The sequence below is a fragment of the Falco cherrug genome, chromosome 18 (genome assembly GCF_023634085.1).
Source record: "Falco cherrug isolate bFalChe1 chromosome 18, bFalChe1.pri, whole genome shotgun sequence".
Classification (NCBI taxonomy): Eukaryota; Metazoa; Chordata; class Aves; order Falconiformes; family Falconidae; genus Falco; species Falco cherrug.
Window position 1 is genome coordinate 1,412,539 of NC_073714.1, and position 141,428 is coordinate 1,553,966.

At 50.0% G+C, this 141,428-nt stretch overlaps 1 protein-coding gene across 3 annotated transcripts; it reads left to right on the top strand.

Annotated features, from left to right (window-relative positions):
* Positions 1-31,685: 31,685 nt before the first annotated feature.
* ZMAT4 (zinc finger matrin-type 4) lies at positions 31,686-98,781 on the top strand. 3 transcript variants are annotated; one of them, XM_055696348.1, is made up of 7 exons: positions 31,686-31,933; positions 50,458-50,559; positions 64,939-65,028; positions 72,791-72,947; positions 81,239-81,466; positions 89,986-90,082; positions 98,342-98,781. In XM_055696348.1, exons 2-7 carry the CDS (start codon positions 50,458-50,460, stop codon positions 98,355-98,357), a joined length of 690 nt encoding a protein of 229 aa, XP_055552323.1. In that variant the 5' UTR covers positions 31,686-31,933; the 3' UTR covers positions 98,358-98,781. The 3 variants fall into 3 exon arrangements, with proteins under 3 accessions (XP_055552323.1, XP_027659524.1, XP_005438087.1); XM_005438030.3 differs by having other exon boundaries at positions 31,688-31,881; XM_027803723.2 differs by lacking the exon at positions 64,939-65,028 and having other exon boundaries at positions 31,686-31,881.
* The last annotated feature ends 42,647 nt before the right edge of the window (positions 98,782-141,428 follow it).

Sequence of the window (141,428 nt, forward strand, 5' to 3'; positions counted from 1 at the left end):
AAAAGTCCCTGAAAAGCAGAGCAAATTTAATGTTCAAAGGGACCCTGAGCTCTCTCCTGCACCACTTACTGCCCAAGTGCGCAGCCAGCAGGGCTTCCTATCGGGGCACAGGGCAGCCAGGTTTGAGTGCTCTTTCACTTTTTATCACTTAAAAGGCAGGAAGACTGGAAGCAGAAGCAGGCTGTTCCTTGCAAACTGCAGCCCTTGTGGCTCAGTCCCTCGCCTGCTCCCATGGTGGCTGGCCGGGGCTGTGCCCCATGCAGTGGTCGGTCAGCAGCTCCCATGGCACGGGGGCTGCCAGCTTGGTCTGCTCACCCTGGGAAGGTGTGACAGAATGGGGCTGTGGGATCTGGGGTGCATGGCCCTCCGAACCCCCCCTGTCAGAGCGGGACCATCTGTCTGGCAGCAGCTAGCACGGGGTCTGGGGGCAATGCTGCCAGGGAAGGCACAGGCCAGTGGCCTTCCTAGTGGTCTCCTGCTGATTTGGAGCATTAGATTATACAGGATTTAGTTTGATTTCTTCCCCCCTCCTTGGATTTTTAGTAGCTGACAGTTGTTACCAGTGTGAGGTACTAACTTTTTATTTTGAATGCATGAGTTCAGACTCGTTAATCACTTCCAAATGCCCTCGTCTAAAGGCTATATTGTTTCAGTGCTCAGCCACTAATTTTTTGAAATCTCTGAAATAAGACTCTGCTCTTGAACATGTGCTGGAGAGTCGTTCCTTTCCGCTGTATTTTAAAAAATATACATGTGGTTTAATTTAACAAGAGGGCTGGAGGGGACATTTTTCCACCATTCCTCCCTCCCCCCCTCTTTTTCTTTAGAGCTGTATCTGCCAAACCACCCGGCTCTGTGCCAGCAGCAGTCCCCTGGATGATCCTGAATACATCTGGGGGTTAAAAAAATGTTTTTTTCCGGGAATCCCAGCATCATTACCTTGCAATACAGACGTCGAGGTGTCCTGGGGGCTGCTCACGCTCCCCTGCAGGCTCTGGGGTGCAGGTACCAACGAGAAACAAGAAGGCTTTCCAGAGGGGTTAGGGTATCCAGCAGCAGGAGCCACCTTGCAGGCTGCCTGGCTGAGACAGGAGCAGCTGGAGCAGACCTGGAGCCCCGCTCCCCTGGCACCCCTCGGTGAGGAGGGCTGTCTGCTCGCTGTGCAGAGACGAAGGCAATGCAAGAAACGAGCATACTGAAGGGCTTCATGGTGTGGGTGCAAGCTACTGGTTTTAGCAGCTGCTGGAAAACTAGAGAAGTGGCAGTGCCTTTCTGTGAACACCTGGGGCTCCAGCAGATGCTGGAAATCCACTGGTATTTCAAAGCAATGGGATATTATGATTCAGAAATGTGAAATGCAAGGAGGAGTCCTGCCAGGCCTAAAACCCTCAAGGAACTTGGTTGTGTCTGGGCTCAGGGATCCCAAGGAAACATTTATTTCTGCAACTATACTTGCTTTTATGTGCCCTAGCTTTGGTAGGACTCTTGGAAAAAGGACCCCTTGCTCCATAGGGTCTGGCAGATACAGAAGTTGCTTTAAACCCAGCCGCTGGTCAAAGACCTCTGGCTCCAAGCAGAAAGAAACATTTTTTCATTGTTACCATTTGATTTGTAAAGATGAAAAGCAGGGGGGAGGGAGACAGGGAAAAGCTGTTGGTGCAGGACCTAGTGGAAAACTCACTGGGGAGGGAGGTGTGAAGGTGATGCTTGGGCGAGGACTGGGCTGGGGCTGCGTTCTGTCCGGGCAGGCGGAGGCGGCAGCGGCTTTGGCCAGGCAATGCCCTGGCGATGCAGCCCGGCTCCCTCCAGCAAGTGTGGCCACTGCCCACAGACACCTGAGCTGTGTCCCTGTGATGGGGCTGTGTCTCGTGAGACCCACAGCGCAGCTGGGGCCACCGTGGCAGCTGACTGAGCCAGGTCTGGCGCCTCCATCCACGAACTACAAAAACCTATCACCTCTGCCAGGGAATTGCTGCTGCTGGAAACCTTCTTCTGCCTCAAGCTCTTGGAAGCTCTTGAGCGTGTCTGAGGCTGTTATGTCCTGTGGTTTTGTTGATGTTATAAATAGATGTTGCAAGTGAACATGAAAGAATTTGTGCTGACCCAAGAGTTGTTCTTATTAGCGGCAATGAATAAGGAGGGGCTAATTCCTGCCAGACCCCATCCCTTATGTCATGTTGTCCTCTAATGGTACTTAGGCGCTGTGGCATCTCAAGCTCCCTGCAGATGCTGGGATGCTCCCTGCAGATGCTGGGATGCTCCCTGCAGATGCTGGGATGCTCCCTGCAGATGCTGGGATGCTCCCTGCAGACTGCCCACAGCCATCACGGTGGGACTCTCTCCCTGCCCTCCTCGAGGCCCCTGAGCTTCCCTGTGCACCGCTGGCACCCCCTGCAGATTTGGGTCCTGTGGAGGAACCTGCTCCCTGCAGAGCAAGGCGCTGTAGAAGAGGAGGGTGGGGAGAGGGATGTCACCCCACCAGGCAACATGGACAGGTCGACCCTGGAGAGTGAGGTTTTGGGGCATGTGCAGGCTCTGAGGTTCTCCTGGCTTCCTGAGCCCCAACAAGTGCTGCCCCACTGCCTTTGCTGGATCTTACCGGGTGGGCATGGTGATGGGATCTGTCAGCAGAGAGCATTTAGCTCAGATGAGCAGGAGCAGCTGTGTGGCAGGTCTTCCTCTCAGGAGGAGGGGACAGCTCAGCAGTACATACATGGCACTTCTGTGTTAAGACAAAGATGGTTTTCTAAGGAGGAGACTTGTGGTGGAGCTTTTCTAGAAAAGCTCCTGAAGTGAAACGTTGCTGTGTGGTCTTCCTGTCCTTTTCCCTACCCACAGAAACACAGTATGTGGCCAAAAAAATGCCTTCCAGCCAGCGGGGCAGTGTGAGCCGACCTGCTCCTGGGTTCCTGTCTGGCCAAGCACCAGCATGGCTGTGTGGAGCAGCTCCACTGTCCATAACTGCGAGCAGGGATCGGTGCTGCCAGGCCACACAGGCAAGGTCTCATGAGCCTGGGGAGGGCTCTGCAGGCAGCGTCCCGCTGGCACGAGGCTGGTCTGTGTACGGGAAGAGAGCTGATGCTGGCTCTGCCCTCCACCGCCTGTCTTTGACCTTTTCAAATTGCACAAGTCACAGACGATGGGGTAATAAGCCAGCAAGGAGGCTTTCCAGCAGCAGCACAGACAACCCTTGACTGAGCTCCCAGAGGAGAATGTTACTTGTGTTGCCAGAGCCATAAATCCCCCAGGACTCGGGTGAGATCAGAAGCATTAGGATTCTGGACTGCCTTGTGTATAACAACTGCACTACATTGATTTGTGATTCACTGGCCGTAATTATTTCTGTTCAGCGTCACTGACCTGTTCACCAAAAAAAAATATTCTAATGTGTTTTTTTAAAACAAGATACAAAGGGAGAAGATGGAGAGCATGCATGAGCTTCAGCCAGCCTGCTTCCCACAGTGCCCCAAAGCAATAAATCTAGCTGGTTCATATTGATCTTTTTGTTGGTAATTTCACTCAAAATTCTTTGCAATAATTAGCTGGTGATTGGTAGTTCTCCTCCTGTTGCTTGCTCTAAGCAATGCTTTCTTTCTCCATAGGGTGATCTTGCCCAAGTTTGGGCCCTAACATAAAGGATCACATGCATAAATTGCTTTTACTCCTAGCGGGTTACAGTTAGAAACTACTCTAGTGATGACATTTCCTACTACACACAGAGCAAGCAATCCTTTAGTAATTTCTAAAATGCAATAACCCCATGCTTCACACTTGATTTTATTTTTCCTTATAAAATATCATCTGCACTGCTTTCTGCTCATGTGTTGAGTGTTTCTGATGACAGTCAGTTTTTGGGGAGGGAGGATGGTGCTGCCGGTGGTTTGCCCCAGGTCCTTGCAGTAATGTTGTGGTGTTTTGGACACACCTGGGGAGCAGTAGAAGAGTAAAGGAGCCGTACAGCCCCTGGCAGCATCTGGGCATTGATGGAGCAGGAGCTGCAGTCTGGAGAAGGAAATGGTGCAGGACTAGGGAGTTGGAAATGCAGCTGACAAGGGACAGATGGGCAAGATCAGGCTGAGGAGTGTTGATGAGATAGTGACAAGTCAAATGCAGAGGTGACAGGGGCTGGAAGTTCTGACAAACCCAATTGAGCTGGTGCAGAGCCCAGCTGGGAGGACGGACAGGATTGGGGATGTGCTGAGTGCAGCTGGATCAGAGGCAGTGTGCGCCTGCCTTCTCTCAATAAGGCTATTCATGCCTATTAGAAATATTTCTCAGTTTTTAATTCCCTCGTTCCTCATCTGCTTGGAAACTGCCTGGCCTGGGGCATCCTGCTGAATGATGGCTCCCAGGGGGGCTCAGTGCTGGTGATGGGGCTGCTGCAGAGATGTGGGGCTGTGAGGGATGTGGTGGGGAGCTTGACAAGGCATCTAGGGCAAAGAAAGCTGTCCTACCAGCTGCAGAAATAAGTATATCTGAGCTGAAAGCTGTCCTGACTTGTTAAACGGGGACAGTGCTGTGTTGGGATAGAAAGTGCAGTAAACTTGCAGGGCAGCATACAGCACCAGGTCTCAGGCTTGCAGGGCTGGTCCTGTGCAACAGGAGATCTGTGCCCTGCATCACGTGTGACTGTGGACCAGGGCTCAGAGGATGGCACTGACTGATGGATGAGATACCAGCTTGCTCAGCCAGCACTTCTTTCTGCATGGCCTCTGGCTGCCTGTCACCTCTTGAAGTCAGGTATTTAAGTGTTGGGTGCCCAGGTACACACACAAGGAAACATCTTATCCCTCCTGAACTACAAGGGTTTTCAGCTGTCTAGGGCAAAATCTGCTGAAGAGGATGGAGTGCTTCCTCTGCCTTCCTGCAGAAGGATGGAGGACATCAGGAGGAATGGGGAGGCATTAAATGGGCAGTTGGGTTCCTACATGCCGATGTGAGTCCCAAGATTAGCTGAAGCCCTGGCTCTGAGCTGGGTATACAGTTCAGCATGGCCTTGTATAGTGCAGTGATCTGAAGACCCGTTACGTGCTGCTGCTGAGAGAGCCTGACATGCTGTTTGCATAGATCATTAAAGAGCATGTTTATGCTAAACATATCTAGGCTGGCACCTAGATAGCACGTTACCATCCTGTTGGAAATGCATGGTGTCTTACCAAAATGCCCAGTTTACAATTCCCCATAAATTGCCTTCCAGGCTTAAGCACCTCAGTCGCTGTGTACAGGCAAGTTTCATGCAGATTCCCACAAGCTCTCTGCCATTAGCACAGTCAGAAAAGCTTCCTGTCAGGTACCATGCATCAAGGGTGTCCTCACAAGCAGCCCTTTCCCAGTCCCTGAGGAACACGCACAGGTTTGTACAGGCTGAAAGGAAAATCAGGAGGGATTCAGCCCCAACTACAGCCCAAAATACAGCTCAGCCCTCCAATTTTCTTTTTTTTTTTTTTTTTTTTTTTTGCTTTCCCAGCAGACTCTCTGGCTTTGCTTGGCTTGTAGCAGATACAAATGTCATTGTTTTTCTCGACAGGAGGTTAAGCACAAAAGAACTGGTTTAATGCATTTCACTGTTGCTGCCTGGGCTGGTGTGTTGCACAGACAAGGTGTCATTCCCAAGTCAGCACCGTGGCCTGCAAAGCACACCTGGCTCTCCCAGCTGCTGTCCTGGCTTACTTCAGTTGGCCAAAGGAAGAGACTTTTCAAGACCTAGGTTCTCCTTGGTAAATGTCTGAGCTGTGCTTGCTTTTCTAGTCTATGGGAAATGTTAAGCTGATGTGGTTGCTGCTGGTGCCAGGGCTGAGATGTCTGCATGCTCTCTGTTGACATGCCCTCCTGAAGTCAGTCCTTTTGGGAGGATGCTCCATTGCCGGTGGCTGTGCTCGGGGCAGAGATGTGCTGCAGGGGAAGGTGCAGAGGGAGATGCCATATGGCCAGACATACCCTTGACTGGGCAGCTGGTGGCACTCAGTAGCTTTTTCCTGTACACATATGTGGCTGTTCTGTTGTCACCCTGTCCAGTTTGGTCAGGAAACTCCCAGTGCCTCAGCTGCCGCAGGCATCTGGTGCAGAAAGTTCTCATTTTCTCTGTTTCCTGGAGGAGGAAACTGCTCCAGCAGGAAGGCTAGGAAAGCTGAACAAAGTCACGCAAAGGCTAAAAGGGAAAAGATTCATTTAAAATATAGAGGATTCAGGATTTTGAATCAGTTTTTTGAGTCTAGAGGTCCTGGTTTGTGTCCTCCAAGCACCTGGATTCATCATATATGACTAAGCAGGAGCAGAGATGCTCTCACTTTCCAAACGGTGTTTCTCGGCTGCCAGAAACATAAGTGGAATGGCTTGGGTGCCTGCTGCCAGCGGACTCTGCGGGGGTTGAAAGCACGTGCCGTGGTTTGGATTTTTTTTTTCTTTTTCCCCTTCTTCGAGTTACCAGAGACTCACACGAGCCCACTACAAGGTGACTCGCGCAGAGCAGAGGGGAGCTCTTGAGCAGACTTTTGTGCCGTTGCTCTCGTTACGACCAGGCTCACACAAAACCCCGCCAGCTTTCCCCCGGGGCACCGGAGCCGGGAGGGTCGAGCGGTGCCGTGCGGGGGCGGCCGCCGCGCTCTGCCCTCCCTGGGCGCTGCGCCACCGCCGGCGGCTGCGGCGGTTCCAGCACCAACGGCGAACTGCGGAAAAGCAGCTTGTGCCTTGCCGGGCGAGCGAGGGGGTGACCGGCTGCTTCCCCCGCCGCAGCAGTCGCGGGGAGCGGCTGCCATCTCACGGTGGCGGAGGGAACGGGTCGGGGAGGGATCGCCCCGGGTGGAGCATCGCCGCGGCCCGGGGCAGCGGCTCCTGCCTTGGTGCAGGCGGGACGGGGCCGCCCCGTCCGTGCCCGCCGGGGCTGCGGCGGCGCGTCCTCCAGCAGCGCCCGAAGGCTGCTCCAGGCACAAGCACCAAGCGCTGCCCTGAGTCGCAGGCCCTGCGCCAGCGGTCGTGCTGTCTCTCGAGGATGGAGATGTATCCTACAGTGCATCGGGGGGTGGTGGCAGGTGTGCTCCCCAGTGGCTCTTCCAGCGAGGAGAGGGCTTGGCTGGGCAGCATTTACCAGCTGAACTTCCAAATGGCTCGGCAACAACAAACAGGATTTTAACCGTGTAATTTCAAGTCAATCCAAGGGTTAATACAAAAATCTCCTCCATATCCATTCCTTCAAAATGACCTCTGCAGGGCCCTCCCAGAGATGCAGCTATCTTGTCTCCGTGCTTTAGGAGACTACTTATCCTGAGCCTGACAGTTTGTTGCTGTCTCCAGACACTTCCTCGGCAGCTGGTTTTCATTATCGTCACTATGTGGTACCTCACCTGCTCTTGCAGACTTGGCACTGTAAGCTACCCAGGGACTCAAGGAGTATCACATGGTGTCTCCACCAGGCTGGACAGGAGTTATTGCACTGGGTGTCAGCATGGGAGGCTCTTTCTAATACAGCTCCTCTGTGCATTGCTCCAGCTTATGCCAGGTCTAGATTTGGCCCAGAGAATGGGAAACACGTGCAGGAACCGGTCTTTTTTTTCCCCTCCTGCAGCACTATAAGTGAACATGGGTTCTGCAGTTCATTTCTGTGGATTTTAGAGCTGGCTTGTGCAGTTCAGCTGGCAAGACTCCACTTGGTCCAAAGCAAAGAGACAGGCTGATGGATGTGCACAGCTCTGTCCCTCTGCCTTGCTTTGCAGCACTTTCGGGAGCTGGGGCTCAAAATAAGCTCCAGCCTGGAGGAGAGGGCCCTTAATAAAGCAGTGCCAGGTCCCCTGCTCATGGGCATTCTCCAGGACCTGTGGATCAGCCTTTTCCAGGGTGCCAAAAGCCCCTTTCCAGTGATGGCATGGTGCTGCAGGTTGGGCCTGGGCAGGGAGGTGGTCCCCACAGGGAAGTGGTCAGAAGGCAACGTTGCCCATGGCCTCTGTTTTGCAGGCCTGGAGGCCGCTTGTTTCCCAGGTGAGCCCATGTGAGAGGTGCAGTCCAGAGCCCTGACCCTTCCTCCCTGCCTGGATGCTGGAGCCATGACCTGCTGACTGGGGCGCACAATGAATTGTTGCTGTGGTCTCTGCTGTGGAGATGCACAAGTGCTGTATGTGCAGTGCAGAGAGGCACTGCTGTCTGCTAGTGCCTTTCAAAAGGTGTGTTTACACCAGCCTGTTGGTTAATAATAGCCTTGAAATAAAGAAAAAGCATCCCAAGGGGAGGAAGGGAAGGTCCCAGTCAGTGAAATTCACATTGGTTCCACTCCCTGGAGAAGAAACAAAGCCCCAGGCCACAACCAGTGTGCTTGTAGCCTCTTGGTGACAGAACCCACAGGGTGTTTGTTTGGGAGCAGAAAACACTGACAGATTAAAAAAAGTATTACAAGAAGGAAAGTACTCATTGCAGGCTCTTAGACTGCTGAAGGTTTCTTCCAACTAATGAGAGCATCTTTCTTTTCTAGAGCTCTGTGCTGGACCAAGAACCTTTTTCCTAGAGACCTTTTCTGGGCACTGTAGGGCCTGTGTGAGTGGAGTCTTTCCAAGCTGCATGGGATCTGCTCTGCTGCAAGGATCCAGCCCAAGCAGCCCCAGCTGCATTCTCTGAGCTCTGTCCCTGGGCTATTTCTCTGGTCTTCCTCGCTAGCGAGTCCTGCCAGTCTCACCTCTACCTGCAAAAGAAGGGTCATTGGTGTGTGTTTCCAGCCAAACTTGGTTTTTTAGCTGCAGAGAGCAGCAAGTGAAGTGGCTTTCCTGCCCCCATGCCCAGGGGCTGTAGCTGGAAAAGGCTCTGCTGTCCAAGTGAAAGCTGGATGCAAGATGAGGGAAAACAGATGGTTTCAGGATCAAGCCCATCATATGAATGAGAAGCCAAACTGCTGATGGATAGGGCAGTGTTTAGCTCAGGCATGGAGCCAAATGTAATGCTGTCCTTCACAAACAGTAGTGTCGCTGATGGCTGAGAACACAAACCCATGTTCAGGTCCAGAAGAGCCTGGCTATGAACAGAACATGACCTAGCTGGAGTGTGTACTGCGTCTCTGCATTTCACCTCTGCTGCAGCAGCATTTCACAGCATAGGCTTAATGTGTATGTACATTGCAGTCAAGTGGTAGCGCTGATGCTGGCTCATTTGAGGGTGGGTATAGCTGCCCAGTTATGGCAGCATGACTCGTCACAGGCTGCTACACTCTAGCCCCCCTGCCTCAAAGGCTGGCTTACTGGCTCATGGTGGGCTCTCGGTAGCAGCACTGGGCAGCCTGGTAGCAGCAGGGACAGGACCTTGCTTTGTCTTCCTTTAGCTTGAGTACCACTGCAGCCCCAGCCACCAGCAAAGCATCCTCCTTGGCAGCAGAGCCGGGAGGTGGATGAGGGCAGTACTGCAGTCTCCCTGACACTCAGGATGTGCCTCCAGCACTAGAGTTACTGACTTGGCTCCTGTGGTCAGAAGGACAATGTGTCTCTAGAAGGATCTCCTGGGATCGGCAACATTTCTGCTGTTTAGTTTTGGAGGGCTAGCAAAACTAAAGCTAGGAGCTGAGCTATGGCTTTCTGGAGGCTGCCACGATCTTGCTGTCCAGATGCAGCCTGCTGTATTTACAGGTGCCAGAGCTTAAAGCCTCTTGTGGACTTTGCAAGCTGAAGGGAGCAGAAGGGGTGGTGCGGTTTCAGCAGCCTGCTAATGGGCATTGCAGGCTTTTGAGGGCCAAGAAAGAAGCTGACTGCACTGTGTCTATTTAAAAAGGCTGAGAAAGGTGCTCAAGGATGTGAATGCGAATAGACACTGTGATCGGTGGGACCCTTTCAGCCCCAGGCTGCTGATCAGCAGATGTGTTGCTGCACCAAGGCCCTGGCTTATGCTCTGGTCTTTGGGAAAAGGGAAGCTGGCTCTGTTTCGATAAGCATCAGACATTTTTTTTGGGATATACCATGCAGCAATTAATCCCTCCTGCATTGCTGCAGAAAGGCTACTATGAAGGCACGGAGACAGGAGAGTGATTCCAAGGAGAGAGGAGTAATGGTTTAATTCAATGCAGAGCCTGGCTGTTTTCCCCCTGCCCACATGCCAAAGCAATTAGTGGGCACAAGGCTGTTTTCAGCACGCAGAGCGTGAGACACATGCTACGTTGATTGGGAGGGAGGTGCCTGAAGAGCCAATATTATCTCCTTTGCAAGAGCAAAGAGAGTTGCAGCAGGTTGTAATGGGTCTGGCAGTTATGGTGGTGGGAGCCCTGAGCTGGAACGAAGCTGCAGGGCAGCAGAGGTGGACCAAACCAAGACAAGCAGAGGACAGTCGCTGGTGCATCGCCCCGTCTCTGCCATGCTGCTGAGTGTTTGCTTGCAAGGAGCAGAGTGGCTGTGGCTCTGCATCAGCTAGCAGCAGGGACTGCACCCTGCCCTGTGCCAACAGCCTGTGGATGGGGGTGGCCGTCCCTGCTCTTTGCTAAAGAGCCTGACACCAGAAAGAGCCCTAAGCCTGTATGCCTGGGAAAATGCAACCTTCACAAGGCCCTGGGTTGGTGGTGGGGTTGGGATTTGAAATGGGGGCAGAAATGCGACTCCAGTGCCATGTGTGGCTGTCCTTTGTGGTGACAGATGCTTGGATTAGGTCGCGAGGCTGCAGCACAGAGCCAGGACTCATGCTTGCTCAGCAGTGCGCTTCACCCCCAGTCTCAGAAAATCTGTAAGAGGAAATTTGATTTAAAATTGTTCTGCCTGACTCCTGGGAGAAGGCCCAGGAGCGAAGGAGGGCTGAGGGAGGGGTCACTCATCACCAGCTCGTTAAATGCAGAAACCCAAAACCCCGGGGAGGGCCATGCTCTGAGACAGCCCTCTGCAACGGGTCATCTGTGCAAACGCCTCCGCAGCTGGGATTTGGCAGTTGTGACTGCACATTGTGCTGTGCCCCGAAGCCATGTCCAAATTGGGATGTTTTTATTATTTTTAGAGTTACTTACAAAGTATCCCCTATTTTCATCCTGTAGGACCAAACCAGAGGTGGTGTTTGCTTTTGGAGATGTAAATGCTTTGTTTCTGTAAGGTCTCTTGATAGAGTTGTGTTGTATTTTCATTTGCATTTTTCATGTATGACTTGGTATGTGAGTCATATAGAGAAAATGAGCTTTGTGTTTTGCAAGTGTGCATGGCCTGGGCGGGGTGGGGAGTGTCCCTTACCCTGTTACTGTGGCCTGGATGGGATCAGAGCAGGACTGGCAGTTCGGCGAAGAACTGGCCTGGCAGAGGGGACTGATGAGATGGCTGGGCACACCTGTGATGCACCAGGGATGAGGCAGAGCATGCACCTGGGCAGTTTTCCTTAAGCATCCTTTCCTAGTGGTGTCAGCATCCTGCACCTGCAGGCACACTGCCCCGGGGAGCTGTTCAGCTGAGGAGGTCCCTCTGGTAAAGGATCTCCCCTTTTCACCATCCTCCCCTTGCTCTGCCCCTGTGGTGCAGCTGCTTATTTTCGAAAGGGAAGAGGGAGGGGGAGCCATGTACACCCTCGGAGCCACCCTGCATCCCTTCTCCCCACTGTCCCGATTTGCACATCAATGTGCTTTCCCTTGTGGGGTGAATTCAGAGAAGCCACATTTGCACTTGAATATCCAAATAACATATGGGCAAGCAGTTGATGTCTCAATCCATTTCCAAGGCTTACTGCTATAAGCACTTAACTTTACCCTTGCCCAGATGTGCCTGCATTTTACGTACTGCACGTAAAAAGGCAGAAATTGCACGAGGTGGAATGTGTTGGAATTGGCACTTTGGAAAATGCACACTTTGCTGGAATGTGCTAACATCCAGCTCGCACAGAAGGGCAATTAACTCTATTTATGTTCATGAGACTGAATCTAAAACTGGCTTCAGAAAGCAGCTCACTCACATTAAAGGGCTTTATAATCATTACGCTGAAGTATTTCTTTTGAAAACATTTTCAGTTTCTTAAACAGTGAGGATATTTATAAAATATGGCATCAATTACTACATATTTCTTTATTCACACTGATTATGCAACCTATAATTATACTTAAGCCTCTTATTTGTATATCATGGCAGCATAAAGAAAAGCTCTGTGATTTGTCTGCATGTTATTCTTCCCAAATAGCAGAGGGCTGCAGTCTCTTCCCTCCTTTAGAGAATTAACACGGTTGTGTTGCCCAAACAACAGCATGCCAGGTGCCTGCTCCCCCAGCCAGCTCCTCCCAGAACAGGCAGGCTGAGGCTGACAGTTTATTGTGACAGGTAACATTCGGCTTCATGTTGTTTGGGCTCCAAGAACTGTGTTTACAGCCAGCTTCTTGCAATCATTTACTCACAGGAAAACATTTTCCTGGATCCCTTTTGCTTGCTGTAAAACAGCGCTGGAATAATTAAACTCTCTTTCACGGTCCATCGCTATGGAAGGTGGGGTGGCTCCCGCTGCTGTCGGCTGGTGCAGCGCTGGGGTCCCTGTGTGCTCCCCTGGGCTCTGCTCCGTGCGCACCCACTGCAGGGGTGTGGGTGCACCTGTGGGGCAGGGGTGGCAAAAGCATCCTGGCTGCTGAAGTATTGCCGGCGACTGCTTTGAACCTCCTTGTTAAAGGTGGCTGAAAGTAAAGGTCCTGCTTGAAGTGGGAAAACTGACCGTGCCCTTTGGAAAAGCAGCGCTGGCCTGGCTTGAAATAGCTTGGCTCCGGTCACGGCTTCGCTGACTTCTGTTAGGGTTCTGCTCCATGTTGAAGTCTTGCTGCTTGTATGTAACTCCCTCCCTGAAAACTGCTTATTATACACGAGACTTGGCTTCTCCTGAGCTGGAACAGCTGATTGCACAACTTTGTCTCTGGCATTGCGTGACTTGCAGGGCCCTGGGGACGCGGTGGTTAAAACCCACGCTGAGTCTGGAGCTGGCTTGAGGGAACTCTCTGCAGTGGGAAACTTGTGAAAAACCTGCTTTCCTGCACTATGCTCTCTGAACAGCTGTTGCTGTTTCCTGGCAAGAAGTTTACTGGGTCTCCTTGCAGACTGGGGTCCTGGCAGACTTTTCTTTCTGAGCAACCAAAGGTCTGCACCTTTTTGGGCAGTGCAAGTAGAGCATGGAGCTAGATTCTGGAAGATTAAAATCTCTGAATGAAAAACATAAGCAAGAGAGCCATAGTGACTGAACTCATGGTTTCTTTTTGACAAAGTATATGGGAGAAGAAAATGAACACTGTGAAAAGCAGAAGCAGTTGGGTTTGGAGCATCATTTGTGACAAGGCAGATGCTCTGGACAAATTTCAGATTGATTCTGTGCAAAGGTGGAAACAAATTGCTCTCTGAAGGATGGTCACCTTCCACGCACTAACATCAGCCGGTATGTTACAGCGGTATGTTTCTGCAGGAGAAAGTACTTGCTAAGCCAATTTTCAGTTACTGAAATACACCTTCTTCAGAATGGCCTGGAAATACATTTTTGGGTTGTGGATCTGCGATGTTTGTCATACCCTTCCACACAGGCAAATAAATGCTTTGGGCTGGGCTCCAAGTGTAGCAGAACCTCTCTGCAGACAAGTAGCCAAAGCTGCATCTTTTGGGCAAGGGGTCCTTGTGATGAGATCCGGGTTTGGTGGGAGTCTTACTGGCTGCAAGCAAGGTCTGGGAACCCAGCGTGCATTGGAGGGGAGGCAGCTCCCAGTTCTCATGGTGCAAGCAGGGGAAAAGTCAGCAGCAGTGAAATTATGCTTGGTAGCTGTCAGAAAACTGCACAAGAATCTCCTGCTGTTGGGAAACGGTGCAGTTACCAGCTTCCATATAAAACCTTGTACAAATGAAGTGATAGAGATACAAAGCAGCTAAGGAGGAAGGGTGGCCTTGGGTTATTCTACCTTAATCTCTGATTTGCTACAGGACCAGGGGAAAGAACTGCATGCTAAAGGAGAGGAATGCCCAGCCTCTTTCTGTACTGCAGTTTCCCCATACCACAGTGGAAAGAACCCCATTTGCCTGCACAGACCGAGACTACAAGCCCCACCAGGGACCTGTTTCTGAAGCAAACCAGGGGCAGACGGTCCCAGGGAGGCTGGTCTGTGAGAGCCTTGCTGCTGCCAGTGGCCACTGAAGCCTAAGGCTTTACAGCTTGCACCATGAGGTCCTTCACAGGTAGGAAAAAGTGTGGGGCAGTGGGGAAAATGCCCAGTCGAGGACTGACAGCACGTATATTAAAGGGAACTGCCTAGAAATAGTGACAAGTTTTTTCTGAGTGGTACAAAGAAGTCATCGTGTGAGAGTGAAGTCTGCTAAAATAATTGTATGAACTATGCCCATAAATTATACTAATAATTCTGCTGAAGTCCGTAGCTTGTTTATAAAACCATGGGAGCAAGCTGGTGTTTAAACCAAATGTTGAACAAAGCTCTGGCTGGGATCACTAAAAGGTGTGGCAAGATGCAGCAGACGCTGTGTTCAGTGAGTTTGGAGGATGGGATCAGACTGGAGGTCTGCACTCCCATGGACAGTGGCGGGGAGCTCTGTCCCCATAGATGCACTGCACACTGTCATGTTGTTCTGGTTAAGCTTGTACTGTGACATACGAGCACATTTAATGCTTTTTAAGGGATTTTACTTTTAAGTAAGGACTATGGAAAGGAGGCAAAGGAATGTCTACTTGCTCTACTTCGTTCTCACCAGTTTTTCCTATGCACATATACGATGGCACTGTAGGGGTTAAGAGAGCAGAGCACTGACATTTCAGCGCATAAAGAAACTCCCTTGTAGTGGATGAGGCATGTACACAGCTTTCCTTGTTACGCCTGACAGATGTGCAACAATAGACAATGAGTCAAAGTGGGGAGCCAGAAAAGAGCTCAGGAAAAAGCTGCTGAGAATTACTGTCGTGTCTGGGAGACCAAAGCCCTCCTATAACAGAGCATTGTTCTCCTGGATATAAATCTCAACTGAAATCTGAACACCAGGCTTCCAAGGACTTCCCAAAGCTGGAATGTGCATCATCAATAACCAAACCCAACGTGCCCTGCCCAGAATCCTATTTATCACCTTTATGCTGAAGCGTGAAATCCCCACCCTGCAAGGCCGGGATGACAGTCTGACTGTGGTAAAATCAGTGTCAAGCAACAGGAGGGGCTGGAGGAAGGGGGTAGTGTGCTTTTCTTGGTAGAAGCAGTGGCTGGGGTGTGTGCCTGCAGCTTTCCCGCAGCTCACCAAGGCCCTGGCAAGCACATCCGACACAAAGCCAGTGCAGCAATGCTGTGAGTCAGGGCTCGGTCAGGTTCACCAGATACTGAGCATTTTGGGATGGGATTGTCTTGTGTCCAAAAGCACGATGCAGCATCACCTCTAAACCTGCAAGTGGTGGCTCTGCCCTTTATTTTGGATGTACTAAGCGCTTCCTTCCTGTCCAGCGTGGAGCCAGCGCCTGATCTTGCTGTGAATGCATCTTTCTCACGCCCTTTGATGTGTCAGTGTAGCACACAGGGTCCCCAGGACAGGGGTGTTTCTGTGCTTAGCCATAACAATGAAACCATGCCTTGTTTCCTTGGATAGCAGCATCTGCTGAGATAAGAACGATAGAGATAAGTGAGGTGCTACCTCAATGCACAGCACACCCTCCTTGCATTAGCCGAGGAGGATTTTTCATTTTGTCGCAGCACAGTTCCTGGAACGTATGACTGGAGATGACTGAATAGCAAACCGAATGAAAACGGACATTATCTTTGCTCCTTCCCTCACGTGGTAAGAAGCTACACATTGTGCTTGCTCTCCCAGATGGCTGGTGAAAGTTTTCAGCGGAGGAGCCTCGCTCTGTAGCTATTTACAGTTGGCAGCACAGTGACCTTTCCCAGGTGGCAGTCTGGAATTTGTACTGTGCTGGCAAGTTATGAGCTATTGTTTCTCTCCTTGACAGAATGGCTGTGCAAGTCCCAGCACAGCATGGGCTATGGATTTTCTTGTTCTGTTCATGACTGTAAGGTTTTGCATTGTTTCTGCTGCCTGTGTGACAAAATACTTTTCCACTCTTGTGAAACTGGTGCTTGCCTTAGAAAATCTGCAAGATCAAGAAGGCTGTACAATGGGAGAACTGAAACCCAGTTTCATTTTTCCACCTTGTTTTTCTTCAGTGGTCCTTCTGTTCCACTCAGTGATGAGATAGTCTGATAACTGATACATGGCAGGAGCAGACAGACTGGTCCAACTGAGAACTTGAGTTGCTTCCAAAATCCCTATAGTGTACTTCCCAAACCATATCTGATCCTTGAAGCTCCTTGTTCTCTGTAATTACACGTCCTCCATCATCTGTAGTCACCCTGTCTTACCTGGGGCTTCTTTCCAGTGCCCTTGTACGGCTCTTTCGGCTGCTGCTGCCTATGTTTAGTGCAGGCAGAAATACTTCTGGAAAGGAGAATGGCATCCCCTGCTTACCCAGGCAGGCACACAAGTGCCCTTCCCCACCTGAACAAGGTCCTTGCTCCTACAGACGAATAGCTTAGCTCTGGCTGGGAACCCAGAGGTCCTGCTCTTTGATAAGCATCTCATAATACCTGAACTGTTTCCTCAACGTAAAAGGGACTTAATGGCAGGATACTTGTATCGCTTTTGTGCAAATATCAGATTACAGTCTAGAAACCAAAATGTCTGCAATTATGTGACTGAATTAAAGGGAAGACAGACAGCAGCACCTAAAATATGAACGAGGGTCTTTGTTTGCCTGCAGATAGTAAAATTTCTTCAGTTTGGTCTCAGAAAAGCACTGTTGTGTCTTGCAGAGTGGTACAAAATTTGATCTGCTCCTGCTTTCAGCTTTGGGATGGAGCCCAAAATTAATTCCCTGTAGATCACCTTACTTTATAAGAGGACGTCCTCCTGAAGTATGTGTGCTTAGAAAAAACAGGCGTGAATGCTGCTGGAGGCTGCACTCCAGGACTGAGAGTGATCCTGGCACTCCGAGATGCTTCTCCCAGCTTGGCAAGGTGCTGGCTGGCTGGAAGCAGATGCTGGGTTGTGGGTGAGCTGCTAGGGGAATGGGTGGCATGCAGCTGGTAAACTGCACTAAAGCAGAGTAAACTTTCTCGTTTATGTTGACCATCCAAAATACAATTTTCTGTGTTTAAGGCATGTAGGAGGAGGAATTCTTTAACAGCAGGAAAGCATATGAGAGTCAAATGTGGTTTGCCCTTAATTACACTGCAGCGTTTGACTCTGGTCCCTTGTGTAGCTGGGGCTTTGATGCTTACAACTCTGGCCAGCACCCCCGATTCTCACAAATCCTGCTGGAGAGATCTGCTTAAAGACTTAAGCAAAGAGACTAGAAATTTGGTTTGTAACTTCTGTTAGTTTACCGTATTGTCTTGCAAGGCTGCACTTCGGGCGTCACGATGCCACCTGAAGCCGATGCCAGGCTTGCTGCAGAAGCCATTTCCTAGTTTTTAAGCTGCTTATGTGGGAGTGGGTGAAGGTCTGGAGGGTGAAGGCACTCAGCCCCCCTGCCCCCCCGGGGAAGCTGCACCTCCTGGTGCAGTGGAGATTTTCATAAAATAGTTTGTGTTGCAAGGGACCTTACAGACCACCCAGTTCTACCCCCTGCCATGGACTGGGACCCCTCCCACCAGCCCAGGGTGCCCCCAGCCCCGTCCAGCCTGGCCCTGGGCACTGCCAGGGATGGGGCACCCACAGCTGCTCTGGGCAGCCCGGGCCAGCGCCTCGCCGCCCTCACGGGAAGAATTTCTTCCTGGTATCTCATTTAGATCTGCCCTCTGTCAGGGTAAAGCCATCCCCATCTGTCCTAACCACTACTTGCCCTTGTGGAAAACCCCTCTCCAGCTTCCCTGTCCGGTTACAACGTCTGTAAGGCTGCGGGGGGGCCTCAGCCGCGCTCGGGGAGCCCTGGCAGGGTGCAGGCAGACCGATGTCCGCCTCCCCGGGGGCTCTGCGCAGTCCCCTCGGGGGCTCTGCCCCGTCCACCCCGGGGGCTCTGTCCCGTTCTCCTCCCGGGGGCTCTGGTCTCCCCTCCTCTCCCCCATCCCCGGGGGCTCTGCCCCGGCTTCCCCCCCGCCCCCCCCCCCCCCCCCCCCCCTCCGGGCTCTGCGCCGCCGGCTGCTGCGGAACGCGCTCCCCTGCCCAGCGCGGCCGGCCGCCGCGGGGTGGCGCGGTCGGCTCGGGAGTGGGCCCCCCCCCCCCCCCCCCCCGGCCGTGTGCCGCCCCCCCCCCCCCCCCCCGGCCGTGTGCCGCCCCCCCCCCCCGCCGTGTGCCGCCCCCCCCTCCCGCCGTGTGCCGCCGCGCTCCTGGAGCAGCCCCGGCCCGGCGCCAGCTGCGGCCCCGCCGGGGGCGAGCGATGGTCCCGCGGGAGCTGGGAGGCACCGCAGTCCCGCTCCGGCGGAGCCCTCCTCCTCCGTATGGGGCCTTTGTAATTTTTAAAATTTTTATTATTTTCAGTTGCAGCTCTTGAGAGAACCTTTGCAAGAGTCATTTGCCCTAAATGCTGCATTTTTTACAAGAATAATTCAAAATGCTAGAAGTAGCTCTTTGCATGTCCTCTGCTCGTTTAATAACGTGTGAAATGATTTATGCTGAGCGCATTGTGATGCTGGGGAGAAATTGCTTCTGAATTTTTGCACATCTCCTGTTTTGTAGTATCAGGTGCAGCAGTCAAAAGCTTCCATTCTGGTCCAATTAGGATGGTGCCTCTTTATGGCATAACCGATCTGGACATACAAGCTGCTGCTTGATTCATTTAGCTAATTGCTCGCAGCCGTTAAGGCTTTTCATACTTTAAAAAAAAAAGCTGAAAAAGGTAAAAGTCAATCCCCAGAAAATTCAGAAATTGATGATAGTCTCTATGCTGGAAGGAATGGAGATGAGAAGACTTTTGATTTATAATCTGTAGTGCAATAAACTAATTAGGAAGAAACAAAAAATAACAGAAGCTTTGCTGGTTTTATTTAACATTAACAGAAAACATAAGTTAGTTAATTTTTCCTACGTGGCTTTAAATGCTAATTGCACACTGACTGCAGACCTCCCCATCCCATCGTAACCCAGAGGGGAGACTGGGGGGCTGGGTGCCTGGTGTGTTGGCAGGTGAGAGGGGCAGGAGTCTAGGGGCCCACCCCGAAGAGCAGGATGCTCAGCAGGGAAACCGGGTCCCTTGGGAAAAGGGGGATACTGCAGCCAGGGCATGTCTTGCCCACAGCCTGGCCAGGCCAGGGGCGGCTCAGGGTAGTGACTTGGGTGTTTGCTGGAACTGCGTGAAGGAGTTGCAATCTATATACTCCAACTAACATAACATAACTAACATAACTAACATAAACTAACATAAAAGTTTTGGTCTCCCCTAAAAGTTTGAGCAATGCCTGGCTGCCTGTTCGAGTCTGTGGGTTTCTGCTCTGTGCCATTACGAAGATGAGCTGCGATGGGAGCCCTGAGCTGGGAACGGGGCTGGTGTCCACGTGGGTTCTGTCTGCAAACAGCCAGCCCATTGGGGCTCTGGCAGCAGCCTCTGGAGCACTTTGCCTGCACCCGGGGTCGAGCCGGGGAGTGGGCAGGCAGTGAACAACCCCTGCTGAGCTTCTCTGCTGTGGGCTCCCCCAGAGCCCTCGCCTTTTCCTGCAACACAAGGAGAAGACACAGTCTGCAGCTAAAGCCACTGCACTGCTGTGGCTGCTGTCCCCCTGCAACCAGCTTCTTTAGAGTGGTCCCCCAGTACCTTCTCAAAGCCAGTCAGGATCAGGCCACTTATCCCTGTGAAGCCTGACTTGTAGGTGGGGTACTGTGCCAGAGCATCAGTGCTCCTCTGACACCCCTTGGGGCAGCCATGTGTGCATATGGGAAGAAAAGCTTGTCCTGTGGGTATAGTGCCCCTGTGATGCGCTGTGATTTTGATCCTTATTAGCTCCGTGTGCTGTTTCTCCTCACCCCATCCTCTGATGGACATGTGCTCTTCATCTCCTTGGTGGAAGGCAGGCTATCATACCCAAAGCCATTAAGTTATGGGGCCTGCAGCAGGGCTTAATAACAATTTAAATTAGGACCCTGAGCTGTGGCATGGTAACACTAGAGTGAATGCTATACTTTGGAAGGTAGGGATTTCCCTGTGACCTTTCATTTTGAAAGTGTTTTACATGGCCCAGTCTGGGCTGCAAAGCTCCCTCTCCCCATGAGAAGTTTCCCTCTGATGTGGGTCATGCCTCTGCTGTTTGCAGGTGGCACAGCACAGAATCTGCATTTTGTTTTTTCAAAGTTAAAGTGTCTTTGAAATATGATTTTGCATCTAATGCCGGATGTAATAAAAAGACTTTAAAGAGCTGCTGACGCCTTGTGGAAAACTGAAAAACATTCTGTTGGGAAACAATTCTGCTGGGCTGTCTTATCTGCTGTTCCCTTTGCTCATTCTTGATAGCAAGGGGCACTATAAATACACAGTTACACGCAAAAATGAGAAACCTTGGCAACCAAATAGAAGGTTAGTTGATTTCTCACTACAGGCAGGTGGGTGAGGGGTGGTGAAGATCATCCGTTCTCACTTCATCTTTTACAGCTACTGGACTGATGCTGTGGCTGTGTGTTGAGTGTTGGACTGAAGGGGAGTCATGTACAAGTGGATTGTTTTTTCCTAGAGGTATTTGTTTATCCTCTAAAAATAGCAGCAGTGGTTTCTGGGGCACTCTGATGAGGTTGGCGGTGGAACAGAAATGAAGCAACACTTCGGAGCCGGAGGACAGGAGCTGCCGTATGGTGGTGGGGGCTGAGCTTCTCGGCAGCAGTGAGGCCAGTGGCCATGCATCGCAGCTTGCTGGGAAAGGCACGTGAAATGTGGTGGTGCAAGTCTGTGGGATGGCTGGCCCTTGTGCTTGCTTTCCTCGAAGCCCGAGCAGCGCAGCTCTCTCTGGCTGTGTTGGCCCTTCCTGGCATCGTGCCGGGTGGCTCTGAGTTGGAGGTGTCACCTGGAGGGTGCTGGCAGGGCGATGCCCCTCGGGAGCCAGGTGCATGGACTGCAGGGACTGTTTCCCTGTGCCGACATCCGAAACCCACAGCAATTGCTTTAACCTGAGCTGCAGGACCGAGGTATTGCCTTGTGGAACTGATAGAATTGTTAATGCCTTAAATTAGACCTGACAAAGGGCAGGATTTCTGCTGCAAGGAGTGACTTGTATTGTTTCCAAATGACTGGGCAAAATAACTTGCCTGATCCTTTCCCTTCTGATAGCTCTTGCAAAGAAATGCTGTTTCAGAATCCCAGCAGAACTCACTGAGAAGTGCTTAGCCTCCAGCACGGTGGATAGAAAAATCTTGCTTCTGGAGCCCAGGCAGCAGAGGGGAGCCAGGCTCACCTGCCCCTGCCACATTGTCCAGGTTGAAACTTGCAGTGCTGCAGCTGCTGAACTAAGCGCTCCTTGGCTGTGAACTTTCCCAATAAATTTCCCAGGCAAATTATGCACCTGCCACAGCCTCAGGGGAAAACATTTTTTCCATAGCCATCGACTGCTCAGAAAATGGAGAGTTATTTTGGCACCAAAATGTCATACTCCCTGCTGAAACTGCATCATATTCATGCTGTTGTAAAATAGGAAAACTTAAAGCGCAAAATGAGGACTGAAAGTACCGTCAAGTGTTGCAGGGCATGCTTTTTCCTTTTATTAGCATTTTTTGAAGTAAGAGCCCTTCTACAGAAATTGTGTGTGCTATTAGCAAGTCATGTGGAAAAGGAACGTTTGGAAAAAGGACAACCACTTTTATAGCTTGGGCCTGCAAGGGCTGCCACAAGCTGGTGAAACGTGAGCAGCTGTGTAGCGCTGCAGGGATCAGTCTTGCTGCAGCTGAGTAGTGCAGGCATGGGAAAAATGCTCCTTTTCAGTAGGACAAAGCAAGCAGTTGCCTAGTAAATAAGGCAAGACAAATTAAAATCAAGGGTTAATTAGCAAGTTGATATGAAACAGATCTTCTGCATACTCAGAAGGAGTGGTACTTTGAGGTGGTACAAATCGCAGATAATGTTTATGTGGAAATGCAGCTTTGTGAGATGCCACCCAAAACCAATATGATTCCTCTTAGTAGCTTGGAGTAGATATGGTTTCCAGATGTGTCTTATTTAATGTTAAGAAATACCTTTTTCCTTGCTTTGCTGCAGTCGTGACTTGATATTCCTTGGAATTATGAAGTAGCATATGGGCATGTCCTGCAGAGAGCAATCCAGCCATGCCTTGGGTGAGTGGGCTCAGACATCTGCACAGTATCATTCCCCTGTCACCAGCTGAAGGAGGCATAATTAGAAAAGTCATTAATCCTTGCTCAGCAGTGCTGTAAACTATTTATAGCAAGGCAGACAAACAGTACCCTGCATATTGGGCTAGGGTGGGCATGGTAATTACTCCTGGTGCTGGTATGTATAGTGGGGTGCAAATCAGAGAAAGTGATTTGCTTCTGGGAGGGAAATTCCCTTTCTGGCCATATGCAGCCATATGCAAACCGTCTGCTCTGACCAAGGTATCACCCTCTGAACTTACCACAGGGGATCACTTTGGACATTCCCTGTAGGCTGTCACCATCCTAGGCTTTGAGATCCTGGTGAGGGTCCTGTCCTGCCTGTGCCCACGGGGCCCCTCCACCACTGGGACCCACCAGCAGCCAATGCAGAGCCCAAGGCTGAGCAGATCTCAATCAACAAACAGTAAGGAACCAGCTCAACTCTCCTTTTCCTCAGTGTCCCTGGGGAAAGGCATTGAAACCAATCAAAGTGGCCCTTCTGATAAATTAGCAGTGACACACAGCATATGACAGCCTGTTGTTAATACTTACACCTTGAGACTGGGCTGGCTCTTTGCTGATGTGTGTTCAGCTCTTGTCCATGGAGCTGGAGAGCCCTGGTCACTGGTTTAAATAGTGTCAAACAGTGCAGAGCACCCTTAGCAACTGATACATGGAAGACAAAGTTGGCGAACACTTGAGCCTGCCTGGGGAGGATAATGGAGCGAGTGTTCATGTAGCTGCATCTAGAGCAAGCCAAATGCGCTGCGCCACTGCACAGAGGTGCAGGTGAGCCTCATTCAGTGTTGGGAAAACACCGATACTGACAGCCCGGTGCCCAAAGGGACCTCTGCAGCAGCGCAGCATGTGTGGACCTGATGTCAGGTTTTGCACAGAGGGATCTGCGGGCAGAGCTGTGTTGTAATGTGCTCCCTTCCTAAGCAGGTTGCTCCATTTCCCTGCTGAGCCAGCTCTGCCGGTCCATTGCAGGGTGATCCTCTACAGCACTGCACCTATCTACGGTAACCAGTTACGGGGTAACTGGAATCCATTAAAGCAGTTAGCACTGCTTCCTTCTCCTGTGCAGTCTTGAGCACCCAGGTGCAACCAGGATGACCAGCCACAGGTGTGCTCTCTGTCAGGCTTTCTTGGGAGGAAGGCTCCGCTGGGTGCCTGCCCAGCTGCTCTGCATCTCCCATCACTGTGAGCAATCCTGGCAGACCACTGGTAGCCACTGCTACCAATTTTCCCCAGCCGCAGCTGCTCCTTGTGCTGGCAGCGCTGCAGCAGTGGAGGGCAGGGGGGAGCAGAGCAGCAGGCAGTGCGAGCTGGGAGCGCACCTCTATATCTGTGCTTGGAGCTGGTAGTTTGTCCAGTTTCCACCCACCATCTCCTCACGCCTGGCTCAGCCATCAGGGAGTTTTCAGGATGCTTTGGCAGGTAAGGGTTAGTTACTCGCCTCTCTTTCCACTCAGGGGCTCCTGCGAGAGCTGTATCTGCTCCAGTCTGTGTGTTATCGCTCTCTAACTCTAGATTAACGCTAGTGGTGTGGGCAGAGAGATTGGTCCTCTAAGCCAGAGGAAAAACTAGGGTGCTAGCAATGCTTAGAGAGCTACAGGCCGAGCAAGGCTGTTATTTACAAGCCTCTGAGATGCAGCTCAGCCTGGGCTAAGGTCCATGTTTTCCCTATGCAAGAGCCAATCTTTCTGGCAGCCTTTCCACTTGAGGGGGCTTCATCTCCACGCTGTCCCCCAGCGCCTGGGCTTTGACCTCTGTGCTGGAGCTCCGCTGCCCACTCGGTGGCACAGGGGCAGCTTGTGTGCTCGTCTGCAGTAAGAGGGGCTGGGAGAAACTACTGATTTTCTGAAGCAGCAAAAAGCAGGTGCAATGAGGGACTGCTGGATGTTAAATAGTGCGTGAGGAGCCTGCAGAACTGGCATAGAGGTAATGGTCAGTGGGAAGCAGAGTGTTGCAGGCAGCAGCAGGAGTAAGTGTTGGCAAGGTGCTGGGGAGCCTGTGATGTTGAGGGGTCAGTTGAGGTGGCAGTGTTCAGAGAAATGCTCCTGTTGTCAAGTTTAAACACTTCACTGGGTTTTGCCTAGTGAGGCATAAATTGCATGTTGGTGTGCTGGCGGTCAGGCATCAGGGTAACCACAGGAGAAATACGTTTCTGTCTGGGCTCACTGCATCTTCCAGGCTTTGCTGTGAGGATTTCACAGAAGAAAGTGTAGAATTATTTTAGCCTCTGAATTAGTGGACCAAGCCTTTCCGTCCTCAGGGACAGGACTGAAATCCCTGGCATAGAGTCCTGCTGGGTAGCTGGCTCCCCTCTGCCTCGCCTGGGGTTCAGCTGCTGGGCCGTGCAGCAGGGAGGTGGGAGAGGACCTCTTGAAAACGTGGTGACCACTGTTCTGTAATTGCAGGAAGTCCCCAGTGCTGGCCTTGGCTGACAAAAGCAGCGTTCAGGCTCTGCATGGTGCCTATGGTTTGCCTGGATGATAAAAGGTGACCTCGGAAATTGCATTTCCAAACACCTTTCCCTGTCTGTGAGTGATGGCATTATTCCCAGTGTTTCAGGCTGGGGCTGCCTGGGGCTCTTTGTTTAAGCTCCCTGGGTGCTGCAATTCTTATGCACTGAACTTAAGATGCTCTGCCAGAGCCTGAGATCCTGGAAGGCAGCTACAGTTCAGCCTTTTGTTATCCCAAGGATTAAAAACTGCAGTTGAGGATGAGCTAACAAAATCAAAGTAACCTATCTAGGGACATCCCACAGGCATGTTTAACAGTGTGATGGAGCCAGGGTCAGCCACTCGTTCAGGTTGTTTCAAACGGCATGAGCTGGCAGAAGGGCCCACAAACCTCAGTGAAGAAGCACGTAGCACTTTAACCATGCTTGGCAAACTTTGTTTTGCAAAAACCCTGCTGCTGCCTGCTCTGATTTCACTGCTGAATGTCAGGAAAGGAGAATTCTAAAGGGTGTCATGCCTCAGAAGGGAATCTGGGCTGTTACCATCCCAAGGGAATAGGGACTGCCGTGTCCAGAAGAGAGAGCTGTGGAGTGGCAGGGCAGAGCGGGAACAGCCTGGGAGGGGCTGGGGGCAGAAGTGTAAAACGTGGTCAAGGCACAGCCCTGTCTGTTGGGAACTGCAGGGGCTTGTCTGGGAGCCCGACCCTCTTAGGATGCCAAACAGCATTTTCTCCCAGGGCAGGTCCTCAGCTGCTGGAGGAGGTGGGCAACAGGGGCAGCACAATCAGGGTAACGTTTTGCCTTGATTTAGCTTTGCACACTGGCCTCGCTGCAAGAATGGCCTCATCCTGCATGTGTGTGGCTGCAGGGTTTGTGAACTGTGATCTGAAGCTTTGCTCAAGACAGTGTCTCTTTTCCCCAGGTATGCTGTGTAGCTGCTGCTCTCTGAGCCAGCGCTGCTTTGTGCTCTGCATCAGACTGCGATCTCTGCTCTAATCTGAGACGGGAATTGGATTTGGGAGAGGAGCTGCAGCAAAACCGGAGGCTGCTCTGGTGAGTGCAGCAGCTTTCACCCGCCTGCAGCCTCCTGTGCGGGTGGCACACCTGGAAGCAGGGGGAGCACCGTGCCAGCAGCTTTGTTTGTCCTGTGTCTCATTGGAAATGAGGTCCCAGTTCAGGCAGAGTTTGCTGCAAGGGTGTCTTATAATGTGGAGGTGACCATGCCTTTGCCCACAGTTTCCTTTCCTATTCATTCCCTAATGCCAGCCAGCTCAAAAAATGGAACATGGATAGCACCATATAGCCCAAGGGAGGGAAGGGAAACAGCAGATGCTGAGAGGGACGCCAGCTGCATTGCACAGTAGAGCATCATTTGTCTTCTCTCCTGAATTCAATCTGAATCCACAGGCTGATGATGTCCAGTTAGTGGCGTTTCAAGGGAAGGCCTGAAATGATGCCCTCCGCTGTCCCCTGGATAGCATGGCATTGGCCACATGTCAAATGTTTTACCAGAACGAGGCAGAAAGTAGATTTTAAAGTGCAAAATGCAGCTACTTCCGGCAATCTCCCCTCTGTCTAACAAGGTGACCTAGACCTAGCTAGTCCTGGTTATGATATGCTTGGGCAGATTGCAGTGTCCTTCAACATGTTCTGATGTGCAGGTGCTGAGCTGTGAACGCACAAAGGAGCTGGGGCTGCCTGTGCCTTGTCAAAAACCTAAATCCTATTCTTACTTATTTCCCTTCCATGCGGTGCCTTTGCCATGACCTGTGCAGTCACTGCTCATTAGGAAAATGGCTTTGAAGACAGCAGGTTTCTGGTTTTCTTCTTTTGGGGAAAGGGGAGTAAGACCTGAGCTTTTACACCAAGTGTAGATCAATAGTCCTGCAGGGCCTGGTTCTCATTTATCCTCTGGCCACATCATGCCACAAGTTACGCTTCCACACTTGCTGTAGTGCTAACGTGTAGTCTCAGCATAAGAGAGAACCAAAGCAATGGTGTATTCTCCCGGGCAGCAGAGCAACATGGAGCTGTGCTTACAGCTGTGCCAAGAATCTTGTTTATTTCTGGAGATTTTTATAATTATTCACTGAGCTATGTAGTGCCTCAGGAGCTGGATGTCACAGCAAAGCAGATTACTAGCAGTCAGACCCAGGGTTTCACTGGGGAAAGTCTGGTTTCCAGTTTGGGTAGGTCACAAGTCTAGCAGCAGCACTGGGAGCAGAGCATCCCAGGTGCCCGGCAGCCAGCTACGTGTGCTCACGCCGGTGCAGAAGGTGTCCTGCCTGACAGCACTGGGCTTCGTGGTCACCCTCATGCCCTCCTGCACCGGCGCTGCCCCTTGTCCCTGTGTAAGTGAGGTCTGCTTGGAGGTGTTGGAAAGCAAGGGGTTTGCCTTCTCTGGTGAGAAGGAAGGTGATGGGTGTGGGGTTATTCAGGCACCTTGAGGCTGTGACTCTCAGTTCCCTGGGGCGTTTGTGTTGTCTGTCTCTTTAGCCTGTGTCAGTGCTGCAAAGGTTGCTGCAGGTAATTACACCAGTCTGGAAGCATGAAATGCCATGTAAATGCCCAGTGTTCATCAAGTGTGCTTTGGGCTGGACCAGCACGACCACGTTTGGTGCACCTAAGCAAGTGAGAACATTTGAGAGTTGAGTGACTGGTTCTTGTATCTTGAGTGTGCCGGTGTGGAGGGGAAGCCACCCGGGAAGAGGCGTTCCTGTTGCCAGCACAGAGGCAAGAGCAAGGATGTGAGCTCAGAGCCTCTGGGTACCAGGGCAGGTGTATTTAATTGTCCCTGCTGCCGCTCCTGGTTTGGTGGGTGCATGAAGCCGGCGGCTGCCTGGGGGCTGTGGGCTCCTGTGCAGCTGGACCCGCGCAGTGCTGCATGCTGTGCAAGGGCTGTTCCTTAGCATCACTGTGGGGGACTTGGCTCTCTGCACACCCTGACATTTATGCCAATTAATTGCTGACCAGATAATGGTTCTGTATTTAATTCATGGTTGAAAAATATTTTGCTGAACAGCCCCATGGGGTGATGGTTACTGTACCACGTGGTTGCTTTGGACAGCACTGAGCTTGGCCTTTGGGAGGAAGCAGAGCTCGTGGAACAGGCAAATTAATCAATGTGACTGCCCACCAGAGTCAAATTAGAGATATTTTTTTTTCTTTTTGGAAGGGAGAAATGTAGTCTTCCCATAAAATACAAGGAATCTGAAATATTTCATAGCCGTCATGTGTGAGAGGAAGGGGAAGCTTATTCTGGGTGAGGAGGTTTTCCTCATTTCCATTCAGTTACTCTGCTGCAGGGCTGTCGGTGTCTCTGCAAGCCAAGGAAGGTTTTGTGCCTCCCTCTTGAGGCAGAGAGGAACTGATGCCCTTTGTGGGTTGGGATTTTTAGCAGAGGCTGTGCATGCTCTCGTCCCGGGCAGCCCTCTGGCAGTGAGGATGTGGGATGATGAGGTATGAGAGTGAAGAGGACTCCCAGACAGTGCCCAGTGACCGAAACAGGCTGGACCTGCCCTGGCTGGGCTGTTCTGAGGGGGGAAAACCACCCCTGCTGGCTCTTGCAATGCTGTGTCCATCAGGCTCAGGGCGCGTAAAATGCTGAGGGGCGCAGCCTGTGCAGGATCAGGCTGTGTGTGCTGGCGAGCGGTCTGCCCGTGCAGGTGGCGCGTGAACACCTCGGTCAGGCTGTTTCCTTCCCAGCCAGCAGCAGCGTGGCAGGTTCGCTCATCTGTCTGGATCGCCTGCTTCCCAGAGGCACCATGCGAGGCAGCAAAGCCTGTCTAGAGCCTTTCCTGGAACAAAACAGCTCCAGCTTGTGCTCTGCTTTATTCTTGGCTGTGGTAACCTCTCCCTCCTTTACAGAATAAGATGTTAAAGAGCTTTTGAAAATGATCAAACCCTTCAGCTTCACTACTGTGATTAATCAATCACAGCTGCTGCTTTACAGATCCTTGTTTTGATGTGTTTCAGGTTGTTCCAAAGTTAGCCCAGCTCAAGGCCAGTAAATGCATTCCTGAGCCCTGGCAGGATGCTGGGAATGGAGCAAAAGCTGAATTTTCCAGTCCTGCACTTTGTTCAAATCCAAGGCTGCCGAAGCCTATATGGGAGAGCCATGGGGCAGCTCTTTTCTTTGGCACAAAGGAGGGCAGTAATGAGTTACTCATTCTTGCCATCCTTTTCTGCAAAAGGGAGTTCTGATCGGAGGCTTTTTGTCCAGGGAGCCTTGTGTGGGCCCCCTGGGGCTGTGCCATGCTGAGCCGTGCTGCAGGGATGCTGCCAGGCTCTCCAGGAGCGTTAGGGGCATTGCAGCCCCAGGGAGAGAGAGGAAAGGTTCCTGGCGCCTGCGTGGCAACAGCAGGCTGTGTGCAGCTGGCATGCTTTCTCCCAGCTGTTGGGGACCCAGCGGTGGGGAGCCGTGCAGCCTGCTCCTCCAGCGTTTGGTTACCTCTGCCCATCTCTCTGCTGAGAGTACAGAGCTTGGTCTCTGGACTGGTTTGGAGCTTCCCCACCTGCCGTGTTTGGGGCGACAGGGTGGCCTGGCCCCGCAGCTGTATCTCCAAGGCAGCTGAGTGTCCCCAAAGCTGCTGCTTCATGCTGGCACAGGGCTTTTCCCAGCAATGGTGTGGTGCATGAACCCTCGTGTCCCTTTCCGGCGGCTGGGGAACAGGCAGCATCCTGAAATGCTTGCTGGGTCAAGGAGCCACAGGCAATCACAAAGAAAGGCAGCTAGTGCTCCGCGACAGACAGCGGCAAGTGCATTAGAAGGTGAGAGGGTGCACCTTGAAAAAATGTAAAAGATTTATTAATTTGTAAGTTATTTCCAACATTTCTTGTGCTGATGCTGCCATTACAAGGGAGCATGGGATGCTCCTGGGAATTATGTAATCCTAAAAAAAAACCCAAAAAAACCTGAGGAAGAAATCTAAGAAATATCTCTTCCCTGGATGGCAGCTGCATCATTGCAAATACTGGCTCATCTGCCCTTCTTAGGACCGAAGTATCTGAGGCTCCAGGTGGCAGCTCTAAGGGGTTTGTGTCAATTTTGGAGGCTTAGATGCATGGCTTAAATGCTCTTTAGCAGTTACTTTTTTTACAGCTAAAGAGCCAAGCAGGATCCTGAAGCATCACAGCTCAGGTAGTTTGCAAAACTGCTGTCAAGCAGGTTAAGCTGGAAATGGAAAAATTGCTGGTGAAGTCTTTTCTCTTCTTTCTAATGTTTGTTTGATAGAAGGTGATTTAAAGTCTATTTCACCACCTAGTTGAGGCTCCAGATACCTGGTAGCAAAAGTGCAGCCGTGTGGCTCAGCCAGCCACTCTGCACATACAAAATCCATGAGACTCTCCGTAACAGAAACAAATCAAACTAAACAGACTCACTTCTTACAGGTGCTCCAGTGACCACCCGCCAGCTGACCTGTAAGTGCCTGGAGACCTCTCACCCAGGGCACCGGTCAGATTTTGCTGTTACTCTTGTTACCTATACAACATACACTTTCTAATGAGGCATTTTGCTTAAGATGCAGCATTTTTATCAGGCTCTGGGAAAGGTGATACCTGGACAGCAGAGCTCTTTCAAGAGAAAAGAGGGAGGCCCGTAATCACTTTGATTAGCCAGTTATTCAGAAGGGGAATGAAGCATGCTTCATTTTACCTGGCTTTGGAAGTGAAGGCCTAAAGGAGCATTTCCATATCTCTGCATGCAAGATGAGCATCCCCCAGCTCCTCCAGGGTGCAACCCCCTATTGCCTTGCACTGCACAGACCTTTGAGACATCTCTCCTTCCCTGCAGAGACCCAGCACCCTCTTCTCTGCTGAGAAATGTTATGGGAAGAGGGAGGTGGAGCGGAGCCAGATTAACTGCAATTTCACCTCCCAAGGCTTGGAGCACAACCTCTCTCTGCTCCATCATGTCCCCATAAGGCCCACGTGCTGGCAAGCGAAGTGCCTGCCGATTCAGCAAAGCTGGGACACAAACCCTGCGTGGTACCAAGCCAGTCCTCGCCCTCCTTATTTTGTTATGAGCAGAAAGAAGGGTGGTGAGAAGACATTGCCTCTGAAGTTCTGTGTTGGCAGAAGGAAGATGTATGGGATTCTGCTCGTCTACACCCTGGTGTTCAGGACTTTCAGTCCAAACTCTGAAGTGGCTTTGCCTGGAGGATATTGTGCACAAAAAATAAGGAGAGTCCACCCTCTTTCTGAATTCAGCTGTTACTGGATTTCAGAGTGGGGAGATCGATTTGGTTTAAGCCTGGCTGTGCAATGCAGACTCCTGGGCATGTGTGCGTGGTGCTGTATTAGGGGTTGTCTCCTTGCGTATGGTTTGCAGGGGTCTGCATCCCCCACTATTTCTCCTTCCCCTGTTCCCTGCCATGCCCTCTTCTGTTCTGCCCCTGGCCTTGGGCACTTGGTTGCTGGCTCCTGCGGCCCATCTGGTCCTGCCTGAGGGAGGCCACCACTACCTATAGCTGATCATGAACCTGTCCCATTCCCTCTGGTATCCGCTCTCCTCTGGCCACTTCTTTAAGAGCTGATCCTGCCCTCCATCCCATTCCCTCTGGCATCTGCTCTCCTCTGGCCGCTGCTTTGAGAGCTGATCCTGCCCTCCATCCTTGCGTGGGGGGCTTACCCCCGCCGTGCCGCACGCGGCGGGCGCCTGCAGCGCGAGGCGTGCTCACTCCATAAATCCAGGGTATTAAAATAAGTGCGTCATCCGCAAAAGTACGAATCTGAGAGTAAATACGTTCCCCCCCCCCCCCCCCCCCGAGCCTGCGATATCCTTCGCAGCCCGTGCCCTGCACACCGGATTTGCGCATCCTTCCGTTTCCACCGCAAGGAGCAGCACCACCACCACCACCATCCCCTCCCCCGCCCCCCCCCCGGCGGCTCTGCCCTCCCCCCACCTGCGAGCCCGCCCGGGGCCGCGGGGGTCGCTCCCGGTGGCGCCGGTGGCGGGGGCTGCTGCGGCGGGGGGGCTGCGGGCGGCGCGGCCTTGCGGAGCGCGGCGGAGCCAATCGCCGCCGCCGGGGGCGGAGCTGGAGCCGCAGCGAGCGGCGCCCGGCGCCTTCCCGGCACAGCCGGCCTGGGCGGCGGGAGCAGCCGGGCGGGGGGCGCCGCGCTCGCAGCCCCGGCCCTGCGCCTTCCCCGGCGGCATCGCTGGAGCGGCCCCGCCGGCCGCCGCGCCGCAGCCCGGCCGGTGGCACCAAGGTACCGGCGCGTCCCCGCCCGCCCGCGCGTTGCTTGTTGCTGGGATCTGTTGGTGAGAGTTGGAGGAAAGTTTGCCGGGAAATCGGAGCTGTTTAATTGCAGCGTTTGCGGGAGAGCGGTGGGAGGTGATCCGTTGCGCTTGCTGGCATCAGTTGCCAGGTGCAGCCAGGCTGCCGGAGCGGTTTGGGTAACGCAGGCGCTGCCGCGGAGGGGGAGCTGGGGTCGGGGGTCCCACCCGGCGGCTGTGCCCGCCTGGACCCGCGGCGGTGCTCCGGGCTCACCCGCGGCGGCTGTGCGAGGGCTCCGGCCCCGCGCCGGGCGGGCGGTGCGCTGCTGGCGGAGTTTCGCTGAGCGCTGCATCCACCTGTGAGCCGGGCAGGCCTGGCGGTGCGGGTAGCCCCCCGTGCCGGGCAGCCCCTCGCAGCTCAGGGTGCTTTTAATGAAAGGACTGGGCACAGGCGGCTCCACAGCAGCGTGGGAACGGGAGCTGCTGTGGGATGGGGCACGGCTGTCTGCAGATGCAGGAAGACGAGCCCATTCTCTCTGTTTAGGAAGTTTGGAGAACTTCCCAAGTCAGCGCCGCTTGGAGACCAAAAGCCGGTTTCCAGGGAGGCAGCGAGCACTTGGGGCTGCCATCCCTGGGGACACCCCTGGCCCGACTGGCCGCAGCGGCTGGCCTGCACGGCTGCTTCCTGGCTGGCCAAGGGGGTTCAGTTTGTGGTCTCCGTGGGGCTGGCAGACCCCCTGTGTTGTGACGGAGTTGCCCATGGGTCTGAGAGCCTAAGCAAAAGGGGTCTTCATGCAGCATGACCGAGGTGACTGCTGTTTTGGGCTGCATGAAAGATCTCTGGTAACTGATCCCTGAGCAGGCGATCTGTATGCATTGATTAGTGATACCACACCTGGGCAGTGCTCCTTCAGTTCCTGATGCCAGACTTGCTCCCACTGCAGCCCTTTGGGCAGCCACAAGCTCCTTTTGCCCTCCTCTGACGTTGAAGTGACCTTAGCGTTCAGCTGGGTGAAGAACAAGGTTTGCAATACGTTGAGGAGGCAGTTCAAAATCACCAGTTTGCATTTTCCGAGTGAGATTGTGCTGTTGGTTCTCGCATGAGCACGTGCAATCTCTCTGCAAAACACAAACAACTGGCCCTGGAATGGAAGGGGTGAGCCTGGGGGAGCAGGGGGCTGCTGCTGGAGAGGGGCAGGGGGACACTGGGCAGAGGGGTTTCAGCTCTGGGGCCCTCATCATTCCACAGGAAAGGGACAGTGACTTGGAGCATCTCCTGCTACTTCTCCTTGCGCTGTGCTGTGAGGCGGGGAATGGCAGGGACTCGACAAACAATTTTGTAAGAGGTATTTTTGATAAAGGTTCTAGACAGTGACTCATCTGCTGTAGGAAGGGACAGGAGGGAGGGGCAGCACAGGAGCTTTCTAGAGTAAAAATGGGTCTTTCCCCCTGATTTTATCAAGGGCAGGAGTGCAGGAATCCTTTACTACTCCCAGAGCAGTGTGGACCTGTCGATTATAAGCCTCCTAAATCCCAGTGCCCCTGCACCTGCTCTGGCACCTCCTGCATCCCTTTCCCTAGGGAGGATCCTGCCTTCTGGCCACATCCTGGGATGGGACTGTCCCAAAATTCAGATTGATTTCCACCGCTCCCAACTGATTTTATCTGATTATTCTTAGTCCCTTCCAAGTCACTACAAATAACGAATCCTTGCCCACACATTGCAGTCCACATCGCATTTCTGTGTGTACCTGGCTGGTTTGTGTGTGCAGGTTTCAGAAGTCACTTCTCTTGGCTCTGAATTGTGCTGTCTTAACTTTCCTCCCGCATCCAGCCTTCCTCCCTCAGGCTTTTCTGCCCTCTCCTGTGCTGAAAAGCCCAGAGGAGGTGGACTGCTGCTGCGTTTCCACTTTACCAGGTGTGCTATAGAGCACGTACTGCACCCCTGACAGGCCTCCCTAGCTATTCACAGCATTGCTGATGAGCCCTTCTTGAAAAGGCGTTCTCTGTGTATGGACATGTTTTGCTGATATTTGCCTGGATCTGGTTTATTTGCTGCTTCCAGTCTGCAAAAGAATTAGGGCAGCCAGTTGATCCTTGCTGACTTAGCACCTTGCTCCCAGTGAGCAGCCCAGCTTTCTCTCTCCTGGGGGATTTATGGCTCGCTGTGTGGCACTGCACCACCAAGCTCCCCCCTGTCATGCCCAGAGACCTGCCTGGGAATGCTGATGGCCAGTCTGGTCCAGCTATGGATTTATCATCCCTCCGTGCAGGGGTTTTGCTGTTGGGGGGAGGAAAAATCTCCAGTCCCACCAACAAACAGCCCTTATCCCCCACGTCAGTGATCAGATGCAGACACTAACAGTGGGGATATTTTGAGGATTATTCCTTTGCAAGAAGTGACTTTTCACCAAAAGTCAACATCTTTTTCAGACCCGTGAGTCTCTAATCAGACCCTTTTTCATTGCAAGGTGCTCTTCAGGGTTGGGAGGGCTCCCAGAAGTCCCTCCAAAATCACTGTAGGGTCTGAGACGATCCAGGCAAGGCTGGGGCTCCTGGGGCTGCTCCTGGCACTGGGCACTGTCAGATCTGGGTGTCTCGCTTTATCTGGGCTAAGCTCCCAAGGAAGGAGGTGCGACTGGAGATCCAGAACTGGTTTGAGAGATCAGAACTGGGCCAATTTCTAGGCCAAAACGGGGCTGCTGATGTTCCTCAGAGTGGATTTGAGTATGGAAACCGATGAAGGTCAAGGCTTCCACCTCCCTCTGTTGCACAGGTGCCTTCTCTGGCTGAAGGTGGAGGGGGTCGCCTCCCTGACAGCTGCCAGGCGGGTAGCAGGACATACGGGAGTTCTGTTATTCCTTACCAAGTGTGAAAAACACCCCTTGCTGAAAAGTACTGGAGCTGCGCAGTGCAGATGGGGCTGCCCTCAGGAACAGCAGCAGCTTCAGGGAATGAGGAGGAAGGCTTTCCTCCATGCCATGCCACCCTCTCTTCTGCAGAGAGCGTGTACTGTGTTTGCATCCCCTGAAGGAAGGTTTTACAGAGCCAGGCTTTGCTGTGTCAGTTCTGCAGCTGTGACCTTCGGGCAGCTTGTAGATGAGGCTGGGTGGGCGCTGGCTTAATGGGATGGTGCGTCTTTGTCCCTTTGTTTCAGTTCTGCAGTTTCTTGGTCACCACACTCAGTGTGCCCTGCCCTGCAGGGAAGGATGTGCCAAACGCTCCTTTCCAGACTTACTGGCGTGGTGGAGAGGCCAGCCCAGGCAATGCACAGGTCATGGGGCACCCGTGCCACCGTGGACTGCCGAAGGCTCCTTGTACTCCAGACACAGCAGAGACCGATGCCCAAGTGGCATCCTGCTCCTTTCTGCAGCATACTCGAGCAATTCGGTTAAGCAGGTGTTTGTCTGTATGCATGTACGTGGGTAAGTTTAAAAAGTCAAGAGGAATTAAATACTTATTTTCTGGGCAGTAGCTTTTGTGGGAGCTGTGTATAGGAAACCAGAGGGTTTTCCAGGGTCTCTCATGCTCTGCTGTCTGCTCAGCCTGGCTCTTGGACAAGAGCATTTGGGTCTTTGCGTTTTTGGTCACCTTGCAAGAGACACAGGCAGTGATTTCTGTTCTCCCTGCCTTTGCACCTTGTTCTGCTGACAGCTGCATTTCTCCTCAGCTCAGAGGTGTGAATGCTTCTACCTGCCACCACCTTCTGCTCCTGCAGAGCAAGACATGGCATTTTGCAGGGGACAGGGAGGGGGTAGCCATGCCACCCGCTTCTTCATTTATTGATTAGAAAGGAATAAAGTTGCAGAGAGATCAGATTTTGAGAAAGACCCAGAGTTCCAAAATGCTCCCTGAGGATAGATCCCTAATTGCTCTCTGATTGCATTAGAGTTTAATTTGTTGTTGTTTTTACTGTAATGTTCCCATTTTTCTTGACAGTTTGCTTTGTTCCATTAACTAGAAATGGCTGGAGATGAATATTCTCTATATTAAAACTTGCCTGTTGTGTGATGCTTGACAGCTTTTAGGCCTTTAATGTGCTGGTGGGGGATGCTGGTGGGGGATGCTGGTGGCCCACCCTGCCCGGCTCCCTGTGCAGGGGGAATTCATGTGTGTGCTTGGCATTCACCCCATGATGATGGTTTGCCCCTATGTAAAAGGTTTGGTTCTGGGAGTTTTTGCTGGAATGTGCAGATCTGGTGGCACCAAGTCGAGGGTCTTTTGGCCTGTGGGTGCAGTACGGTTGGTCCCCTCCACTGGGCAGCATTGCTGCAGGTGCTCATGCAGGGGGTCGCCAGCCGTGCACCACTGCAGGGCACCTGGGCAGATGGGGCAGCTCGCAGGGCACTGCCCTTGTGCCGAGTGGAGGGTGGGATGCGGCAAGAGGGGAGGGGGCTTGCACCAGTTGCGAGGGGCTTGCTCTGGAGCTGGATGTCGCTTTTGGAGGGAGGTGGTGGGTGGTGAGGACTGCTGTGGGGGGAGCACTGTGTCCCCGCTGGGGACCTGTGCCAGCTCCAGCCCCGGTGCCCCTTGGCATCTGTGGGATGAGAGGGAAATGGGAAGGTGAGTGGTGGTTGCTGCCTTCCTTCCAGGGCACGACGAAAGCTGAGCTGAGCTCACACCAGTGGCTCATGTGCAGCAGCACTTCAAAGGGCTCATTTAATGCATTTCTCCAGAGCACGGAGGGGGAGCAGGTCTGGAAATACAACCACAAAGCTTCAAAAAGGGCTTTCAGGAGCTTCATTTGGAAAGTGATAGGGGGGTAGAATGTTGCTCCTCTTAATTCCAAAGCAGAAATACATTTATTTTGTCTGGTTAAAGGGAAAATGGTGTAGAAGATGTAGTTAAGCTTGGACCTGCTTCTTGCCAATAGATATTTGTTGGTGAAACAAATTCTGAAGGCAGGAGAGTATAAATCAATCTTTCCAGTATGTCAGCCTCTGCAATAGAGGCCTTAGAGGTGTCACCTGTGTCCCCCATTGATCGACTTGCTTATATATTACATACGTGTTAGCTGTGTGTCACATAGAGTACCTGAAAAAGGCCCTGACTGCCCATGAGCTGGATGTGATAGAGCTGCATGTGCGCTCTCAGAGCACAGTATCAACACTAGGAGATGCAAGGAACTGCGCTGTGAACTTAAAACCACTCCTAAATTTGATCCAGCTGCTTAAAAACGGTGGGTGGACTTGGTGGCAAAGTGAGACATTGGTATTTAAAGCTTTCTTAGAGGATACAGCCACAGACATGACACCCAGCAGCTAGCTCTGGATATGAGGCACGCACTGCTTTCAAAATTACGTAAAGAAAATGGGAAAAACTCTGAGCACTGGATCTACAGCACCCAGAGCAGCTTGTCAGAAGCCCCAGGAGCAGGATGCAATTGAACACCCACTGCTTTTTAAACCACAAATTAATCGGTTAAAGCCCCTGTTGCATGGGATGCTGTGCAAGCTCCTTTGTTATTGGATGTGTAATAAGCACGTGTGAGCTGATGGTATTAGTAAGAAGCAGAAACTTGCACGGCCAAGGTGTTCAGGCTGGCATAGCCCCTGGGCTTCGATCCGGATTGCAGCATGGAGGTGCTGCCCGCCGTGCCCATACCTCGAAGTGCTCTGGGGTCTGTGGCTGCACCCACGCGCTCTTGGTGAAGAAGCGGGAGAACGGATCGGTTAGCGGGATTTTTCCTTCCCACCATGCAAAAAACCAAGCTGAAATGTTCGTGGGTGGGGCACGTTAGCCGGCCGCGTGGGCTCTGTGGTTGGGTCCTGCGGTGGCTGTGGGTCTGGCATGGCTCGCAGCCTGGGCTCCTCCGGTGGCCACACCAAGTGGTGGCAGGGGGCTGGGGCCACGCTGGGGTCACAGACTGCGCCTGGTGCTGGCTGGTGGTGCCTGTGTTCCTGTGGTCAGAGCTGGGCTGAACCTGGGAGAATTTCAGCTGCTGGCAGCCGTAACCATGTGTCACGGGAGGCTGGTGCTCTCCACATCCATGCTTACTGCCTCTGTGAGCTCTGCGGAGCCTGGGCTTCGGTGGCAGCACGTGGCAGAGAGCTGGAGTTTAGCTTGACTTAAAATGAAAACTAATTAATCATTTCTGTGTTTTCTGTCCTACAGTGTCACTGGTGAAAGCATCAGGATGATAACTGTGGATCCAACTGTTCATTTGAAAATATTAAGTGTTACACAAGTTTATGACAATGTTATTTCCTGTTGCCAGAGATGCTTCATGATACTACTAATTGTAGCAATATTAATCTGTCTAATGTTCAAGCACGTGGCTGTAGTTTGCAGGAGTCTGGCAGGGACAGGAGCCACACGGAGTGTGGGAACCTGTTATTTTTCTCTCTTTAATTGTCAGATGTTTTTACTGCAATTTCAATGTGCTGGGCTGCAGCTCCTGTGCATTGCAGCGCTGCCCATGCCCGGGCCCTGGCTGCTTCCGGCGCAGGCAGGGGGCTCACGGGGGATGCCTGGCACGTGGGGATGGGATGTGCTTGGATGGGGTGTGAGGACAGAGGCGTGCGAGGAGCTGATTCATAGTGCACTGCTCTGATGCTGGGCAAGAAATGACATTGCAAAGCAGGATGGAACTGAGTTCTGGGTGCCATCTACAGTTATCTTCACTAATTCATATTTATGAAACTCTTCAGGAGTTTCACAGTCTCTTTCTGCAATGCAGGCTGGTTTGTATTCCGGGCTTTTTCCAATTACCAAGCTCTGTTACTGTTTCAGAGTGAGCTCTGTTGCTGTTTGTGCTGGGAGGTCATGGGACTGTTTTGTGTCATCGTTGCCAGTGATGCAGATCATGGTGAACCCCATTACGTTCAGTTTTCTCAGGAATAAGGCGTGTTTTAACGAGCGTTCAGTTCTCATCTGGCTCTGATTGTACCAGGTGATGCTTTGCTTTGGGAATTTGGTGTTACCTGATGGATGCTTTCCTGTTTCGCAGAAATCCTTTACTGCCAGGTCTTGACCTCTTTGCTTCTGGTAGGTGGTATAGCTGAGATGTCTCTTCAGTTTGCTTTTCTGGAAAAGTCTGCACCATTTTAGAAGTTTTGGGTCTGTGTGTGCGTACTTATAAAGGTATTTTCATGGCTCTACCAAAGCACAGGGATTTTTTCTTGTTTTGCAGAACATACAAAAAGCATTTTTCAGCCTTATTTCCTCTTTAGCCAGAAAAGGAAGGCTGATGGCCATGACTGAAGGCTAACTTAGAAACCCCAATTTGAAAACCGATGTTGTATGAAACACATTACCTTGTTTTAATGCCTTTCTGTTGCTTCTTGCTACCACAGGGGATGCCTGATAAATACTGTAGGAACAGGAGTCCCCAGACTATGCAGAGAGAGGGAGACCTTTCCAAACCCTGGCAACAGAGCCAGTCTCCAAAAGGAGCAGCTGGGGCCCAGCCTGGAGTGTGCCGACTCCGGCCCTTCTGCAACAGCAGTTTAATTTCTCACTGATGAAACAGAATAATTTGCATTTCTGGAGACCCTTTCACATGTGGAGCAGGAGCACTACAGTGGGCATTGATAAACCATTTCTCATTGCTTGTCTGTTGGTAAGGGACAGAATAGTGCTGTGGATTTTTTTCTAGAGGGGAAAATGAAGCACGAATTATCCAAGTGGCTTGCTGCTGAAATGCTCCCAAATATAAGGCAGGTCTGAGATAAAAGTCCAGCATGCTGCTGCTCTGTGTGGATGAGCCTGGGAGATGCCTCTTAGAAGAGAACAAATGCAAACCAAAAAAGGGTTGTGTTTTTTCTTTTTTAAATCAAAGATAGGCAAAGAAAAAGAAAAGACTGTAGGAGACATGTAAATGTTTTATGTTTTACTTAAGATAAAGCTCCTTGTTGGTTGCTGCTGCACACAAAGCTAATTGACAGATGACACGATAGTATGAAGAAGTTTAATGAGATCTGCTGATACCCTTTAAAGGATGTGGAATTTGGATGTGCAATTAAATTAGGCCAGGGGTTTAGCTGCTCCCTGCTAACTTAGGGGACTTAGATAGAAAGCATTTGCATTCCTGGTGTCTTGTTTCTAAATCATTTCATTGATTACAAAAAGCCCTGCTATGGCAGGGGAGCTGTAGCTGAAGGGAACAGAGTCCATCAATCATGACAAGTAGGGAGGGTTCCTGGCCAGCGCTGCTTGGCTGCCTCAGGAAGACCTGGGCTCCTATAAATCCTCACTGGGTGGCTCTTGGCGAGGCAGCTCTGGCTGGCAAATACTATATGTGTGGAGGGAAAGGAGCTCAGCCTCGGATGACAGTGAGGATAACCAGCAACATCTCTGCTTCTGCTGTCGCTAACTTTGTTAACCTTTGCTGGGCAGGGAGCTTTTAATGCTGTCGGCTAGCAAGCAGTGACATTAAACTGATTTGGGGTTAGTGTTGTTAGGGCTGAAGCTGGTTTTGGTAAGAGATGCTTTAGCTTAGCTAGTTAGGCCAGCATGCAGGCTTTTATCAAGGAATGCAGTATTAAAATAATCCTCCATTAGCGATGGGTAAATTTGTTCTCTGAAGGCTTCTTCTAAGCTTGTTGCCACCTTACTTGGCTTTGCCTCTTGGGTTTCTGAGCTGAAGCTGATGGGGAATGACAAGCCCTGATTATGCAAAGTACCAGAGGCTACGAGCTGCAGGCACGGGATTCAGCTTGACTCGCTTCCTACTGTTTTGTACATTATTAGGGAGCCACAGGAAAAAGTAGGTCCTGCTTATCCAAAAATAAACGTGGCATCCTGATTGTAATTGCAGAGAAAGGCTGCGCAGGAGCTGCTCATCGGCTTCTCCCCCTGCAGCGGCTTGTGCTGCAGCGCAGCCCTGGCACCGGCCCGCGGACAGGGACTGGGGCATGGCAGCAGCACCCCCCTGACTTTCAGGGTGCCCGCGGCGTGAACTGCACTCCGTGGAGGCTCCGAGACTATTTATGCATCTTTTTGTGAGAAGCCACTGTTCCCATGGCAACCACAAGCATCACATGGTAGCCCTGGCGCTGCAGCATGTTAGCCGCAAGGTGCCTTGCTGCACCCCATGCTCCCGGCCCTGCGATGCCCTGACGCCTCGCGGGGTCCCTGGGGGGTGTGGGTCCTCAGAGGGGCTGGGGGAGCATGGTGCTTGTGGCTGGGCACCATGAGAGCTGCCAGAATTGCATCCCTGGGTGGCAGGGGTGGGAAGAAGTGCGGAGCAGGGAGCGGTGGGAGGATTTAAAAGGGGAGGCGAGCAGGAGGGAAAGGAGCGGGTGCCAGGGCTTCATGCCAGGCTGTGTTGGAGGGGTGGGGGGTTGGCCAGGGCTTAGTTGAGGGGAATCTGTTGCTGCAGGGAGGCACCAGTGGCAGAGATGTCCCAGGCCAGGGTTCCTCATTTCTTAGCCATCCCAGTTCTCCGCATCCCCATACAAGTGAGTCCCTCCGCTCTGCCATCTGACTACATCAACTTCTGTGTCTCAGTATAGCCTCTGTGGAAGCCTTCATGGGTTTTAACTCCTTCTTTCAGGAGGTTTCTGGGCTGTCCCTGCTGCTAAGCAGCCAAGCTGTGCCACCCAGCCTTGCTGGAGCGAGTGCCAGAGCCCTATCCTTGAAGTGTACAGGATGCAGAATCGATGCCCTGAGGCACAAAATGTGATTGCTTTTTGTTCAGCTCCTACAAACTTTATTAAAGCTGTCACAATATATCAACTTCCTCTTAAAAATATATTTTTATTCAAGTCAGCACATGTTTGCAATTAAATCCTGCCACACGATGTAGTGTGAATAGTTAGAACAATTCATGTGTGTAACCCGGTACACTCATTTGTAGGGAAGGAATGGTGCCACCCTCAGAACTGTGGTGTAGCTCCCTTTAAACCTGGCAGCATCCTTTTTTCATCATCCCCCAAGGCAATTTGCAGCATGAGGGTTTGCTCTCTGCTGCTTGCACAGGTCTTTCCTTTGCTCTCTAAATCTACCCACCTGTAACTTCCTCGGCTTGCCCTTTGTTCCCACCTCAGACAGTCAGTCAGTCAAAAAGGCACCAGCTGCGTTTTACTGCCATGCGTGAGCTTGCACGTCTGTCACTCCCGTGCCAAGTGGGTGCCATGCTGTGTGGCGTGGTGCTGGCTGGGGGATGCAGAACACCGGGTGCCCCCGCAGCCTTGGCCTTGCTGCTTTTCTGCCTGGGAGGCATCATCTGCATTTTGTGGCTTTGCTCTGGCCGGAGGGCACTTTTTCCTGAATGCTCATCAGTTTTTTTATGCTATTTGGTTCTGCTATTTCTAAATGGTAACCTGGGTAGCACCTGTGATAAGGTGAGGAGGTGGGAACATCTGGTAGCTTTCCCCACCCTGCTCATGAGTCTCAGGGGAATTTGGTGAGACATTGCTGGTGGGATCCTGCGCTTGCAGCTGAATCCTGTGCGGAGGAGCGTGCAGCCGGTCTCTCTCTGTGTGCCTGCACTCTTCGTCCTGTGTGGTGTTCCTCGCTCTCTGCGGCGGGGACAGGCACCAGCACGGGTATTCTCCTCTCCACAACGTGGGTGCTGCCAGGCTCCCTTCAAAAACATCGTCTCCTCCACTGAGAGGACACTGTTGCTGTCCGAGTGTCCCTTAGTCCTGGCAAACATCAAGAAGGATCCCAACGAAGGAGCAGTTTGGCTGCTTATGCTGGGGGAGGCAGTGCGCAGTTGTGTGTTCGGGATGCTTAGCTTAAGACTGGTCGGCACTGATGCTCCGTCTCCTCCGTGTTGCTCTCTGCAGCCTCTCCTCTGTGTTTTGACACATGCAGTGGCCACGTGCAGGGTTCTCTCCTGCTCCCCAGCTCGTGCCACACACAATCTTGTTCTGATTTTCAAGGCTCCAATAAAGTGTGTCAAAATGCATCAGAGGCTGAATGCAGAAGGGAAGCAAACTGACTCGAGAGAGGATTTCAGGAGCGGAGGGAGCAGGGAGATGACAGATAACCCCCAAACCAACCAAAAAACACAGGGAAGACAATGTGTGGCAGAGGTGGCAGATGTGCAGCACAGCTGGATGGGCACGGAGAATTTTTGGTTTGGCAGGAGAACAGGAGAAACTGAAAATAGCACGCACGGCTTGTAGTGAGGCCTTTGTGGGTAGGGACGCTGCCACCATCACCATCGGGATGCAGGATTGCCAGGCTCCGTCACGTCACTTGCTGGTGCGGGCCCCATCCTGCTTCCGCCGGGGCTGTGAAAGGAGAGCAGGCAAATCCAGGTGCTGGTACAGGCAGGGGCTGCAGACCCCGCAGCTGCATATTTGCCCTCTTGCACTAGGCTCGGGGTGGGCTGCACAGGGTCCCACCATTGCTGCGGGACATCCCGCCGTGTCTGCTGCCTGATGCTCTTCCCTGGGGAAAGCTGGCAGGGCAGCGCTGCTCTGATGTACTGCCCCGGCCCCTGCCTTTTTCTCTCGGTAGCCAGTGGTGCTCTCTGTGGTGGGATGCTGCTGTGGTCTCCGGCGCCCAGAGTGCTCCTTTCTCAAGGCAATAAATGCAGGAGGAGAATTGCACTTGTGGAACAGGCTCAACCATCCATCATGCTGATAGTGGTGGGAAATGAGGCACTTCAAAAGGCAGTATTTTGCATGTCTTCAGATGCCTTGTTGTAAGTGCAGTGACAGAGTTGCTGAAAGCACATTAATTATTAGTAAAGACTTTTTTTCCTTTTTATTGCAAGACAAATTAAACAACAGAAGAAACCAGGAAGTGTTACACAAGGTGTTGATCCATGAGAGAGTGACAGCAGCAAAAGGCACAAATAATAGATAACATGAAAATCGGGACATTTGGGTTTTGGATCGTTTGCATTTGGCATTTATGCACATGCTCAGTTGCCATTTCTCTAGTGCTCCAATACGGAGGTTTCAGAAGCTGTTAATTCTGGGAAAGGTGATTAAGGCTCTTGAGAGTAAATTGGATAAGGGGCCACAATTATTTTTTTTTCCACTTGGCTGGGAGAAACAGAGTTGCTGAATTCCGTGCTTTATCATATAGTGCTCTTTGTCCTTGGTTGTACAGTAAGGGAAATGAACGGTGCAGAAATTCCTGGTGCAGTGCAACAAGCACGTGGTTGAATGAGCACCCACACGGGGCAGCTCTGGCACAGGGTGAAGCACGCTGGCATGTGCCCAGCACCACGGGTGGGCCAGACCGAGGGGCTGATGTGTCCCAAGCTCTCAGATACCTGCTGGTTAAATGACGGTGCAAAGCCAGTCTTCTTTCATCAGCTGATGGTCTCGGTGTGGCTGCTCCGGGTGGATTTTCCCCGGTGTGGTTGCAGGCAGGGGTGTGGGTCCGAGCTGCGTCGGGGAGAGCAGCCCTGAGCAGAGGGTAGCTGGGGGGATGCTCCCCTAAACCTGGTGGCAGTGTTTGGGCGTGGGCTAGGGGGAAAATCTGGCACTGAGAAACAGTGATTTTAAAAAAAAATAAATTAAAAAGTTCAATTGGAAAGGCAGAAATACAGCTGGAAGCAACCAGAGGGAGGCAGAGCCAGCAGAGAGGGTGGGAAGCGGTTGCCTTCCCGCTGGCACTGGGTGCTCTCGGCAGAGCGTGGTGAGGCAGTGCCCGCAGCAGGGCGGGGGTCGCCTCTCCTGCTCGGTCTGGATGGTGTCCACAGGTCACTGCTGCCTCCTGCTCAGAGTCCTCTGGGTCTGCAGGGTCTCAGCCGGGTGAGGGCAGGGTTGGGGTGTGGGTCTGTGGTTGCAGCAGCTGAGTCGGTAGCTTCTGGGATGTCTGCCTGTAACTTTTATCCCTGTACCTGAGACGTGTTGTAAAGTTCAGACAACGGTTACCCAGGGACTTGGCTGTAATCTCAGATTTAGATCCTTCATTTGCTGCCTCCACTTAACATGTCCCCTCCTGAGCAGTTGCTGTAGGTGCCATGGGATCCGCCAGCAGCAGCGCAGGAAGAGAATTTGGAGAAGCTGCAAGGTACCTGCTTCCGACAGCGGGCTGGCCAGGCGAGCGGTGGTGCTGCGTTTGCTGGCCAGGCGAGCGGTGGTGCTGCGTTTGCTGGCCAGGCGAGCGGTGGTGCTGCGTTTGCTGGCCAGGCGAGCGGTGGTGCTGCGTTTGCTGGCCAGGCGAGTGGTGGTGCTGCGTTTGCTGGCCAGGCGAGTGGTGGTGCTGCGTTTGCTGGCCAGGCAAGCGGTGGTGCTGCGTTTGCTGGCCAGGCGAGCGGTGGTGCTGCGTTTTCAAACTCCCTACCCCAAAGTGGTATGAAGTCATCTGCAGCTTCTTGGGGTTTTCATGGGTTTCTGCTTATTGTTGAAATACGGAAATAATTGGCAGTGAACAACAGCAAGGGTGGTCTGTGAAGTGATATAAAAGGCAAAACTCAGAATTAGAAAACCTCTGTCTTGTTCCTCTTTGTTGTGTACTCTGGAACTTTTGCTACCAGTCGTGAATTTCCCATTACTGAAAGAACTTATTTTCCTATTCACTGAGCTCATCGCTCAAAAAAAGGGGGCGATGAACGTGATAACAGGGAGTATACAACAATAAAAATAGAAGCAGTTTGCTGGGGGAAGATTGCCAGAAAGGAGGCTGCAACAGTATTTGTCAGAAGCATGGTGGGGAAGCATTTGCTAGCAGTGACTGCAGATTGTGCTTCTGCTCCTGCCTTGCGAATGAGGACCCCCAGGGCTGTTACAGCAGCAAAAGGCTGCTGCGACTGGGACCCACCCAGCTGGCACTTTAGACCGAACTGAGGTCCTGTAGCACTTCTGGTGTCCTGGCTGGGTCTGGATTGCAAAAGCACTTACTACAGGTGTGCTTCCACTGCTCTCCTTTGTAACAGGTATGCATTCAGCGCGTGTCCATGTCTGGTGGGGTTCAGCTGGTGCAAAGCATATCCTTAAAAAGGAATTTGGCTTTGAATATGTCTCTGATGTCAATATGTGAATTGCTGTCCTCTGAAATTTAATGCAACTTAGTTAGCATCTTTCTAACAGTTGCCAAAAACTGGAGTCAGCCTCATCAAATTGATTTTCATTAAGCTGTTATAGTCACTGAAACTGCTGAGAAGAATCATAGCCATATGGCACAAGGTATTTAAAATGAAGTCTCTTATGACACAGTTTGCCATTCCTGGAGATGCTGAGCTGACATGTGCAGAGGTTACAGGTCTGAGGCAGGGAGGGGGAGCCTCGACACTTGAGTGCCAGCATGACAGGCAATAATAAACCCGTCTGAAAGGAGATAGCGATCCATGTGCGTGGTGGAGGCCCCCTGCTCATGACCCCACCTGAGGAGCGGGAGACAAAGAGTTTTAGATGTTTAGACCTTGGTGTGCAGACCAAGTGCTTCTGCTCAGCTGAGCAGTTTGAGCTTGGCTGGAAGGCTGCAATCGCGTGTTCGTTCTCAGCTGTCAGCAAGAAAAGCCTCTGAGACCGTGCAGGGCACATGTCCCTCGGTGCTCAGCACCTGCAGGTCTCCCCCAGGTGTCCCGGAGGCACGCGGTGCTTCGCAGCCCTGTACGCGGCAATGGCTGGCGGTGGAGAAAACCCTTCGTTCCATTCTGCTTTTTGACAAAGATGGGCGGCGTGGTGAGGATCAGCCAAAGGCTAGTCAGTTCTAGGAGCTGTTAGGCACTTATAGGCAGGGAGAGTCAGAGTAGAATTAAGTGATTAAAAAAATATAAATATTAATTGCTTATGAACTCCTTTTATGACATTTGCAGGTGGAAGAAATGAGTAAATCACTGCTAAGGCTGACCCACAAAACAATAATGCAGAGTGTAGCTGAGACAAGGCTAACAGGGAGGGCGGGGGAAAGGGAGCTTTTCTGGTGCAGGAGAAAGTGCTGCTTTTAGGTCAGGTACCCACACAAGGCTGTTCTGTTTTTCCCAGGGCTTCGTGCCTGGAGCCTGCCTCTCCCTGCAGTGGGGAGCCCTTGCAGTTCTGCACAGATGCCATCAGCTGGCCACCTGCGGCTGCCTCGCTGCTAACCGCTGTACCAACCCCTTCGTAGGCAGCAGGCAGGCCCCTCGTTTGGTTCTGGCATCATAAACGGGTCTCTGCGCAGATCCCAGGGGAGATACCAGCCCTGGACCTTTCCTATGGTCTACATGCAAGACCAGCCAGTTGCACCCTGGGGACAGTTGCAGAGAGAGAGAGAGAGAGACTGCTGTAAAACACATGGCAGGGAGAGATGCGTGTTCGTGTATTCATTTCACTGAGTATTACCTTGAGGTCCGTTTGATGTACTGCTCTAGCATGTTACCTTAGAAAGGAAAACAGAAAAGTCCAGAAAAAAATGTATTTTAAGAAAAGCAAAGGAACCAGCCACCAAACGTAAAAGGTTGCAGCAGCCAAATTCAGTCCTCTGGAAGGGACTCAGGGGAGGAAAGCTATCTGGGGGCTCTCCAGCAGCAGAGAGATAATTAGGAGGCTACTGAGAAGGGGAAGAGGCTTTTGCTCTTCTATTGCATTTATGTGGGACAAGCGAAAGTATGTTTTCTCAAGGCAATAGCTGGTACCTGGGTTTTAACTTGTTCTTAGGCTGTGTAGGTTTTAGTTGCAGCTTTGCAAGGGTGTTTTGTATAAATGGGTGCTGGTAGTGGATTGCTTATGTGGAAATCTTCCTTGCTAAGGTGAATCTATTATTTTTGTCAAACCTTTCATAATAAATTTTGCCTGAAGCAGTTATTGTTACCAGAGCTTTCTAATCATTTTAAGTAGCCAAGCTTACATATGCTTGAATCCTCTCTACAGTTTAGCCTAATATATTCATGCAGAAGCATGAAGGAGGCTTTGCTTTCATTTGTTCTCCTGTTCTCCCTAATCCGCATCCCTCACTCCTCTGCCTTGCTGTGCTTTTCATCACTATTAAAAAGCAATGCATTCAAAAACAAGCAGTGAAACCCTCTGCCAGGATCCCAGGTATGAGGAGGACACATTTCTGCTCCCTGACAAGAGGCTCTGCTGCCCTGCAAGCTCTAGTGATCCTGGGCTCGCTGTGCTTCCCAGGGGCACGGAGGGCTTTCGGGGAACCACCATCTCCTGTGGCATCGCTGCTTGCTTGTGCATCCAGTGCTTGAAGTCAAGCAAAAAGACCTGGTCCCCGAGCAGCAGTTTTCACCGGCAGTTCAATTGGACTATGGCAACGAGACAACAGTGGGACCCAGCCAACTGCTCAAGGAGGTCAAAGCAACGTGGTGCCCGGCTGTCCCGCTGCAGAGAGCAGGGTGAAAGCAGCCAAGAAAGAGCTGCTCCTTGCTGAGGTGCTCAAGTGACGGCTGGGCAGAGCAACGTGGTCCTGCCAGTGGGGATGATGCACCCAGTTCTGGGAGTGGGGCAGGAGAATGGGAGCAAAGCAGCTGTTGCCCCGAGCCACAGCTGTGAGTTTGCTGCATGGGTAAACAAAGGGCACGTGGTGAGAGACAGCCCTTCCTTCGGGAGATACATGTGTTCGAGGAAGAACAGAGTTGGGATCTATTATCAGAACAAGAAGGGCTAAGCTAATACTGAGCAGCTTTTGATTTACTCTGATTTTTGCAATGAGAGTTTATATGGTGAGCGTTGCAAACCGCATGCAAATGAAGGCGATGCTACCTGCCTCTGCCTTGGTTGCTGGATTGAGGTTTAATGAGATTCTTTGGTTTGCCTTGTGTCAATCTGTTGTGTTTAAGCAAGATTTCTTCCCCCCACTTTATTTTGCCTTTGATGCAATTTTGCAACACATCTTGTACTCTTAAAAGGGTCTTTGGGTGTCTTTGAAAGCTTCTCAATGCAGCGTTTCTGTAGGCAGGATAAATGAAGATTAAACCTAGGCAGACAGCAAAAGAAAACAAGCAGATGTCTTTGCAGAATCAGAGAGCAAGGGCACCGTCAGAGGAGCTCTGAGATCTGTGTCTTTTGTCCATAGACCATGAACACCCAAATAAACCTTTTCCTGGAGCCAGGGTCAGGTCAGTCTCACCAGGACCTCTGTTGTCCACTCAGCTGCTTGTTTTCATAAAACGTGCAGGGTTCTTAATAATTGTGAGGCAGCAATGCATCTAGGGCAGGGGTCCTCAAACTTTTTAACCAGGGGGCCAGCGCGCGGATGAAGTGGCAGGCAGTCATCTGCGGCTGCTTGGTTTCCCCCCACAACCCCTGGCGGGGGTGGGGTGGGGGGGCGGGGTGTGTGTCTGTAAATACCGGGGGCCGGATGGAGGACCCTGGGGGTCCGTATCTGGCCTGCGGGCCGTCGTTTGAGGACCTCTGATCTAGGGGTTCTGTGCAACCACCTCCAGTCAGCAGCTCTTGCTGTGTGGGCTGGCAGGCAGGTGTGCACAGAAAGCTTCATTTGCTGAGCCCAGGGAATGTGCTGTCAGGCCGGAGCGGCATCCAAGAGAGGTCTGGGCTGTACCCAGCCTGAGCTCCGCTGCACAGCCCACCAATGCCAGGTCTTTCTCCACCTGATTGTTTTTCTGCTAATCATATCTCATAACTTGTTCATTTCCATGTTGTTTTTATTCCCAGTCAGTGGGATAAACTCTATAAAAACTGTGTCATCAGTCTTCAATATGCCCAGGTTTGTTATGATTGTGAATTAATAGACTTTATTTTGGCATTAGTTAGAAGGCATTGGCTTCTGTTTTCCCTCTTGAATTTCCCTCTTGAAACAAAAAAATTGTTTCTTTGTTGGTTTTTGGTGTTTTTTAAAAAATACCCTATGAAGCTACTTCTGCTGTTTTCTGGCTCTGCCTGGGTTCGGTCTATTATAAGCAACAACTTTCCTGATAGTGTCTTTGTTACCGGTTCAGAGCTGGGTACCTACAGTTGCTTGCTTAACACGAACGGGTGAACAGAGAACTAAAGTATTCCTGTGAGCCAGGTCACTCAGCAAGCTGGTTTTGTAAGTAGTGTCCTTGCTGGAAGTTGGGGGGAATGCACAAATATTTAAACAGCTGCTTGAGAACAGCACAGCCCAGTAAATCACACAAGCAATTTCCTTCCGTGTCTAAATTGAGAAATATAGCAGAGCACCCTTCCAGCTTAAAAACACCTTCCTCCAGGTTGTGGCAATGTTTGTGTTTTCTATAAAACTCTTTAGCAACTCTTTGGTGTTGTATAACAAATGGTTAAGTGTGCTTTGAGCTGTGAGTGATACATGCTATAGCTGGTTAGGTATGTGGGATTTCTAGATATGAAAGGTAATGGAGAAGAACAGCCACTTACAACTGTAGCTCACATAGTAAATATGATTGCAGAGCTGCAGAGGAATCTCGCCGTATCTGCGGGCGTACAGTGGGTTGGGGTCCTCGGGCACAGGTGTGTGTTCGGCCGCCCTGGCACATCACTGGTCTCCAGCTGTGCCCAGAGCTCTTGCAGGGTGAGGAATGAACGCTCGGCACAGGCTGGTTGTGCATGAACCCGGGGACTCTGAACTGTAGATGTTGGGGATGGTGGCAACCGTCCGTGTTTAACACTTGCACCTGTATAATGCTGGTTTTGTTCCCTTGTGGTGGCAAGAACCGCTCACCTGGGACGTTGTTTTGCTCATCTCTTCAGGGACCCTCACCAAATGTGTCCTGTTCTGCCTGCCTTTTGTAACTGATTCTGCTTGTTGTCTCTTCTCTCTGTTGTGAACAGATGAAATCCTCTGACATCGACCAGGAATTATTCACTGAAAGCTACTGCAAAGTGTGCAGCGCTCAGCTAATATCAGAGTCCCAGCGCGTGGCCCATTACGAGGTAGGATGCTCTTTGGTAACTCTGCCAGTTTGTAACTCCTCCATCACTGCTGCTTCCAGCTGCCTGTTTTATGGGGTGGCATCAGCTACTGCCTCCCCAGCAAGTAGCTGCGCCAGCAGTTAAAGTTCCTTTCTGAAAACTCAAGATTCAAAATACTATTTTTACTGGTGGCCTCTTACTCTGCAGATGATGTCACTGCAATGTTGTCTGCTGCACGACTGTATTTTTCTTCTGCCTTGATTTACAAAGTCAGGCTGCAATTTGAATGTGACTGAAAGCTAGTTTTCAAAGGAGCACGGTTAGAAAGGGCATCAATTAAGAGTTCAGCAAAATGAACTCAAGGTTTTGTGTTAAATGTGCCGCAGTATGCTTTGAGTAGGAATCACTGATTGTGCAGAGAATACATTAGTATTTGTGAATGTATTTAAGGTAGGTAAGCAATAAACAATTAGAAAGGATATATTATTAGAGACGTGTTAGAACTGCAATTAACAGCACTGCGTATCTTCAAAACAAAATTAAGTAACTTCTTGTTAAACAAGGGAGGAAATTACTGAGGGATATGCTGCTGCAAAGTCCTTCGAGAAGGGAGACCTGCTGCCGGTCTGTGCCGCGGCACGGGCTCCCTTGGCCGTGGGAAACGGTCCTTGTCACGGTGAGTGGCTGCTGGATGTTAGCCCCACAGGAGAACAGACGTTTTCTCATTCACGTTGGGGTGGAGAGGAGGGTGCAGGCTCGCGCTGTGTGCTGGTTGTGCAGGGAGCAGAGGACTCTCCCCCCAGTGCTGCCTGGCTGTGTCAGCCGTGCCAGGTGGCAGAAGCACTCATGCTATGGTCCAGTCTCTCCTGGAGGACTCCTGGAGCAGTGATGCATGTGGAGAATCTGGGGAGCTTAGCTACATTTTGCCCCTGCTTTTGGATACACGGATACTATCAGTGTCTGTAGTATTTCAGCAAAACCAGAATCTGTGGTAAGAGGCCTGGAAGATTTAAGTTTCCTTAAACTTTTGCTCCAATTCGAGCGTTTAGCAATGGATATGCGAGGGAGACATTTGTCTCAGGATGGCCAGTGGAGACATATGGGAAGCGTAATCAATGTACGGTATCCAAGGGTGCTGTGCCACATTAATAAACAGTGCAAACAATAATGCACGTTTACTTGTAAGGCACTTATATATATATATATATATAAATAAAAATATCGGTAAATTTCTTAAGACCTCTCCTGTAAATGCTCCTCTGGCTGCCCTCAGTGTGCAGCAGAGGTCCCTGGCAGCCGCTGTGAAGTCTAAGGCTGCAGTTTTAGGGACATCTTCCAGATCTTGATAACGGGGGATGTGGATGCCAAATTTTGTCTACAGGAGGCAGAAGCATTGCCGCAGAAATGGGAGTAGGGACTGGTGAGCAATGGGATGCTCAGCCAATCTCTTCTCTTCTGCGCCTGTCCTGTAATTGTAGGTATGAGCTGAATCATTAATTCATAGATGTTTTTGAAATGTGGAAAACAACACGGGTTTCTGTTGTGTATTTCTAGTGTGAGGTGTTGTGCTCATTTGTCATCCCTTGTGAAATCCCAGCAGCTGCTGTAGACTTTTGGCACAAGAATGTTGTTTCCTGACCTTGCCTGCTGGCTTGCCTAATGCAAAGCAGGGGGGTGGACAGGGTGAGCAGGGCAGGGGGATGGGCCCCGCCCTGGCTGGGGGTCTCCTCTGGTGGCCCCAGAGGCTGGGGATGCCTCTGCCCCACAGCTGTGCGGTGCTTTGCCGTGGCCCCACAGCTGCCTCTGCTCTCGGCTTAGCGCCTTGGAGTGTCTGTTCTGGTCACTGCTCTGGGGCGTGACACACATCCTCCTCATACCTGGTCCCAAGAGACCCACAGATGCAGCGAGGGCTGGAAACCTGCCCCAAGGTTTTACAGGGAAGGTGGTGCGGGGTGCCAGGCGTGCCCACGAGGAGCCCCGTCCGGGCGCAGCCGTGCCCCAGTGTTTTCCTCCACGCAGGCGACCGACAGAACCTTTGGGCTGCTGGCAGCTCAGTGCAGCACGGAGCCTTGTGGGGGAGGCTTCTGAGTCCGTGTGCCTTGACTGCAAATGTGAATGGGAAACCGCTCTGCAGTGCTCCCAGCTCCTTCCCAATGCGAGCTGGACGGGGTTTCCAGAGACCTGAGCAAGTCATTTGCAGTGAGTCACTTGTTAGGTGAACTTGGCCTCTTTTTGTAGTCAGACATCGAACGAGCAGTGTGCGTGTGATTTCCCTGTGTACATTAATCATGGAAAATTATTGGAAGATAATTTCTGCAAATAATTCTTGCTCTGACGCTGTTTCGTAAGGAGTTTGGTCCGAGCATCTGCCCCACAAAGGAGACAAAACTGTGGCGCTGAATGTCCCCAAGCTCCGTCCTGTCTGAGAACGCCGGCCCCTGCTGCAAGCCTGTTAGTTAATAGAGGAATGTAAAATTCACTGTTTCTTCCTAATCAAAAAGCAGCTGGTCACAATTTTCACACCTTTCTTTTTTCTTTTTCTTCTTTTAAAAAGCAGTCTATGGTCAAAAGTGATTATTTTCATAGGGTAGATATCAACTTCAGAAGGCTAAATTTTCTGCAAATTAATTTTCATTTCATCTTCTAAAGCTACTTTGTTTCAGCTTTTTGATTGGGAAGAACGCTAACAACTGTCAGTAACAAAGCACACAATAAAACCACAATGTAAATGATCTTTTTGCACAGAGCAAAACTTTTCATTTTGAATTGACTTGAACTGTATGGAGAAAAGCGAAATACTGCAAAACAGAAATTACATACTGGTGTGGTATATGCGGTTTAATCAGAACAGTTCAGCGTCTGCAGCCAGCTCAGTGTGCTCACTGACATCGGGAGAGCTGCCTGGGGCAACTTCTTGCCCAGCCCGGACCCCTGTGCTCCTGAGCATTTGTTTCCTTTGGTCGGCTGAAGGAGGGACCAGCGGACGGGGAGCACCCGGAGCTGGTGCCAGCCTGGCCACCCGCGGGCACCGGTGGACCTCCGTGCTGGTGCAGCTCTGGGGTCTGCTGGGGCACCAGGGGTCTGTCTGCCTTTGCCAAGAGGCGTGTGGAGCAAGCCAAGCAGCGTGCCAAACGCACCGAGCCCGGCGCTCAGAGCTGGTGAAGGTAACTGCAGAAGACTGTACTGGAAACCAGCGATCACAAGCTGCTGGACTGTGCTGGTAATGCATCTTCTCCCTCTGTGGCATGGTTTGTTTTGATCAGCAGCGCCCTTACCCTTGCTGAGCCAGAGCTTGGAGAGAAAGGGAAATTATCTGCTGCCTCTCTAGCACAGCAAATAAGATCTGCAGCCTTTGTGCCAGGCACTGAAATCTTGGCTCCTTTGTGCATGCAAAATAAGACATTTCTCTGTAAGAAAATAGAGGGAAACAGTGTATGAAAGGGGGATGTTTTTATCTTGCCAAACAGGAATAGTCAGTTCCAATCGCTGTCTCGTTTCCCTCTCCAAATCATCAACCAATAACTCTTTCCTACTTCTGCACTACTTTGCCAGGAATAAAAAATAATTTGATGTCAGTCGCCCAATATTAAGTGGTATTATTTCCAAGGGCAAGTGTAGTGGAAAAATGACAAAAGAATCAGGGTGTTCACAGCATATTTTTAGTTCCAGCTTGACATACAGCAAAATACTGCCCTTGTGTGCTTTGTGCAACTGTGTCTCTGGCTTTGATATGTCTGCACCTTTGCTCTCCTTTCCATCCCTGTGAAACTGCCAGGTACCGCTCTCCTGTCCAGGATTCACCTTAGGGCAGAGCTGATCTGAGGTGCTGGCCTTGGGATACTGACTCGTAATGAAGTTGCAGGCAACCAAATGAGAAAAAGCCTTCACAAGCTCTCTGTGTGCTGTGGTGCTGAATATCCTGGGAGGTTGCTTTAAAGGTATCGGTTAGCTTCCATACAGTGGTAAGAAAGAGATGAGAACGAGTCTTACTGGTTGTTGTTGATGCCTGAAAGATCATGCGTTTGGATATTTTAACTCTTAAAGTAAGTGAATATCTTAATTTGTCCCCTGAAGTATCAGAAAACTCCCTTCCCATTTCTGCTGCTGGAATAAAGCATGCAAGTATGGATGCCTGATAAAATCCCTGTGTGGTGATAGCTCACTTTGCTGCAGTGATGTGCCAGGCTTTCCTCACGTGCGCTGGCTCTCCTTTCCCCCTTGGAGGAGCACAGAGGAAACGGGATGACTGATTAGATAAAGAATCACAAAGAAGGGCAGAGTGATGCAGAACGTTCTAAACTATAGCTGGCTGCATCAGGCAAGTGGTGGCCAAACGTGGGGTGCCATCTGGTGCAGGGAGGGCATTCCAAGGCTCCTGGCTTGCTCGCTGCCAGGCGTGGGGGCACAGCAGGCAGACCCCTTCCAGACAGGATGCTTGGTCTGCACGAGGTTGGGACCAGCATCCTCCTGACACTCTTTAATGGCCATCAGCATCAGCTGGCTCCTGTGGCATATGTGGAGCGGGGGGATGCCTGGGCTGTGCCATGGCAGCTCCCTCCTTGGCCACCTCCTCGTAGTGCCCTGGGTGGCAGGGAAGGGGGGGAGGGCATGTCTGCCAGCACCATCCTCTGGGGCACCTTCTGTGCTGGCCGTGGAGATGGGGAGTGTCTCGCAGCTATCAACCTTTCTGCTCTGCTTCAATGGCACAGACGGTGTGTGTCTTTCAAGCACAACTTTGAAATGAAGGGATTGATTTTTTAAAATTTTTTTTGTGTGTGTTTTTAAATGACATCTGTGGGTGGGAGAACCAGAAGGCAGCTACCCAGCGTCTGCACCTTCGCGCAGAGCCCTGTTTGAGGAGACAGAGAGCCTGTCAAAGGCTGGGATTCTGAGCACATGGTTTCTGCTACATCTACATCAGGCTCCGGAGACTTTTATCAACAAAGCATCGCTATTCAAATGCTATTCATGCCTCAAAGGTATTGCAAAGAAATAACTGGGGCTCCTGCCCTGTGATCAGAAGCTCTAGGTTTTGTGTGGCCGCTTTACCAGCTGCTTAATATGCTCAACAGTGGCTGCTGCCCTGCATGGGGAAGAGTGTGGGAGGCATCGGGGAGGGTCAGAGGGCACCAGTGATTTGGGAAGTGGCCGGTGCCAGGGAGTTTGCTGAACAGGAGAAAAAAATTAAAATGTACTGTACTTGCTGCAATGCGATTGAAAGTCTGTGCCCCAGAGATGAGTTTTTCCTTTTCTGAATGTCTGCATCTCACCTTCCTCTGGAGTGGGAAGCCTCTTTGCTGCTGGATACTCTCTAGATCACCTGTAATTTAAAACTTCCTTCCAGCTCTGTCTTTGAGAGAGGCCGTATCAATCACTTTGGTGAGCTGCTCCATAAATTTAAAAAGCTAAGCTTTCTTAGTTGGCTCCGCATCCTCATCTCTATGTAGAAGTGTTCACAGCCATTAGGAAGATGTTACCATTTATTTTCAAGTTTCTCCTTGAAAATCCTGCAGGAAAATTACCAAATATGCAAAGTTGCTCTCAGATTCCACCCTGAGCTGCATATTCATCACCACATTTGCTCCTTAAGCTGCTATAATGTTTTTCTCCATTGTAATCTTTATTGCTTCAGGTGTTCAGATGGTACTTTGCTTTTTCATTTAAAATGAAGAAATACACTGGCTCTGTAGGAAGAGAAGCCTGGGAAGGTGTCCCGCGATGCTGGCTTACCTTGTGAGATGAAGGCACCATGCCTGAACGCATGTGGTGGAGCCTGAGCAGCAGGGGTAGGGCAGAGGCAAAGTGTATTAAAATTCAAATGCAGAGGAAACTGGGGAGAACAAATAAAGTGCCGTGCCCTTTGGCTTGTCTCCAGAGCTGAGTGCTCTTTGGAATGTCTCGCCCTGTCTCTGGAGCGAAGCGGGTGAGTGGTATCGACAGCCTCATCAATACTCCTTGTCTGTGTGGGGCTGGGGTGGTACTCGGGTTAATCTGCTTCCAGCTGGGCTGTCCTTCTCTGGGAAACTGCATAAAATGATGGCTTGTCTGAAGGAATAATAAACATTGTTTACTATTGGCACATTAGCGCCTTAAGGATCAAGATGTGTGTGCTCAGAAAGGCAATTCTGTGCCTGAAATATTAATGCAGTGGAAGAGCACATACTCTATTTAACAAAATAAATGCTGCACTAGAACACAAGGAGCTGGAATATTCCGTGTCTGGTGCCAGCTCCCCGCACGAGGTGCTGCAGGCATTTCCAGGATGGGGGGGTGGAAAGGAAGTGCTTCAGCTGGAAATAAAGACTGCCCAGGGCTCTCGTGTGTCAGGCAGTCTGCTGATGTTAATTGGGTGTTATCGAAGGGAATGCAATGTTTGCTAGCAATGCTTGCTCTCATGTGTTCTGCCACTGCTGCTACTTAACCTGCCAAGTTTTGGCTTGCTTTGGTGGCAGTAACCTGTAAATACTTCAGAGGGTGAAGGAGGAGGGGATGTCCCACCTGTTGTTCCCACATCCTTCACCATAACTGCTGAGAATCTGCTCTGCCGTGGTGTGTGCACTCTATATGGTTTTTAGCAGCTGCTCAGACGTTACTGTTCTGCAGATTGTGCTGGTGTTTGGTAGGAGAACCTTGGCTTGAGGAGGAAAAAAAAATACCAGGCTAAAGAAAGCTTTGTTGTGGTTCGGTTACAAAGATGATGAAGATGCTGTTCTGTTTTTCATATATGCACATACTGACCTTCTGGAGATTGCCCCGGTACCCTTTTACCTGTGCTAACAGCAGCAATGAAGGTATGTTGAATTAAATGTGGCCACACATTGTATACGAAAGAGATAAGTGGATGTTGGTGTTTTATGGCAAGGTGCTCATGCTGCCTCTTCCCTTTCCTGCATACAGCAAGTATGGACTCACCAGGGCAGCATTAGCTGCTGGATTGCAGCGTGCTTCAGGAAAGCAATGTAGATTAAATGATACTTTACCAAGCTCCGTGTTACTACTCTGTTGTCAACATTAATGGCTAAACGTTATTTTTAATGCACTCCCAGTGGCAAAATCTATCATGACGTAGCAGCAACAGCAGAGCAGATAAAGCCCTGTCATACAGCTCCCTTCCAAGGTACCTCTGTGCAGAGTCCCTTTTCTGGCTAAAAATAGTTGCAGTTCAAAGGTACTTTCAGAGCAGTAACAGAATGAACCTAGGATGAGACCCTGGGGCTGGCAGCAGTGGAGGGGCACAGGGGATGTCACATTAAGCCGACATGGACTAAAAGCGATGACACGTTGCTGTTAGCCAAGACAGGTGCGCCGTGGCCGAGCCGTCCCCGGGAGAAGCCCCGCAGCTACCGCTTTCCTGCAGCAGCCCCTTCCTGCTCCAGATGCATGGGAGGGCACCTCTTTGTTCCAGGTATTCACTCTTCGTTTTCTTTAATATTTTAAACTTGCAACCGGTGTTTGGATTTGGATGCCAGGTGTTCGAAGGCAGAGTCTTTAGTTATCCTCATGTGCTGTGACAGGAGCCGTCCGTGTGCTGTGACGGGGCTGAGCGGGGTCTCGGAAGCGGCTGGCACTGGCTTTAAAAGCGTTTGGTTTCAGACACGTAAAGGTAAAATGGGAGCAACGGCGGTGCTGCCAGCGTGTGCCATGCTGCAGAGCTGGTGCTGGCCAGCCCGTGTGCGGAGGAGACATTGTGTTTGTGCTAACTCTTCTGTTCCCTGTTGACACCAGGGTGATGGTTCTGTACCAGCAGTGAAGGTCATCTGCCCCTTGAGCACCGTTACCCAACTGCAGAGTGGCCTGAGCTGAGAAACCCGAGCTGCAGCTGCATGACATCAGTTGGCTGCAGGCGAACAACAAGGGTTTATCCTGCTGTGCGAAGCACATTTTGGAGGTTCACGCCCTGCTTGCTCCATCCCCCATGTCCCCATGCCCTTGGTATGTTTGCAGGGAGGTCTGTGGCCTTGAAAAAATCCCGAAACACCAGTGGAAAAGTAAATTTGTGGTTGCATTAGTCTAGGTGTAGGATCCGCACACAGAAGAAGTGTGAGGATGTGAAGTGGGAAGGAATGCTCTGTGCATTTGGGGAGGAACAGAAGCCTGCGGGCGATCGCGGGTGCTGGGAGGCAGGGCGTCTGCAGGGTGCCAGCAGCCTGCGAGCTGGGTGCTGAGCCCTGCTGCTCGTGCCATGCTGCTCCAGCAACAGGCTGTAAAGAGAGTTATTTTCCTCTTCACAGGGTACACAATGGTGCATAGGACAAGAGATAATTTGACTACAGTCAAAATCAATATAGGAGGTGGTAAAGTTAAAGATCATGTAGCTGAAATAGCGGTTCCTGCAACAGAAAATTCATGCCTTGCCGTTCTGGAGGTCTGCAGGTGTCTGTCACACCAGGAGCTGCAGAGCCAAGGCTGGATCTGTCTGCATGGCCAGTTGTGAGAGGCAGGGCTGAGTCCCCGGGGGCAGTGGTACCCTGTGGATACCCGTGGTACCCATGCTGGTGGGCTACCAGTGCCATCCTCCTGCTTTGTCTGTGTGATGGGGACTGCACCAAGGGGAAAAACCAAAGGTGGTATTTTCTTTTCCCTTGAACAGGGGTGGTTTAGAAACCCTTTTCTCAAGGCCCCCCTGGGCTGTCAGTCTGAGCCCTCTCCAGCTCTTTGCAGCTTCGAGATGTCAAGCGCAGCACGAGGGAGGATGGGAAAAGGGTATTTCTGAGCTCTCCTGGAGGAAATGTTTTTCTTGTGGCTACGGGAGCTCTGAGTTCACACTGCAAAGAAGGATCTAGCAGGTGAGATTTTTCTCTTATGAAGGTGACTAAAGCAACAGTGTTGATTGTAATTAAATTGCCATGCTTGGACTGGATGCTTTGACCCCCTGCGACTGCAGAACTGTAGATGCAGCAGCCCCTTATCCTCCCTTTGGGTGCAGCAGGTTGCTGCTATGTGTTTTACTTGGAGCTTCTGAAGTCTTGTTTTTGCATTTTAAAAATTGCAGTGATCAAGATTTGGGAAAAGCTGCTGGGGCCTGTGAAATGCTTCTGGCCACGTGGGACATCTTTAAGGTTGTTGGTGACCCGAGTGAAGGGATCCGTGCTTGGCTGGCAAGCAGGGAGAAATGAACACAGATTTAGAGAAAACAAAGTGAGCTTAGTGGTTGCTTGGCTGAATAGATCATCAGTAATTGCCTTTATGTGTAAGCAAACCAACATCCAAATCAGTAATGTGTCTACTTGTTGCTTTGAAGAAGCCAGTTTCATGGGGGTGAAGATTCAGCTGTGTGCAGCTGGGAATTACGGACACGTATCTGTGTGCCCGGAAAGTCACAAGCATGAGCAGACACTTTTTAAAAAATTAATTCACAGAGGAAAAAGGGGAAGTGGATAGAAATGACCATAAATTATAAATGAGGCTTTGCAAAAATTACAAAAGGAGAAAAAGGACATTGGCACCCAGCAGCGTCTGGAATAACAGACGGGAGTTTGTCTCTGTGGCGAACAACGGGGATCTCGACAATAGTGTTTGCTGGTCGTGTGGGTAGAAGAGGCAAAAAAGGGAAGGCGTTTGCTGAAAATACTTCTGTCCTCTATTAAAAAAAGCAGAGGATGTTGTTATATCACAGAATGATGGGTAAATTGGTTCTGTTCCAGTAGAAATCTGGAAGTTTGTTAGGCAGCGATTATGAAATCTAGAATGTTGTTTTTTGAGTCAGCAGGTCCAGTAATTTGCGGGCAAGTGCCTGAAAAGAGCAGGCCACGTGCTCTGCATCATCACTGCTGATCCTTCATGGGACTTGGGAAGTGGAGGAAGTTTCTAGGAGGAAGGCGAGCGCGGAGCTGGGCATGGCAGCACCGGGGACCAGTGCGGGAGTCAGAGCCCTCCCAGCTTGGCATGGCTCCTGAACAAAGCAGGCTCTGGGAAGGGACTGGAGTACGTAGCTTCAGGACAGTGCAATTGGTATTCTGCATCAGGTTTAGAGAACTGGGTCTAGCCAAAATAACTTTTATCTCTTTTGATGAGATTACAAGTAGGGCCAATACAGATAATAAAGTTGGTGTAATCATATGACTGCATGTTTCATGGCAATTTAATTAAGAAAATGCCAGCATACAAAAAATCAACACAGTACAGACTAAAGGGATTAAAATCCAACCAACAGGCTTCTGAAAAAGAATTTATTGCAAACTAGGAGAAGCCACGGCCATTCGGGGTGCCATTACAGTTCCATTCTTCATCTCCCACCTGGCTGTCTCTGCCTGTGCTTGGCACGGCCACGTGTCCCCCACTGTGGTAGGTCCCTGGGTTTTGGCTGGAGGACAGGGCACAGAGGAGGGAGAGCAGGAGAGGAGAGGCAGACTGACTGAAAACGTGATGCTGCCAGCGGAGGAGTGAACAAGCGGATGATAAAGGGAGCTATGGGGAATACAGAAATTGGATCAGATGCAAGCACAGCATGAGGAGAGCAGCAGAAATGGTTGATTTGAACCTGGCGAGGTGGTTGGGGATGTGGGAGGAAGTCCCTTACAAGATGGTGAAATGTTTTAGACTGTCAGGTCAGCTTAAATCAGTGGTGCAAAGTGGCAGCGGATCCCGGGGCTGCAGCAGGCTGTGGAGCTGGTGCTGGTGGGGGCTTCTCCTACACCCCCGGGCAGCGCTCGGGGAGGGAGGGATCTGTGTGCGTCTCTGCAGCCCGGCAGACCCTGGGCTAGAGCCTCCCCTGGGGACTTCTGGCCTTGTGAAGGGAGATGTGTCTTGGTCCTCCCCAGGGATGTCACTGCTGTTGGTAGATTGGTAGAGAATCCGTGAAGTTATGGTGGCAGTGAGCAACCCCTCCATCAGCCAGGGCCAGCAGGGCTGCAGTGTCTGAACCAGCCTTGTCTGTGGCTACCAGGGTCCTGCCAGCTGCCGCTGCCGCCACAGAGCCGTGATTGTCTCCTCTTGCTGTGCTGCTGCTCGCTCTGGGCAGAAGTGTGCTGCAAAACTTGATTTATGCAAAATCAAATTGCATTTCATAGCACAATTTAGGTCTGCTTTGCCCTTTTTATGTTTTAGGGTTGAATTACCAGAACTCTGCTGCCTCTGCCACAATCTTCTGTATTAAAATAGATTTGATATAGATAGAAATGATCCATTTATTTACTTTTATTGATGAGCGTTCTTAATAATAGCACATGAGCTTGCAGTGCAGAGGTCTGCAGTTGCTATGTGAAAACAGGCTCTTTCTCAGCTTCCCCCTGCTCCCTGCATAGAGAGTGTTGTTTTTACAGCACATAGTGTTAAGCTAGACTTCTTGCCTTCTGAAGGAGCTGTTTCCAGACAGTAGGGACAGAGAATTTAAGTGAAAATGCCTTTAGCATAACGTTTTGTAAAGCTACAGAAGAAATATGCACGGGCACAGAAATACTCTGAGTCACCCTAAGGTAAAGTTGGGGTGGCTGTTGATGGGCGGGCAGGTATCTCCGAAGGCAGCGTTCTTGTTCCAGACCATGGGTTTACAGATGTGTCCTCCAGAGCTCCTTCAGACAGGCGGGACCTCTGACCATCCCATGGATGCTGGAGTGAGTGAGTGAGGGGGGCTGTGCCACCCCCTCCTGGGCACTTGCCCTTCTCGCCCCTTGGAGCTGTGGATTTCAAGTTGCTTTTGCAGAGGGGAAAAGATAACCCGCAGGGCTGTTTGTGAGCAGCATGCTAAGAATAATCACTTTGCTCTTGCCGTGGTGTTAGGATGATAAATACACATGTAAATGTAGAAAATACCAGAGATAAAATGGGTGACAAATGGGCTGTGCTACCTCCGCTCCCTGCGAGGGGATGAGATGCTCACTACATACTTGCAAAGGCCAGGGATGATTTTAAGCTCTGCTTTTATAACCATAGGATAATAAGGCTGCATAAGGAGCCGTGTAGTTTTAAATTATGCCAAACATAAGTTATTTCTTTGCTTTAGCTTTCATAAATTCAAACAAATGCATAAATAAAGGTGAGAGGTGTTTTACAGAAGTCTGAAGCTTCGCTGCCTTTTAATGCTGACATTTGGACATCATTTATGGCACAGCTGAGTGCCATGGAAAAGAACACTAAAAATGGTTACTGTTAAAATCTTGCCTTTTCATCTTATGAAAAACCAACAGAAAGCCCACAAACTTTGTAACCTCTAAATTGAGCAGGCTGTGGCTGGGTGCGGGTCGGCATGGTGAGGTGCTGGGTTAGCTCACCTGAGGGAAGACCCCCAGGACTGCGAGAAGGATGACTTGAGGCTGGCTGGCTGCTCCGAGGGGTGTAAATACTCAGTGAAGGAATTAAGCTGAAAAGCTCTGTCCATGTCGCCTTTACGGTGCGTTTGACTCTCCTCCATCCCAAGCATGTGGTGCGAGGGAGGACCGTGGTGGCCTGTCCGTGGCAGGGGCTCCCTGGTGTGCAAACCTTCCTGAGGTGAAACTGGACGAGCCGAGCGTCGCTTCAGGCAGAAAGTAGGAGTGCTGCCAGACTCTGAGACTGACCTCGCACATCTGTCCTTTGCATGTCAAACATTTATTTTGTCATTTTTTAATTACGCCATTGCTGTCTGGACTGTTGGTCACTGATAGCTGAAGGTCTGGGGTTTCCTGCATTTAGCTCTGACTACAGCAGGTCATGCTTTCTAAATGCGTGCAGGAAGACAACTTAGGGAAAGGTATTTGACATTATTTATCTTGACTGATTTGCTCTATTAAAAAAAATTTATTGCATAGTTACATTTACACATACAAATAACAGTGCTCTTCAAATTTAGCTCCAAGTTCACACCACAGGAAAAAGAATGTTCCAGAACATGCTAATGATAATTTAATATTTTAAAATTGCAAATCCGTGATCTGAAATTATAATATTACAGTGCTGTTGTTCTGTGAGGCAATCAGAAATGGAGATTCAGAGAAAACATTTGCATAATAATAGCTGCTGTGCATGTCTGGGTGCTGGATGCAGGTATTTAGTAGCTGCAGTCTTTCCCCCTCCCCTTTACAGCTACTGGAAGACCAGAGCTGGCTGTAAGTTAGTCTTTTGAAGGTTTATGTCTGTGCCTCTGCTGTAGAAGCTTTTAAATCTCCCTTTACATTTTGCAAGTTATGAGGATTGCTTTGTCTGTTGGTGCTGGTGTGAGCAGGACATCTCCCTGTCTTTCCTTGTCCTCACCTGCTGGTAAGCTCCAGGCGTGCCCGAAGGCAGTGGGAAACCTGCCCTTGCTGTGTCCCTCCCATGAAGAGTCTCCTCCGGGCATCCCTCAGCTCTTCCTCACCCCTCTAGAAAAATACAGGTCCCCTGAAAACTTTCCCGTGGTATAAACAATGCTTGAGAAGTACCTGCCTGCTCAGTGCTCTTCTTGAAGGAGAAAAACACGAGAAGTCCCTGGCCCACCTTGCGGGGGGGTCCAGCCCCCTGGCTGGATGGGGGCTGCTGCCAGGAGTTGGGTGTGGAGGGGCAGAGTGTGCTTGGGACCAGCAACCGCTGTCGGTGCTGGAACACATGGGCTGCATCCGTCCTCCGCCCGTGGTGCTGGGCAGCACTCGGGGAAGCAGAAGGACCTTGCAGCGGTGCCCGAGCTCCCGGGGCAGGATTCTGCAGCAGGGAGCATCAGGTCGAGCCTGGGCTTTCCCCGGCTCCTGCTGCTTAACCTGGAGCACAAACCCCGTTGTTGTGCTCCGGGAGGTTTTGCTCTTCTGCTCCCATAAAACCTCGAGGGAGGAGATGGGGCTTAGGCTGGGGACGCGTGTAGTCCTTATTCCTCTCTCTGCATGAGGAAGGCATTAGATTTCATAATGCACAATTATCTGGTAATTTACCTGTGGGAGAAATTTCTTTCAAACCTTTGGCAGGTGTCAGTTGGCTTATTTCCTGGAGAGTGAGTTTTTATACCCTTTATGTATTTTATTCTTCTGGAAGCTTAGGAACCGTGGGTTTCGGTTTGTGTGTGCGTCTGATCCCTCATGATGCCGTCCTGTCTCTGCCTGAAGCTAAATACCCCTGATCTTTGCAATCTCTCCCGCTATGGAAATGGCCTTGATGACAAATGTTGCTCTGCTCTCGCCACCTTCCTTCCCGCTCTGTCTTCAGGGGGCTGCAGGCAGCAGGACTTAGCAGAGAGCAGCAAGAGTGGACCATTTCTCCTGCTAATAGCAGGTGTCATAATCATTCCACAGTTCATTTCAGCTCGGGGGAGAGCTCTGTGAAACCTCTGTGAAATGCAAATGTTCCTCACCTGGGTCTTTCCCCCTTTTCTCCTCCCATGTCAGATACATGTATCAAGGGGATGTGAAATCTTACGGCAGATAGGTGTTGTATGCACAGCAATAGAGCCTCTCACTTTTTTTAATGTCATTTCTTCCTTTTTCTTTTTTTTTTTTTCTTTCTTTTTTTTTTTTTTTCCAGAGCCGGAAACATGCCAGCAAAGTTCGCCTTTATTATATGCTTCATCCCATAGATGGAGGCTGTCCAGCTAAAAAGCTCCGGTCAGAAAACGTGGGTATACTTTAAGTCCCTGTTTGCTCAGCTGCTTTGTGAATCATTGACTCTCTGCTACAACATTTTTTCTGTTACAGCCACAGATGATCAGGTACCCAGAGGTAACATTTAGATTAGCTGAAATGCTAAGTAACTGGAAATAATTTTCAATAAACTATACAAGAAATATTATGTGCATCAGCAACGGTAATTGCATTTTTAGTTATTTGAATGTTCTTTCATGGGAAAAAGAAATATGCTGCTAGCAAATACCCAGCATTTATTCAGTTTAAGTGCAGTGGCTAGTTTTGTGCTGGTGAGCTCTGGCATGCAGGCGAGGCAGGATGATGGCAGTGGGAGGCTGGTGCCTTTGGGCGGCTGGGTAACGGCGAAGGCTGCTCTGCAGCAGCTCTGGCACTGGCTGTGGAGAGGCTCTGCTTGGAGCAGCACTCCAGTCGCTTCCAGACACGTTCTCCCAACTCTCTATGTGATGCCGTTCCCGAAGGTGAGGGTCGCTGGGCAGGGCTTTGCTGCCCGGGCAGTGGTGCTGGTGCACGTGCCCCCGGCACGGTGTTGCTGACCCCCCCGCCCCCGGGGAGGTCATTGGAGAGCATCATCACCTCTGGAGGTGTCTTCAGACCCAGTTTTTTCCTGAGAGTTGATGAAAACGAGAGTGCTGGATCCAAAAGGCTCCCCACAAAGGTTTGTGGTCAGTCTGCAGTTTTAAAAATTGGCAGCTGGGTTCCTTGGTTGCATTCAGATAAACAAATGAATGTGTGGAAATTGGACCAGCTCGCAGCCATTTGTCAGGCAATAAAAGGAGACTAAATTTATAAGGGACTGATTCACAGTGAATTATTCATTCAGCTCTTTCCCATATTCTGAGGCTGGTGTGAGAGCTGTTGATGAGGTTCCCGGCAGATAGCATCCAAACCATTTCAGATCTATGGGAGTGTGACTGTGGCTTAATGCTATCAATATTTAGTGAGATGTCTTCTAATTAAAGGGAGAAGCATGCAAGTTTTGCCAAAGGAAACTGAAAGCTCCTTGACACGGTAATTAAAATTTTAGTGGAACTTTTATGTTGCCCACAGGGTAATTGCAGATGCGATCTACCCCTTAACAACAGAACCTCACAGTATTTTTATCAAGTTATTAGTTACAGAGCACGAAAGGTACAGTGGACATGCACGTGTAGACTTGGAACATGGTCCTCTATAGAGCTTAGTTACATCTAACAAGAAGCGGCATAGCTGTGCGTACACCGTAGTACAGGGATGTGGTGGACCGAGAATCAAAGAGACCTCAAAGAAATTGAAGCTGAACTACTTCCTGTCTCTGTTGTGGAAGGCAATAATGAGAAGCAATGTAGTTTGCTCAGCAATTCTTGATTGCACAGGGCAGCCCTTGGAGGGGGACGGATTAACAAGTCCTTGTGCACTAGGTGAATGATAAGCTATACGAGATCTACCTTCTGAAATTATTTGTTATGAAAATATAGCAGGGAAAACCTGCCAACATTTACAGCTCAACGTAGGCCTATTGCTAGATAGGTGGATATTATCCAAGCCTTTGCATTTAAAGAGAACAGAAATATTTAGGACATCTCTAACGCTGCATGATACCATCATTGCTGCGTGCAGAGTGCAGCTGCGTTGCCCGATCCAGGTATCCAGCAGTGTTAGTCAAGCTATGGCACACCGACTTTAATGAGTATTGGAAACAATCTGTGAAAACCAGTTAAATTTCTGTGCAGAAGCGTCTGCAACTAAGAAGGGAGTGTTAGCCTTTTTTTATCCATCAAAACCTGCACTGTTACATGACTCTATGCCATTTGACGTGTAGCCTTTGGACCGCCAAACTAAACACCTTGTCTTTCTTGCAAATGGCAGTAGGAAGGAGAAGCAGCTGCAGACACTCACTGCGACAGGCTTAAAACCAGCGTTTGCTACCTGACCTTTCAGTGAGGCGAAGGGTAGTGTTTGCTGTTGTTTGTGGACTATAAAACCACTCTGCATTCCCAAAACACCTGTTATCCTTTCCTAGTAAGAAGTAGGAGGCTTATACAGTTAGTCTTGCCCTGGATAACGACTCAGTTGTTGGGCTGTTCATTATCGTTTTATTTTTTTGTGGAGGAGGGGAAAAAACCCTCATGTCTTTGGTGTGCTGAGGGATTGTTGACCTTTCATTTTAAATTTCCGCTTAACATTTCAGCTGAAAGTAATTGGAGAAGGTTGCAGGCTGTGCCAGGGCCCCACAGAAACTGAGAGTCAGATCCTCAAGTACCAGGGTTGGTGAATCAGGTTTAACGAGCCCTGTCTCACTACCTTCAGAAAATAGGACCCCTATTTACTATCAGGACATATGTGATGAAAACTTCTTATGTGCTATGAAATGTGTTTTTTGGGATGGGAGAAAAGCCTTCAAATTCTTTCTAGCCCTACTTGTACTGTAAGATGGTAAACTGCTTTGACCAGCATCATCTTCCTTAAAAAAAGAAAGGGATCTTAATAGCAAGGATAAATTCTCTGAGGGAAAATAGCAGGTTATTAGGTTTTGTTGCTGAGGGTAATGCATGTCCTGCAAGGTGGCTCTGGAGACAGTAAAGCCAAGAGCTGTGCCTCTCGGAGGCAGAAGCGTGCCGACGGCTGCCTTGGGAGGCTCGCCTTCACTTCCCAGTCAGCAAGGAAATCGCAGCTTTTATAGCTTGTGGGACAGCATTTACTGTGTGCTGTAACTTAAATCTTCAGTGATTACACTGAAACCAAGATGAAATGGCTGGGTTCAGGGCCAGCATTCTTACTGTGTGTTTTGCACCTGATCAGCGATTTTCAACCAAAAGGTCAGGTATTAGTGTCAGTGAAAGGAATTAGTGATGGAAGAGTTGAATTTATTCTTGGACCAAAGGCTGGGACTGGCTCTGTGAGGGCTGCTGTTGCTGTGACAGGCTCTGTGCCCCTTGTCCTCCCTCTTCTCCAGGGCTTTGTCCTGTGTGGTTTTAAACACCCACGGAGCCACAGCTGCGTGGTGGGAGCCGGGGTCTCTGGCGGAGGAGTTGCCCTCGTCCTTGCCCAGCTGCCTGTGGCTCTGTCCCTGCCAGAGCGGGACCTGGGATGTGTGCGTGCCATGTCACACACCCCCCTCACTGACCTTAGGGCTGGCTTTTCCTCAGAGAGCGTATCGGTCCTAAGATGCTCTGAGACTTTGAGCAGGCGTTTCAGATTTAGATGGCCATAAACTGGTGCTTGCTCTTGTGCCACAAGAAAAGCATACTCTGAAATGGAAGTAGTCTAAATTTCACACAGAGCGTTACAGAAAATAGCTCTTTAACAGCAACACCCTCTTCACATGCAGAAAATTAACTCAAATTTAAAAGACACTTCACAGTGCCTTGAGTGCTGTGTTTTATATTGCTATATTTCAAGTGTCTGTATGATATTTTCTTCTTAGTAAAACCTAAGAAAGGAAGACAGCAGATTTGTATTTGTGGAATAAAAATCCTTACTTTTCCTGAGGATTGCTTAAGGAGCATGCAGCAAGGGACTGTAACTGCATGGTCCTGTGCGAAGATTATGCCTTTTAGCAGCTTGTTAACAGGCATCTGAATAACTGAACTCAATTCTGTTGGATGTACAAGACTTGCTTTGAAGTTTATAATATTACAAAAAGAAGGCCTATAAACTAGGCTGGCCCGGCATGTCTGTGGAGCTGGGGGAGGATGAGCAATGCCAGTGTTGGGAAGCGGATGCTTTATCTCCGAGCTCGTGGTGTGTTCCATGGTGCTTCAGTTTATGCGAGGCCATTCACCCCTGTCAGTGCTGCATCCCTGCAAAGGTTAGCAAGAAGGGATCATCTGGAGAAGATTGCAAAAACAAATGGTAGAAGTATTCCTTGTGCGTTGGCTGGCTTTATGCAGCGTGGGGTTAGAGAGTTGCTTGTGTGGGTTTTATGGAAACTAAATTGAGATGTTAGTGCCTATTTACTGCTGCTGCTTTAGACTGAGCTGGGTGTGGGAGCCAGGGAAGCAGCGAGGAGTGATGGATGAGTGCACGCGTGGGTGCAGAGCATCCCTGGAGAGCGGGCGTCTGCCCCAAGCAGGCTGCAGGTCGACTGAGCCTTGTGCCCCGACTCGGGCTGGGCTCGCCTGGGCATCCTGATCGACACGTGATGTTATTTTACCAGCTGGCTGTGTACGATCCTGTCAACGCGGTGTCTTTCAACGGGTGACAAAAGACACCCAGCTTGGGTTCCCCCCAGCCCATCTGGTTACAGGTAAAACAGCCACCGACAAATGAGAAGGCATAATTACCCTTCAGGGCTGGATCTGGCCTCGGGTGCTGGGCAGCTCTGTGTGGGGCATCGGGGGGGGGTGGAGGGGAGGGCAGCGATTCTGCTGATGAATGGATGCACCAGGCTTAGGCCAGCGCTTAATAACACTTGAATCTGAACACCTCCTGCATCCCACTAACAAAGAGCATGAAAAACGGCTGGCTGTTGGAGAGCGAAGGTCTGTGGGGTTTGCACAGAGGCTGGGACGCTCAGGCCAACCAAGCAATTGGGGACATCCCGTCCTGCCCACGGGTGAGGCTCTGGTGGCCAAATCCCCTCCGAGATGCGCCCAGAGACCTGGGTGCGCTTGGATGAGCTGCGCAGCAAACTGTGGATCGGTGTAAATGGAGCCTTGGGCTCTAAGTGGAGTGTCTGAGGGTTGTTTGAGGGAGTTTAACATCTTACAATTTATTTTTTTTAACTGCAGTCTGTCTGTGAAAGTAGGTTGCAAAAGAGAAATGTCACTGAAGAGCAGACCAGGCAGAGGAGGGGACCCTGGTACATAAGCACTGAAGTGTATCAGCGTTTCAAACGAACTCTGTTGGAGGCTCTTTATATGTTGCCACCGCAGATGATCAATAGAGTCTGGGAATTTTTTACGCTGCTCTTAACTTTCAAGTGATTTCCCTTTGAAGATGTAAAATATCTTGAGAGAAACCTATTTAAAAGAAGTGCAAATTACACTCAGAACAGTACTAATCACCCCTGGAGATGTTTCTCTAAGGTTTAAGTTGATTTATAGTTAACAGCAGCATCAAAGGGGTGAAAATTGGTCCTTTTTCCAATGGTGCTTATTTTGGGGGAGAAAATGACCTTTACACAGTGGGTTGGGTGTCAGCTGTGTGGTCAGTTCCTGCTCCCAAGCGTTGCAGAGCTCGTCTCCTGCCCTGCCATGGTGGGGATGTGTGGGGGCACGGCTGGGGCTTGCCATGCTGCCCCGGCACCGCTGGCGGCTGGGTCGGGTGCGTTGGCCTGGGCTCAGGCTGTGCTTTGGTGGGGGACAGCGGGGTGGCCGCTGGTGCTGGTGCTGATTCACCCGTTTGTTTATGTGGAGAAGCTGAAGAGCTGTGCTCTGCATTCTGTGTCTGAAGATGAGCGTGACATTTGCAGAAGGGAGCTGGCTTTTGGATGCTCTCTGGTTTTCCCTTGGCCTGTGCTGTCCTTTCGCAGCGGTGCCATCGGTCCCAGCTGGCAGACGTGCTTTGGGCACTCAGGGGCACGGTCCCGCAGGGGCAGTGGCGAGGGGCTGGTGGTGTTGCTCCCACCAGTGCCTGAATCTTTGTGCGGAGATGAACCAGAATGTGGTTACGGCTTGTTGTGAAGTTCTTGTAAAATGAAGACTGCAGCTCCTAAAGCAGTCTGTTTGCTGTTTTGACTGTACACCAGCATTTGGAATATTCGCTTAAAAAAAAAAAAAAGTGCACAGCTGTCTCTAGATGGCTTGTCACTGGGGGTGGGTCTGGGGCCAGGTCTGTCCATCTCATCCAGGGAATGAGCTGGGATGCTAACGACCTGCACAAAGCAGGTCATTTTCCAGCTTTTGAAAGGTCTTGCTCTGCACGGAGGAGTATTTTCAAAAGACATCATTTATAAATTGTACTCAATGGCAAACACAACATACTGAGATCTTTGGAAAAGCAAGGCCACGTATATGCACCCCTAAACGTGATTCCCATTTCCTTTGTGGAATGGGTTGAATAATTAGTTGTGACTAATAGTGCAAGCGTGCTTTTCCCCCTGCTTGCTCGTTGTTGGTACCCTTGTGTCTATGGAACCTGTTTATTCTAAGCCCTTGCTGGCAGCTGCAGTCAGGTTTTGCTCACAGATGTTCAGCCCAGGGGCTGTTGGTGAGCTCTCTCTTCTCCCAAGCCCTCCCCGTGGCTCAGCTTCTCCCCGCCGGGCACCGGTGCCTCTGCGCTCAGCCTCCGCCGGGGGGTAACAGGATGCTCTGTACCCCCCGGGGTGATGGGTGCCTGGGTGAGAGGGAACAGTGCCAGGAGCTGCTGCAGGGTCCAGGACGTGTGGTGGCACGGGCAGCGGCACCACTCCTGCCGTGGGGGAAACCGGCAGCCTGGAGCCACAGCAACCCCTCCTCGTGGGCTTTGCTTAGAGCAGAAGGTCTAAGCTCAGCACCCAGCTGGGCAGAGGTCGCTGGCTTTTATTCTTAGAAGAATAATGAAGAGTAAGGAAGGTTGGAGACAATATTGTCATTAAATCAGGGTTTACTTGTAAAAATAAAGATGCAGTGATTAGTAACTGTGAAGGATGGCCCCTTGCTGGCACTGAAATACTGAATGGTGATGTTCTTAACTTCTTCACTTTTCCAGTCACCTCTTAGCTGACACTAGGATCTCGCAAACCCCCGCTTTGCACCAGGGAGTTTCGTTGTACAGATCCTCCAACAGGACTATGGGCTGCAGCTCTGAGTTTGCTTTAGGCAGCATCAGTTTCTGGGATGTGTTTTTTCCTGGTGTGTGCAAAGTGTCTTGGACTGTTATGATTGCCTGTTTTTTCATCTGGTAGTGTTCAAGAGCCCAAAAACAGTCTCTAGGAAAGGAACAGAACATACATGTGTTTTTTTAGGTGTTTTGCTGGTTTTTTTCCTTGTGCAAACCTTGCAGCGAGCGTTTTTTCCTGTCTTCAGTATGTGCCACAAGGCTGCTCTTGCCTTCAGGTTTATCTTGTCAGCAGTTCATAGTAAATTGTTGTGGCGAGGTACGAGCCTGGCTGCCCGGTGAGGGGCAGCGGACAGGCAGCCCAGGGTGGCCAGGTGGCTCATGGAGCTGATGGGCTGCAGAGAGGGTGCAGCCAGGGATCCCCGCTCCACCGGCCGGTCTCCCCTTGGTCTCTGCATGATGGGAGGGGTAAAGGGGTCTCCACCAGGGCCTCATGAACAGCAGAGCAAAGGCGGAGGGGCAGGAGGTGGCCAGGCTGGCTTGGGGGACCTGCGCGAGTCCTGCTGGTTTGTTTGCTTCTCCCACCTGCAGAGAGGGCAGCCCTCCACCCTGTCCCCCCAGTGCTCTGGGGTCTCTGACAGAAGTGTGGCTGGAGGAAGCACTGGTGTCTGCTGGCAGGGAAAGCACCAGCTTTGTAGGATTCCCTCAGCTGGAGTACAGGAATAAGGACTAAAGGCAGGCAGGCTGGCTGGTGGATGCGAGGGGTGAGCTGCACGGCCGTGGGGAGCGCAAGGGTGAGCTTCCCGTGCACGAATGAGAGTGGAGGGGCTGGGGGCTCGGGAGTGCCCCGCGGGTCGGAGTCACCCCCAGGCTGAGCAGGGCTGGGACCAGGCAGGAGCGAGTCTGTGGGAGACGAGGAAGGGAATCCCCTTGGAAACTGCGACCTTGGCATAACAGCCTGGGTCCCTCTCTCTTCTTTCTCCGTGACTGTGCTTGGTGGGCTTATACACCTCTTTTTTTTTTTTTTTTTTTTCTGTGTTTTTGTCTCCACCCAGGGCAGTGATGGTGACTCAGTGGATAAGAACAAATGCTGCACACTATGTAACATGTCCTTTACCTCAGCAGTGGTGGCCGAATCGCATTACCAAGGGAAAATCCATGCCAAAAGGTTAAAACTGTTGCTAGGTGAACAACCGGCATTAAAGGCCACAGGTAGGTCCAGAGGCAGCGAGCCGGAGCAGGAGGGTCCGGCGCGGGGCGGCGCGGGCTCGCTGTGCCGAGGAGGCACGGCCAAGGCGCCGGCTTGGTGCCTGCGCGGCAGAGAATGGATAGCTGAGTGGTGATGGCCGGCAGAAGCAGCTATTCATTTGTGTTGCTGTCATAACAACCTTTAAAAATTGCTGATGCTCATTATTGCCTGCTTTGTTCACATAGATTAATGGTTTATCAGCCAGGCTGGCCTTTGTACGAGAGTCCTATCTCTGGCTCCATGCTTCTGAAATGTTTTGCTCAGTGGAAGATAATATCTCCTCTGGGCACAAATAGCCAAGCCTCGCTTTAATTATCAGAAGTTATTCGACAGCTCAGCTAATATGTTTAATAAACCTTTCGTGCTACTGTACAGAGCAGCATATCATTTGCTTTTACCTTAGAGGGAAATCTGGTCTTTAAAAACTGTTGGATCGATCGTCTTTTGATTTTTGCCCAGATGGGTATTCATGCTTTCCTCCACGGTGATTCCAATAATGCAAGCCTATTAACTTTCACATTTAAAAAGTCAAATGTTGGAATCGGATAATTTAACCATCTTATTGTTTGCTTAACCATAAAGCACCTGCAAAGTGCTAATTTACTGAGAAACAAAACTTCCTCTGTGGTTGTCAGGCCAGAGGATACTTGAACAAACTGTTTTTCTTGCTGACCAGGCGGGATGACTGGGCTGTGGTTCTGCAGACAGTTGTATTTTAGTATTGCTACCAGTGGCACTTCCTTCAGAGCAGAATATAAATTCAGCTGTGCGTTGTGCATCCTGCCTAACACAGAGTGCATGAATCCTAGATGTGATTAAATAAGGGGGGCTGGCTGTGCGTGCATGTGTGTGTGTGTGTTGCTTTTTTAACTTTACAGGCTGTAGGTGCTTATGTGTATAGAATATAGTCTGTCCTTTACCAGGACTGGCTTGGTAAACATTATCCCCTTGGCCTGAGGGAGCACAGGGTATCGCTTTAGGTGGTGGCTTGCGTGTTTTAACTAACAGGGAAGGTGCAGCAGAGTTTGCCAGTTGCTGAGGTGCATCCGAAAAGTGCCCGGTGCTCCAGGTGCTTGGCACAGACCCTGCAGGAGGCGAGGGTGCAGCTGCGGGTGGCAGGGGGTGCTGGCAGCTCCTGACCGTCCCCGTGGAGAGCTGGGAGGATGGATCTGACATGAACTGATGTGGTAATTTGCAGCTGAGTGAGGGCTCCTTAGGCTGTTCTCTGCAGCTGGCAAATAATTGCAACGGCACAGAGAGAAGTAGTGTACTCGTTTATGGTATGTAATTGTCCAGTGCTTGCATTGGTGCTCAGAACCCCATCCCTTGTGTGCAGCCTTCCAGTGGTTTCTCCTCTGGCACAAAGGACCTGGCACAAACCCTAGTATTTCTGCTTAAATCCAGGTGAGTCTCTGAGGGTCACAGGAGTGACCAGGGAATAGCGCATGGACCAATTCCCACATAAGTCAACAATTCGGATTCCCCTGCCAGCAGGGAAGGAGTTGCTGTTTTTACCTGTGGGGCCATTGTTGCAGGCAGGACCCTGGGGGTCTGGTGCTGTTGGGGCAGGTGGGGGAAGCAGCCAGGAGCCAGGGGTCTGCCTGCAGTGCTGGAGTCCTGCAAGGGCAGATGGACAGGCTGTGGGCAGGAGGGAACGGATCTGGGTGCAGCAGGTGCCAGCGGAGAGCTCAGTTACTGGTGAACCAGTGTTTCCATTAACAAAATCGGAGAGGTGTAGGCTGGCATAGGTAGATGAGAACCAGCTATACACCCTCCGTTGTTAGAGACCCCTGCAGGGGTGCTGAGGCTGACTTGCTGTGGGCTCTGTGCAGGATGGTGCTGGGGCCAGCCCTGACGTGCTGCCTGTGGATGCAGGGGCTGTAGGGCTCTGTCAGGGCAGGGCTTTCCAAGAGCTGCAGCTTTGTGTTGTAGTGTTGTCTAATTTTTTAATCACCTGGATCAGCCTCGCAGAGGCTCTAAGTGAGCCACACCGTGTGCTCCGAGAGTGATGGGCTCTTCAGCTGTTGTAATCACTAGGAAAGAGTAACTAACTCAAGGACTCATCAGCTCTTCCAGACACTTGATCTGGAAGATGGGGCTGAGCTGCAGGAATACATTAATAAGCACCTCCTCGCTCTCCAGTAGTTCTCAGAAACGTGCCCTTTGGACACATTTTCCTGGGCTTCCTACAGAGTCACCCAGCATTTTTCCACTGGGTTTTTTGTCTCAGTCCTTCATGGCTGGCACTAGGGAGCTTTTAGTTTCATAGACAGAGCTTCGGAAGGTCCAGGGCTCATGAGTCCTGGGAGCTGACCACACACAGCCCTGAGCATGCTGAATGCTCCCGGGGAGGAGGGTCCTGTCCTGGGGGCTTCACATGTCTGTGACAGCAGAGCAGCCAGGCTGCGGGTGGCTCTGCAGGGGAGTGGTGGCTGCACTCTTTTCAATAGGAAGATGTATTTTCCAGCTATTTTTCTTCCCCAGCTCCATGGAAGGGCATTCCAGAGGCTCTTGTACGCCCTGTGCTGGGACCAGTGGTGGCTCGCTTTCCCTTTCATTTTCATAAAGGAGATCGATAACATTTAAAATTAATCTGCTCAGAAGTAAGCTGCTAACTTGCAGCAATTAAGAGGTATTGATAATCACCTGTGTGTTGCTGCGGAGGGATCCAGCACCTTCTGACATTCCAGGGACCTGGAAGCTGAGCCCAGTGATCAAGGAGCGGGCGCTGGCAATTCAGGAGGCAGGAGCTCATGCCTGCAGCCTGACTGGTTAGCATCTTTAAAAGGGGTCAAGCTGCTGTTCTGATCGTCACACGGTAATCCTTCAGATGGTTAAATGGCTTGAATGTTTTGTTGGTGTTTCCCTATGCTCCTAAAAGTAAAGTGTTTTTTAACTTTCACATGTGATCAAAAAAAATGAGAAAGACTCTCTACAAATACTTGAACTCTCATAATCTTTAAATTAAAAAAAAAAAAAGCATAAAATGTTTTCAAAGTTCCCCAAGTGCTCTGATTGTAGCTGAGATTAAACACAGTTAATCTGAAAAGGTATTTTTAGTGCCAATAGGCAAGTAAAAGTCAGTAATAACCTCCAGTTTTCAACGTCTGATTTTCAGCTTTGCACAAGAATTTATCCTGCTACTCTAAATTGTTGTGAATTTCCATGTTGACCATTTGTTTAATTAGCGGTCTTTGTGTAAAGGGAGGAAAGAAATGGCGAAATTCTTTGCCCAGCTGTCTTTGCAGGAGTCATTTTGTTCACACAGGCATACAATTGCCTCTGTGGAGCATAGCATCTCTTTAAATTGCACAGTAACAAAATGTATTTAGGGGACAAAATTAAGACTAATGAATGCAGTTGAAACTGCAAGGGAAATTCAGGAAGAATTCTTGAGCTGTTGGAAGAGCAGTGTTATCCAGTAAAAGGAAAAGAAAAAAAAAAAAAAGCATTGAAAAATACGTAATACTCTCAGCGAAGGTGAAAAATTTGAAAAATATCTGCAACCGGAATTCTGATCCTGGTGATGGTTCCTGGAGGCAGCAGCTCTGAAACACGCTCTGCTGCCAGGCTGTGGTGGGACCTGGAGCCACTGCTGGTAGCCAGAAATTCCCCGAGGCTTCACTCTGCAGAGCAGCTCCTCTCCAAACGCCGAACTTCGCCCTGGCCTGGCATCTGTTTCCAGCCGGGAAGCGGCAGAGGGACAGGATTCTGCAGATACCTCCCCTGCTGCTGACATCCCGCATGGGTCTGAGTGCTGAGCGTTCTTCCCTGCCAGCGGTGTTGTGCAAGAGCGCTGCTTCATATTGTACCTGAGAGCAGCTCAGGCACTTCCCAAGGGGTTTTGTGTCACGAGGTGAGATGTTTATTATGTCTGCTCTGCTGAATTGGGAAAGAACAGACTTCCCTGCCCTCATCATGGAGGTTGCATCAGTCCTAAACTGAAGCAACCTGTGCTCTGCGCAGCGTTGGAAGATGTGAGCCTATGTCCTACTCTGTGCCCCAACAGTTCTGTTCCCGCCCACCCCCCACCCCCCCCGCCCCCAATTCCTGCCGGATAATCCAGATGTGCTTTCTGATCACCTGAAGCTGTAGCATCCGTCACCTGCCTTTGGGAGGGCTTGGGTCTGTTTGGTGGATGCATGTGGACACGTTCTGCCTCCGAACGGACTGCTGCTTGATATTCTGAGTTTTCTGTCTTAGTGTTACACCTTCCCTTTCAATTTTATCATTTTAATGAAGTACACATCTCTCATTTCTCAGCTGGTGTTTTCAGGAAATGGAGAAGTGCCTTAACAGTTGGTTTTTTTTGCAGTAGGAAAGCGATGTCTCCTCACTACAGTGAAATATTCGTGATCTTTTCTGTTGCTTCTGCTGCACAAGGTTGTAGCCCTCTCAGAGGCTTTATCTCACCACTATTGCTGATGAATTTCTCTAGTCATTTCCAACATCTTCCGTCAGCTTGCATCCAGTCATCACTATGAGTTATAAAACAAAGAATTGTGGGGGGAAATAGCTGCTGCTTTCATTGATCGAAGTGCGGGTACCTGCAGGCATTGTTTCAGGAAGGTGGAAATCGGCCCCTCAGCACCGGTAGTGCTGCGGCGTGAGTCATGGCTCTGTGGGGGCAGGTGCCTGCACGGGGGTCCCCTGCGTTTGGGGTGAGGTACAAGGGCAGGATTTTGCCAGCAGGAAAAGTTACCTTGGCTTCTTTTACCTTCCTGTTCTCTAGTTCCTAGAGCAGGGTTTGCATTCAAGGGGACAGAGTAAATGGCTTTCAGGTTTGGGTGCAAGGGTGCCCCCAGCAGCAGCTGGACTCTGCAAAAGTCCCAGATTTGTCTGTTGAAGAAAACTGAGTTTCTCCATTGCCCCACTGTCGTGGCTCAGTTACTTCGTCATTCTCATGCACAGTTCCTGGAGAGTGGCGATGATAAAAAGTTGGGTGCCATTTAAATACAGCTATGAATAAAAAGCTTTGCATGCAAGAAATGTCAAACATTAGTTCATTGCAAGAGTGCTAAAGTGTTTCTAACTTTGTATTTTGCTTCTTGCAGCAAAGTAAGACTTTCTCACTTCCCTCCCACAGCAAAAGGGAACGTAAGGCAGACTGTCAAGAGCTATTTAGCATTTTGAAATACTTGAAATAGTCAAACTAGCAGCTTTTATGTTTGTGTTTTAGATGGAGAAACATTTTTAACATTTGCTGTTTTGTGAGTGTTTATTATTAATTTTTGTGTCGCTGCTCAGGGAACGATCATGTTTTCTGTTCTGTAGTAGTTATGCAGTGCATATCAAAATGATAAATCGACATGTGCAGAGAAGTCAACTTTCAGCTGTTTCTCTTCAGGAGGATTTGGAAGACATGGGATGTTTTTGTTAATTGTCAGGCTGGGTTCAACGTGCCTTAGGACTGGTGGGAGTTGTAAATGGAACCTGGGGATTGTGGCTTTGCAAGAAAGTACTTGGTATTCTGAGTGCCAAGAGGAAATCCCTGCCATGCAGGAGCACCCATGTGATGCGGGCAGAGGGTCCCTGCCATGGGGGCTGCAGCCTGCAGGGAGGGGAGGCAGGCATGGTGGGCTCGATGCAGGGCTGGGGTGGAGGGGGGGGCTCTGGCGCAATCTCTCGAAGCAGGAGCGCTGCCAGCTTCCTTCCTGCACCATGTTTGGGTGAGCACAAGCCACCAAGCTCATCAAGAGGGACTTGGATGCACAGCCATGGGGCCACCAGTCCAGCTGATGGCTGAGCAGCAGGGGATGCTTCTGTCGTATTTCTTTAGTGAGTGAGAGATATAACTCCTGCGGACACCACCAGCTCTGCGAACTTCAGCCTCCCTGGTTCCCCTCTGGCAGCAGCTAACATATAAACAAGGAGAAAGCTGACTGAAAGATCTGATAGATTTAACTTTATAGCCTAGGGCCTGCAGAGCAGCAAGTCAGATATATCACAGAGCTCCCGGACCGCTGTAATAACTGGTTGTTTGCAATGGTCCAGATGCCCAGGCATCGCTACAGCCCCGTCCCGGCGCCTCGCAGTGCTCTGGAGCCACTCAGCCCTGTCGCGGGGCACAGGAGCGGGTCCCTGCAGCATCCCCGGGCTGTGCGCGGTCCCTGCAGCATCCCCGGGCTGTGCGCGGTCCCCGCACCCCTGGGCACTGACCCCCCCCCCCCCCCCCAGCAAGGCTGCTCGGGGAGCACCTGCGGGTGGTCACAGGAACATGTGAACAATAGGCAAGCTGTGCTCACTTTTCATGAGTCAGGTGTATGCTAAGTCTGCATAGTCTTAGTTTGGATGCGTGATATTGCTATCTCCTAATTTTATTCTTAATCAGCCTGCAGGCCCCCGGCTCCGCTCTTCAGTGTACTTGTCCTGTTGTTCGTGTTGCCTGCACCTCGGCAGGGCTGGGGATATGTCTTCTGCTGGCACCGTAGGTGTTGGAAAAGATGATGTTTTTAGGAGCAAAATAGAGCCGTGTCCGTCCTGAGTGCTGCCTGCTGCCCGTCAGCTGTGCTGGGAGTGTGTCTGGGGCAGCAGCGCGGCCACCACCAACCTGGGCTGCACCGGCAGAGCCGGCGCATGTGCGAGTGATGCTCCGGGCCCGGCATGCTGCAGTGAGGCCCCAGGCAAAGGGAAGAGGTTTCCCCTGTTGGTGTTGTGCTCGGTGTCTAACTGGGCTGGTTAAATGGAGGGCGGGCAGAGATTAGGCAGTGGAATCCTCTGGTGGGGTGAAATGAATCCAAACGAGCAGGCGGGCGGTTCGCGAGACAGCAGAATGAGGAGAAGAAATATCTTCTGCAGAAGCCAGTTGTGTAATCACTTTATTAACTAATCCCCCAAAGAGCTGGTTTGCTGGTGCTGTGCAGAGCGCTGGTGGCAGCAGCAGCAGAGAGGATGCTCCTCTCCAGGCGTGTCTGCAGAAGCAGTCGGGCGAGGAGGGTGACAAAGCCCCAGCCCACCGTCCGGGCTGTGAAACTCTGATACCTTGGCAGTTGTCATCAAAAACAATAGATGCTTGTAAACCCCTGGAAATCGATGAGGTTGTAAGTAATGCTATACGTAAGATAGAGTTTCCTGAGGAAAGTTAATAGACATCCATTCCAGAGCAGGTCAGCAGAAGATTCGTAACAATATTAACTTTCTCGAGCGGTGGAGCCAATCACGGCGGGCTTCAGTCGCAATTACATGTCTAATTATATCCCTGTTTTGCTCAGTGCTGCTGCTCCTGGTATCAGACGCTGAGGTGGGTTCGGCACTTGCCAACCTGTGTTCTCATCAGGACTCGGCTGGAGTAGCGTTGAGCCCCTTGATCAAAGGAGAGTGACCGAGCTCCTCTTCACCACCTGAAAATTTGCCTATTCTTGTGTCAGAGAGAGAGTGGTTTGTTAATTATTTAGATAACAGATGTTTCATCTGGAAAAGAAAAGGAAAACCACATGAAAGGGAATTTTTGAATGAGGTGTGATAATTAAGTGCTAGTCACCGTATATTTTTGTATCCCAGTGTTACCTGAACTTTATTTTACTGTTTTTCCGTGGCTTTGTGACTTATTTTTTACAAAGTAGGAAAACTGTAGCAAACAAGGTGCAGCTCCATTATGTAAAGACTAATTACCCGTTTTTCTTTGAAATCATTTGGGGATCATGTTTGTGTTCCCGGGTGGCCTCATGATGAATCTGAAGGGAAATGAGATTAAATTCAGATTGTGGGTTGCTGGTACCTGTCAATTCACAATGTGAAGATATTTAAATGAGGGTGCTGACTATTAAATTATTTTCTTCATCTGTGACAATTTACAATTACTGCAGCTTTCCCTATTCTTTCTGAGAGCTTTTTCAAATACATTGAAAAAGAAGAATCCTGATGTGATGATAAATCTGTCTGTCTTGAGAAGTAGATGGCTTTGCATGTTTTGTTTATTCTCTGCTGGCAGTTTTTCCTGGAAGTAGCAATTTAAGCAGGGTAAGTTTAGCAAGTTTAGTCACAACAGTGGTAGGATGCGTAATGAGACCGTCTTCCTTTCCCAGCTAGTGAAGTGCAGCTAGCTGAGGAACAGCCCTATGCTAGCCTTTCATGCTGCTTTTTTTATGAGAAATGGTAGATTTCCAAGCAGTGCCATCCAGAATATCCAGTGGGACCCTGTAACTGCTGCTAATTACTCCCCGTGTCTAATGTGGGATCTGCCTCAGGCTCTGCTGTTACTCAGACAGCAACACCAGCCGGGAAAGGCTCATGTCTTAATGTTTTCATTTTACAGAAACTGCTCTGAGCTCCCTAAAGCCGCCGCACACGGATAGTGCCCCGGTGGTACCATCACCACATCAGCGGCGAGACTCGGACAGGTACTGCCAGCTCTGCGCAGCCTGGTTCAACAACCCCATGATGGCACAGCAGCACTATGACGGCAAAAAGCACAAGAAGAACGCGGCCAGGGCTGACCTGCTGGAGCAGCTGGGGAAGACCCTGGACCTGGGAGAGCTGAGAGGTGAGAGCACCAGTTCCAGAGAGCAAGGACCTGCTCCCGTGGGACCCAGTGGCCACAGTGATGCAGCCCTTGCCTGCTGTGGTTCCTCTGGTCAGGTGGTGCAGGGGAGACCATGTTGCTCTCGCTGCTTTATGAGGTTCCTACTACTGTAACAAAAATCCTCGCCTCTGCAATGGCGCTCTGTGATTTTGGCAGTATCCTTTAAGAGTTATTTCCTGGGTGTTTCTTTTGCCTCTTCCTAAAATAGTGCCTTCGATTAGCACACACTTCTGTCCTTGAGCAAATGTGGACTGTCCCTGTGAGCTGAGAGAGGAGGAGACGTTAAAGTGCTCAGCCCCACAGGGACGTGGGGATGGGATGTTTTTTGCTGGAGGCAGAGCACTCCCTACATCTCCCTGATGGAGAGCAAGGCATTAGCTGTCTTCTGTGATTTAATTAGTGCTTGTAAAAGGCTGCAATGGCCCTGGGTCAGCAGCAGCAGAGAGGAACCGAGCACTTGCTATGGCTATGTTAAACACAAGTTTTCTGTGTTCCCACTGAAGGGAGAGCAGCCATCCGTCCATCCATCCGTCTGTCCATCCATCCTGGCCGTGCCCTGCCAGGAGGGGCTCTGACACCCAGGGGGCCCCAGGCTCACCCAGATTTGGGCTTTGCACCCCTCTGGGAGCCCCCCACGTGCAGAGTGGAGCCACAGCCAGTGGCCATGGCTGCTGGAGCCCCCGCACGTCCCTGGTCCCCCCAGCTGCAGCCCCTGCCTGGTGCAGATGAAGGGCCGGTTCCGCCACACTGCGCCTGTTGATGGAGATGTGCTAATTTATACCGGCTGAGGATGTGGCTCAGGCTGAATTCTGAAGAAAGTGCCTTTTTAATATAGAGGTGTAATTACAGGAGAAGAGGTGCGAGCCTCCTGTTGGAAGTTTTCTCTGTGGTCTTGATTACAATTCTGTATGCACACAATGTATTTGACTGAAGTAGGCAGAGGAAAAAGTGCAGGTTTGATTTTCAAAACCGTGCGGGAGAGGAAGTCTGGTTTGCCAGCAAGATGTTGCATTAACATTTTAAAATACCTTTTCTTTTTTTCTTGCTAAATGAAATAATTTTCCTTTAAATACTAATGACTGTGCAGTATATTGTGCGTTTCTTGATCTCAAACAAACCTTGTAATAGTTATCCAGGTCCTTCGTGTGCTACCTAGTGTGACTCACAATGCCATAAATGATTCATGGGACTGAGTCACTGCCCGCTGTTGAAAATATGTGGGGAAATAAAACCTGGGACAATAACATGGAAGTGCTTAGTACTTTGAACTGTGCCAAGCTCAAGAGTGGCTGAGGATATCATTAACTGTAAATAAATCAGTTGTGAAGTGTTTTATTCATTTAGCTTGTGCCTAGGAGAGTTGAAATTGGAGGGCTTTACATACTCGTCAGCCTGTGTTGGTTTTTAACTTTACGACAGTTCTGTGCATGGTTGGGATTTGCAGCTGAACCTAACGTGGTGCTGCCGGTGCCCGTTGATCGCTGGGGAGGGGGGCTGCGGTGCTGTGCTGCGGCTGGGCACATCCCCAGGTGCGGGGGGGAGCCAGCTTTGCTCCTCCAGTCGGGCCCTTCCAGGCTCTTGCTTTGGAGCCTGCGGCTCACAGGTGTCCAGGGCTCCCCAGTGAGCTGCGCAGCCAGACTCGGTGAGCTGAGGGAGATGTCCTTGAGCCTGCTGATGGTGTCCGGCAGAGCTTGAGAAATCCTCTTTCTCACAGTTGTTCTTAACTAGGGGTGTGAGATGCTCTCCTGTGTGCATTTAGCTGTGAGGCTGGAGCAGATGCCTGCAGAGGCAGGAGGCAGATCCCTGCAATGGCCAACATGGGAGGAGATCCACCTTCTGTCTGAGAAAACAGCTGTGCCTTAGCAGGTAAAGGCATTTCTGGCTTCAAGAGAAATGGCAATGGTGGCAGTTCAGAGGTAGCCAGTGGCGATCTATCCCAGCTCAGCAGCAGCACCTTGTCTGACCGTCGCTGCCGATGTCCGGTGGGTTTGGCAGTACCTGGTGGGAATTCCAGCTGTGAGCTCTCCCTGCTCTGCTCTTGTTTTGCTACCTTGGTATTCACTAGAATGCAAAGTCACTTCCTTTCCATGCTGCCCCCGGTTGCTTCTCCCATCACAACTTAATATAAATATTAATTCTATTTTGACTGCTGTGGGAGATGAGCATTTGATGCATTGTGTGAGCCTGGAACAAGCAGTGTCAGTTGAAGTACAACATTTCAGCAGCCTTTGATGTTTTGATAATGGCTATGATAAAATATTTATTGATAAATATGAATGTGTATTTGGAGAAATAAGAATAGAAATATATTTTTGGACAACTGATATTTATAGGAAACAAAAGCATTGGTTCTTCTCGCCAAGTGCTCATCCTGCAATTTTGAAGTCTTGTTTTCTACTCAGACATGAGAAAGAGGAGAAAAAAAAGAAGGAAAAAGAAACCTCATTAACAGCACCTTTTCTCTTGTCTGTACAGAGTTAAAGCTGCAGTACGCATGGTGGCACGGCCAGCTGCCTTGGCCGAGCAGAGGGCGCGTTGCGGGTTTGCCAGCAGTGCCCACAGCCACTCTGCGGGGTCCGACCCAGCCTCGCTGAGCAGCTTCGTGGGGCTTTCCAGCCTGGACAGCAGAGCCGGTCCTGGACCCCCTGCTCCCAGGGATGGGCTGGACACCAGGGGAGCTGGAGGACAGCCCCTGGAAGAGGAAGAAGAGAGTTTTCCTGCTGCAGAGCTGCCGCCTCTGGCTGCCGCGGTGCCCAGCCAACCCTGGAGCAGATCGTGCGAAGACGGAACGAGGTGGGGATGGTGACAAGCCCTGAGTTCTGGGCTCTGCCCCCACAGCTTGCACCTGTTCAGCAACACGGAGCTGAAGCTGCTCCATCGGAGGCACCGGTGCGGCTCCGTCTGGCGGCTCTCGCCTCCCCGCAGCCTGCACCAGGCGGCGAGGGAATTGCGTTTTTGCTCCATCAGCTCACATTTCACCAGTGCGACTTCATGTTGGCGTTATCCATCACGGAGTTCTCTTGTTCCTGCTCTGACGCAGGTGGGCTCGGCAGGGGCAGGGGCCTTGCAACAGAGACTGGCATATCTCAGTCGTGGGGAATTTAATTAATAACGAACTCTGCTTATTGCTGGTGCTGAGCCAAAACCCCGCAGCAAAATGGTCTCTCTGTGAAGGCTGGCGCAGTGTTTGAAAGTCTGGGCTTCGTCACATGGATTCAGTGTTGCCCTTTCCTGTATGTACGCCTTTGAATGAATAAAATGAGCACAAGGCTTTACGTACAGGGCGGACCTCCCTTCATCTTGTCGGTGTTTATAACCTGCGCTTCAGCACCTTTTCGCGTGACAGCAAACAACTTGCCCAGGCACCCTGGGCTCTCTTTGGTGCCTGCTAGTAGAACCTGAATTTTACATAGTGATGGAGACAGATTCTGGGCCAGCCTGGAGCTGATTAGATGGGATCCTGTAAGATCCTCCCCATGCAGGAACATTGGTCTTCTTCCCAGGACACTCAGTCCCTGGAGAATAGGAAAAGCACCATGCCCTGGGGCAGAGGCTGGTGCCTCTCAAGGGCATTACACTGTGGATCCCTAAAATAAAATGCAGCTGCCTCTCCATAAAGCAGGATCGGGAGGGCTGCACAGGGATGTTGTCACCTGAAGCCTTTGTGTTTTCAGGTGAATTGTCACAGTCGCAGGTGCCATCTTGTGAAATCAGGCAAGAGCTGAGTTTTCTTTTCCTTCTCAGCCTATAATTTCTTTGTGTGCCTTATAAATATTTTTCATTCTGTGCTGTCACGTTTGGTTAGTAAAAAGCGATGTTATTAACAAGTCCTTCCCTGGAATGTATTTTAGTGCATTTTATGCAGAATGACATTAATGACTTTACTTGCTAATATTTTATTTAATGGATAAAAGAGCACATTCCATTTTACATGAATGCATGTCATGATGTAAGGGAGGGAATGCTGATGTGTCGTGAGGGTACAAAAGTCGGTGTGAATACAGACAGAGCCCAGCATTTCCTAGCACAGACTGCTCTGGTTGGGACCACCTTCCCGTTGCAGAGTGCTTGCTGTGCTAATACTCAACTCCAACATGCTTTGGTTGGTAGCGTTTTATGGAACCACAGTTTCAGCCAAGTTGGCAGCTTTGGTGAGCTCCAGTGAGATCACATACTGTTAATTTTGATGTTATGGAGGTGATTATTGCCGCTGGTTTCATCTTGCAGCTCATCTCAGGCTAGTTTCCTTTCTCCGTGTCTCGTTTCGGTGGAGTTCATGTCACACCCAAGACTCTCCCTGTACAAGCCCATCCAGGATGGGGGACTCAGCCAAGGGGTCCTGCAGTCCTCGTCCTGCCGCAGGTGCAGATTGGCGCTGGTCCAGCCCCAGGACATTGCCATCCATCTCAAACCTATCTGTGCACACTAGCAGGTGTGTGATTCCGCCGAGCGCAAACGAGTTCATAGCATCAGCCAGTGGGAAGAGCTGCTGTGGTGGAGCAGTGCTGCGTGCTGCCGGTGCTGGGCGTGGGGGACAGGGTTCCCCCCTTGTTCATCATCATGTGCAGCTGTGACACGCTGGTGGGAAAAAAAACAGTGTCCTGAGTTAAAAACTGTAATTGCTGATGGCGTTTCCACCTACACAAGTAATTAAGATTCAATAAGGCTGCTGTTAATGTACGCTGTTAAATTAGCTGCTGAGCATTAGAACCTTATTACCTTAATTTAAAGTATTACCAGGTTTTTCGTTCCCCAGCCCTGATCTCTGCCGTGCAGCAATCACGGCATGGTCTGAGGGCTTGGTCTGCAGCAAGGTGCTAACGCAGCGCCTGTGTCAGCCATGCACTGCCTTTTCCATGCTCTCCCCTGTGCTGTGGCATGTGTGTAGGGGGTTTCTGATGCCTGTTGGCTTAATAAAGGAAGCAGGAGCTGCCAGCTACGGACAGAGGATTTGACTATAAAACCATTGCTACTGCACCAAGAATAAATTCAGTAAGGAGAGCATCCATAAGCATATTTGCAATTTGAGTTTTGTTCTGTGCCACATCATAACACACAAAAATAGAGGTGACTATTTAAATACTTACGCATAATCGCTTGCTTGCTATTCTCAAGTACTCATCTGAATTTTTTTGAAGTATTTCTTAGAGAAGATGTTTAACTTCATGTTGGGCCAGATTCCTAGGTGAGAGATGTATGAAGTGTTTGAGAAAAGTGGGGCGGGTAGTATAGCTTGTGTCTGAAGTTCAAAAAAAGACAAGTTTTTTTTTTTGGAGTCTGTAGGTGCAGCTGGGAAATGGTAAGTTTGTATATAGCCTTTGCAGCTGATTATGGTATGCATAAACTGATCAAATTCAAGAATGCCGTGCATTATTTGTTCTAAATGAATTGTTTTAACAATTTCTGCAAAGAAATAATACTGCAGAAAGTCAAAAGAGACTATGATATGGTACATTAAAACTGTTTCTAAAGAGCACAGCAGCCCATGCTGAGAATCCCACAACTCTGGTATTTTTAAGTGGATCCCTTCAATTAAGCTTGAAATGATCTGTTCAGATCTTCATGAAAGTGAATCAGTGCAGAGCAGAAACCTCACCACAGAGACTCTAAAATCGCAATTCTCTTTTTCCTAGGAGTACAGGGCAGAAATTACTTTAGCATCAATGGTTTGCTGTGATGCTGATGGACATGTAATGTCAGTGATGCTAATGCAGTCTGTGATGCCAAGGGAATTATTAGGATGTTAAAATACAAGAGAGAGGAGGGCAGAAGAAACCACTCTCTGACACTCAGCATAGTAAGGGAGACAACAGAATCAGGGTCTGAAACACTTATGTCTGCATTTAAATGCTTAATTCATGTCAGGTTTTGGCCTGCATACCAGGAACAAGAGCCCTCAGACTGCTCTACCTCTCAGGGATGTCCAGAAGAGAAACAGGCATTCAATGTACGTTCAGCTGCACTCCGTTCCCTTCTGCAGGACCTGGTTTTGTTGCTGCTCTGGTTCTTAGAAGAGGCTTCTCATTTCTCCCACAAGAAATAGATGGGACCACCCAGCTAGCGGTCCATCTCTTGGCCCAGGTCACTTATGGAAGGATAATGAAGAAAAAAAAAAAAAAGAAAAGAAAGAAAGAAACTAATTGGATCTGCTTTTGCAGGTTTTGCAGGTGTGGAGGAACTTCCCCAGTAGCATTGTGGTGGTCTGTGATTACAGAAAGTTGTGAGGAATGTTTTGGGTGAAAGCTTGTTGAGAAAGTCAAAATAGAACATTAATGTGTAAATAATTACATGATCTATCCTGTGCTAAGCAGGCTAGTGTCCTCTCCAGAGGGAGGGAGGAGTGTGCCAGGGCACTCAGAGTAAATGCCTCAGAACTGGACCAAACGTTTTTCCAGGAGACAAACTGACACGAATTATCAGCTGTTCCCAGCAGCTGCTGGGCAGCATGCTGCCTTGGAAAAAGGTCTTTTCTCCTTCACCTCCAATTCTGACTGCTGCCTGTCTGCTGGGTCCCTGTTTCCAGATTTTCAGTTTTCCAGAGGTGGTAGTTGAACCCAGTTTGAAGATGTTTCTAAGTTGCATACAGAGAAACGTGGCTCTTCTCTTATTATCGTGCCATGGTCAGCAGTGCCTGCAGATATAATTCTGCAAAGTCTCCTGTTCATGTTCTGTGCGTGCATGCTCTTAGGTGAATAAATGTCTTGTCTGCTGTGGATGTCTCAGAGATGTGAAGTCTGATCTTAGCTGAATAGACAAAACACAGGCTGATCTTGTTGGGTTTAGTTCTTCAGCTCGGATTTTTCCAGTGAACGTGCTGAGGGACTTTCTCTGACTTTGCTTATAAATTGCTTTGCAGTTTCTGTTTGAGATGTGCATGAATCTGCTTAATTGCCTGGGTTTTTTCTTCCCTGCAATCTGTGCCCAGAGGCAGAGCAGTGAATTAGGGGAGAAATGCTGTTTAAACCAAGTGCTTTTCCCATGCAGGGAGCCATGGGTGGTGCTCCTTGGGGTGGGGGGTGTCTTTCCCGTGGGTCCAGCAGCCTCTTCCGAGGTGCAGCCTTTGCCCTGTCCTGACCCAGGGAGTGGGACAGGCCATAGTCCACACTTCTGTTGCTCTGGAAGTGTTTGTGTGGTTTGGTTCAGTGCTGCTGACACCATTTGTCTCCTTTTTGCTAGCAGATAGACAGACCTTGCGTGCATACGACCCGTGCACATCTCCAGTGTTGCACGGTCGCCTGCCTGGTCTGGTCCTGCCTTAACTTGCTCGGCTGACAGCACTGCTGCACTTAGGTAGCGTTCTCTGCAGTTTGCATCACAATCCAATGAAATGCAGCATAGTTACCTAGCAAATCACTTGTAACTGTGGCAATCCAATAAACAATGAAGTGGAAAGTAGCAGAGGCAGCTAAGAGATTTGTTAGAAAGTAAAAAATAAACAAACAAAACCCCCCAAACCTCCCCAAAACCAAAGCCAACTGAATTTCATAACGTTTCTACTGTGAACCCACTGAGATGTTCTTTCTAGTTCAGTGGTACTCAGTTGGCCAGCAGCAAGAGCAACAGCTATATAAATAGTTGGTTGTTATTGTGTCTGTGAAGGGCTAAAATTAGCAAAGCAAGGGCTGCTTTGCGGTCAGGGGCTGTAGACAGGTATCGTAGCCAAGAATAAATCTGTCAGGCAAATGAGCTCCTGGCATCCAGCTTTTGTATGGCCACTTGGTACCCACGCCAGGCTTCCAGCTTTGACCTTCAGACAAAGGCTGCCGAGTCACCAGCTCTCAGTGATCAGCAGCTCCCAGCAAACATGGTGTTTGCTTTGGTGGATAAATCAGGGTGGGTCCCTCTGGGGGAAGAAAAATAAGATCCTAAGTGACCTAGCTCCTAAATACACTAATGAGGAACTGCCCTGAATTTGATCACTATCAGAACCCAGGGGAATGAGTAGGGCCTCATGTGCTGGTTAGTCTTGAGCGCAGTGGTGCCTTGTGAGAGTCACAGGAGAGGGATGTGGGCGCTGAGGAACTGTGGGGACTGCGGTGTCCAGGAAGTATTTGCCTGTGAAACCTGCTTCATTCTGCTCAGACTGTGCCTCTTAAGAATATTTCTTTAGGCTTCACTAATGCTTGGATACCCTGGCCTGGAAAAGTAAATAGATGGGTAACTGTAAAGAGAAATGTCTGGGCAACTGGAAATGAAATTTGAGATCCGAGTATCTTCTAATTAATTAAAAGTTGGCTGGGAGCAAGGGTTACTGCTTTTTTTGTTGTTGTTTTTTTTTTTCTCCCCCCCCTCCCCTTTCTTAAGCCATTATCACTCAGTTGTACTTTCCAGCTGCCATGTTGATTCTGAGTAGTCTGTAGCCCCGACACGAAGATGTTTTTCCTCCCAGTGCAGCCCTGAGCTTGCCCTCAGCCTGCACCGACACACACGGCTGGTGCTGAGGGCAGTGCACAGTTAATGACTCCAGGTTTTCTTTGCAGGCCTGAAGCGCAGCTACACGTGCAACATCTGCAATGTCACCCTGAACTCGATAGAGCAGTACCATGCGCACCTGAAGGGCTCCAAGCATCAGACCAAGTGGGTACCTGCGTGCTTTTCCTGGTGGCCTCCCGCCTGCCTGTGCCTGCCTACGTGAACGCACACGTACTGTAATGCTTACGCTCCGATAACCCCGTCATCTGAGGAGCTCTGGGTGTTTTGCTAACACAGATAGGGGTGGCCCCTCCAGCTTGGGGCGTGCAGGGCTGAGCCCAGCTGGGTGTCCCAGCGTCCCACCGAGGTGCGGAGGGCAGTTCTGCTGTTTGCTGGCAATCTCCCACCAGCCACAGCATGCCCCAGGAAACCCACCATCGGGCCATGATGTGTCCCACGTGATGTGTCCCATGCAGCCTCCGTACCGGCTGCTGGGTGCTGCTCCTGCCTTCCCGCGTTTCTGCCCGAGGCTCTGGGGTTGTCCTGCAGAGCCCTGAGCCCGCAAATGTCCCGTGGATGGGGCTCCTGCCTGGAGAGGTGAAGGGTGCTAAGGGGTTGTCCTGCTTTCCTGAGCATCTTCCTTCTCTCCCGCAGACCCCTCCTCTAGCCGCTCCTTCTCAGGACACCCCCTATCCCCCCCATTCCCCTGGCTGTTGTCCTGCACATCCTCAGGGATGCCCCTCGTCCTCAGCTTGTCCTTCATAGGTTATCAGCTTTGGGGCAGGAGCACTCCTTTAATCCTGCTCACAACGGTGCCCAGTGCTGCAGGCATTTGCAGCACAGATTACCGTGGAGCCCTGCGTGTCTCTTCCCCACGTCCTCAGCCCAGTGATGGGTTTTCTGTCCCTCCCTGCTGAACCATGCCAGAAGATGCATGCTGGGAAACCCAAATAGCTGCCCATCCTCTCCTCAAACTGCGCGGTGCCTGCTGGTTTGGGAAGGGTGAAGAAGGAATGGGCAACAGTGACCCAAGATGTTAACAACTTCTGGTCCTGATGTCACAGGCATTTGTGCTTAATGACACCGAGTTTGCAGCATCTTTCATGTGTTAAACCTTGGAAGAGATACTGGGAGTGTAATGGGATTAGGTGTTTCCAAATGAAAATGTTTATGCTGTGATTTAGAGCAATTATGTATTACCCAACTTTGAGAATTGGAGGGAGTCTGCTCTGTCAATTAGTACAAATTATTAAAATGAAGTGATAAAGATACATGTTACCAGAGAGGAGATTAATCAACTAATCTCTCTTAATACACTTATGTGTGAGCTTTGGGAACCGTTTCAGGCTGAAGCACTCAGGACTGCCCAGATTAGAGGAAGGATATAAAAGGTGTCATTAGTTACTGAAATATTTCAGGTAGCTTTAAGGGCAGTCTGAAAGATGAGGCAGGATGATCAGAACCAGCAATATGTACTAATGTCAATGTCTAATTTTACTTAAGCTACCAAAGGATAAACGCAGACCTTCCCCAGATGATGTTAGACCTTCAAAGATCCCCAGTATTATTCGTGTTGCCTCTATCCTATTTATTCACAGAGCGTTTGAATGTCTTCCAGATGCTACCCTTTCTGGACCTGAGCATGTAGTCATATTCAGGATCCCAATTAGCAGAAGGAACTGATTTTCTAATGAGGTGGTGTTCTTCCTCCCGCTCCTTGCGAAGGGTGGGTGAAGTGGAAGGAGAGGCGATTGTCGAGCGGCTGTAGTGATGCAGCACACCTACCAGCCTCCATGTTTTGTGGAGGAGAGGGCTGGGGTCAGGCAAGCGAGACGTGGGCTTAGGCTGTGCTGCAGGCAGTCTGGGACCTCCAGTAAGCCCCTTCTGCCTCCACCCCCTTCCTCTTTTAGCACGTCTAACTGGCTGCCCATCCCGGCTCCAGCAGGTTACATGTGCAGCGTGCAGGACGGTGCAGACAGGGTCGGTGTCCGTAGCCAGCGCCACAGATTCCCACTGCTGGAAAGTAGAGCTGACAGCTTTCCCCGTCGGAAACCTGGAATGAGAGCAGCTGTGATGTGCTGCCCAGGCACAGAGCTGTAATTTATCCTTCCCCTGCCAGTCCTTCTGAGTTTGTGTTATTACTGCTGTTGTTGCTGCTGGTATTATTGCAAGGGATAAAGGAGTTCATTTCAAATCAGAGCAGCCTCGTGGACAGGGATAGAGATGTGCAGGAAAGGTGTGCTGCTACTTCTCAGCATTGGGAGGGTGCCTCACCCTGGTTTATACCTACACCTTCCGCTTTCGGTGCTCAGTCACCTGCAGCTAGCTGAGTGTCATCTCCACACATAGATGGTTCTGCAGAAGGATCATTCCTTCTGCATCTGCTGCTTTCCCAAATATTTTCTTCCAGCTCCCTGCAACAAAAACTGCAAAGACTCGGGGTCTTTCTACTTCGTCTCATTCTGTAGCTGGAGTAGGAGCCGAACGGGGAGTGTGTTACCACAGAGCTCAAGATCGAAAGGGATGTCTGGGTAAAGGATCAGCACGAGTCGAGACAATAATTCACAGTGGTTTATCGCTGCCCATCGGGTGGAGACCCTCAGCTCCCTGCAGGGCAGGCGTGGCGGGAGGCCAGGCTGCGGGATGGGGAGCTGGAGGAGTCCCCATTCCGTGGCGGGAGGCATTGCTGCTGTTTGGCTGATGAACCTCCCGCAGCCGTTCAGACCTGGGAGAGCAGAGCGCTGGGGTGCCGGGGGTGCCGGTGAGCAGGAGGGTACAGCCGGATCCTGTCCCGAACACATGGGGCGGCCGGGAAGGGAGCAGCACCCGGCGTGGTGAGGGCTGCGCTGGGTTTGGGGAGGCTCCCAGCATCCCAGCCCGTCTCACTGGGATGCCATTCAGCCAAATGTCACCACGGTATTTTAGTGCCAAGGCTTGGTGGAAGTTGCAGTCATTCCCAGAGCTTTCCGGAGCTCTGAAAGCATGTGAATTATTGATAGGAAGGCACATTTCTCTTTCATCTTGGTGAGGATCAAGCCAGCCTGTGCAGGGAACACCAGAGTAGTGCAGAGGCCTGCAGGACTCCTGCTTTTTTTTTTTTTATAAGGACCTTCCTCTTCTGCAAATTAATATTCTTATCAGTCTTTCTATATTTAGTTTCTTATCATTTATTCATAATGACTTAAATCTGGTCCCAAGAGATTTTCATGGGCATTCAGTACAAGAGGAAACAAAGTAATAAATTCAACAGAAAGTATGTTACAAATGTAATAATGGAATGCCAATTAGAGACATTCGTCTGACCAATTTCTATGGGAAATTGCTCAGATTATTCTATTTCCTCCATTCGTTGTTCATTCTTATACAATTTTCTTTGAGGCTAAGTATCCCAGCGCGGCAGAGATCTCTCCAGCGCCTATAGGAAAGTGCAGAAGCATGGGAGACAATAGGTTGGCAGCTTGGGTTTGTGCACAACAAAAGCTTTTTCCACCCTGTAATTAGGATGTAACCAGATTTTACTCTCCTTGTTTAAAGCTGCCTTTGCAGCTTCATTGTCCTCTCTGTGGGACTGAGGGGGTGAGTTACCCGAATCTGTTGTCCTGAATCAGTTCTGCCCCCATAGCCTGAGGGGTCTGTAACAGCCATATAGGCTGCTCAGTGGGCCGGACCCAGCGGGCAGCCCCAGCATGAGTCTGGGGGAGGTCTTAGGATAGTTCCTCTGTTTGCCCCGCACAGTGATGACCTTGCCCGTGGTGTTTGTACAGAGCTGGCTGCACAGGTTGGGTGCTTGTGATAGTAGCAGGTAGCAGAAGAATTCAAGAAGGTAAATACAGTTTATACAGCTAACGTTCCTGGGTACAGAAATTGTCTGTAGTGCAGACAAAGAGGAAGAAATCTTCATGTCTAGTGCTGTAAATTAACACATTATGGCAAGTTACTCTAAAATGTGTTTTGACTGTTGTATGAGTGACTGAAGGTGTGCCGGCCGTCAGCTCAGCCCTGTTTCCAGAACAAAGGGATGTGCAGGGCAGCAGAGACACAGCAGATTTTGACAGGGCTGCATCTATGTTTTTGTAGCTTTCTACAAATGATTGCCTCTTCTATACAAAGAAAGTTAATTTTGAAACCCAGAGCCGGTGCTGCTGTCGAGTTTGCGCTGAGCAAGGCTGGGTCGTGGCAGCACCTTGGCTGGAGAGCGCAGGGTGAGGCAGATGCGAGTGTGCTTGGCATTGGGGTGCCAGGGGAGGAAGCCGTCCCTCCTGCAGCCCTCCTGTGGACCTCGGCGAGTGTTTTGTCCGCTGCTTTTTGTTGTTCTCATTATTGTTGGTTAGTGTCAAGACTGCCCTCTTCCCTATAACTCAGTCTGAAGCCAGTGGATTGCAGTTGCCAAGGCAACAAAACATTTTATGTAGCTGCCATACTTCATATAATTAAATATATATATATATGTGTGTGTGTGTAAAAGGCGGGGAGCAGTTTGTAAAGGAAAGGGATTTTGCTCTGGGACAGATTAGCAGGGAAGGTGATTGCAGGTGGGAAGCTGCCCAAAAATACCGGGCAGTTGAGCCTTCTGAAAAGCTGCATTAGGAGAAAAGACCTTTTGTGAGGAACGAGTCAAGTTGTGGGTATTTATTATGGTCCTTGAGAGCGCTCCAGAGCGCAACACACAACTGAGCCACTGCTACAGTTGCTTTAAATAATCCACCATATACAGCCCTTGAACTACTGCTTAGAGGGCCACGTTGCTTGAACCTTCGTCCCCGCTCTGTGCGGGCACCGACAGTGCTGGAGCTCCGTTAGCGGCGCAGGAGCTGGAGGCTGCGGCCCCTGCAGCCGGCCTGCTCTTCCTTCGGGGTGTCTGGTGGGGAGGGCTCAGCTGTTTGCTTACAGGAATTTCAGGGGCTCACCTGAATGCCTCCAACTCAGTCTGTTTGACCAAAAGATGGGGAAAACAAGGGTTGGAGGGGGAGAGCTGCAAGTGTCTTGGCTGGTATTTTGGTGTTGAGTAAAAGGGGCAGGAGGAGGTGGCGAATGCGAGCTAGTCCTTATCCCTCTGATCAATGAATATGCAAGGCAAGATAATGTCTGCTAGCTCCCATTTTTTCCCTGGGGTGCAGCTACTTTAACCTGTATATTTGAAAATAAAGGAAAAATGCATCCTTTTTTTATCCTGTCGTAAAGTCAGGAATTGGAGCGAGAGTCAGATACAGGAGAATATTTCTTTCAAAGCCTCGCAAATCTGGCATCCAGTCTGTTCACATCAGGGGTCAGGCAGTGTTCATCACCGCTCCGATGGGAATGCGCGTTCGCACAGAGCAGCTGAGCAGGGGCTGCTTCTAAATGTGCGGGGGGAGCAGTGCTCCGGCCCGGGGCTCCAAGGAGTGACGCGGTGGCGGCACACACACGCGCCAGCACAGAAGCAGGTTTTGAAATGAGGCTGGACTCTGGAACATCTGCAGCGGGGAGGAGCACTAAACCTTTAATTAGGGATTTATGAACTGTGTAGAGATGATTGAGTCATTGTTTGACTTGCTTTCCAGAAATAGATGTGGGTTTTTTTAATCTCCCCTTCTCCCTCCCTCCTCCCCGCAGTGATCAGAAGAGCAGCAGAATGACGAGCAAGGTGCCAGGCAAGCAGCGGTGCTGATGCCCGCTTTGGCTGGATGTGGTCAGCACCAGCACCTTTCTATGGGGACTGGTGGCAGCCAAAACACTGGCTGGTGGGGGGCTGCAAGGAGGACGGCACGTTGTCTCTGAAATACCGGGAGAGAATCACATGCCAGCCTTGCTCCTTGCTGCTTGCAATAGGCTGAAGGAAACAAATCTTCCCTCTTTTCTGGCTTCTGTAAACTGCAAGATGAAAGATTGCTGCTAAAAGTGATTTGCAACAAACAACAGAGAATTAAGTCCTGGGTAGTTGTGAAAGAAGCCAGAAGACATTCAAATTCTGGGCTCAAAGAAAGGCTCATGTGCAATATTGACTTCGGGCTTTGCAAAAGGCACTTCCCTCCTTTAATTAGCGCGGGCAGGCGGCGGGGGTGGGACCAGGGTGCTGTGGTCATGGCTACGTCCTGGAGAAGATAGCTGTGTTTGGGGTGAGTTGCACCGGAGGACCCAGCTCCAGCTCTGAAGTAGCTCCTCAGGGGCTTGTGGATGAAAGGATGAAAGATGCTGTTGGCAGAGTACCAGAGCCCAGACCCACGTTTGATGTAAGTGCCATCTCTGGGCTGGTTGCAAATATATTAAACGCTGTAATAATGTGCCGGATAGTGAGAGCTGAGAGCTATCCTCCACCGTTCTGGCTGTCAGCAATTGGAGGCTGAGATCCAGCCCTAGTAATTAAGAGTCTGACTATATGGGGATAATGATTCCCACTTCCATAAAGAAGAATTTTATCTTCTCGCCTTTATTTTGTCTCTTTGATCAGCCAGACCTCTCTGCCACATCTAGAGCTCACAAATGTATGCTGGCATTTTATAACCACTCATTTACACATTCATAGATGCTAATACCCGTCTAGGTTTCTCTTTCAAAGTCATGCTTTCTGATTAATTTTAGGATTTTCGCAGAGAGGGGACCCAATCCTGCAGCTATCATTGGGGTAAAATCCATCCAACCTACCAAAGGAGAGAAGTATTCAGTTGAGATGAAATTTTTGTGGTTGAAAACGGTCCTTTCTGATTTGGAAGGTGTGCTCTGAAGACCTTTCTGCACAGCCCTTCACCTAGTCACTGGGTTGCACCCTGTGAAAGCCCAGATGATTAATGGCCTGCTGAGGAGCAAGTGACAGCAGGCGTGGTGCCTCTGCAGTTTTTTTCTTTTCTTTTTTTTTTTTTTTTTTATTTTCCCTGATTGAGAACACAGATGTCTAATTGGAATAGGGTATTTATTAACATAAGCTGCTTGGCTATTCAGAAGTCGGAGCTAATCAAAATACTGTAAATATCGTGCCTGGAGAAATGTCACCCTTCACCATGATTGCATTTCCATATTTTTTTCAATCTATTTAAGAAAGTGTAAACAAGCATTTAGAGCCCGTTGTGGCTGAAACGTGCTCCTGGTTGCGGTGTTTGGGGTGGCAAAGGCGCAGGCAGTGGGCATGGCGCAGGCAGGTCCTGGGTGCTCTGCCCACCCTCCTTGGGTGGCATCTGCGGCTGTCCCTGCTCGGGGCCTTGGAAGTTAATTAATCTGCCCAGAGGCAAGATGTGCCTAGAGGAAGGCTTTGGTGATTCCTGGCCTGGCTTCAACTGTGTCAGGTTTTATGCAAAATGTTATTTCTGTTTCCCCTGGATTTTTCCAGCTCCATCCCAAGTGATGGGAGGCTGAGCTCCCGCCTACACATCCTCACCCAGAATGAATGCACTCTTTGATATAAGATTTCTAATAAATTTCAGGAAATTATAGTAAATACGTGAGTTGTACCATATCCTTCACAACCAAGCCAAATTATTTTTTTTTCTTACCTTAATGACCGCAACTTTTATTGGTAGCGCTAACGCTTTCCATGTGCTCTCTGTACTGTATAGTGGCTGATGCCTAAAATATGAAAAAGCCTTTAGAGTGATAATAACTCCAGAAGATGAATAGTTATAAAAGGTAGATGGAATTGAAAGGCATTTTAATTTGTCATTATTTCAGTTCCAGAGAGCAGCTGAATAATTGCACTACCTATGAAGAGAGAGTGTGTAATACTTTCTCTTGTTAAAGAATTAAATATTCTCTCTTCCCTTTAAATGTAAGTGAAAATAAAGGTATCTCTGGTATCTTCTGTTTTGATCACAATTTGAAAGCCCCAGAATGGCTCGTGCAACTTTGCTTTGTGGTGTCAGGTGTACAGATTATTACTTTAATGTGAAGCATCAGCATTGGACCCATTTCCCAAAGTGTAAGCCTGAGATCGCCAAACGAATGAGAAATTCCTCACGTATACGTTGGGTCACAAATAAGGCAAGTTTTGCAGGGTTTGGTAGGCTCTCGAACAAAATGAAACTGAAGACCTACAGAAAGTACGCTTTTTGCAAATTGTTACAGCAGTTTTCTTTCATAAAATACAAAACTGTCCTTAAAATTGCAAGGGTGCTTTAGGTAGAAAGAGTTTATTTATATGGGATTTTTTAGAACTGACATCTCTTCATTGCTCACATTAAAAAGTTTCTTAGTCATTATGAGAAGGGTTGCAGGTTTGTCCGGTCCTGCTTGGCCCAGGGTCTGCCTCGGGCACTGAGTCTCTCTGGAGCTTTGGCTGCTGAAGGGCGGTGGCGGGGGTGGGCACCGTCTGCTGGGGAAGGGGAGCCAGATGGTCCTGGGGCTGCCCGGGCAAGGGTGGAGGCAGAGGCATGGGCAGACCTCAGGAGATGCTCAGAAACCAGCTCTGAACTGGGAACGCAGGGCAGAGAGTGACTTCTGCTTGTTCCTGTCTTGCAGCTTGAAGAACCAGTAGTAGCCCCACAGGCGAGGAGCACCACCGAGGCAGATCCTGCAGAGAGGAACTGGCCAGCGAGGAGAGAATGCTTTCTTGGACAGTGATCCTGTGTGGATTCAATAATTAACATGTAACTAACCTTCGCTTTGGACAAATACATGGATTTTTTTTTTTAATTTTGTGGTGAGTTAAAATATTTCAATGGATTTTTTTACCCTTTCAAGATAGTATTTATTCAGCACAGAGTCTAGAGTATGATAACTATCCTGTAAATACAGCACTTAATCATCACTCATCTTCAGAGACAGTGGAAACAAAATATTTTACTTTTTCATATTTATTCTTAGATTTCTCCCAAGAGTATAAAATTATTCTATTACATTACCCATGATAGTGATGTAATCAGCCTTCAATCAGAAATAAACATACTTTCTTCACCTTCTCCAGCATGGTTTGTGTCAACACATAAAGAGCAGCAAAAAATGAATCACGGGGATTGTATAACAGATGAATTTTTAACTTTCCTCTTTGTCTTCAGAGAAACAAATGGTTCACTGAGCAAAGAAAACTAAAATGAAAGTCTTAACTTTTCCTGCTGGTAGGATTCCTACAGGCTAGACGGAAGCTGTTCGCTCTACCGACTTTGCTGAGGCAAACCCACAGCCAGACGCTGCTCTGCCCGCCGTCCCGGGGTGCTGCAGCCCTCCCGGAGAGATGCGGGACAGTGGGACTGGAGCAGTGGCCGTGGCTGAGCTCGCTGGGCCACCCCGTCCATCCCGCCCCGCACTGGGGGCACTGGCTGCGAGCGTGTTACCTGCGCACCTGCAGGGAGATGGTGGAGAGGCAGCGGGGACCGGTGATGGGGACAGTGGAGAGGCGGCTTGCGGAGGCTGGTTTCAGGACACCGAGGCCAACTGTCCCCGGAGCTGCCCTCACTATGCAGCGGGTGCCAGGCTGGGACCCGTGGCCGTGGTGGAGTGAGCCCTCGCCGGCATCTGGGCATTACCAGCACGGCCGCACCGGTGAGTTTTGCGCTGGGGCAGAAATCTTTGTGCCCCAGGATGGGGGGCCCAGCGCTCCCAGAGCTGCACCAACGGCAGACCTCTGCCCAGGCACTGCCTGGCACGGCACAACACGGCACAGCACAGCCCCCCATGCACTCGCTGCTGGGGCCTGGGTCTGCAGAGCCGCGCATCTCCCGCTGAGCTCTGGCCCTTCCCTCCCCATGGGCAGGGGGTTCAGGTGAAGGCTGTTCCCGTATCAGAAGACCCAGTGTGTTGCAGCCGTGTTGGCACTGCGAGCGGCGAAGCGTTCGGCAGGGTCGGGTCTGCAGGGAGCCTCGGGAGCTGGACATGGTGGAGACCCTGCGGGTGCTGGGTGTCGCTGGCAGCTCCTCCAGCCGGGGTCCCGCCGCCCACGGAGCACCCCGTCCGACAGCACCGCCGCCAGCAGCTCCGTGGCAGACTGTGGCTCGTGGGGGTCCGTGCTCACAGGGAGGAGAAAACTCAAAGGATTTGAAGGAAGAAAAAATTAACAGAAAACCAGCCTTAACTGTCCCAAAGGATCAGTGTTTGTGCAGACCCCAGCCGGGTCCCAGTCTGCAGCCGTTCGGTGCTTGGCCATAAGGAAGGTGGCTTTGGGGGGAGTGGAAACAAAAGTAACTCTGTCCACTGGAAGGAGGGAGCTCATGAAGATTTTAGTTTTCCTACTACAGTCAGCACAAAGAGACCAGGCTTCTTACCCAACCCGCTGCAATGCAAAAAGAGCTGCAATAAACATGGTCCGGTTTCACATAGGTACTACAAGCAATGCAAAACAAACAGCGCTGTGCCCTGTTAGACAAACTCGGTGAGTGCACTTTGCATGCAGAGAACCTGTCTTGTGCATGCTGCTAGAGATTAAGCACCACTTCTTTAAAGCGCAATCTGGTTGGTTTATGTGTGTGTAGTAACACAATTCTTCTGAGGCTGTGGCCATTTCCCTGGTTCTGCAACTCCGAAATAACAGGCTCTGACATTTCCTTGTTGTGCACACTTGGCTAGAGGCTCTCTTGTGTCTTTGGAAGGGAGCAGTGATGTGTGCGGATCCATCAGTTCATTTACCAGGAATCCCAGCAACGTGCACGTCCACTTCGCCAGCGTCTCAAGGAAGAGCAGTGACCTGCTGCTGCTGGCTCTGCGTCGCAGAAACTTTTAATTTAATCCACAGCTCACCACTGTGGCCTGCAGGTTTGTGAATTTTCTGCCGAGTGAACAAATTGTACGTAGATGATTAGTCTGCGTCCTCCGTCTGCTTCTCTGCACCTTAATAAGCCAAAGCAAAGCGAGGTGTGTTGCTCTGCATTTTGCTGTTAAGTAGTGCTCTGTGTCTCAGATGGGACACATTTGGGCACGTCACTTGGAAAACTGCAGTTGTGATGCAAATGTCACTTTATATGTTCATAGAATTATTACTATTATTGTATATTTGTCATATGGTAGCCCATAGGATAACCAGGTTCAGTAGCAGCGGATGCTGTAGGCACTGCTCAGTAACCTTGATCTGTCTCACTTTGAGGGAAGCAATACCTGAAGGGTTTGTACAGCAGAGCAGGCTTGAGTGGCAGATGTGCATGTGAAATCAAGGCAGCTTCATTGTCAGCCTGGGCTGAACCATATTTGGAGGAAAGGCAATATTTAAAGTCATTAAGTCACAAGGTAGCACATGCTAAGAAGTAATTGTCCTGAAGCCAGTGCTGGTACCTGTAGGACGCTGTCAGTACAAGCAATTCTACTTGCAAATGAGCCCGTGGGATGAAGTGGGAGCAGGCTTTTTGTGGAGGGGACCTTGTGATGCCAGAGGAAGAAAAATAGTCTTAGTCTGCTGCTCACAGGGTTCTGTTTTTCATATCTTTCCCTGCTGTGGGAAGAAGTTCATCTCCGGTGGCTGGCTGGTGCGGAGCATGGGCTGCAGGCAGCTGCAGGGTGTTCCTGCTGCAGCTCTGGGATGCGTGCTGCAGGGAGCAGTGCCACAGAAAGCTGCTTTTGGCTTTCTTTTGCAATGATAACGTTGTGTAACTGGCTTCTTGATTGCCACCTCATCTGGGACTCTGAAATCCCTCACTACCTCGCTGCTAGGGTCACCCTTTTAATGAAAACAAACCTATTTTTATCGGTGGAAGTGACTCTGTTACCTTGCAAAGGCAATTAAAAGCCCAAATTGAATAGATTTATTTTTAAAAGACTCTTTCCAAACCTTCAGGAGAGAAGAGAAATAATTCTCCTAAATAAGGAGGAAGATCGATAATAAATGTTGCTCCACTGAACCCTGTGTTATGTTGCCTGCCAGCAGTGAAGATTAAATAGACCCCTTCTAGTCTAGGAAGAAATGAGACTCCAGTGACTTGGGTTCGGGGGTTTTTTTTGCCATAACATATGAAATTTGTTGGCAAATATACTTAATAGGCAATGTTCAGTGCTTTATCTTCATTTGGCATTTAATCAAAGGGACGTGCCACATCTGTATAATACCTGGGCTAATTGACTTGACAGAACAGAGTGATGCTATTGCTCATCTTCATATTTGGTGAAATGAACATGAATCTCATCATGTGCAGTGACAGAGGTTACAGACAATGTGGGACAAAGACCCTGACTAGTATGTTTGAGCTGTGATAGGCAGGAGACATAGATGCAAAACTCACATTGAATTTTAAAGTTTGCCTGTCTTTGTCTGCTTTGAGAGTCTTTCCTGTTGCATTTTGTTTGTGCTTAGTTTGATTTAGCTGAAGTGGCACATGGAAAGAGAGAGAAGCACCAGTCCTATTTGAAGTCAGCACTTAATGCTTTTACAGCTCTCCCCGCTCACCTGTGGGGTGAGCAGTGGCACTTCGTGGCCCTGGGGATGCTTAACGCCCTGGGTGCCACCTGAGAGCAGCAGGCACCGACTCAGGTGCTGGGGTTTGTTTCAAGTAGCCATACAGGATGCTGCTATGTGCTTGGAGAATATCTTCTGCTTACAAAAGGGACAAGTGAAGTAATTTGTGAATGCTTCTAGTGTACAGTCTGTGTGGAGGTGATTTTTCCTTTCACCCTGCTCCCTTACGTTGCTGGGGGGGAAGAGTAGGAATCCGTGGAGCTCATCGCAATGCCTCGTCCCTTCAGTGCTCTCGCCTCTTCACCAGCTCTTGCTAATTTCCTTCTACATGCTTAAAAACCGTTGTGTATCCAAGTGGGGTAGCTTGTGTGCCTCTCTTTGCATATGCTCACACTTGTGTTGTTTTTGTGTATACGACATGGCAGTTGTGCTCAGAGGCTCCTGCACCAGCAGCTTTCTCCCGTTTGAAAGCTCGTGGCAGAGGGAAGGTGCCTGCAAAATGGAGTCAGCCCCTGTGCTGTGCTTTGCAGTGCATCTCATTTCTTCGGCCTCGCTGAGGGGGTGTAAACAGAGAGAAGGAACCGAGTTGGAAGAGAGACCTTTGCTCTCTGCATCCCAGTGCCTGTTGGAGCTCTGCTCACTGGGAGCCCCGGCTGGGCTGCAGGATGTGCTTGTGCCTCCAGCCTTGCGAAGGGAAGGGTCAGATGCACTGCAGGACCTAATTGTTTACTCTCTGGGGGCAATAACAGATCCTGAAGATGCTCTGTATGATTAATTTGTGCTCTTGCATCGATGCCTTTCATGTGTGGAGGAGAATGGCTTGTTCACAGATGAGTAAGCATCCCCTTAGGTTTCGTAGCTGTGGGGCTGTTTTGTTTATTGTGTTTTGGGTAGTAACATAAGATGGCAGGGTTTCTGAAGCTAAACTGCCTCTTTACAGAGAGAATGATTTACAGAAACAGGGCACATCATTCATGCATGTGCAGCCTGACTTTTCTGAGCCTCCTTTCCCTCAGATTCTTCCCTCCCGCAGCCCATGCACCTTCCTCCAAGCTGCACCCAGGGTGCTGCAGAGGTGATTCTGTCAGGAGCGAAAAAAAAACCTTCTAAGTTGTGTGCTCAAGTAATCGCTACAAGCTAATTGCAGCAAATTAATTACAGCACAAACACAATTTCTTTCCCTAGGCAGGTGTGTAGACAGCTCTGATGGTGCTGCAGTGAGCGGGGTTGAACTCAGCCTTCAATACTCAGCCCGTACGAGTCTGTCTGCCCTTTTCCCCTGGCTGTCTGGCTTGGCCTGCAGCTGGTGACTTACTTGGTCTACAAGAATGACCACAGACAGAGGGCCTGTCTCTCGTTTAGAAAAATCTAGATTTTTATGCCACTCTGGCAGCGTTCGTGTGGATGGTTTCTCCCATGACACTGCAGGGGTGATGCAAAGATGTACACGTGCAAGAGCAGGAGGGTCAGTGCTGCAGGTGAGGTTGCCGTGTCCCATGCCACCCGGCTCTGGTGAGCAAGAGGTGTGCGAGGCGAGAATGAGATGCCCCATCACATCCCCCTGCCCTGTTCTGTTGCAAACCAGAGAAACTAAAGCAGTGCAATATTTGCATTTGTTGCCAATATTGTCCTGGTCCAGTCAATCAGGCTTTGGTCCATAAATCCTTCTAATCTCTTGCTTTTCCTAAGTTCATTAGGTCTTCAAAGAAAGACATAAAAAGACAAATCTTCTAGCGGTAAGTCAGCGATCCCTGCAGAAATGCCTCCAGATTGCATGGCTCTTCTCTGATGTTGAGAGTAGTACACCACCCCAGGCTCAAATGCTGTGTGCAGATATATTAAAGATCTTTGAAAATGGATGCAGTGCAGTAATTGCATCCCCCAAGGTTACTTTAAATTGAAAGGGTGAAAACATTTGCATATATTTTCTTCATTTAAAAAAACCCCAAAACATAGTCTGCATGTTCTCATGCAGAACATCTATACGTTACAAAATTTAATTTTGTCTGTTCTGGCCAAACATTTTCCCAACTTAAAATTCGGTGCAAGGTACTCTGTAAAGAACGTAAATCTCCATATTTGTCAGTTTGGTTGTGTCTTGCCACACACACACTTCTAATGGGCAGTGCTAACTGGAATGCCACTGGCACTGGAATACCGCTGGCACTGGGAGACAGGTCAAAATGCAATTATTAACACCAAAACCATATTCTTTTAGACATGTTTCATTGGAGTGTTGCAGCACATACTAATATAGTTCTTTAGGCTCTGGTGCAAATGCATTAGGTTATGTTTCGGGAGGCGAGACACTAATTTTCTGTGGTGTTTTATGCCCAGACATAATACAGCACGAAATAATACATGTTTTTTAACTGGCTCCTTGTGCAAAGGCCATAGAGCTCTATGGTAACAGTGTGTAAAGTGACTCTACCCTGAGACATGCTACTTAATACAAAGAAATTAATCACAGGAGAAGAATGCTCCTAGTAACGTAAGTGGTGCTTTCTTTGTTAACTTCCTATTGCATCAACTTAATTAGCAAGTCCTGACCTTTAAAATCACCTTCCATAATCTTCAAATTATGTATGTGAAAGTCTGCGTATCTCCTCCTGGCTGTGCCAGCAGCTTTCTGCTCTTGTCTGGATTCATTTGAACTCCTCACGCGTGGGACCAGCTGAAAGTCCTCTCCCACCCATGAAAGGCTGTTGGGAACCTCCAGATCTGTTGCAGATCTGCAAGACGGGGAGGAGCCAATTTGGTGGTTAAACATTTAGGATCTCAAGACAAAGCAAATACCCGTTAACATTGCAAAGTGTTCTTTGCTTCAATTACTGCACGGAGCTCAACTGCAAGACTTTAGGATAAATTTTCTAGTCTAATTTCTGTTTCCAGTGTCAGAATAGGGATGATGGAGCTGGTTCTGTCAACTCGGTGATGTTTATCTTCGCTAAGCGTGTTCTGCTGGCTTTGGGGAGCGGGGTCAGGAGACGGCTGCAGAACTCTTCAAGCCAGAGCAATGCATTGCACTTTTATACTGCTCTCTTACATATTACTCATACCCTAAGTCACAGGAGAGCTAAAGCAAACTCTGTAAAATTATTTCTCTATATCATATCCTCATTTTCCCAGCACCTTTGTGCATCTCATAATCCTGCCAGTAATACTAAAAATCATCTCTGAGTGCAGAAGGCTTGTATTCTTGCCAGAACCTTGTTTCATACCCTTCAATAGAGGGGTTGCAGATCAGGGTTTTGCTAAAGGCACAGGGCCCAACGCGAGCAGCTGATGCTGAACAGTTGTCCAGGATATCTCTCCATGATGGTCTTGTCCTCTTTCACCCCCACTTTGATGTGGTGACCACAAGTGCCAAGCCTTAGATGTAAAACACATTAATTCCATCTTGTCTTTGGTGGGGCTATTATCACACACTGTGCTTGATGTCATCAATACAACATGCCCCAAATGCACCAGGGTCCTTAATTGCCCCAGCCAGCCTCACCTGGACCCCCAGCCCCCACGCATCCCCAGCCTGTTGGCCCTGGAGCTGCATTTAAGGTCCATCTGCCCTCCCAGCCCTTCCTCGAGCCAACGGCTGGGAGCTACTGGAGCCAGGCTGCTCCCCAGGAAGGAACCAGAGGGGGCTGCAGGCACCCGGCTGCGCAGGAGGGGTGGCATCATCTCCCGCAGAGACAGTCCCCAGGCAGGGCTGGTGGTTGCGGCAGGTCCTGCCAGCAGGACCGGAGCTCAGAGGCAGAGCTCGGTGAGTTTTTGTCGGTCTCTGTAAGAAGCCCGGACAGGAAGACTATATTTGCAGATACTTTCCTGGAGGCTTTGCTTATGCTGGTACAGCAGTGACAGTAACCACTCGCTTGCCTCAGTGGTGTGAGCTGGGCTTGCCATGCTAGTGCTTGAAAGGGAGCAGCTGAAGCAGCGTCCCCTCCGTGGGCCACTGCTCACTAACCGAGCTTTGTAGTGTGCTCACGGGTCTTTGACAATAGCCTTTGTCTAATATTTTTTTAATCAGTGTGTGCATTTCAATTTGCATATTAATAGCAAGGAGATGTTATTATACACTGCTGTTGTTGAGATGGTTGTCAAGCCTATCTTTGCAGTCTGGGGAAAGAAACTGCATCTATTGTATAAAAAATGAAATTGCAGAAAACACATGTTTTAGGATCTACCATTCTCTGCCTCTATCTTTCTTTATCTCTGCCTTTATTTTTCTCTTAATAGCACATATGGATGCATTCATTAATCTCTTTTTCTTTCCTTAGAACAAGGATCATTTAACAGCGGAGTAAGAGAGGATTTTGTGCCTGTTGTGACAGCTCGAAGCTAGCCTAAATATCGCATTTTTGCTGGGCATTTTTGACTTGTAAAATGGCAAAAGGTTGACCCAGTCTAGGAATCCATTTATTGCAGCTGACCCTGGCAGAACAATTAAAATGCCAGTAATGAATAATGGCACCGCTCACTCTCCAGGCTTCAGCACTTCACCACTCCGTAGGCGCCGAAGCCGGGTGCCAGCAGCTGCGATGTGGCGCCGGAGCCGCCTGTGACAGTCCCACGGCCGTGGGGGCATTGCGGCCAGCGAGGCCTCCTGGAATGGCTCACAACAAGCCCTGACTACAAGGTCCTGGTGTTGGCAGCGTTTCCTACACCTTCACCTTGTACAAGCCGCAATGTTCTTCTCCCAGGTCCTCAGGCTGGGGAGAGGGACAATGTTCCGGAGCGCCACAGGCTTCCGACTCTCCTCCCCCACTGTCCATGCTTAATCCCAAATCCCCCCCCAGCTGTTCTGCAGATCACAGCATGAGGAGGTTGATTCTCTTGTTTTCTTTCTGCCTTTTCTAGCCCCTTCCTTGACTCTTCCCTGCTGTTCCAGATGCTCAGACCTTCAGCACAGCCACTTCCCGGGGCTCTCCCCGCTTTCAGCTTTGGGAGGTGATTTTCTGTCCTCTGCTTTTACGCTCCACCTTCCCTCCCCCGTGTCTCGGCAGGAAAATGGCCCGGAGGCAAAAAGCCAAGACTGAAAGGGGAGAGATGAGAAGAGAAACTAAAGAAATAGGAAACGGGGAAAAAAAAAAAATCCAGAGGGAAAAGCACATGGCCACCAGCCTGGCTCCACTAATTGCCTACCTAGCTCCCTGCCAGAGAAGGGGGCTGGAGGAAAAGCAACGCTTGCTGGCCAGCGAGGGTGGGTGGTAGGGGAGCATGCTGAGTGCTGCTGGGGGCACAAGTTCAAGTTTAGCATCACTAAATTTTAAGTGTGCTTTCCTAATCCGGGATCAAAGGACACAGACAGTAAAGGGCATTTGGAAAGGAGAGCAGGGGAGATGTATATGTATCTCTTTTCTCTCCATTCTCCTCTGCCAGCAAAGCTGCCCTTGCTGGTCCTGATAAGTAGCAAGGGGGGACAACAGGCTCCTGCAGCAGGAAACAAGGAAGAAAACCTTGTTTCCTGCTTCTGCCTCCTATTGCTCTGGGAAGAGCAGAGTAGAAGATGGGGAAAGCCACTGTCAGTCCTCTCTGGAGCATCCCTGTTTGCTGTGCAAAATGACAGCAGCAGGCATGTGACTGGAGACCAGAATAGGCACTGCTCGTGTGAGCGCTATATAAATATTGAGTGACAATATTTTGAAAGAGAAACCTTTCAGCGATCTGTGAGCAGGGAGGCAGTGCGGAATTAGGGGTTTTCAATCACACCAGCTCCAGAAGAAAAGAAGCGTGGCTGCTGATCTGAAATCAGTCTGCAGCTTCTGCAGCCACCCACTGCAGACTGTGCGGGACAAAAGGAACAGTATGAGGTAGAAAAAAAGCCTGTGAGCATTTGCTGTAAGGAAAGTGGCTGGAGGAATGAGACCAAGGAAAGGTGTGGGATGGATGTTTCACTCCAGGGCTTCAATCCATTTATATAATCATAGTTGTTATCATAGTAAATGTAAATAACTGAATGAGTTCAGATTTAGTATTTGACAACACTGGCTCTTTGTGAATACACACTGAATTCTTGCGGAAAGCCTTTATTTTATCAGACAATCCAATAATGTTTTAAACAACCATTCAGGCATTTAGTTAAGCACATATTTTGTGATTTTTCTCACTCTTGGAAATGAGGGCTGTAGTCTCCAAAGCATAAAGCCTCCTACAAGTTCATGTTTTAAGAAATTACTTGAATCAAAAAATGTGACAGTTTGGCAGGTTGCCTCTTAGTGCATCGCTTATAGCCTGTAACAATAGCAATAACGTTATGGTGAAAATACAAAAAAAGCTGTTTTGTACCTTGTCAGCCCAAAGCAACAAATATCCAGGCTAACCTTAATTTATTTTTTATAGCATGTGGCAGCCCTCAGCGGCATCCAAGACTGGTGTCACAGCCACAACCCACCTCACCTGGCTGAGGAAGCATCCTTTCTAATTAGCACCGTCTGCAGGAGAGCAGACCCCACAGTTGCTAGCAGAGGTTTGCCTTGGGTCCGGTCTGATGGGGACTTCAGTGTCCATCCAGATTCCCACTCTGCGCCTCCGTGGGTGCTGGAAGTGGGACCCAGGCTGTGTGAGGCGGGGGGCAGGTAAAGCAGCCCCACACACCAGCCAGGGTGTCTGCAGAGCCACTGCAGCAGCATCTCCTGGTGCAGAGTACAGCAGACCCCATGCTGTCTGTCTGTGCTCTGCTGGGGTGGGGGCTGCTCCCTTTGCTGGAGTGCAATGCCCCCCCTGCCGCGGTCTCCAGGCCCTGTGCAGGTGGGCTGTGGCAGAAAAACATGGCTCTGTGAGGTGAGATGAATGCATTGGGCTTGGAAGGGGGGGTGGGGGTGGGTAGGTTTAAAAGGCCTGGAGATAGCTGGTGTTCAGAAATAGATCAGAGCAAGCCTTTCCGTCCAGAAAGGAAGAAATAGTGAAAAGCTGGTTCAGAATAGCATCCCCTGTAAAGTCCCGCTCACACATACACTTTAATGAGACTGGTGCTGGTCTTAACAGACAAATGACCTCAATTCACTCACAGCTCTGTGCTATTGATTCAATAGCTTCCTTCTCTTAATGAGCAAATTATTATCTTTGTTAGGGAATGTGGAATCTAGCAGGTGCACAGTATTAAATAATGAAAAAGTAACTTTGCTAGTGCCAGGAATACGATGGTGCAGTGCCAGAGATGAGAGGGGCCCTCAGATGGGCTCTGTGAGGATGCTTCCTTTATGGCTGGCCTGGCAGAGTGCGAAGACAAAGATGCTGGTGCCACTGGGCATTCTGGTTTAGGGTGCCAGGAGGGAGGCTCTGGTTTTAATAGGTGCCGCTGCGTATTATTGCTTGACCCTGCCCTTGATAGCGGTGTGAGGCACAGACTGCTCACATCTATGCCTTCCACCCTTGCTGCAGGTTTAAGCAGTGTGTACCTTTAGAGAGGTCTGGCCTGAGTCCATCTTAGATCATGCATCTTTAAATCACCAGGAGTGCTGTCTTGATTGCTCCCCACCCCATATGAGTCACTTCCTAATGCAGATTTTTAGTTCATTAGTGCAGTGATGCATTAAAATGAATCTCGGTAAAAAGGCGATTCTAATTTAAGAAAAAAAGCAAATAATTTCCACACACAGACACACATTCTCGGGCTTGGTTTTGCCTTGGCTTGGGCAGAGGGAAGGGCCAATGTTCTGCAAAATTGTGTCCAGATCCCGGCTGGAGCTTGGTGCAGCCAAATGGCTTCTGAATGCTGAGCCAGGGGCTGCTGCCCAGACTGGTGGCAGGAGGGACTCCCCTGGCTGGAGGTTCACTGCATTAGGCTGCAATTGCTTGAGCTGTCAGCTGGTGCTCGCTGTGCCACCCTGTCCAGCCCTGAGGACTGTATGTCTGTTGGCGCTGTGCTGACTTCAAGATCCATGGTCTGGAACGAGACCGAAAGGTGACTGAATGGCCACCGTGTTTTGCTTTAGCACTGATGGAATTAGATGATTTGTGGTCTGTTACTCCACTGAATCAAATGGGAAAAGGCAATGTAAAAGTGAGGACATGTATGCCTTCTTGGCTGGCAAGAGCTAAAGCAAAGCAACTTGTAGAGGAAACCAAAATCACCACTGTGCTAAGACCTTACGGACTGAGCTAAAAGGCGAGATGACATGCTCTTTTCTAGCGATTTTACTCAGTGGGCAGTGAAGCACCGTTGGTAAGCAGGGCAGCATAAATCAGCAGAGTCTCTGATACAACTCAGCATGCACTGAAGTGACCTGGAAAGCTCCTTAAGCCAAGCTATTAAATCATTTGTATGAGAAAAGCAGACAAGCCCTGCTTTACCAGCATGAACCAGCACTTTGGTAAAACATTTTTATTTTGTATGTTTTCCTGAACATTACATCTATGGCCACTTACCAGTAAGTGCCTACAAGCTCTGAAAACAAGAAGGCAAAATCACAGACTTTCTGCTCTTGTGACCAAAGGCCTGTTTCTTTCCTTCTCCAAATACCCCGGCTTCAGCTTTTCCCCAACACTTCTTGGGTGGGACACTGCTAATGTTTTCTAGGAGTGAGCTCTGCGGAGGGCTAGGCAGCCCGTGCACCCCTCCGTGCACTCCTCTGTGCATTCCTCCATGCTCTCCGATGCAATGCTGCCCCAGCCCCACTGACAAAGCCACTGCAGTCCCCCGGGCAGGGACAGGGGACTGGCCCAGCACCCTTCCGCAGCACATCCACGTGTGCTGCCAGCGCCCTGCAGGACAGGAACAGTAAGTAATGCTTTGCATTTGTATAGTGCTTTTCTGTTGAAAGATGCTGGTGAATGAAGGCATCCCAGCCTTGGAGAGCAGCTGTGACTCCCACCACAAAACCCACACTCAGCGATAACACAGGTTGCCCGGGGAGCTGGCAGCTGGCGGAGCCTCCATCCCTGGAGATGTTCAGAAGCCCTCGGGGCAGCCGGCTCTAGGTGGCCCTGTCTGAGCAGGGGTTGGACAAGGTGAAGGTCCCTTCCAGCCTCAACCCTTCTGTGGCCTGGCAGAGCTGGGACTGGTTGAGGAAGCCCTCCTGGCTTCTGTGCTGGGCAGGGTCTTTCATTTTGTTTAAGAGGACAATACACTAACACTGCTTGATCCAAAGATGTTGCCCACAGGATCTCTGTTATTTCACACTTGACTTTGGCTGCGGCATCTGCCCCAGTCATTTTTGGTACTGCTTCTGGAGAAGGGCAGCGACATAATCAAATGCAATGTGGTGAGCGCAGCACAAGTGAAACAACAGCAGCATCAGATGCTGAGCGTTTCTTTCTGGGACTCCAATGTGAAGCCCTCTGAGCCTGGACTGTGCAGTCACGCGAGGGGTGGTGCCGGCAGGACAGAGTCGGGTCCCGGCAGGCGGCCCTGCCGTGGGGTGGGGGCAGCCCCCATGGCTGGCATGGGTTGGGGTGGGGGGCTGCCTACCGCTGCATCCCGGCGCTCAGCTGCGTGCAGGTTGGTGGCCAGTGGCAGGGAAGGCACCAGCTGGTGATTATTCATGCTTGTGGCACCGCGCTCAGCTTGGGAACAGGCTGCTATGCAGAAAGCCTGCTCCTCCTGCTAACTAAAAACACTGCGTGCACTTGTGCAGCCGGGATGCTTCCAAAGACCCAGCTGCCTCATACTAGCTCCGGGTCAGATCTGCTCATGCTCTTGCACTAGTTCCACTGGTAACCTGCTAGAAATGACCTGTGAGGGATGCAGAGCCAAGGGCCTCCACAGCAGAGCACAGAAATAAAGTCAGCACCAGCCTCCCACGGCCAGCTGTCCCATGGTCCCTGCCACGCAGCGAGGGGCTCGGTGCTGGCTGGCAGACACGCAGCTGCCTTTGGGACACAGGTTTCTACTCACTGATTTCTTTCTGGCTGTAATCTTAGCAATAGTGATGCCTGTTAGAGTTCCTGTTGACTTTCACCTTCGTAATCGGTTCTATGTGATTTAGTGTTGTAGTAGTGGTGATCTAAGGATATAGGCTAATTAAAGTTTGTAGTGAAATGTACTGCTTTTTTATTAGACTATCCAATATAGTCAGAAAACAGACAAGCTTTAGGGCACACAGATTCTTCTGGGTCTGAAATAGGAACAAGACGCTTCAAGCTAGATGCAGACTGGAAAGAATTTCAGCTTTAGTTTAACGTAATTATGGCAAGAAATTAGACATTTTGGAGGAGAAAGGTAGTAAGCACCTGTAAAATTAAGTAGTATAAACCCTATGTAATATTTCAAATTTGAGAGCTTTAAATAGTGTTACAGCCATCACCTAATTTCACAGGATTTGAAATAAATTTATTATTTTGCATTGGACAGAAAATTGGAACTGTCACTTGACAGATGTGAATCGCACTTGTTGTGGTTTGTGTTTAGGGGGTTTTGTACAATCCTCTCTGTTGCCATTCAGCATTGTGTGTTTTGTACATGAGTGCCTAACCCAGTAATTTCTGTTCTGAGAACAGGACATTTGTGTATGTACCATTTCTAAAGTGAGCACAATCATAGATGTGTATTTCAAAAGGAATGTTAAAAATAAATTACTTGAAATCTGTGCTATATAGTTGGATGGTTTTGTATTATTTTTTTTTTTTAGGATTTATTTCAGTTGCCATTTTTTTTTCACCAGCCAAACATTGTTCACCTAGGAGATGCTCTGGGGCAGTGGGATGTCTGGTTGGTTCACACAGACGCCTTGTAGCCTCCAGCCTTGCCCTCTCCCACCCGCACCTCTCCCATGTTTCCTCTGTGATTAAAATGGGAACTCCACTTGTGTCACCTGCACCTGTCCCAGCTCTGGAGGGAATATGTGACAGGAGAATGGAGAAAGCCCTGCCCGTGGGACTCGTGTTGGGCAGAGGAGCAGTCTATCCCCTGCGCAGCCGGGTGCCTCATGCCCAAGGAGCCCCTTTGTGCTCTGGGTGATGTCGCACAGCATCCCCGGCACAGGGCTGGGGTCTGGGAGCAGGGAGCAGTGCCTGGGGTGGGAGGTGCAGGGGGGTGACCAGTGTGAACTGGGGCTGGCACCTCCCTGATGGGCCCAGGCAGTTTCACCCACCAGCTCCGTGCGCGCCCACCAGCTGAGATGCCTTCCCTGGGCACCCTCCACACTCCGTGCCCTTTGGCATTCGCACCCACTCTATGAACGCGCCTCGCCTCCTGCCAGAACAGCAAAACAAACCTGTGCCATTCCCTCTGAACTTCACAGTGCTAGCACAGGTCAAAAGAAAAGCAATTTGGAAAAGCACGTTAATCTTCCAGCCCCAGTTCACCCACAAATGAGAGACACCCCACCCAGGCTCCAGCATCACCCCCTCTGCCGACAGCACCTTCCTTTGGACCTGCTTACCCTGCTGGGGTTTAACACAGGGCTTATCACGGGTCCCATTCACCATTCTGATGGACCCAGCAGTTGCTTGGAGGGCTGGAAGACGAAAACCGTGACCAGACTACCCCGGTGCTTCCCTCATGGGCTGCCTCACTGTGGCACTGCCGGGGGCACCGTCAGCACCAAGACCACGACCCCAGCACCGCACTGCTGCTTTGTGCTGCGCGATGCTCTGGCCACCTCGTGAACTGCTGCAGCACCAAGCCTAGCCGGTACCTTTTGCTCCCAACATGTATTTTAGGTTGGGGTGGGTTTTATCTCCAGAGAGAGCAGAGGCTCCGCGGGTACATAGGACGTGGCAGCAGCTGAGGTCTGTGGTGTCAGGGAGCTGATTTCAGCCAGGGCCGCAGCCACAGCCTCAGCGTCTGTGTGGGGAGTGGGAGCAGTGGGCTCCTACCAGCCACCAGACCTGGCGCAGGGCTCAGCAGTGCCACGGCACCAGCCAGCGCCCACCGAGGCACAGCCCGGTGCCAGGGGCCGGCAGCGCGCAGGCAGCTCAGTGAGTCACTGTCTGGCAAGGGCAGAGCCCACGGCAGGAGGAGAGAGGGGAAGGCAGTGCTGGGAATAGCAAGTGGAGCTCAGAAATAATCCACTGCCCTCCCAGCGCTGAGGGCACCGTGGCAAACACCCTGAGACAGCAACCCCTCTGCCCAGCCCCGCCACCCCTCGCTTTGCCAGTAGCCTCCGTATATTCACAGTGAGCAATAAAGTAATATTTTAAATTCAAAACTGATGGCTCTGACCCATTTCTCTTTGCATAGCAACACCAGGCTGTCGGTCCCGGGAGGGTCATTTGGAAAGACCTCAGAGAAATTTAGCAGTGTTTTCTCTCAGAAGTTGAACAGCTCTGGAGCCATTCCCCTGTTGGCCGCCTTCAGTATATGTGTTTTAAATAGTCAGCTCTGTGCAATTTTAGTATAAAGCACAAGTATTCTATTTAATTAAACACACAGTTAAAGAATATATACAACTTGCAGAGGGATGCTCCGTGGCTCCTCTGCACCGTAACAGGTCGCCAGGTTGTTGCTCCCTCCTACTCACTGAGCAAAAAAGCAGGAACTGACTTGGGTTCTGCCTGGTCTGTGTGAGCTCACAGGCAGCACCAGCATCACCCTTGGGGGTGGCACTGGTCCCGGGAGGTGAGTCACCCTCCCTAGCGCAGTGTCTGTCTGTGGGGAGCCGCAGCATGGGCACCTGCACACGGTCCTGCCCGGTGGCAGATGCCCCAATGTTTCCAGGTGACCTGGGCACTGGGGTATGGTGCAGCTTCTGGGGCTGGCACCAGCAGGAGTCAGGGAGCTGGTGATTTATGATAGAAATAAAGGGGACCTGTCTCCAGAACTTTGTTACCTGCTGTGCACCTCTTAAGCAACTCTGCTTTATTACCTAGTCAGTATCCAAGTTCCTATTATAACATTAATGTAAATATTAATGGTCTACAGAGAAACAGACTGTCAAGGGCATTTCAGCAGCAGAGTACTGGAACCCAATGAGAGGAAGGAGGAGAGGTGGTGTCTGTTGGTAGGGGTATAAAGAGTGAGATGAGAGCCTGTGTAAGGTCAGGCGTGCAAAGGGAGGAAAAGCAAAGAGGAAAGAGTCCCTGTTAGGACAGTAAAGCTGAAAAGAGACACGGAGCAAAAGGGCAAGGCTTTAGAACAAAAAAAGCCTGGGGGGTGGGAAGGGCTCTGCACGATCCCAGTGCAGCAGGCACAAATGCAGGAGCTGCTGAGTGCAGCACCAGGACAGCAGCAGCCAGAAGGAAAAGCGAGGGGGGCAAGGGGGATGAGGGGCATGGGGGGGGGGGGGGTGTGTGTGCCATCTGGCACCTACCCCGGGCAGAGCAGGGACTGAGCCCTGGATTTTGTTGAGAGGCAGCAGCAACCCTGCATCTGAGGCACACCCAGGTCAGCTAGGCTTTTTCACGTCAAAACCACCTGGCTGAAATTTTTGCAAGGGTTGAAGAGGGTGGCTACGCTTCTCAGCACAAGCCAAGGCTCCTCTGCAGCTGTCGGAGCTCTTGCACTCTGGGGCCGTGAGCTTTTGCTGGCTGCCCCGTGAACTGACTGCCTTGCAACACGGTGCTGCCTCCCCATGCTCCCTGTGCGCTGCGAGGGGCTGCCCCGGGGCAGGAACACCAGCCAGGTCCGGGCCCCAGCCACTCCAGCGGCTGGTGTCCTGCCTGTGGCCTTTCCACCCAGCCCGGCTGTCCCGGCACCACTGGGACCATCGGCTGCAAGAAACGGGTGGCTAGATGGGAAAAAACCACGCGGTTTCAGCATCCGGTTTTCTACAACATCACCTTAAAATGTGAGGGGCTGCTGGGGCTGTGGGAAGCCATCAGGCAGCGCTGCTTGCGGGTGGAGAAGATGCCGACCTCCCTGAGGCAGCAGGGCTGGCTGCTGAGCCTGCACGCTGCACGCCTTGCCATGCACGTTGCCACGCAGCTCGCCGTGCACGCTGCCACACACCGCGCCATGCACCTCGCTGTGTGCCATCTCAGATGCACCAGCTCCCATTGCTTTTATTTTCGATGTTGTTTGATCATTGGCAATATCCACAGCTGGAACAGTGCAGTGGAAATAGTTTTCCAAGGTGTATTGCCACATCTTCACAGCATTTGTGCTGTTGCAAGGCAAGGTATGATGGATCTCAGCTCTCATGTACACTGCTTGTTTTCAGAAACAGCTTTGACAGCAGCCAAAGAGCTGGTACAGAGAATGACCCGAGACTTAAGTCATTTGGCCTCTTTGGAAAGATTTATTCCTGTGACAGAGTGCACATGATGGACCTCGGTCTGTGTCATGGACAAAACCCCAAACCCTGGCATGACATCTCTGTGGGCTGGACGTGCTATTATTTCTGACGCTGTTTCAGACAGTCAGTCTGGGCCATTAAATATCTCCTGGCTCTTCTTCCCTAAAACTTCACCTCATTTTTCTTGGCCAGGTAATTCCTCCTGCAATATCTGTCGTTCCTTTCTTGTTTCCTCACAGAGCAGCAAATGGCCACACATCAGAATCTGCTGCAAACCCCGGCAGGCAGGGGAGGTGGCTTTGTAATGAAAGGCTCTGTGGAAATTCAGTGTATTGTTGCTAGTGCTTTCACATAGGAAACATGGATGCTGGAGGTCACAGTCCCTGAAACTTCAGGGCAGAATAGCACCACACAAGGTACCAATGAATGTGCCTGGCTAATGGGATGGCTCTTTGCTAGATCTGCTGCAGAACTGTTTAACTCATTGCTAGCCTGCAGTGTTGCAGTCATTGCTCTTGCTTCTCCTCAGCAGTATGTACCCAGTGTGTCCTTGGCTATTGCAAAACCATTTGTTAATCAGTAAAGCAAAATTAGTTCTTTTATGCTCCCTACATGTTAGCTTGAGTGACTTCTCGAAAAAAAAACAACCATTGGCCATAAAAAGAATCCACAGCGCAAAAAGTGCTGTTTTTTACTGTTTGTCTGTGCTAGTGTTTATCCATGCCTCAACCAAAAATAGCAGACTTTGTAGATGTTTAGTATTTTCTTCTTCAACAGCTGGTAACATTAATGTTCCTGGCTGTCTAGCAGAGATTGATCTGCAGAACAGTTTCTACTCCCCTTGGCAGCTGTGCTTAGTTTTCATTTTGCACGATGATGACTGCATGTTGTTGCTCACAAGCAAAACCTGGCTTCTGCTTGTTAGGTGGTCCCTGAGGAGGGATTGCCCACACCTTTGAGCTCAGCTGGCCCCTGATGAGCCAGGCTCAGTACCACCAGCGCTGAGCATCCCATAAAGCTGCTGGGCAGGCACCTACTACTCAGGGCTGGCTGGTGGGGGCTCTGGCTGCCGGCAGGGCTGTTTGCAGGAGGGGAGCCTGGCGGCAGTGCGGTAGGTAATGCAGAGTGGCTTGGGAGCGTGCAGGGGCAGCAGTGACGTGCTGTGGGCACAGTCCTGGCACCAGCAGAGCCAGCTGCCCCGGAGCATCAGGAGCTTTGCCTTGGGCTCCTCTGCTGGGAGGATGCATCCAGCCCTGGGGCTGCCAAGAGCAACTGGTGCCTTCCTGGGAGGAGAGCTGTGTGTAGCTGGGGTGGGTGAGCAAGACCCTGCAGAAAGGACGGTCAGAGCCTGTGATGCAAGGAGGTGTGACAGACTGTGCTTGGAGCCACCAAGCATGGAGAGTCCTAAAGCTGTGGCCTTGGCAGCTCCTTCCTGCCTGCAGCTCTGGGGTATAGCGCTCTGGGAAGAGCGGGTGACCAACAAGCTCTGCCTCCAGAGCTTGCTAAGCCTGAGTGGAGCGTGCCCCTGGGAGGAGGCAGTGGCTAAAGACCCCCTCCTACAGAGATGGGACCCCTGCCTGGGGAGCTGGCAGAGGGACCATGTAGTCGAGCCCTGCGGCAGCCCCTGGCTTCTCACCCTTGTGAGCACCAGCCATGCTGCTGGGGGACCTGGCTCACGCCAAGGGAGACCCCAGGGCTCTGGGTGAGGATGCCAGCCAAGAACGCCCAGGTAGTGTTTGATCTGCTGGGACTGGGGAGACTGCTGGGCAGAAGAGGACCCAGACAGACTATTTTCTTAAAAGTATGTTTGCCCTTGCTGCTGTCAGTGTGGGCAGATGGTACCACGGGACCCCATGGGGCACTGGCCCAGGTCCAGTTCACACTGCTGCACCTTATGGGATGGATGCACTGTTTCTGTCAGCATGGACTGTTGAGCTGCCAGCGGTGGCCTTGGCGCTGAGCTAAACAAGCTGGCATTGCCATTTTAGGGGTTTATTAATAAGCCAGAGGTACGTAACTTTGTTGTGAGACCTGCAATCATTGCACACTCAGTACAAGTTGAGCTCTAAATAGCTCCGAGTGGTGACTCCTGGGTCTGTGTATTAAATTCCAGGTGCTGCAAGCCAAATGCTTTTAGGGCTGGAAGCATTGCTTAACCTGGACCTGAGCAACTGGGGCTGTGTGTTGCTATGGCTTGGCATGTACCTGACCGGAATGTGCTGGTGGAGCTGGAGATGGGACTGGTGCATCAGTGAGGTGGGTGGTGAGAGGCACTGGAGACCTGCTGGGGAGACCAGGGGGACAGAACCCTGGAGGTCCTGGGCAGATACAGACATGAGGTCTGTGACTGTACTTGAGCAGATGAGGCCTGGTGAGTTATTGAAAAGTGGGGTTTTTTTCCCCTGTTGCTGTTTTTGTTGTTCTTCAACAACAAGTTGAAGTTAACGTCCACAAACAACTTGTGCTTGAGCTGGCTTACTCACAATTCAGGATTTCTCAGCAATGTTCACTATTAAGTTTATTCAGGGGCTTGCTGTGCAAAAGTTGCTGTTGTTGGCTCTGTGCTGTTAGGATTTTAGCAGTGAGACAGCAGAATATTTTGTATCCTTCAGAACAAGGTATTTGCTGGAGGGGCAAGTGCTGGGCAGGGCATAAGGTAGCTCTGCAGGGCATCAGGTGAGAGCGGCTGCAAGTGCTGGCCAGTCCAGGGCTGCGGGAAGCACTGGCCATGTCAAGTAGCATCCTCCTTGTCTGGTAACTTCAGTGTAGTGATGCTGAAATAAAAACCATGTGTGAGGAAAGCTGGTGCTGGTTGCAGACAGGACATGGTGAGGGTGGTGGCCTTGGCTCTGTAGTGTGGATGGGACACTAGGTCATGTGAAGAAAAAAGCAAACAAAAATGCCTGAAGGCCTGGGGAGGTGCTATGGGTGCTTGCCCAGGTGCCTGGGCAGCCTTTGGTTTGTGTGTTGGTGCCTGGGATAGATGTACAGGCAGAACAGAGGTCCTCTGTGTTCCTCAAGAGGGGCTTTTCCTGGTCCTTGTGTGTCCTGGTTTCAGCTGGGAAAGAGTTAATTTTCTTCTCGGTAGCTGGTGCAGTGCTGCGCTTTGGGTTTGGTGTGAGCGCAACGCTGAGAGCACACTGATGGGTTTGGTCCTTGCTGGGCGATGTCAATACTAAGTCAAGGGCTTTCTAGTTTCTTGGACCCCGTCAGTGAGAGGGCTGGAGGGACATGGGGAATCGGGAGGGGACACGGCTGGGACAGCTGACCTGAACTAGCCAAAGGGATATTCCATACCACAGACCCTCACGCTCAGCGTATAAAGTGGGAGAAGAAGGAAGAGGGGATGTTGGGTGTTACACTGTTTGTCTTCCCAAGTCACTGTTACGTGGGATAGAGCCCTGCTTTACCTGGAGATGGCCGAACACCTGCCTGCCGATGGGAAGTAGTAAATGAATTCCTTGTTTTGCTTTGCTTGTGTGCGTAGCTTTTGCTTTACCTATTAAACTGTCTTTATTTCAGCCCATGAGTTTTCTAGCTTTTACCCTTCTGATTCTCTGTCCCATCCCACCACGAGGGAGTGAGTGAGCGGCTGTGGGGCTTAGTCACCAGCCAGAGTTAAACCACAGCAGTGTGCTAGCTTGCTGTACCATTTCTGTGACCACTGTAGATTGCCCAAGATTCAGCCAGTGTCATTGCAAAGAATGAACCAGGCAGGCACATGCTTTCCAAGCTGCAAGCCACCTCAGAAGCTTTTGCTTTAAAACTGTAAAAAATTGTTTTGCATGTTTAACACTGCTATAATAGTTGCAATGGTGTTTACAATCCCAATCAGCCAAAATCTTTGCCAGAAATGTTGTAAGTAGCAGCTTTATAAAGTCAGTTTCTGATTTCATTACAGAAGAGAGAAATACAGGGTTCACAAGGGATTGCTGCAATGGTCATAGCTGTGAGAAGAAATGCTCATTAACTTGCTTATCTCCTGTGAGTGTGCAGAACAGATTGTCTGCCAGGCGCTTGTAGGCACTAGTTGGCACAGGCAATTCTGCTGGGCTTTGGCTGGAAAGACACAGAATAAGCCCTTTGGAAACTCCTGTATGGAGCATTTATTAATTTGTCTGTCTTCACCATCAGTAAATGTGCTGCAGAACCTCAGACAGGCACAACGACTCAGTCAGGAGAGTGCAGTTGATGGCACCATGAGTTAATTAAGGAAGAATTAACAGAATGGCTAGGGAAATCCTATTGCAAGTGGCAGAATACCTTATTACTCCTCCCCTCTCCCAGCTCCTGCAGGTTAGTCTCTTCAGTGGGTGGCTCCTGCTGTAGCCTGTGTAGTGAGCTGGGCTGCTGGGCTCCTGCTCTTTACTGGGAGCAATGCCTGCCTGATCGCTACACCGCAGTAACGCACTTGAGCCTCCTGATGCCTGCAATTGCCTCTCAAGAGGGAGTGTGTCAAGGTGGAGTGAGCTTGCACTGAAGGTTGGAAAAACTGGACTCTCTTCTCTGCATCTGACCAGCTTAGTGTGTAGGTGATGTGAGAAGTAGAAAGGAGTTTCACGTGTGCAGTTGGTGTGAGAGGAGATGGTGCAGATGGCTGAGCTGAAATTGCAAAGTCCTTGGAGTGGAAACAGGGTGTTTGGCCTCAGGCAGGCAGCAGGACAAGCAGAGATCCCATCTCAGCAAGCACAGGTAGAGAAATGCCTGGGAGCAACAGGAAAATTACACCAGAGCGGCTTAGCCTGATTATCCTGCCCTAGGGTGCAGCTTATCCCTCCCTGTAACAACTGGGAATAATGTCTATGTGGTAGAACTGATGTCTTGGAAATACTCCAGGTTTCTGTCCCACAGTCTGAAGCAGCGACCTTGCAACAGCTTTAGCCTTGGCCAAATAAAATCAAATACCTCTTTTGATTGAGAGATACAGGACTGCTTAGCTGGAGCTATCTGTGCTGCCTGGCAGCCAGGTTCCCCAGTATTAATGACTTCCTGCAATAATTTAAACCGGTGGTATTTGTGTAACAAGTCAGGTGAGAGCAATGCAGCAAGTTGATAAAGGCTGCAGTGGCAGCCCTGGGAGGTTCAGGCAGGCACAGGGATGCAGCGGGGCTGTGCGGAGCTCTGGGCATGGCTGTCCTGCAGTGGGGACGTGGGGCAGAGGTGTGGGGCAGCACCATGCTGGGCAGGCATGATCTGAAAGGCTGGGGCTTGCAGGGCTGCAGGGTCATCAAGTAAGTGTCCCTTAATGCACGTTATCTGAAATACCCTTAAATTTATAGTAACAGAAAGTACTCAACCTTTCCAAGGAGCCTGTTACATGGCTGCTTTGTTCTTTCCCTTAAAATACTGTTTTCCCTGTGTCTAACCTGTGCTGTCTTTGCTGCAAATGGAACCTGTACTCTCTCAAAGGTGCATGCGGAGGGTGGGTGGTTTTTTTGCTTCAGCCCTTTTATGTATTTGAGTATTTAGCATGTCTCTCTCTTGTGTCTTCCCTTCTCCAGACTGAAGTTGCCATGCAGTACAAGACAACCTGTGTAATCAGATGGGTGCAGGTCCACGGGGTGGGACTCCGTCAGTCTGAATGTATTGCTCTGCTCCCTGGGGTGACAGGCAGGTGATATGATGAGCTGAAAAGGTCCAGTGCTGCATCCCTCTGATGTGTCTGCACATGCAGTTTGCAGGGAAAATAAGTGTCTGAAATGGTAAGCGTGCAGGTTTCAGATATCCTCCCTGCAGTTAGTTTTCTGTGCCTGTGTTGTCTTCTGGCCTCTCCTCTGTAATCACATGTGCTTTGCTGACATCTTTAATGTTTGCTAAATTACCTTGTTTGTTTTCCTTCTGAAATGGATGTGTTTGCTAACACACACTGCGCTCTTGGTTTTCATACATTTTTTCCAATGATGCTTGGGGTTTTTATACAAATGGATTTCTCGCAGTATTTCCTGCATATGTATAGTGCCTCCAATGCTGTATGAACTCAGAATGTGTATTCGATTAGATGCATGAACTGAAAGTTGCTGGCTGCTTTTTCATTTGGGCTGAGCTGGGGTGTGAGAAAACTATGTTAATACTTGCTGCTTTCTAGGCATCAAAGTTTGCAAATCTACTGTCTAAAACTTGTCCATGCAGCAAAATGAGTTTCTGCAGCCCAGTTTGGTCGGTGCCCATGCAATCCATTAAAACTAATGCTCCCGGCCTGCCCCCACCCCTGAACTTCCAAATGTGTTTGTCCTGCTGTGCAGAAAGCTGCTGCCTTTTGTTTTACTCTTTCCAAGCCTGGTGCCTCCTTTACAGACAAGTGGTCTGAAACTAAGCCCATCTGGGTGCTGGCAGCGAAGCTGCCCCCCTGGGCAGGGAGGCTGGGGTGGAGGAAAAGTGTGTGTTTAACAAATGCTTCACATCACAACCAGGAATAGAATGAGTTTGTCTTAAGAAGCTCCTTGTGGCTTAAGCACGTATTAATGGTAGCAAAAAAAACCCCTCAACCAACCCTGAGATCTCGGTTACAGGAGTGCAAGTCCCAGTGATGCTTCCCAGGGTGCCTGTGCTGCAGTGCCTGCTGTGCCCCCACCTTCCCAGCCCCCTAGGAGCTCCTGGGCTGCTGAGCCCCCCAGCCTGGTCCACCACCAGAGCCCCAGCCTGGGGGCCGTGCCAGCATCGCACACTGTCCCCAGCAGGGAAACAGCTGCCGAATGCAGACAGCTGCCTTTGGAGAAGGAGCAAAGGACAAACGCAGAGTTGGAGGAAAAGAGAGGGATGTTATTGTATTAGGGAATTGTAAGAATATGGGGAAGCAGCAAGAGAAGGGGAGAGGCAGCATGGAAAGCTAATGGCGATAAACTGAATAATGGGCCATATCCGATTTATTTAAAGAAAGGTGTGCTCATGTTTATCTGAGGAGACCCTTATTGTTGACTTGAGGATGTACTAAATCCTTAAATGGGTGACATAGGGAGTGTGCTAATTGTCCAGGCACAAGATATATTCAAGTTGTTAACTTGAAGGTATACTAGGCCCTTGAATGGGAATGTGCTAGTTGTCCAGGTGTGAGATATGTTAATGAGAAAGTTAATGAATAGACATTATTAGACTGATTCTTTAAATCAAACCACTTCTGGTGAAATGTAATAATAACACTTTGCAGTTATCTGGTGTCTTTCACCTCAGGCTCTCAGAGCTCCTTAGAAATATTGGCTAATTAAACCTCCTTTGTTAATGATTTAAAGAATCAGTCACCAATATTCGAGTGAGTGGAGGTTATCTTTATTCGGCAGCGCTGGGTGCGTGGGGGATTGCTCCACCGAAGTCATGCACACCGAGGGGATTTTTCAGTCCCCTCTTTATACAAGTCACTCAGACCTATTCATTAACTTTCTAGGAAATCGTTTACATATTCATTACAATTCCAGGAACTCACTTACATATCTCCCTAAACTAGTGACCATGATTTAAGTCCTTGTCTTTGCCACGCTGTATAAACAACAGGAACTTGGGACCAGATAGCCTTTTTAAAGGTGACAAATCCAAGGACTTGGCAATTAGTACATCCGTCATGTTAGCAATAAGGGCCCTTGGACGTTTCCCAACTTTTAGATAAACATAAGTACATCATCCTATAGATAAGTGGTACATCATTCATCATTTATTAATTAACCACACTTTGCTAGATGAGAACCCAGTTTGGAGAGCAGCTGTCTGTTCTCCAGTCATTGCCGATGTCCTCATCGTGCTTTCTTGCTGCGAGGAAGACCCGGATGGGAGGATGTGGCCATATCCTGGTGCAGTGATGCAGTGATGCCTCCTGTTCCCACCTCGCAAGCACCAGGGCAGTGGTGCTGGGGCTTGGTTGCCTGGTCAGCCTCTTTCTGTCTGGATGGAGCAGATCCTGAACTGCCTATCTGCATTTCCTGGGTTCCTCCTGTCTGGCCCCTCTGCAGCTCTGTTAATGCAGGGAAAACATGAAAAATAGGCAAAGGACATGTTCAGCATGAGCTTGTTGACAGCAGTATAAATTGAAAGTGGAGCAGATCCCTGAAGGCTGGGGTGGAGCTGGGATAGTGTCTGGCTCCGGGCGGTGGAGATGAGCTGCAGAGCCGGTGGTGTGGCACTGCGGGGGAAAACCTCAAGGACAAATCAAGGGTGACAGAAGGAAGCAGCTGTTTAAGGAATGCTGGTGCTGCCTCCAGAGGGGTCCCTGCCCCTTATGCCACCATCCCACAGTCCTTATTCTGGGAGGTTTGGGACCTCTGAGCCTTTCCTTTGCTGTTGACACCTTGTCCTGGAGAATCCAGGGGCATCCCATTTGGCTCAGCCCAGGGGGAGCCTGAGAAGAGCTCTGTGGTCAGATGGGAGCATCTCTCCAGGGGATTGCTTCATGGGGGTGGAGAAGTCCCAGGTTTGTGCTCTTGAAGGTGCTTAATGAGAACACAACTGGATACAGAGCAAGGGACTGGAGAGGGTGATTAGAAGGTCATTTGTATGAAAGTATTCTGAATCTGTGTGCTGTGACTTAATTCTCTCTGCAAGGTCTAGGTTTGAGATGATATATATTATTCATATAGTGAGAATGGGTGTCTTTCCTCCTGGTTTTCTTATGAAAATATCTTCTATTCGTAGCTCTGCAGAAAGCCTGATATAATTTATCTGAAGGTACAATCAGAATGTTTTAAATATTCCAGAGCTGTAGCAAGTGTGGACTGTGGTGGTTAATATTCAGGGCCACAAGCCTCCCAGATTTTGGGTCACAATCATTTCTTCAAGTGTGAGGCAAGAGCCGTAGCCCTGACAAGGGTACCTGGACACGCAGGCAGAGCTCGCTGCCATCACTCAGGGCAGCCAGCCCGGCTGGAAGGTGTCCTTTGGCCCTGGCTTCCTGATGGAGAGGTGATGGGATTTCACCAGAAGCCTCTTCGTACTCTGCCAGGAACTGCTGCCTTGCAAAGTGTGTGGGAAAAGGGCTGTTTATTTATGCGGGGTGTGCCCAGGACAGCAGCAGGAAGACATGGGAAAAGCAAATGCTGCTCATCAGAAATCAATCTCTCGCCAGGCAAGGCAGTAGGAAGTAACTGGAGACAACCTGGAGTAAGAAGTATTTGGTGTTTTACATTAGAGCTCTCTCTAGGTTTATTTTTCTACTGTAGAAATTTGAGGCAAGAATGAGAGGCAAAGATCCCTTGAGAAATATCAGGTTATTTATTCAAAGTTGGTATTTGTTAATTATCTGTCATGAAAGGTGTTCACTTCTGTAGCCTGGAAATCTACTCCTTTCTCTTGGCCACTAATGAACTCCAGTAGGTACCTGTGGCTTCCTACCCAACCGGGATGTGTGGTGCTGCTATGCATGTTCTTGCAACAGCCAGTGAAGGCTGCTTGCTGTGCTGCTAGAGCTGCAGAACCCCTTGGCAGGCACAAGCTTGCTCATCGCGGCTGCTCTCTGCAGAGCCTTCCTCACACCTCCTCTTCCTGGAGACTGGGGAGGCGCAGGGGTGAACATCTCCTTGCTGCCCCTCAGACCCCCATGTGTGGAGCCCCGCGATGCTCAGCTCACTCCAAGGGCCCAGGGCTGAGCAGCAGCCAGGAGAAGCTGCTCCAGGGGGGCTTCCCTTCTCCAGTATCACTGCAGTCATGGAGCAGGATTCCAGGGCCAGTACCCTAAAATCATTAATGTGAATTCTTCCCAGCTCATGGTTTTCACCACTGCATCTCAATTTCAGGTAACAAAGTGATCCATGCGCTCTGCAATGATCTACAGTTTTCATTTTGCCTCCAGTGATGGCACGACCTCATTTTGAAAGGTCTGAATAACGTTTGGCCCTTGGATATGACACAGAATGATACTCCTTTCCTCTTTATTACATCTTTGGCAATAATTATTCTTCCTCTCCAAACAGCATTTTCTTTATGAGAATTTCTTCTCATTCCATTCTGAAAGTGCTGTTTTCTATTTTATTTTTAATTGAAAGGCTGGAGGGCAAATGCAATTAAACTGTGGTGCGTGAACTGTAACTTGTAATGTGTTTTTTAAAAAACAAAATCACCTTGCCATTCACAAATGACTTGCTTTCTAATCTGGACTTGATCGTAAATCCAAGTTTCAGTTCTCGTGATCGGGCCAAATGAGACTCAGTCACAGAGGATGGGAAGGTGGGGTGGAGGGGATGGGTGGACTGGATGTATTTGCATTATTGAAGGGAAATGAAGCTCTGTGGTGCAGCGATACAGCTCAGATCTGCAGGTTGTGGCAGTGGTGTGATGCTCCTGGGATAGGTGCCTGCAGGAGCATCCAGGTGGGTCCCTGCCCAGCCTGGGCTCTGCAGGGCTGAAATGTGCTGCGACTGCAACTGGGGCCAGGTCCTGCATGTGGCAGAGCTGCTTGGGGCAGGGGGAGGGAGCTCTGGGCTCCGGTTTAACCAGTAAGGCAGCATTCCTCTTCACAGTGTGTTTTGAGAGGGGAGCCCAGCTGTGCGTGAGCATGGGACTGCTCCTCTTGCATGTGGCACCAGGGGTTATAAAGATGAATGTACTATCGCCACCTCTGCTAAGGGCCTGTGCTCTGTGCTGTTGCCTAAGTGCATTGATTAAGTGTTCTAGAAGTTACTCTGAGTAACTTACATTGGTTTTGAAATGGTAAAAGGATTTCAATGAAAGTTGAGAGACCTTGGAGGTTCCCCCACTGGGCCAGCTCTGGCAGCTTCCACATTAATTATCAAATCATTATAATTATAGATTTGGAAGATATTTAACCCTTGAGCCCCAGCTGCAGGGACCAAGACCCTTTGGCTGATGCTGTCCCCTGTCCTGGTTGGTCTGGGGAGAAATCGCTCCTGACCAGCAGTGAGAAACCTGTTGGAGTAATGCCCTGCGTACAAAAAGTGATGGCAGTGGTCTGCTTGGAGTCAGCCTGTGCAGCCACTCTTTGTGCCTTCTTGCAACAGGGGAAGGCCCATTGCTTCTCAGAGGGAGTCACAAGCCACCTTAAATGTCCACACTGGCCACAGGTGAGGCCCTTGGAATGAACCTCTCCGAGGCCGCCTGTCCTCTGCTGCGCAGACAGTGCATGCTCGTGCAGTGGGAGAGGGAGGCAGCTGGGGAGGATGGAGTGACCTGCTGCTATTGCTAATAGATAGGATCAATAATATGAAACGCATCATCCTTCTTCATTTTCTCATCATGTTGAAATCAATACCCTGCCTTGTGCAGAGGCCGCTGCTGAAGGCTGAGCTCGTTTGTTATTGCACACCTCCTAGATTAACACCAAATGTTACATTTTTCTCATGTGAAAAACGGGCTGCATGTCAGTGTTGCTGATAGCATCTTGGGCTTGGTAACCTCGGAGCAATGGCACCAAAATTATTCTATAAGAGCATCTGCATGCATTAGTGATTTATCCAAGAAATTGCATGCTCTCCTGTGATGACTCAGTCTGGTTGTCACTGCAGAAAGTGAGAAAAGTAGGGCTGCTTCACTGAAATCGTGCATTTCCATGAAAAAACTGTGAAAGGGGGAGACACATTTAAATGATGGTTACTGAGGAATAAAAGTTCAGTAAGGGCTGGGGTAAGTGTATCCATTTAAGTTATTGCACCAAAGTCTTGCTCCGCAGAATACGAGATCTAGCGGGGAAGCCTCTCATGGGAATTGGGGCTGTGTGTATCTGCATCTGTCAGGGGTTAAAATGAGAGATCCCACTTGCTTAGCATCTTATCTGGCGTTACAGAGGCTCATCAGTAAGGTGCAAGACTTGAAAATGGGCAAAGTCTGGGCACATACAGAATGGAAAGTATAAATCAGCTGTGCCCTTTCCATAGTACCTTCGAGCTTTGTGGGAATACTCTCCTGGCGTCCTTGCGGCTGCCTGAGCCCTCATCACCTTCTGTTTAACTGAATTTAGCCTCTTCATAGGTTACTAATGGGAAAAGTGTATTTGTTAAAGTCGATATACTTTAAAGCAGGAAAGCAAATTTGTCCTTTTAAATGAAGAGAATGAAAACTGCTTGTCACTTGGCTGGATCATTATGGGACTTGTGTCACTGGAAGCTTTAGCTCTTTTATTAGCAGCAACTTTTCCCACTGCTTTAATTACTCTCCAGATGCAATGCTTCTGCAGGAGCAGACTCCTGCATTCCTGTCTGTCTTCCCATCGCTCTCTCATCTGCTTGCAAATGAGTTTATTCCCTGGATGGATGTCTCTGGGCTATGGATGAGGCACAAAACAGGGAGACAAAGAAATGTCTTGTCCATCACTTGTCTGTCCTGCTCGTGCTTTGTGTGAGAGGAGGCAGAGACGTGCATTTCCAATGAGCACATCCCAGGGCTGATCTCAGGAGGGTTCATTCTGAATGGTTCCCAGAGTCTCCTGTGTGTAAAGGTGCAGTGCTGGCTGGTCAAGTTGTGACACGTTTAGACAAAGTTAATTACCAGTTCTATAAAACTGTCCACATCAAAGGTTTAAGCATTGTACTTATTTGATAAGGAGTCACTTGTAATACCTTGTTACTTTCCCAGTTCTAATTATGCTTATCGGTCCATGCTGATAATTAGCATTGTGTGCAAGGCGAGCACTGGTGTGGTGCCCAGTGAGCAGATGGAAATCTCTCACTATTAAGGCTGGAGAGACATGCCAGAGACAGCATGGTGACAGCCAGGTGATAGCACAGGCACATGCTGGAGATGCTTTCCAGCCTGTCCCCATCACGGTCTTGCAGGACGATTGCTGGGGTAGGTCACACTTCTACCCAGAGCCCCGAGGCAGTGCGGAGGTGCAGCCTCACCAGCACGCTGCATCTGCTCCGTGTCCGAGGTCCCTGGCAGGCAGGCATGGGGCGAGCTGCCCATTGGCCTGTTAATTGTGCAGAAGGAGCAGTCGTCCAAGGGCTCGTTACTGCTCAAAGCTAAATGTCAGTCTCTCACATTAACACAGCCTTTTTCTAGTTCCATTAAGCTACGAAAAGGTTTAAGGCAAGCTCTCAAGAGCTGTTATAGCAATAAGATCTTGAAGACCATTCAAGCCATCATCCAGTGTAACTGCTTATAAGGGTGTCCCCCTTTCTCCTGGGGGGATGCTCAAGAGAACATCTGTACGTGCAGGTATAGGAGATCTTACACTACGGCAGATGTGCTGCTTTGCTGCAGCCTGCAGAAGGGCGGTGCAGGTGAAAGGCAAAATTGCAGGAAGCTCATAAACTGCACCATTTACCAACCTATTAAACATATTTTTAAAGCATGACTGGGCTACCCAACCAGCAGAAAACAAGGTACAAGGAAATACAGCCTGAAATAACTGCCCTATGGCCATTCTAGGTATATCTATTAAAAAGCTGAGGTGCTATTAATTGCCAGTCTATGGTTTTTTCTTCCTGGGAATATGCTTTTTGCAAGTTTTTCTAATTTTTATTAGATGTCCTTTTTTTACTCAGTTCACAGCGCTTAAAAAGTTTTTAAGTCGATTAAAAATAACACCAAATGCCACCTGTCTCCAGGCTGTGGGAAAGACTTCAGTTAAGAGGAAAACTTCCCTGTCCATCTTGCTGATGCCAGACTTTCCTCCTGCTGTAGTTCATGCCATTTTGGGTTTTTTTTAATTAATGGCTTATTGAAATTGAAATACTGTGTTTGCATGCGCTATTGCTATCAGTTAAGTGGCTCACCTTTCAGAATTCTAGTTCTCCATGGGGCAAACAGAAGTAAATTTCAAATAATAGGTGTATGAAAAGGACACTCTTGCAACTCTATACAGAATTCCTTCCAAGAAAACTGCTTTAGAGGTAAAAGCTTTGAAGAAGTCATCTAGGAAAACCAGGGTAGCTCCCCAGGGCAGTTTACATTTGTGTGGTAAATTATAATCTCAAAAGAGATGTTTTTAAAATTGGAAGAACACATTCTTCCCTGTGGTAGTTTCTTTAGTATTTGAAAGAAAACCTTAAAAGTCTACATGGAGACCTACAGTTAGCCTGCAAAGTAGTGATAGAAAAGATACATATTCATTTAACAGGCAGTGTAGTTTCTCCTGTCATTTCTAATAAATGACTTCTCATTTTGGGCTACCAGGCTGTTGTTTGGCATTAGGAAAATATGTATATATTCTATATTCATAGCGTTTATTGTGCTGTCCTCCTAAACACACAAAAGGGGTTGTTAAAAATAAATGCTTCCAGCTTTGTGCTCTACAGCATCCTTACATTACTGACAAAGCACGTGGTGTTACCAGCAGGGTTTGTATCTGTTTTAAGTAGGGAAGTTATTACAAAAAACCTTAAACAGAAAAGCCAGTCAGAGGCAAAGAACTCTTTGGAGTATTATCCTATTATGTCTAATACCAGAAAAGATCAAAATTTCCCAGCAAGGAGGAGTACAGTGATCTGCTGTAACTCATGTTTTCTCTTGCAAGTGCAGTCTCAGCTCTGGCTCCCCCCACTTGGCTGTGCTCCAGAGGGTCACTTTTTGGGTGGGAGTGGGATGCTGGGTGCCACGGGCTGCGGGAGGGGGCTTGCAGGGGCTAGGGGCATGCAAGGCTTGGGAAGCAAAGAGCCTTTCTGCAGAAGCGAACCCCAGCTGCTAAAACGCTGCTGGGGCTAGAGGTGTGCCTGGCAGCACTGGATCCGCATCCAGCTCCCCACAAAGGCAGCTCCTTCTGTGTCCATGCTCCTGTGCACCAGAAGCAGCATGCTCGGAGCAGCTTCTGTGCCAAAACCCCAGCATCAGTCAAAGAACATCCTCCTTCCCAGCCCTGCCTGGCTTGGGCTGCTGCGGAGCCTCCCTCTGTGCCCAGGGTTGGTGCTGGATGCTGGCGCTGGGCTTGGCAGAGCCCAGGCCTTGTGGTGTCAGCACAAGTTTTAGCAGAAAATAAATAGAAAGCATTGTGTTGAGATGGTCTGCACGTGGCAGATGTGTCCTGGTGTAGGAACTGGGGATTAGTCATTCCTAATTGTGAATTGGTATCCCTACTACTTCATTATTTATATGCAATTGATGGGGTTTCATGCTGCAAAATTACTCCAAGTATACCAGCACCTGTGCTTTGTTAGCTGTGAAATACTGCTTTATATTTCTGGATGGCATCTACTTATTCAAGTTTGTATTCAATAAATGCCTGACACATACGTGAAGGGAAACAAAACATTAATAACGCTCTGGTTTGTCCTTACAGAAATGAATTATGTGAATACTTATTGTTAACAAACTACAGGAAAATGATAGGTGTGTGAGCCAGGGAGAGGCAAATTGTACAAGCAGAACTGTGTTCACTTGCATTCGATAGATGTCTCCAGCATTGTTGTCACGGGGCCTGACCAGAATATAAATTGACGAATGAGCCACTGCTCTAAATTCAGTTTTAAGCTGCATGGCGTACCGTACCTTTGAGGCTGTTTTTGGATGGGTGGGTGCTTGCCGCTGGGAGCCCCAGGCACAGCATGTGCGGCTGCCTCGGCGCTCCTGCCCTTGTATGCATACTCAGTTGTTCATAGCACAAACCTAAAAATAAGAATCAGCCAGTGGCTGAAAGGATGGAGAATTTCTCCTGGGTCTCCAGAGCATGGCTGGAGCAATCCCCTACCTGGCCCGGCTCATGCTGTGGCCACCAAGCCCAGCAGCTCCTGAGCGCCTGGGTTGTGCTCTCTGAACACCTCCGTACCGCAGGTTTTATATGATTCACAACAAACAACAGGGGTCCTTAGGATGGACCATCCATCCTGCTGCCCATGGCTCCTGAGAATATGCTAATTTGTCACTTTATATCTGTGAATGCTAATGCACCCTAACCAGCCAGGCTCCTGCTTCTGTCATAGCAGTCAAGTTCAGCACAGAGGCAAAAATAAAGTGATCTACCAGCTGCGTCTCAAGAGAACTGCTGTAGTAAATTCAGTTACACTTTCTTGTCCAGATTAAATGCAAATAACCTTCCTAGTGCTGCAGATCTCGATTATAAACTTCTCTTGCAACGCCTTTTGGTTGAACTGTGTTTTACTGCCCCCAAATCTGGAATGTAGCACTTTTTTTCCAAACCTCTTGCTGCTGTGTTTACATCAGTAACATCACCCTTACAGAGCTAAGTGCTAGATGCTGAAGGTAACAGATTTTGATTATCGCCACCAAAGATTTTAACAGCCTCAGCTTGTTATATATGCAGCTCTGCAGCTAGACGTAAACTGGGAAGAACCTGTTGAGACCCAAATGATTTTTAAATGCGTTACTGGGTTAAGTGCCTGTTTGTTTCTGCCAGGACGTGACACCTTGTTGCAGAACTGAGTAGCACGAGAGTGCAAATGTCAGGTCTTTGGCTTCCTGGGTGACAGAGCACTACACACGCTTGGGGTGCAGTTGCTGTGTCCTGCATTCTGGAGACCCCCGCTAGCAATGTGCCAAGGAGGGGGTTAATTAGCAAAGTGATGGGCACAGAATGACAAGTGAGATGGGGAAAGGAGATCCTTTTCCAGGCTCAGCATCTCTGCAGAGTCTTGTGGGGCAAAGCCAGCTGATCTCTGGTTGATCCCGCCCTGGGTTTGGTCTGGCTTTGCAGGCAGTGTGTGTGCGCTTTGCTGGCATTGTGTTGCTGGTGTGTGGTGGTGTCACTGGTGTTGCCGCTACGGCTGTAGAGGCTGCTGTGCTTGGTGCGTTGCGGTGCCTCTGCTGTGCCCTGTGTGGTGCCCCGTGAGTGGCCCTGGTTGCTGTTGCCAAACTGGTGCGGCAAGTAGCACATGGATGATCGGTTGTCTTTTTCACTGCTAAACTTTTGCCTCTGATATCCTGACCATTTTGGAAACTGCTTGTTGATGACTACACAGCAAAGGCTAGCTGCCACAGGAAAGCATTGCATCCCAGCTTATTGCACGGTTTTCAAGTGCGTGGCTTTCCAGAGGTATTGAAGCTTTTTACTGTGTTGCTGGCACTAGGACATTATACCCCTTCCAGTTAACCTGCAAGCATTGTGGTTTCAAAAAAGCAGCTTTCAAAAACCTCAGCTGAAAAAAAAAAATTCCCACTGCAATGGTGGCAACTAAGCACAAAAGGAGAAGCAGAGACAATGGAATCCAGACTGTAAAGACTCCGTGATGCTTCATCGCAGAGTTGCTGAGTGGAGTAGGAAATGGGCTGAAATAAATATGTGGAAGATGGAAGAGTTATAAAATGCAAGTAAGAGAGGAGCTGTGCACCACCTGGGCTCCTGCCAGAGCACAGGAAGCAAGTATGAGCTGCATGAGCTCAGTACCCACAAACGCAGCCAAGCTCCTGAGTTCGCCAGGCTCCTACTCGCAGTCAGTGACTCGGCAGAGCAGAGACCAGCTGGGCCGAGGGCTCTGGCAAAGGCGGGCACTCGCTCTCCCTTGGGCACCTTGTGTGGTGCCTGTCAGCAGCCCTGCTCTGCTCCGCGTCGCCGTCCTGCCCCTTGAGGCCGGGCAGCGCTGGTAGCGACGGGGCTGCCAGCGCAGGTGCCTGGGTACTGCAGCATGGGCCAGCCCCAGGATCCCTCCCCACCCCTGCGGCCCTTGCTGTCGCTGCATGCACTGGAGCCATGTCGGTGCTGCTCGCTTGATGCTGCCCCTGGCTGGGGACCAGCAGAGTCCCTGGGGACAGGAGCTGTGTGCTGTCCCATGCCCTGAGCAAGCAGCTGGGAACTAAACTCATTTATTCCTGAATAAAGGCCATTTCTGGCGGAGCCAAATGTCTATGGAGGGGAGTACTGCTGACCTAGTGCATGGTGCTAATTTTTGAGCCAATTCAGTCTCGTTAATATATTTCTTCCCTTGTTATTAGCCTTTCCTGTTGTGACTCAGGGCAGATGCACTATCAACAAACAGCGAATCCCCTGTAGTGCCTGTGGGCTGAAAGCGGTGTTTTCCCGCTGGCAATGCAGCTCTGCTGCAGCAGGGTCTGCGGGGCAGGGGGGTCTCCTCGGGGTCGGGAGCTGCCTGAGCTCAGCTGCAGCTGTCGGGGAGCAGGGCTTGGAGGGAAGGATGTACTGGAAAGCAACTCACACTGTCAGGTTTGGAGTCAAACAGAATAAAACTGATAGCTTTTAAAAATTCATGGTTGTGTTAACACACTCAGTCAAGTGTAATTAAATGTAGAGAGACTCAACAGTTTCATATAAATACTTTGTAGGAGCCTGTCAATCTTCCAGGGAAACGAACGCACACACAACCACACCCCCCAACAAACGAACAAATCTTTAAAATCTTCAGCTTTGCCTCTTTCAAGAGCAGAGATGGAGGCTGTGGAGAAGCACCTGGGGGTCTGTTTGCACCTGCCACAGAGGTATTTCCAGACGAGACGCGCGTTAGCTATTGCTGCAGATGGCTGAGGGAAAACTTTACATCTTCTGTCATACGTACCTTTGTGCTACAGCACAGACTGGCAGATTAGGGGCTGTAAAAAGCAGAATTAATGATCTGAGCATGTCCTGGGCTTCAAACGCCGGCAGATGCTGTACCTGGAAGTCTGCTTCACCCACCAAGAATTTCTCCTGCACCTGCTTTGTCCTTCAGGTGCTGCTGGAGGTACAGGTCCAGGAGAGCTGCTGGCTTGTGCTTCACTGTGCCTGGACCTCTCTGCTCCAGGGTCCATTGTCTATCTAAATAGAGGCTGCCTAAGTGAAAACAGTTGTCCCAGTTTTAAAATCTGGAGAAAAAACCCAAAACCAAAACCAAAAAAGCTGCACGCACAACTAAATGACGGATGGCTGTGTCTTGAAAAATGAGTATCTTTGCCACAGACGTTTTCTCCTACAAATTGCACTGAATTACTAGTAAGTAGTGGAAACCAGGTGTGAGCAAAGGGTACTGAGATCCAGAGGAACCCCTCCTGAGGCCCTGGCCTGCTGCCCGCGCTGTGGTGTGGGTCAGGCAGTGTTTGGTTTCTGGCAGCTCATGGGGGCAGGACGCTGCCCTGTCCGCCCTGTGTCTCTGTACCGTGCATGCCAAGGGTTCGGTCCATCCTCATGTTCCTGCAGATTGGCTCGGACATCTTGAGGTGTTCACTCAACAGATGTGTTTCTGTGGAAAATCAGTCCAGGACCAGAAGGATGCCACCCTGAGCGCCTTCATGTGGCTCTGTCCCCAGCAGCGTGCTTCTGAAGGGATTTCTCCTAAGTTTCTTCCTAGGAGCTCTTTGGTGGTCAGCAGCAGAATTGGGAAAACAATCTAAAGCAGAGCCAGAAAGGGAGAATCAGACAGTACTGGTATCTGATAGAGCTCATTTTTTTTTTTCCCATTTGTGGTCTTCTCTTTCATTTGCTCAATTGAATTCTAACCTTCTCAGAACAGGTGTTGAATATCACTGTAAACTTAATTCATTCCTTTTGTGAAGTTGAAGTAAATATGACTGAAAGGAAAATTCACGCTGTACTTGATGTAAAACTAATGACATGTCCCCCAATTAGCTTCAGTAGTGATATAGCTATAATCAAATTTAGAGAGCAGCTGTGTTGCTCAGTGCCGTTGACAAGGATGCAGTGAATTAGAATTTATGCCTGCCTTTTACATTAATTTAGCAACAGTCCGCTGGCCCCAGCAGTGCTGTGCTCACACCGCCTCAGCACAAGGCTCATTAACACTTCTGAAGCAGCATCAGGCACTGCCAGAACCTGCTCTGCCCCTCACCTTGGAAATGTTCAGTTGTTAATCCTTTGCCCCTGGTGCTGCTGCTCCCAGTTGGTCCTGTAAATTCCTAAAAGTGGTGGCAAGTGGGACCTTCCCTTGCTGAGCCGTCATGTTCCACCTGGGGGAGATGTCTGTGCCTGACAGCTCCTGGGAAGCAGAGAAGTTCTTATGTCAGTCTTCAAAGCCGGTAAAGCACCTGAGGTTGTTTTTATTTTTTGGTCTTTTTTAACTTCAGCACAGATGGGTGTTTGTGCAGAGGACTTGCTTCAGGTGTCAGTTTTCTCAAAAAAATTCTCACCACCTTCCCGTTGTCCTGGCTTCAGCAGGACTCAGACCGATGTGACACGCTGCAGCAGGGAGATGTTATTCAGGAACAGTGAGGGAACCTGGTATTTCGATATGGCTGGTACCTTATGTGATGCTATTGGGTTTTCACAGTCAATCTAATAGCAGCATTCAAAATAATTGCTATAGAGGAAAAATGTGCTTTATCACAAAGAGCAACACTTCGACAACAAAAGTGTTTTAGAGCATATTTTTAGGACTGAAAAAAAATTGATCTAAATCTTACACTTTTTTCATCATATGCCTTGAGCAGTGAAAGAGGGGAAAAGGGATCAGCGTTTTTGTGGTACTTCTCCATCACCAACCAGTCTTTAGCAGGGAAACGAACTCAGCGGACAGCCAGATTTGGTGGGCTCCCCCTAAAACAAAAGGCAGGTCCTGCATTGAAAAATAGCTGCAGGCATCTGCAGCCCGTTCGGGCTGGCCATCGGGTGAGGTTCACCATGCTGGGAAAAACAGGAGATGTGCAGCCTCGTGTTTCAGGCACAGTTCTACTCGTTACTAGCAAAAAGTTGGTCAGCCTGTACTTAACGACCTGCCTACCTCTTCTGCCTCCCCTTAGCTCAAAAGAGGGATTGTTAATGCTTTAAAAAGTTGATCAGATGGCAGCGAGGTCCATGTGCTCCCTGAGTGCTGCTGTGATGCGGCACAGCAGAGTTTTGCCTCTCCTTGGTGCCTGTTTGGGAAAGTCAGACATGTATCACCTAAAAGAAAAGACATTCTGCTAGTGTGAGCTATTTGGTAATAAAACGCAGAAAGGCACTGCAGCCAATAAAAGTAAATTAATAACTAGAGACAACAAAACTCTGCTTCACTGACTGGCATAAAGCAATCCTTTGCTGAAGGAGGGAAAATGTGACAGTTTGAGGAGACAGGTCAAGTCTGAGAGGAACAGGCCACAGCATTCTGTGGGATATTTGTGACCACGATCTCTTTTCCCTGTGTGGTTTATTCCCTCTGTGCCGCAGGCAGAGCTGTAGAGCAGCATCCTGCTGCAACAGGGCACACCAGGACTAGGAAAAGGGACTTTGGAGGCTGTCGATCCAAGCTTTGGGAGACAGTCCTTAGGATTTGCAGCCCGGTATGCCCCTGCTTCTCCCCTGAGCACTGATGTCTCTCAGAGCGTGAGAAACCACCCCAAGATGCTGATCTGGAGCTGCTCGGGCGATGCTGACGGTGCCCGCGGTCCTGCTGCCCATGGCGCGGTGCCCGTGCTGGGTGCAGGGGTCCATGCCAGGGGCTGCCCTTGTCTCTGGCCAAACCCTTGGTGCACGCCAAGCAGCAGCACCGCAGAGCGGAGGGAGAGCTGCCGTGAGCAGTGCCAAAGCCCGTGGCAGGAGGGAGCACCTCGGTGTGGTCCGGTGCCTCCTGCCCGCTGCCCACACGGGGCTGGCTCACACCTGCCCCTTCAGTTGTGCTGCTCGTGTAGCACAGATTAGGAGGCTTAATTATTTCAATAGAGGTTAATTACATCAGTAACTGCAGCAAATCTCCAGGTCACGCCATACTTTCTACTTCATTTAATTCATTACTCCCTATGAAATTCAGTAGATTTCTGCATAGAATTGCTCATTTATGTCACATATGTCCCTTCCAACAGCAGTCCTCCACACCTGCACCTTCGCTTTCTTTTCTGTTTGTTTCTGTTCCTCTAAGTGTTCATGGCCAGCAGTGACAAAGCAGTTTGGTGGGAGCAGGCCAGAGCAGCCTGGGACACCCTCTGCTCCCCATTAAGGCGGGGGGTAACACAGGGCTGAACCCCACTTGCCCACAGACTCCTGCCCGCCGGCGCCATAGGGACCAGGGCTTGCAGGCAGGTGCCCTCTCCCTGCTTGCGAGGCGAGGGGGGCCGTGCCCGCAGGTCCTCCTCCACGAGCCTGCTCTCTCCTGACTCCGTCATCTACAAGAAGGCAGTCCATCATGGGAAAAATTAGTCAGTTGTGCACCCCTTGTAATGATTCTTAAAGAGCTGTTCCTCACAGTTTAATGTATTTCTGTAATATTAATAAATGGTAGTGCTAAAGCTCTTGGATGTTATTTAATTAGTATTACTGTGCCTTGTGCCTTCCGTACTTGCCAGAGATATATCTTAATAGCTGAAGGATTAATACAAAAGCACGCTTTAAATGGAAATTCAAACTCAAAATAATACAGGACAACAAAGATCTGAAAATAAACATATTTAAAAAATAGCCCAGATGAAATTGCAGTGCAACAGGCATGCAGTGCTCCTGTTAAAAGTAAGCTGATGAATTGCTGCCGTTGGCCAGAAGCCTCATTTCTGACCTGGCTAGTGCTGGATTGCACCTCTAACCTTCTGCAGACACACTGACTTTGGGAAGGGTATTTGCCAAGCTGCACCAAAGGCTCAAAATGTCTGTGCAATGCTTATCCCTGAATTATTGTCAAATTGGTGCACACTATCATTTATTCAAGCATATTTATCATACCCTGTGCTGAGCACAGATTGTAATATTTTACCAGTGTCAGAGTGCTCATAACAAACCTATTTTGGATGTATGAAAAAAAGGAAAGTGAAAAGGGCACTGGAAAAGGCATGTTTGCCTTTGGAAGGGTTGCCAAAATCCAGGGAACAGAAGCTCTCTGTGTTACAGCCTGGCTCTTTTTCTCCTATTTCTTTTTTGTTTTTAACCTTAGTTCATTCCTTTATCATTGCACCTGGGCGAGGTTCATCATTCCTGTGTCTCCAGATCCTCCAGCATCCCTGCACGCAGCATGTCAATGGCAGTCCTGCCAAACACGGCCACGCACAGGTTTCCTTGCAAGAATGGCTGCGTCAGGCAGGGCTCCTGGTAATGCTGCAAACACCAGACAACTGAACCCCTTCGTACAGCAATCAGTCCTGCCAAGGGGTGGGAATAATTGGGCAGGAGCAGCTACTTTCTGCTGGGTTGCCTGTGTGTGTCCACGCAGCCAGTGCTCCAGTGGGGGGCTATAAGAGCTCATGAATAAATGCTCTTTCTAACTCCCCATTTGTACAGGAGAGGGAAATCAGCTCAGAGCTGGGATGAGACCCCCATTATCATCCCCGAATCTCAAGTCCAGAAAAAGGACATGGTGACTTCCACTCCCCTGGAGGGAGGTTGGGAATCTGGGAAACAGGTCCCTGCCCTGGGAATGCCCACTGCGGGAAGGGCAGCAGCATCCCCCATAGTCTGTCAGCTGAAGCTGCATTTTACCTCCCTCCTCTAACAGGACTGTTAACAGACTGGAACACTGAAACCCAACGCGGTTCATTACTGCTACGTTCTATCCTTCAGCATTGATCTAGCTTATTTGTTTGTCTCTTCAGTTGTTAGCACGGATGGTTGTTTGCATAACTATGCAAAACGATGTCTGTTCTTTCAAGAAGCCACAAGAGTGAAATGCAATTGCCTGCACTAGCAGCATCATCAGACCCACGTAGTCTAGGACTGCCTCTGCTTCCCGGCTGGTGGAAGCTGTCAGCCTGGATGCTAGAGCGGTGGCTGGGTGAGATTCTTCAGCAATTCCAGCTCTGAAGGACCGGAGGGAAGAGGTGCAGGGTCTGTCCTGCAGTGTTTTGCCTCTTGCTTGCTTGTGCACAGCCCTGCTTCAGCAGCGCAGCTGCGAGCACCTCCTGGCCTGAGCAGCGGTGACGTCCCCGGTGGGCAGGGAAGCTGCCTGCGTTGGGCTGTGCATCTGCTGCTCCTCAGGTACACGGGGGAGTTACGGTCAGGTGTGGGAATGAAACACCAGGCTCCTGAGGAGCTCCTGGGGACAGTAATTATTCCTTCTGAGCCCCAGTGGCCTCTGATGCCACCCAATAGTTGGACATGAATGATGTTGTTGTTGCTAATTATTGACAGGGGGAGGTTTATGCAGTCATGTAACCCAAGTGTCCAAATCAAGTCTGCTGACATGTGCAAGGGGGAGGTGAGACATTTTCCACCTGTTCATCTATTTTGCAGCCTGGTGGGATATTCCCTATTTTTAACTGCAGCTGCAGTTAAAGGAATAAACTTGTAAAGTCAAACATAAGGTAACAACCAAAGGAAGTACTTTTTAGATGCCGATCTGTCTGACTTTGATTTAGTACGTGGTGAAGATTTTCTTCAGCATAATGATACTTCTTAGGGTGCATGATAAAAACCTGTACTAATGGACAGACGCTTCTCAGTTATCAGTCTCATCATTAGCATTTTGCTAACATTAACCTTCACAGGATAAATTGCCTACTTATAAAAAAGAGATTTCTTTGCTGGGCATTAGCAGGTCTAGTTCTGGATAGGGATGTGGAAATCGATCCACAGAGTCTTGCAGACATGAACATGAACTATGTGTGGTTCTGAGACTGGCAGTCAGGCCAGTGTAAACTGGGGAAATTGTTCCAGATTTTGATCTGAATTGGGGTTAGGGATTTAAAGACACACACAGGTGTTCACTTCGGCTGGGAAACAATCAACCTCATCATCTACAGGTGGAGGGACTACTCCATGAGCCTGACCCACAGCCATTGCAACCAGAGGCTCCTATCAGCTGCTGTGAGGGTGGGAAGAAACTCCTGCTGTTTGCAGGTAAGGGTCTGACCTCTCTCCTCTCCTTTCTTGCATTTTAACACTTTTCCTCTGGCCAGGGCTTTAGAGATGCTGCTTGTGCATGTTTTGTCCGTGCCTGCATCTGCTGCTGCTACAGATGTCTTGCTTGACTGGTACAGGAGCTCAGTGGGGGTGCTTGCCGGGATCCCAGCCTTGGCTGGGAGCACTGGAGGGGCACACAAAACACTTCAGCTGCCAGAAAATGAGATATGCATTTATTTGGGAATCTGTAGTACACAAAGCACTTTAATAAGCATGTTCATCTAAAGGCTGCATCAGTAGAAATAGTACTGCCTGTTCCCTGTTGAATGCCAGTTAGTGGGGAATGCTGTTATTAACATTTAGCAGGAGCTCCAGGTCACCTTGATATAATCGAGCTAACACACATTTTAATGGCTGTTTAATTAGATTTACCATAGGGAAGACGCCATGTAAGAGGGCTGCATTTCTGCTTTCAACACTTGAGATGGTGGCTGGATTAAATAAAAATGCAGATAAAAGACTGCAAGTAATAGACAAAGGTGAGCTTGTTTTTCCCCTGTTCAGTGTAATTTTTCAGTCTGGTTTGAGTGGATGTGTCTGCTGCTGCCCTGCACGAGTGCGGCC

Bases quoted from the DNA above. Each gene is read 5' to 3' on its own strand.
- ZMAT4 (XM_055696348.1), top strand. From the start codon at position 50,458: ATGAAATCCTCTGACATCGACCAGGAATTATTCACTGAAAGCTACTGC. The intron at 65,029-72,790 runs GTGGGTATACTT...GTCTCCACCCAG, and splicing joins AAAAGCTCCGGTCAGAAAAC to GGCAGTGATGGTGACTCAGT. The intron at 72,948-81,238 runs GTAGGTCCAGAG...TTCATTTTACAG, and splicing joins ACCGGCATTAAAGGCCACAG to AAACTGCTCTGAGCTCCCTA.